At 38.2% G+C, this 144,179-nt stretch overlaps 3 protein-coding genes and 2 long non-coding RNA genes across 5 annotated transcripts; 2 read left to right on the top strand and 3 right to left on the bottom strand.

The window, feature by feature from the left end:
• Positions 1–4,752: 4,752 nt before the first annotated feature.
• Positions 4,753–23,126, bottom strand: LOC140227102 (vacuolar protein sorting-associated protein 29). The gene is made up of 4 exons (XM_072307531.1): positions 23,043–23,126; positions 14,081–14,272; positions 7,541–7,776; positions 4,753–6,762 (listed from the first exon to the last, which is right to left on the bottom strand). The coding sequence occupies exons 1-4, from the start codon at positions 23,043–23,045 to the stop codon at positions 6,645–6,647; spliced, it is 549 nt and encodes a 182-aa protein (XP_072163632.1). The 5' UTR covers positions 23,046–23,126; the 3' UTR covers positions 4,753–6,644.
• Positions 23,127–23,277: 151 nt separating this feature from the next.
• On the top strand, positions 23,278–43,462 carry LOC140227101 (cell cycle checkpoint control protein RAD9B-like). Its single transcript, XM_072307530.1, has 13 exons — positions 23,278–23,382; positions 24,858–24,928; positions 26,182–26,334; positions 28,683–28,797; positions 29,406–29,505; positions 31,621–31,727; positions 34,156–34,262; positions 34,696–34,760; positions 35,394–35,573; positions 37,441–37,521; positions 39,507–39,595; positions 41,893–42,314; positions 42,877–43,462. Exons 1-13 carry the CDS (start codon positions 23,349–23,351, stop codon positions 43,012–43,014), a joined length of 1,662 nt encoding a protein of 553 aa, XP_072163631.1. The 5' UTR covers positions 23,278–23,348; the 3' UTR covers positions 43,015–43,462.
• Positions 43,463–60,852: 17,390 nt separating this feature from the next.
• Positions 60,853–137,222, bottom strand: LOC140227994 (protein phosphatase PTC7 homolog). Its single transcript, XM_072308390.1, has 6 exons — positions 136,853–137,222; positions 119,402–119,581; positions 97,615–97,810; positions 96,333–96,456; positions 65,035–65,164; positions 60,853–62,908 (listed from the first exon to the last, which is right to left on the bottom strand). Exons 1-6 carry the CDS (start codon positions 137,094–137,096, stop codon positions 62,841–62,843), a joined length of 942 nt encoding a protein of 313 aa, XP_072164491.1. The 5' UTR covers positions 137,097–137,222; the 3' UTR covers positions 60,853–62,840.
• Positions 100,247–104,193, top strand: LOC140227997 (uncharacterized). The gene is made up of 4 exons (XR_011901068.1): positions 100,247–100,368; positions 101,185–101,315; positions 101,807–101,937; positions 102,494–104,193. It is a non-coding gene; the product is annotated as an uncharacterized lncRNA (long non-coding RNA).
• On the bottom strand, positions 104,678–107,655 carry LOC140227996 (uncharacterized). The gene is made up of 3 exons (XR_011901067.1): positions 107,279–107,655; positions 106,130–106,388; positions 104,678–105,646 (listed from the first exon to the last, which is right to left on the bottom strand). It is a non-coding gene; the product is annotated as an uncharacterized lncRNA (long non-coding RNA).
• Positions 137,223–144,179: the final 6,957 nt, after the last annotated feature.

Raw genomic sequence — 144,179 nt, 5'->3', positions numbered from 1 at the left:
TTTAATCGATGAGGTCGATGACCACATAAGGCCTGTCTTATGAATCATGCATAAAAATACATGTCGTGCATACGATAAGCATATCATGAATAATGATTCGAAAACGAGTGATGATAGGCCCTCGGGCTGAAGCCCTCGCACGTCCGTCTCCATAATAGCGATCAGTCTAGTATCGATACAGCCCGACGCCTATCGGATAGGCTACTGATCATGCTGTTCCCATCTCCAAGTAATTGTACATACTGTATATGTATGTATCAATAATGCACATACACAGATAAAACACACAAAGATGTTTGTTCATTCAATGTAGTCAATACAGTCATAACTATACAATTTGTACTACAGTACATTATCAGGTCACTGGGAGTTACATACAAAATTCATCCTGCGATATTTGCATGCATGAATGATCTTATAAAAACAAAAGAAATATATGTGGCATATTTAGAGGCATTCACAATATCACTTTAGGGTCTCATGACATAGATAATAAACAAGAGACCCGGGGACCTCGCACTCACCCGAGTATCACTAGTCCACCTTCACACATTCTTGCAGACTATTGCCTAAGAACATAGCAGAATTGTGGGGGGGGGGGGGGACTTTGAGGGCCTCCATGGGGTTATGGTCTCCATCACACTGGCAGAACTATCTGCCAAATTTGTAGAAAATGTGACCAAGCATTTTCAAAAAGATCAAAATATTAAATCTGGCCCAAAATTCAGTCCTGGCCCTGATGGGGCCCCTTGGATCTACCATAGGTAACATTCACAGCACATTCAATAATGTGTATTTACTCAGGGTATTTCTTTATTTTATGGTTGTCTGTTTCTTTGATTTTTTTTTTATTCTCTACCAGCCAAGTGTGGTGAAAGTCTTTGTTTTAGAGAAGAAGGTTGAAAATGTAAAATTTGGGCCCCAATTTGCCGCCCCCCCCCCAAATCTGCCATGCACAAACTTGAATCTACAGTCATCATGTCTTGTTCTAGAGAAGATTTTGTCAACTTTTTTTTTGGGGGGGGGGAGGGAGGAGGAGGAGGACTCCCCTAGGGATGCTACCTGCCAAGATTTATGAAGATCAGTTACAGAGTTTTCAAGAAAAAGCTGAAGATTTAACAAGTTAACGGACAACAGACAATTGCTATCGCTCAATTGAGCCAACAGCGCAGGTGAGATAACAAAGCCTACACAACTGTTCCAAAGTACAATAATAATTCACCTACTATAAAGTCTGATAATGCTAAAATCTGTATATTCTGTGATGCTACCATTTGGCAGACAGTCTGAGTCAAACTTGCTTCTTTCTTTGTGGAAACATTCACTTGGTTGTTAGTGCAGCCACCAGGTATAAAGTATGGTACAATTCTAGCTTTGATTTTCTTGCCACTATGTCATTATCTTCACATCTCAATAACTAAAATGTCACACAGACAAGATAGAACAAAATTTAATTAAGACACGGAATAATATAATTGTTTGATAAAGCATTGATGTAACTAACTAAACTACTATAGGTTTAATGGTTATGTATACCTTGTTTTAATCTTTTATCTAAAAATTCTCATGCGACTTGAGTATCCAGCAACAAAGCTTGATTAAATAAATTGATTTTCACGTAAATCAACCAGACATGTCTTCTTTATTGTAAAATGTACCATAACAGGAAAATTGTGTACTCAATTTTCTCATTGTTTTTCTGTTGGATTTGGCACCATGTCAAGATGCACGGACATCACACAACTGGCAATAAGCTGCCACTGCTGATGATCATCTAAGAGTGACTATATACAACTAGACTTGGAATTTGTCAACACTGACAAATTAGATGATCCGATATATTCAGAAATAGATTTTATTACCTTTGACCCTAATTTACCTAGAAAAGACAGTGTCTGATGAAGTAGTTGTTATTCTATGAAAAGATGTACTTGACATGGACTAAACATGTGCAAAATGTGGGGGTGAAAGGGCGTATTTTTCTCGAGCTATTGCGAAGAAATTCATCGAAAGAAAGACATATCTCCCGACATTGAAGCTAAGCGTCAATTTCAACCAGGTCTTTGGACGCAATCCCGACTTCCAATAAGAATATGGATCACATGAACGATAGCCAAAAGTTTCATCTACAACATATTAAAATCTGGGAGAAATTCACTGGATAAATTAGCTAGTGCTCGATAAAGACAGTCATGTCATTTTTCATTTCCAGAAAAAATGTACTCCCATAGAGATAATACCTCATTTGCACAGCCAAAATGGCGTCCGACCAAAGCGTCGTTATTTTACAAAATGATCCATCTATCGAGGTCCATGTGTGTGCAAAATATGACGGTGATACCATATACACTAATGATATTACAGAATGAAGTATATTTGACCTTTGACCCCACTTTACACAGCCAAGATGGCATCTGAGCAAAAAGCTGTTATTTTGTGAAATGATTCTTGCAGCATGTTCCTTACGTTTGCAAAATGTGGGAAAGATAGGACATGTATTTACCAAGATACAGGATTAAACACTTTTGACCTTTGACCCTAATTTACCTTCCCAAGATGGTGTCGGAGGAAGTACAGTTGTTAGTTTATGAAATGATGTTCGTGACATGAACTAAACATGTGCAAAATATGGGGTTGATAGCCATTGTTGTTGTTGATCTATTGCACAGAAAGTGGAAGAAAGAAAGAAAAATAAGGAAAAAGTTAAGGTATTGTATAGAAATTTGAAGGAGAAGCATAAAAAAATCAGAAAAAAGATAAAGATAGGAAGGGAGAATAAGACTAACTAAAGAAAAAGAAGAAAAAAGTGTTTAAAAAAAAAGAGCAAAAAGCAGGGGTGAACCTCGAACCTGGGACCTTTAGATTAAAAGTCGGATGCGCTATCCACTGAGCTATTTCATCCCCCATAGGCTCTGTGTATTAAGCAAAATGACGCTACATCGAAGCCAAGTGCCAATTTTAACCAAGTTTTTCGATGTGATCCCGACATCGTATGAAAAAATGGAGGGTACTTTTACGATAGTGCAAAGTCTCAGCTACAACATATTAAAATCTGGGAGAAATTCACTGAAGGATAAGTGAGTTAGGGCTCAAAAAAGATAGTCATGTCAATTTTCATTTCCAGAAAAACTGCACTCCCATAGAGATAACACGTAAACTGGTCAAATTTGACAAGGTTATCTTCAATCCAATTTTACGAGGTGATGCAGTCATCCAATCAAAATATTGTAATTTTACGTTTGAATGACCATTTCATAAGCTACAACATACTGAAATTTGATGACGTCATTTTGAAAATTTTTATTTTATTAAGAAATTTGATATCTTTTAATCATTTTTCCAGCATCGCCAACTCATGGAATTACATGTACAACTCATCAGCTTTCAGAATATGTAAAAAAAAGTGGGTGTCAACGTCCATCCTGACGAGTAAAATCGGATTTAAAATTGGCGGGTTTTTGGCATAGTTGCACTGTATATCGCCATTGACGCGCGCGCAGAATTTCAACTTTGACGGGCCCGTATGACGTCATATTGACTTGAAACTTGGTAGAATTATTCCTTGACGTAGAAGACATCTGATCTGTGTGAAAAAACTGGAAATTTCTATTGCATATGAGCTGTGCGTGCGTATATGCACGCGCTTATGCGTCCGTCTACATTTTTTTCAATTCTTTTGAAAAATGCTCTAAATGATCTGAAACATGTGCAAAAAAAATTGAGCTCGATTGGAGCATGTCAACATTTCAATGAGCGCGTACGCGTACGTTTTAAGCGTAGAGTTGAATTTTTAGAATATGAGTAGAAAGAGCTTGACTTGAACTATACGAGACGTAAATTTCATTGAGAAATTCCATTCCATTCCATTATTGAGATATGAATGAAAATGTGATTTCATATAATGACGTCATAGTGACGTCACGGTCGACTGATCAGAATGATTTTATTAGATTTGTCGTCTTTGGGACACGATACATATATGGTATAATTTTGAAATTGATAGGCAGAGGACTTTCTGAGCTAACCTCTACAAAACTTTTGAGGAGAAATAAAGAAAGAAGAAGAAGAAGAACAAAGAATCCGTACAGATACAGAAGGCGATCCGAGAGGATACTCGGATCACCTAATTACCTCTCTCTCTCTCTCTCTCTCTCTCTCTCTTTCCCTCAACTCAGTATCCATTTGTGAATTACATATCAGTTTTTGATGTAGGCTTATCAAAACATATTTCTGTACACGACACAGGAGGGGTAACAGCTTAGTTATCAGTATATAGATCTCACAGCAGTACAGCGTCTTACCATAAACTTGCATGGACTAAGACATGAAACAAACAGTATGGTCAACAGAGTCAACCATTCTCGATGAACAGAATATGAACCTATCATGAGAGCAATACTACTTAATTATCTCCAGGAGCCTACCACATGAGTTGTAACAGACATCACTTTTAATATTTTTCCGGTCCTGCTTGTCCCAATATAACAAATGCAGATATGTTCCCTGATTAACTTAACCCTTCTACATCTACAGTAGGCAATTTCAGCAAGTGCTCAAGTACCTTCCATGTGACATCAATTCATATCTTTCAGTATTTGCATTCTGCAATAAATCATCCTCTTGCTAACCACATATCTAAGCCCACAGACTTTCAATTTATGTCCTCAACTGATGATAAAATTAAAAAAAATAAATAAATAAAAATAATTATATATATATATATATATATATATATATATATATATCATATCTTTTATAGGGGGAGGGTGGGGGTGAGAAATGTCAAGGGATGCAGTTTGCACAGAAATTACCATATTTCGTGATTGTTAATGGAGATCAAGACTATACACTTTGTACCATGGAGCTAATACATGACAGGTAACAAACATTTTCATGTGTTCAGACACTGAAATTGCATATAGTACAAAAGCACTACATTCTGTATACAGCATATAATTTGCAGGGTGTTGTGTTCACCAATTTCATGAGGTTTGGGCTATTTGCGAATTTAACAGCCCATGAAAATATTACCTCTGATCCAATATGTTTATACAGCAGTACAAGTACAACACATGCATTATATGCACAAACATAATCGTGCAGGTGTCTAAATCATGTTTGCTTATGAACCAGTATATGCTGAAATCTGCCTCGTTCAAATGACCTTGGAAATATGTTAGGAATACATCATAGTACCGACAATACTCAATACTTTTTTTGCAAGTTTATAGCATTGTTGTTTTCAATATAGGATTTGCTAATTTTACTTCCTGAAAATGAGGAAATGATTTCACCATCAATTGCTGTACTCCAAGATCGCAACTTTAACCACTCGTGAAATTGTTAGCAAGACTCCATTCACGAAAATTTGAATTCGCTAAATATGGTGTATACAGTCGCATTTAAACAGAAAAACCATATGTCATGATCCCCTTTTTCAGTGAAAGCATATACCCACTTCATGGGGACATTTCTAGAAATGTACACGTGTATTAACAAACATACTTACATACAGAGACGTATCTATATACATGTATATCGTAATATATGTATTAGCAGAAAATATATGTAAAACCAGTGAGTGTTCAAATTGGACTATTCATAATGTTCTCTACCAGCTAAATACTTGATGCTTCTCCTGCAACAACCTCACTTAAACTATGAACACAAAAAGAGAGTGACTGCACATATATGAAACAAAATGACACTGCCATGAATCTAGACTTAAAAGAGAGAAAGTTGCTGTATAAACAGATACTGTGAGAAATACTGCTGAAAATAACACATAACAAAGCTTTCATATGTGCTTCACTCCAAAGAGTTTGTTTGGTTTGCATGGCAAGTTATTAAAAAAAGATTCTTGAAGAATTACCCTAAAGAGAAATCACTTTGATAAGCCCAGTGTTATTACAGTAACAGAGAAGAAAACCGCTTCATTACGAGGACGAAAGATATGGCAGTAAGAATGCCAGGATGAAAAAAATGCCATGGTATTCTTTGAATGTATTACATTAATTGTCAATGCCACCATAAAAGTGCATTTTTCATGCCTCATTTTATCCACTAGCAAAACCATACATTCTTGAATCATCAGACCAAATTTCACATGCCTTATTCTGAATGATCTGTAATTATGTAAAGTCCTGGTATCTTGACCAGCAAGCTATATTGCTCATTTCTTCGGAGATAATTATGTCAATAGTGAAATCTTTTCCAGGAAACACATGAGGAATTGATGAGGAATACAATGTTTTCATCACATGATCCACTTGATTCCTTCATGACCTCTAATAGATGTCAGTCTAAAACATCCTGACACCCAAATGAACACCTATCTCTGAAAATCTACCAAGCTGCTAAAATTTCCTTGATCTGTTGCATTTTCTTCATTACTTCTTCTTCAATAGGTTTTCACTCTGGTATATCATCCATCTGTAATAAACTCATATTTTACATTCATATTCTCCTTTAAATTGAAATACATTGTAATTTACAAACTGTTTTAATATTGACGAATTTCTGTATTCCAAGCTGTGTCTTCTCTCAGCAGAGGATTGAACAAAAGTCCATGCTTTGAAAAATGCTCTCCCAGTGCTTATATACAGCATTCATGGAATGAAACAAGTAAACATTTAATTTTCTTTTCAATTCTTCTTATACTCTATCCTCTCAACTTTCACATCATCTCCCATAAGCTGGTAGACATATGTGACAACAGTGGATGCTTGGATATCCATAAGTACGAAGGAGGGAACCGTATTTCTGTGTAGCAAAGGAAAAATTGGTAAAGATAAGTAACAGTGAAGATGTGAGGCACACAGCACTGAATACATCCTTACTTAAATAGTGGCAGGACATAAGCATTCACTGGAACCAAGGGTCTTCTGTTTATCATTAAGAAGTTTGTGGATAAAATCTAGGCAAACTATGGGTCATGACTACTGGACACATGTTCAGTTAGTAGTGTTCAAGGTGACTTTGATGAAAAAGTAAAATAACACACATGGACTACGTAGAAGTTTAAATGAAATTACACATAAAATCAAATTATGGAATTTTGAGTTTCACATGTTTTCACTAAACAGAAGTATTGGCTGGAAATTTTTCAGCATATTACAAGAGGTGAGGATGCCATCACCTCACAGCTCGCTTTGTGGTGAGTAAATTAACAGTTCCTTCAATCATATTTCAGGTCGACAATTATAATAAGCCTGACAGCTCCTCCTCTGCAACACACACATCACTAGCAAGTTATAGCAAATTCATATTTCCAAACAAATACAACAAAAACATAACAGAGTGTCTGGTAACCTGCGTGCACATTTCCACATGACATTCCTATGAAGACAGGAAAATCTTTTGTGCCAAGGATACTTAACAAATCACTCTTTGAGAAGTAAAAGCATGCTAAACAGAACAGCGATTATACTGCATGCACATGTACAATTCTTCTCACTGACTACATTAATCATGGCTAAGATTTAATTACAGGAAATTACAGACAGCTGAAATAAAATGCAAAGACAATGAGAAATCTTACGTGTCAAGGGCGCTGTAAGCTCCTGTGGCTGAGCCAGGATTGATGTAGAACTTCCCCTCATGCTCATAGGCCTCAAACTTGTGGGTGTGACCAGAGATGAGAATGTCCACATCAAGCTGTCGCTGGACCATGGCCAGACTCTCAACATCTCCCCATGGAATGACCTGGTGACCATGGCAGATGCCAACGCGGAACTGACCAACTGTTACTACCTTCTGCTCAGGATATGACACTGTCTGTGAAAGTTATAAAAAAAAAGAAGAAAAAAAATATATATATACATATACAGTCAACTTCGGATACCTTGAATTCGTCGGGACTGAAGAAAATGGTTCGAGGTACGCGTACGTACGTCGAATTTTTTTCGACTTCTCCGACGTTTATCGATGTTCAACATGGTATCTGTAATAGTGCCTACCGATTGTTTGCATGCTTGTCAATTGGAATTGAATCGACTTTTATATGAATGAACTGAATGAAAATCAGAATTGAAATCAAAATTTCAGAAATGAAGATTTTGGTGGCCCTATCACGCCACCAAACAAAGTTGGATGTTTGCCTTTACTTTTGAAAATGAACAGCGATAACAATCGGCTCCGTAAGATATTAAAATAAATGTCGGATGTTTGCTCATACTTTTGGAAATGAAAAACGATAAGACTCAGCTCCGTATGGTGCTAAAACTAATGTCAGATATTTGATTTTGCGTTCGGAAATGAATAAGGATAACATTCGGCTCCAGAAGACGCTGAAATAAATGTTGAATATTTGCTTTGACATTCGGAAATGTAAACCAATATTTAACTCAGTACGATGGTTAAATAAGTGTCGGATGTTTCCTTATACTTTCGAAAGGAAATAGCAATAACTTTCGGCTCCGGAAGATGCTGAAATAAATGTCAGATGATCGCTTTTGAGTTCGAAGTTGCTGTAATATTCTGCTCCATACGATGCTAAAATAACTGTCTGATGTTTGCTTTTAAATTTCGAAATGAATAACAGTAACATTCAGCTGCGTTCAATGGTAAAATTAATGTTTGATGTTTGCTTTGACGTTCGGAAATGAGTAACAATAACATTCAACTCCTTACGATGATAAAATAAATGCTGGATGTTTGCTTTTACGTTCGAAAGTAAATGGCAATAACATTCAGCTCCGGAAGATGCTAAAATACATCTCGAATGATTTCTTTTACGTTTGGCATGTTTGGAAGTGAATAGCAGTAACATTCTGCCCCATATGATGCTGAAAAAAAATATTGGATATTTGCTATTACATTTCGAAATGAATAACAGTGACATTCAGCTACGTTTGATGGTAAAATAAACGTCTGATGTCAGCTTCGACGTTCAAAAATGAAAAGCAGTAACATTCGGCTCCGTACGATGATAAAATAATTGTCAGATGATTCATTTCACTTTCGGAAATGGACAGCAGTAACATTCGGCTCCGTACGATGATAAAATAAATGTTGTATGTTTGAAATGAATAACGGTAATATTCTGCTTCTTACGATGCAAAAATAAATGACAGATTGTTGCTTTTACATTTGGAAATGATTAACGGTATTAATCCGCTCAGTTAGATGCTGAAACAAATAGCGGATGTTTGCTTTCACGTTTGGAAATGGATAAGGATAGCATTCAGCTCCGTAAGATGCTAAAATGAATGTCGGTTGTTTGCTTTTACATTTAAAAATGATTAACGGTAATATTCGGCTCCGTAAGGTGCTAACAGACTAATAAATGTTGGATGATTGCTTTTACAATAAGAAATGAATAACGGTAACTTTCGGCTCTTTACAATGCTAAAACAAATGTCAGATGCTAACAAATATCGGCAAATGCTCCCACTTTTTCATTTCAAACGTAAGTTTTGACCTCCAAAATGTATAGGCATCAACATTTTTAACAATCTATACGCCTATTTGCTAAATCTTAAAACACAGAATAAGATGATTGGATTTTCTATTCATTTGTTTTGGACATGGGCATCTGTATCACTTTAATAATGCTTAATATTCATTTTTCTATGTTTAGTTGGACCGATTTAGTTTTTCTAATGTTTTTCTCCATTTTTTTTTTTTTTTTGTGTCGCCAGATTTTACTTTCGAGTAAATTCGACCACCAAAAAATAAAAATCAGTGATACTGGTGGCCCGATAAAAGTTAGTGTGGAGCCCTGTCTATTCTATTCTTTATTATGCTCGGCCTATACTTCCACATCATATTCCACAATATTTTCATAATCGCATTGCTGAAAAAAACAAACAATCAGTGCTTGCGTTCTCGGGGAAGAATAAATGAAACGTATCAATGGACTTCGTGAAAGGCAAAAAAAAAAGTTAAAAAAAGGCACTACGCAGGAGATTGATGTTTGGACAGTGGACCATGATTAATGCCAAAGATATAACTGTCAACACCTACGCAGGTGCGCCACGACGGTTAAGAAATCTACGCGCACGGTATGACTATCATGATCAAGAATTAAAACACAGTGGATAAAGAAAAAAAAAGATGATGGGGCAGAGCGAAGTGCTATCGTAAGCACTCCATTGGCAAAAGTGCTATGTGCATACCGTGTACGTATGTAGGTAGGTGTTGGGGATTTTTCTTGTCAGCTGTGTACCGGGTATTTTTTTGGGTGTGCGATTGTTCTGGTCGGGAATACAGTCGAGTGTGAAAAGATTTGTGACATGTCTTCTTCGCTGTCCACGCGCGCTTAATCGGAGATGCTGATTTTGTGATGTTTGCAATTTCGATTCGAGCTACATGCTGGGAAAAACAATAAGTTAATTAAGATCGGGACAGTAGATTTCACTTCGAGGTAACCAAACTTCGAGTTATTTTCTTCGAGCTACGCGAATTTTAATACACGGAAACTCCATAGGAACAATCGGGACTTTCATTTTGCCCCCGAGGTAAGTGATATTTGGCTTATCCGACGTCGAGGTATCCGAAGTTGACTGTGTATATATGTAGTGTGAGACTTGTATCTTCAGCTGCTAAACCCCTGGGCTGTCGCATCTTAGTAGTGTGTGTAACGAGAGTAATGAAGAGGCGGTAGACGTAGCTTTTAATCCTCACAATTGATTTTACTTCGAGCTTTCCGGCCCTGCCCTTCATCAAGACTGAGGACAAATCGGACAAAATACAGAACATGGATATCATATACAAAAGATAATGATGATCAAGACAATAGTGAAAATAATAACGACAATGATAGAGGCAGAGACGGCAGAAAATAAATATACTAATGGGAGTGTATATATGCGTCAATCTTACATAATATAACATACATACATACAATCACAAACAGGCATTACAAATACGTATGACTAAACATCTGCGCACACACATAATAGATACAAATTTGTACGCACAAACACATTTGTAAATCTTAAATAAATAAAATTTTATTGCTGTCACTGTGTTTAGTTGTCCGTCAGCCCACCCCCGTTTTCATTTTCTCCTATACCACCAGAATGTTTCGGTTCCCCACAACCGGCTGCCAATTGACTGCCAATATGTAACCAGGCCAAATGTGAACTGTGCATCCCACATCGTACGTATTTATAGATTTTGTTCTTCCCTTCCTGTAACCTTGAATGCTGTCAAACACATAATTTTACACTTATTTCTGGCTAAGAACGCTACCTATGTGCTCTGCTCTTCGTTGTTGTTTTTTTATGCCTATGTTCCGTTTATTTATACATACACTCCTTAACTTAATTATTATTAGGATTTTATCAATTGCCGTTATTGTTTATATGGTTGCCTGTCTTCATATATGTGAGAAGATTTACAAATGTGTTTGTGCGTACAAATTCATATCTATATAAACATGTGTGTGCGCAGATGTTTAGTCATACGTATTTGTTTTATGCTTATATGTACATTGTATGTATGCCTGTTTGTGATTGTATGTTTGTTGTATTATGTAAGATTGACGCATATATACACTCCCATTAGTATATTTATTTTCTGCCGTCTCTGCCTCTATCATTGTCGTTATTATTTTCACTATTGTCTTGATCATCATTATCTTTTGTATATGATATCCATGTTCTGTATTTTGTCCAATTTGTCCTCAGTCTTGATAAAGGGCAGAGCCCGAAAGCTCGGAGTAAAATCAATTGTGAGGATTAAAAGCTACGTCTACCGCCTCTTCATTACTCTCGTTTTATATATATATATATATATATATATATATATATATATATATATATATATATATATACATACATACATATATATATATATATATATATATATATATATATATATACATATATATATGTTGATTAGGTAGTCCACGTGTTGGCAAGATAAAAAGATAAGTAACAAAACTGGAACAAAGTTCATGCTGTATCACCAACGGTTTATTTCTGCACACAAATTTTCGAGCGTCTCGCCGCCCTTTCTCAAGTGTTGATACTGAGAGAACAATAACAAAATTAAGCCATAACAATATATTGAAACCGTGTTACCAAACACAATCATCCGCACAAGGAGCTTCCAGGGACAGGGCATGAACATAGATCTATCATGGCTCACGCACTACACTTTTTACAAGTAGATGCGCCGCTTACTGTTGTATATTCCCCCATTTACCCCGCTGCAATGAGTCTTATCACTATGAGTACAACTTGAGTAATATAATGCTGAATATACAAAAACACGCTCTCTTTTTACTTGGAACCAGTTTTGTTTTCACTCCGAGACGTATTGTGACGTATCTGTTTAATTACATATAATTGATTTTCACATACAGTGTATTTCATAGTCATGCTAGTCTCAGATTCTGTATCAGTCGTGCCAGGTTTTTTAATGTATGCTTTATATTCATTGTCATTTCCTTATGACGTAACATTGCACTGTTGCCAGGATGCGCGCTGGGTGCATAGGATGCCTAGCATTGATGCGTTAAAGCGCGCATCCTTGGTAACACGGTTGCAATATTGTTATGGCTTAATTTTGTTATTGTTCTCTCAGTATCAACACTTGAGAAAGGGCGGCGAGGTGCTCGAAAATTTGTGTGCAGAAATAAACCGTTGGTGATACAGCATGAACTTTGTTCCAGTTTTGTTACTTTTATATATATATTATTTAAGACTAACATATCCGTATCTATAGAGACCAGCTTCTTTGTGTGCTTCAACAGAAACTAGAGTTTGTGACATTATGCATCTAGTACATGTATCTCTTCCCTTTTTACACAAACGACGAAAGAAAATACAGTGGACTCCCTTTATAATGAAGTCGTCGGGACCGGCAGTTTTCTTTCATTATATCGAAATTTCGTTATAACCGAATAAATTTATAAACAATAGAAATACATAGAGCGGATAATGTCGCGGCCTGAATTTTTACTTCTTTGTAACCGGAATTTCTTTATAACCATGTTTGTTATAACAGGAGTGCACTGTATTTTATTGAAAAAAATCAAATTGCAATGACAGGTGCTGCCCCTTATGAGACTTTGGAGACCACAAAGTTTACATTGTTCAAATAACTAAATCTTGCTTGATAGATGCCTACACACATGTGGAACTTCAGACTATTGATACACATGAAGCTCCTCTTGCAGATTTTAAATTGTTATGTGAACATACATGTATATTTGTTACAAACAACATTTTCTTCTGAATTACTAAGTTCTTTTTGTGGGTCTACCTGTGTAAACATCATGGGGGATGAATTTTCTGCTTGCTTCCATTAGCAAGCATTCTATGCATTGTTACAACAGTTGTATCATCCACAAGACTGGAAATGTCTGAAAATCATAACCACAGACTCAGTCACACCTTTGAATACATATGACAAGGGAACATTTTCTTTTCTTTTGTGGCCCATTCAGGTAACCAAAATCATCAAATTTCATTTTACTGGAGGCCTGATAATTGACTTTGGTGGCCCCAACAATAAACAAAAACCATTTTAAAAATGTGTAATTCAATAAAACACTGAAATAATGATGTAAAGCATGCTAATCATGAAAACTGGCTGGTATGATAGTGCTTCAAACACAGTGTACTGTGAGTATTAAAGAAATTACAGGGAAAAAAAAAACCCACCTTAGAATGATTATAAACCAGGATAGTTAATGGGAAAATTGGCAGACATGATCATGGTTTCCACTGTAGCTCCATTATTTTTAACATTGGAAAATACCTCCAAGGGAGATGACTCAAGAAATGATAGAATATGAGTCTGTCACATACATTTTTCACTTGCCAAAGCAATGCTACACAATGGAGTGAATTAAATTTGCCTTTAACAAAAACAAACAAAACAAACACAAAAACAATCAAACAAAAAAGTTGTTGGAAAAGCAATACTATTCAAATGTGGCTTTTCCTGTCAGTGTCCAAGGTATTGTTATGGGGTGAAGGGTTCAATCCAACAATGGTGCATGTAGAGAACTTCCTATGCCTAAGCTGATAGTAAATGGCAGAGGAAGGCTTAAGCAGATGCTGGACATTACATTTTCCTCCAATCAGTATTCTATCAATGACTACATGATAACTCAAAGCATTACCTCATCAAAGTCCCCTCTGACAATGTGGACATCACTGGCTAGTGTCTTAAGGTAGTCCTGTGACTCCTTAGTGCAGAGATTGCCTGTACACAGGATGTGCTGGATCTTGCCAGGAACCAGGAGCTTCTTGAACTTTGCTGGCAAGCCACTTTTGCGATGTGGGATGTGAAGATCACCAAGGACAAGCACCAACTGAAAATTCACAAATGTAGGCATAATGAGTGCTTGTTAGTTCTTATAAGTTATTCAAAATCTGTAAAAAAAAAAAATAGGCTGAATGTGTGCTTCTTTACCAGCTCTAACAGACTTAACCCCATTGCCCTAATGCTACAATAGCAATTAGTTGTCTAGATTATAGATTAATTGTCATAGAATGAAGGATCTCACAACCTTTTCTCCGCTGTTAATGGGAAATTCCGTTTTGATATTACATTGTTTTGTATGAAAACAAGAAAATCAGACAAGATCAGTGAAATTTGGTGAAAAAGTCAGACACACACACACACACACACACACACAAAGTAATGAACTGATAAAGTTTAGAGAGTAAGAAAAAATTGGCAACTCTGTGCAATGTTTGTGTTGAGCAGCTTTCCACTTGTTTTACGTGCAAAATTTCACAAATTTAAATTTTTCTCAAATATTTTGCCACAGACAGAACTTTTCTGCTGCGGAGGATATGCAAAAACAAATTACTTTTAATATATATCAGCGTGCAAGAAGAAACAAGGAAAAGTAGAAATTACGCGGTGCGTAATAAATGTCCCCGCCGGAAGTAGCATTTTGTAGTAAATGTACAATACAGGTCAAAAATCAAGGTCAAAAGTCAAAGAAGTCAAAGGTCAAAATTCTGTGTAGAAGTTCAGAAGCCCTCACCTAGTGCTATCACATAAAGCAAACGGAATTGAAATCGGGTTAGAAATGGCGAAGGAGTAGCATTTTGTAGCAAAATGTACAATACAGGTAAAAAATCAAGGTCAAAGGTCAAAGAAGTCAAAGGTCAAAATTCTGTGTAGAAGTTTTAAAGCCCTCACCTAATGCCATCACATAGAGCAAACGGAATCGAAATCGGGTTAGAAATGGCGAAGGAGTAGCATTTTGTAGCAAAATGTACAATACACATCAAAAATCAAGGTCAAAGGTCAAAGAAGTCAAAGGTCAAAATTCTGTGTAGAAGTTTTGAAGCCCTCACCTAGTGCCATCACATAAAGCAAACAGAATCGAAATCGGGTTAGAAATGGCGAAGGAGTAGCATTTTGTAGCCAATGTACAATATAGGTCAAAAATCAAGGTCAAAGGTCAAAGAAGTCAAAGGTCAAAATTCTGTGTAGAAGTTTTGAAGCCCTCACCTAGTGCCATCACATAAAGCAAACGGAATCGAAATCAGGTTAGAAATGGCGAAGGAGTAGCATTTTGAAGCAAAATGTACAATATAGGTCAAAGGTCAAGGTCAAAGGTCACAACTGAAATTCTGTGTAGAAGTTTCAAAGCTCCCATGTAGTGCTATCATGTAAAGCAAACAGAATCAAAATCGCCTCATAAATGATAGAGAAGTAGCAAATTGAACATTTTGATCACACACGGACGCACACACAGACGGACGGACAGACAGACGGACACACGGACACACACACGTACGGAGCCTGTTTCATAGTTCCCTGCTCGAACTCGTTCGGCGGGGACAAAAAGTGTGGATTGTTTTGAGCGACAACATAAGAGTTGACATCTAATATCAATACCATCCCATTTTAATACTGATTTGGTTCAAATTCATAATGCAGAGCATTTATTCATAGGCACATACTAAACAAGACATCCTAAAGTTACATCATTACTAAGGTAAGAGAGTATAAGGCCAAGTAAAAAGAAAGTAGTATCTCATTTGGTTCAGATTTTGGATAGAGATGATTGCCACATCGAAAATGCATTTCAAATCCATTTCATCCATTTAATGACATTATATTGGTCATTCAACTAGACAATTCATCGTGTTCATGTGCAGAGAGAGGGAAAGAGAAAGTAAGAGAGCGAGAGAGAGAGAGAAAGTGTAAACCAGGTGGCAATGTTATGTGTACTGTGCCATCGATGACTGAGATCTTAAACTATTTTGCATGTCAATAATTAGCTATGTGTAGGGAGACTCAGAGAATAGCTCCAGTCCTGGAGTGTCCTGTAGATGTTGTTCAAAGTTTTTTTTTTTCTTTTTTAATGAAATGCCTGAGATGCTTTGGAACTGAGTGTCTTAGCAGAGTGTGCAGTTTACCATAGAATTTAGACTTCTCATGGCAGATATCACTTAGACCCCATTTACAGTGAGCGAAAAGGCCGGGCTTGGCCGCGGCCGAGCCCGGCCTTCATTTCAGTGTAAACGCGCAAAAGGCCAAATGCGGGGCCAAAACTGGCCGCGCATTTGGCCACGCTCTAGAAGTGGTCTCGGTAGCACCACTACGGCAAAATATTGAAAGGTTTGAATTAAAAGCTCGGGCCGAGCCCGGCAGTGTAAACGGACAAAATTGCGGGGCTCAGCCCCGCAATTGAGGCCGGGCTCGGCCGCGGCTCAGCCCAGCCCCACACTGTAAACAGGGTCCTAGACTTCGTTGGGAGCACACATGTGCTAGTTCGGTGGCAAGAAAAACACCCGCCACACCCAGACACCATTTGGCATGGTGTTTTAAACAGGGCACATTTTCGTTGACGGCCAGGAGCCGCATCTCTTCAGCCTCTGGGAGATTTGTGCATCAGACAGGGCAAAGTGACAGTTTAGCTTATTTTACACCGGTCATCGGTAAGTTGAAATTACAGTTTGCCGATTTTGATGTGCTGCTTAAAGATATGAATTGTGGTTGTGTACAGTTTCTGATAATGAAGCGGAAAATTGGATAACTGAATCCCAATTGATGTGGAAAATTGCATGCGCCGTTTATCTATATTTACTGCAGCACTTAACTCTTTGAAATACTGGGATAGTAACACAGGTCACAATCCTCACTCTGATGTCATAATTTTAAGCCGGCCAAGCCTATTAGTAATATTTTGTAGATATACATGTAGTCTATTGGCATATGTTGAAATTTAAATTATGTGTAGATGGTGCTGAGGTCAAGTTTATTCCCAGGCAGAATTCACAGAAGAGAGACTGTCTTTCCCCCTCACTAGGGAGAGCCTCTAGATGCCACTGACTGTGAATGCAGGTTCCTCGCAACACTTTGAAGTCGGAACAGGAAGAGCACGTTCCATCATGCAGGCTTTGAAGTCCCACGTCCACGGACGTCTATACACAAGGTTAGCTTACCAGAAGTGAAAATTTTTGACACTTGATTTGTGACTTTGTGGATGACACAAGTGAGAGATGAACCGGATGGTGCATGACGCACCTGTACGAACGATGCGGAATGTTGTGAAGTCACCAGAATATGATATAATACTGTCAGGACGTGGTCGGTAAATATAATTTAAACACAACTGAAATCTTGTAGCTGCATTGTGGGTTAGTACAGAACCCAATGACAGTGGAGACAGTATTCCTACAGTGAATGAAGAGTTATAATGGTCATACATACGGAATTATCATTTTTGAGGATCAGCACGACAAGTGATTGAGTAGTTAAGGAAGAGTATAGCTCTGCACTTTTACCCCCATCTCACTAGATGGCGATTCCGTTATGATCATCAAAAATCGACAAAGCGCGGCGGATCGTGGCTTTAAAGCTTTAAATCTTCTCCATTGTATCTTGAGCAGTTCAGAAGCGTGGAGGGTCGCCACCATCGCCATGGTCTGCGACCTCGCTACGGAAGTTTTGAACATGTCCAAAACTTCCGTAGTGAGGTCGCCGTGGTTTTAGAGCATATAAAATTGCCTCACAAGCGCATTAAAAGTGCCACATTCGTAGCTCTGACGGGATAGCAACGCGTAAAGCGTAACTCAAGCTCATCGAAAGCGGCCCCCATTGCCCATGAAAATTACCATTTTTACAGTATTACGTAACAGGAACCAACTATGAACGAAAGAAAGCGATGCACCAGTATACCATTGCAAGTCAATGAAAGTAAATTAAGTTGTAATCTTTTCAAATATATCTTCATAAAATTGTATCATTGAAGGATATGATTTGTAGTTTGCTCGTAAGCCGGTTCTTTAATATTATATACACATTTTGCCCTTTTAATTGAATGGATGACTTAATTAAATGCAATTTCACATCAGGTTCTGACTGGTGTGTTCTAGAATGCTAACATGTAAGGGTGAAACCATATTCCGCGTATCCATGTTGGTTTGACACTGACATCTGACTGAAGAAATTCAATCATGAAACCCATTTTACACCCCGATCGCTTGAGATCGTAGCATGTGCCCGACGTAACGTATCACTGTTGTAGTGAGGTCTTGATAAGCGTACGAATGTCGCAATACAGTCGGTTCAATCGCAGAAGCAGCGCATCTTGTCAGCCTGGAAATGCAGCAACAACGTGGCAGAGTCGTATTATCATCGTGGCGCTATCTCCTACAGCGCAATCGCCTCAGAGGCCCAAAATGGAGACGGATGGCGATCACGCCACGATATGTTAAATCGTCACAAATCGCCACGGTCGCCTTCCTAGTGAGATGGGGGCCTTAATAGTGGATTACGGCACTAACGGTGGAGAAGTAAATAAGGCGACAAATTGAAATTTTGCAAGTGAAACCGGATCAAACCAGGATCCCATCCACGCTGATGTAGTTGTGGGACATAGGCAAAACAGTTAAACAAACTTTCTTTTGAAATCCAATTTGTTTTCCTTTTGTTTTTGTATGTGGTATTATAATTTAATTCACTTCACGCTGAAATTGAACTTTGTGCCTTCTGTTTGTCTCGACCTCCTGATTTCGGTTAAACCTTGTAAATAGCTCCACAAATTGTTTTAATACACTGTACATATGTTAACTGTGAATGGCACAAGTGTGACTGTTTTATGATTTACGTCTGCCCATGTGACAGTGATGCAAAAGGTCCTTAGTATTTGATACCTTACTATTTTTCTTATCTGAGGCTGTTGCATACATCAGCAATTGCTAGTGCAATTTTGCAGCACCTTCTATAATGATTTTCAATCATGCACAAACTAACCCTACAAATTTCACAACATACAACACTAGTATCTGAGTAAGTCAGGCAAAAGTTGAATTCAACAGCGCTGACTGTGTATGTGTATATCATACTCACATACCAACGGCTGCAATATAGGTATACCATGTGTGAATCGTACATGCCGGGACCGACTGCTTGTGATGAGTATACAGCGCAGAGATTACAATTCAAGTTATCAATTATTCCTAAATACAAATACCAAAGTGTGCGATGTCTTCTACCAGACTTTGGAGACTCATAAGACAGTATGAAACTACACTTTCTTTGTGAATTCCACTGTCTACCAGCCTTTGGGCACCTTTTGTGCAAGCTTCCCATGGCTTTCAGTGCAGACAGCACACAAGCCATGCAATAAACCTGCGTTATGTACAGAAATCTCAATTTAAAAAGAAAATTTCCTCCTGTGCATGCCCAAGCTTGCTCTGAAAATCCCCAGCCTGCGTGGCTTGAGCATTGTCTGTACTGGATGCAGCGGGACATTTTTATGAAAGGTGCCCTAAGGCTGGTGGACGACAGATTCATGAATAAAGTGAACTCGTAATAGTACAAAGTGATTAGTTTGACAAATGACAAATTTGAGTACCCACCTACTCTTTCAGTGTAAATGGTGATTTGGAATATAACATTTATATGCAAAAGATCGGGTTGGTTCTGATTTTATTTTTCTCTTCACGAATCTTTATAAAATGATGTCAGACTTCTGCTTCACAGGGCTGATTCATGCATGGAAAGGCGAGAGCCACAGAAAAAAGCACCGAAAATTTTGAGTCAGATCAGGTCAATAAGTGCTGAAGCCCTGCATTGAGCAAACCCGCTGGTACTCGTGTTTCGATGGGTCGCTGCACATCTGTTGGTTAAAACTTGATTTTTGTCAAAAAGCACCTGGACAGAATTTTTCCTCCTTTTCATCATGGAGACTGGATATGTGTGTGTAACAAAAAACATCACCGTGTGAACTTAGACAATTTATTTGTCAGATTAACCCCGAAGCGCTCCTTCTACAGTTATACTGTGGGAGCACCGAGTCAAGAGTGCTATCTCTGTACAATGAAAAAGAAACACAAATTTTCGCGCCTCTATAAGTGTTGTACTTGACCAGCAAAAGGCTTACTTTTGTGATATACATACATTTCTTACCTAATTCATACGATACGTTCACTTGTTCATTTCCACACTGAAGTCCCATATTGTCTTGAAAAGACATTTTGCTATGAGTTCATCTCCATTCTTTGGCTTTCGATGCATCCTTTGCGTCGCACTTTGCATATTGGCGATATGAATACGCATGAGAGTCGCGATGTTAGACTTTGAACAAGGCCCTTTCGCTGCACCCTGTGTAGTGGCGAGTGAAAGGGTTTGAGTGAAACGCACCAACATCGGCCACACCAGCAGAGAGCAATCGGGTGCCACACGATGTCGCACAGCAAGAGTGCCTGGTCAAAAGGCTACACTGCTACCGACTAGCGCAAGTGCAAAGGTTTCAAATCCGTCCTACTGAGCAGTTGCCGTTCTCGCAGATCCTGCTCTTTCCTGTTATCCATTGTGTTGATTCTTGTCTGTTGTCTACGGCTGGACCCATGACCACATTACTACATGACAATCAGTGTATCACTAAATTTCTGCGAATCTAACGCAGTTCTCCAGGACTGGAGGAAGTCAACAAAAGAGGAAGAAGAGATCCCCCCTGACCGAATCATTTAAAGTCATCGATTTCGACAGAAATCAGTTCGGGAAACCCACTCACAAGGGGGGCCCCTCCTTATAAGTAACCCGTCCCCCTTATAAGTAACCCCGTCCCCCTTATAAGTAACCCCCGGGGCACCCCTTATAAGGAGTCTCCACGCTTTTTTGCAATGCAACGCGAAAATGAAAGGACTGCGGCAATTCGCTTGATTATGTCCATAAAGCTTCACAAGTTTCCTAGTTACTCACGAAATTTGAGCAAAATCGGTTTGAGGCATCACATCTAAAATCATGGATTTAAATGCGATGTCAAACGACCCATGCGAATGCTGAAATGCGAGCGATTACTGGCGTGAGTGTCGCCAGGCGCGGCGGCGCGGCAATGCTTGAGTGCAGACCAAAGAGTATAGAGCGCACGATGCGTGCGCTTCTATACTCTTTGGTGCAGACGTGGCGACGGAGTACGTACTCGGTCGCCACGTCTGCACTCAAGCATTGCCGCGCCGCCGCGCCTGGCGACACTCACGCCAGTAATCGCTCGCATTTCAGCATTCGCATGGGTCGTTTGACATCGCATTTAAATCCATGATTTTAGATATGATGCCTCAAACCGATTTTGCTCAAATTTCGTGAGTAACTAGGAAACTTGTGAAGCTTTATGGACATAATCAAGCGAATTGCCGCAGTCCTTTCATTTTCGCGTTACATTGCAAAAAAGCGTGGAGACTCCTTACAAGGGGTGCCCCGGGGGTTACTTATAAGGGGGACGGGTTACTTATAAGGAGGGGCCCCCCTTGTGAGTGGGTTTCCCGAACTGAAATGGACTATTAGTGGAACCAAACATACCCCGTATCCTGTTGTCAATGATTAGACTACATCTGTATGTATTTACAAGTGTAAATTGACACATTTTTTAATATTCAAGTTGAAAATCAGATGTGAGATGGATGAGAAGTGAACAGGGGGCCTCATACAGTTGGTAAGCATCCCGGCCGGCCATGCTCATCAGGTGGAGGGATCCTTATGAGCGGGAGCACCCACCCCTAAAGGTTCCCCAGACTGATTAAAGTTGAAAGGGGACAACTTTGCACAACAGGGAATGACACTAGAACCAGACAGGGTTTGCCTTTGAACACTTTAATTCGGTCTTCGGTACCGAATCGTCAACATAGGTCCTCCGAGGACAATCGCCATCTTTTGTTGTTTTTTTCTTCACCCTCTCTCGGCGTATCTGTTACAACCGTTTACACATTATGTTCCCTTACAAAGTGACAGATAATCAGCAAGATGAATTGTGGTCACTCTCACAGAAGAAGAAGAAATGCAACCGGGGCCATTTTGAAATTTCATTCACTGATGAAAAGGCCCAATCAATGCCAATCAGGAGTCACTTCCCATAAAAAAGGCATAATAGACAGAAAAATCTGTCGGTCCAGAGGAATCTTTTATAGAATCTAAATCATTTTTTTACTTTTAAATTTTAGTTTTAATCTACAGTTCTTCTTCATGTTGTTCTTGTGCTCCGTGACCGTGTATAAAGAGGGGAATCCATGAAGCCAGACGTAGTCTCCACAGAACATATCCCCGAAGGCGATGACAAGATACAGATGCAGACCGATCTTTTATCCCATAACTTTAAAAAGTTTAAAGACAGAGCTAAGATTATAAGAAACATGCGAGTAATATCAAATTTACTATTAAATTAGACCTAATATTTTTAATAAATTTACTAATAAACTCCTGCTCGTGTTCTAATCATGCTAATCATGCTAGGCCTAATAAACAGATAAAGGGGAGTAAGCACACATGATGTTTATTAGCTGTTTTATTGATGAATGAAAGTGCCCCTGCCAGAAATATGCACCCTGCCGCAAACAGAGTTGTTATGGTGCTCAATGTTCATGATGTTACCATGCTGTTAGTTAGCCAGCAGCGTCGTCTACGCGTCTGGCACACACGGAGGCGTACAAACATAATTTTAAGCCTATGGGACTACATAATGAATTTATCTTCGTTCACAATAATGCACACAACACTTTTATAATGTGACACAATAATTACGTCGAGTTGAGAAACCTCGGTCTGAGAGACAATCAACACAAATAACATACTAATGGGACAACATAGCAATCATTCAAACTATAATACATTACCATTTTTATCAAGCGATTCTTGCACTAACGCGAACACCGGAAAAAGATTACTATTCTGCCTTCTGACATGTGACCTGCGCCGTGTTTACGCCCCGCAGTGGTAAAGGATCGAGGAAGAGTAAGCTTTACGTCTTCTTTGATTGGTCAAAGGGCATATGTCATTGAAAGCTAAGCCGCGCCGCGCCGCGCGCAATGCAAACAGAATACTAGTACAGTAGGTAACTTTAGTACTGTAAAGTGCAAGTGTACTCTGGTACTCTGATACGAAGATTGATTACTGCGTAACCTCATTCTCGATGAACGGCCATGAAGTGCATAATACCAGGGAGTAATGTCAAAGGTAATAGAAAGGCATCAGCCGATTTATCCACAAAATCTTCTGGCGTGTATGTTCTCTTGCAATCTAATCGCAAGATGGTTGGGAAATGACTGTAGTAGAATCTTGTCACATTTCAGTCCCACATGTTGCATTTCATGTTTGGATAAAGTAACCTAGACTAGGCCAAATTATCGTTCGCATTATTTCACTATGTAACGATAGATCTGGGCCCCGTTTCATAAAACTTGTTATCAGTGACAACTGCCTCACTTTTATGACAAATTTGCACTTAGCCAACCAGCTGCGAGGATTTCAGTAGCTTATTACAGCTATGACAACTTGTCACTGATAGCCTATACCTACAGCTAGGTTCTAACAATTACTAGGTTATGGTTAAGGATTCTGCTGTGTGTCCATTTGAGTGGGGGTGGGGTGATGACCAGCCAGAATGCTGCATGCTGGTCACAGTTAGTTAAGCCCAAGGTAGGCTGCACAATGCCATGCTAACATGTATATAACACTAACAGTTTGACAATGTCAATGTCGATGATGAGATGATCGTGATGATGATGATAGTGAGTTGTACTTGTATGTACATCTTTAATTTAGGAAGTCTAATTAAGTTTTCTCTATTTGTATTGCCCCATTTTAGAAGCAAAACATGATTTAGTTCTGATTTTGTGCAGGACAGGTATAAAGAGTTGGGTGTCCAACACATCGACACCCTGTCAATACTAGATCTACTACTGAATTTCTACTTAAAATATCTCCCAATTTGCCTGAAATTTTACTCACATGTAAAGAAATACTCTTAATTCACAAGCGCGCATTGAAAATGTGATTTGTGGTACATGCTCCAAGATAAATGCTTTGAACACATGGCCATGGGTTGTTATTTTGACACGCTCAGTAGCGCCGTATTTTGAAACCAACACCCTTACCCTCTATTGACAATACGTATGAAACGCACATATATGTTTTCCTATCATGCCTATGTGCATTTATAATCTACGGTATCATTGTTTTGCTGTTGATCTTGTTTATTATCAGGTTTTTCATTAATATTTGGACATCTTCAAATCCCCAGTGAAAAATGCAAGACCACTGCGTGTAGTCGCTTGCATATTAAAGTTCGTTCGTTACGCGCAGTGCTGTAAATAGAGGGGTGTCGGTTTCAATGTACAGTGTCGATGTGTTGGACACCTACTATACTCTGCAGTGCAGTACCACTATACAGACCAGTATTCAACATGTTATTTTGTCATGTGAACGAAGCCATTTATAAAACACTTTCTATAAAAAACGTCAATAGGTAAATTTTACTAAGATTGTAAGAGGAGGGGACACAAATCAAGTTCTGTGATATTGGATTTCAAATTGAGAAAGTTTGCAAGAAGTTAATGCATATGAATAACACCAGCCCTGTTGTCATCACTGTTTTGTACAATAAATGTCAAAGCTGCAATACCTTCCATTCATATATTCTTTCCTGACAGTATTTGGGCGGGCTGTCCATTGCCTCTCCAGAGTCGGGGATGATCTCTACATGGAACCACTGGACACAGGGGTATGAAATTTTAGGATTTTTTGTATTGTCTAATGGATGTTACAACAATACTTTTAATATTTACAGTTACTTGTCAAGACTATTTAGGTTACTATTATGTATTGATAAACTTCAAATTTTGCTTGACTGGGTTGTGTAATGTGAGATGATTCGTAAATGGATAAAGAAACAATCATATCAAAGTTTTGAAATTATACTAAAATTTAGTTGTGAACAAATGTCACCATGGTAGCAAACTGCTGCCAAAAATGTTGAATTATCTTTGTACTTGCTTCTGAAGAAACTGAGTTAATAAACTTATCATTCCGTTATTTGCTTTTTTTGATGTATTAGAAAAATGTTTGCAAATTGTTAAAATGATTGCCCTGAATCACAAAGGTGTTTTGGGGCCTAATTGAAGTCAGTAATTGAGCAATTTTTATTTGATGCATTTTTTTTTTTTTTGGCCATGTTAAGCGTGTTCACCCTTATCTAGATGAAAATTTGAAATATGGAAACTACAAATCACATGTTTATCTTCATCTAGATGAAAATGGAAACTTCAAATCACATTTTTTTTTTTTACATTTATTATTTTTTTTTTTGTGCATGGATCAGTACATTTTACTCACCTAAGGATGGCAGCCTTGTAAATAGGATTTGTGAGATTTGAAATCACATTTTCTTTGAATATAAATGTAAACTAAACAGTAGTGTCATGAAGACAACTTCTGTTAGAAGGAAATGCTTTTGATTTTGGGCTTCTTTGGTATTTTGATACTTAATTTTGTTCACACTTTGTAAGGTGAAATGGAAGTATTGCTATGTACTGCTGAAATTGTCATCAGATGTATCAGACATTGTAAACAGAAGGCAGAAATATGTGAGGTACTTATTTGGTTTGCTTGGGTTTCTAGTGTTCTCATTCAGTGACCCTAAGCATGGTAACTTCAGTCATTCATAAATTCCTGTAGCTGTTCGAGTAAACCAAAGTGTGTGCATCTGGTATGCATATAATTTGTGTGTGAGTAAGTGTGAGTGTGAGAGAGATAAGTTCTTATTTTATAGTTGCCTTATGAGGGAAAGGAGGACAGGAGTAAACATAGAATGCCTGAAAAACCCAACATATTAGTTTTGTTACTCACAGCATGTACTTATTTTTATCTAGATTACACTTTAATCATACTGATAAAGGTTGCAAATATTGTACACTGTTTGCAAGAATAATTACACTTTTCACAATTTTTGCACAATTTCTGTTCCAATCTCGATAGCTTGCACTTAGAGCTGTCAACTCTTCTCGGTCAGCCTACTCGTGTTTCCTGTTCAGTCCTAACTTCTTTCTACGTTTTGATGATGGCTCTGCCTCTGCTTCCCAGAGCTCACAGACAGGTGGTGAAACTACCCGCTGGCGAATCACTATGAAGGTTGGTTGGACCTTTTTGATTTACATGTATTATGTGTTTTGTGAGCAATAGCTATATTCCCAAAGAAAGCCATCTACACCTTAGTGGATTTTATGGTAATAATCTTCTCTTTTACTACCTATAGAAACTCAATGATCTTCATTACAGGGGATCACAAATAGTCTGCACATTTAATTACAAATGGGAACTTGAGAATTCTTTTGTGTTCGTTTATGTTATTTGTCAGGACAAATCAGAGATGTTGTTGTTTTTGTGTCTGTGTGATACCTACCCATTTATTAATTTGAATTCTGTGCCTATGATACAAACTTCACTACATGTGAATGAGTTATCAAAGTTTATCAATATCATCAGTTCACCTGTGGAATCTACTAGTTCATGACATACCAGTGCATTCATTTTTCATTATTTCTTGTTCTATACATTATTTTTATTGTTAGACTTCTTGTCAGCGTATTGTTTGTAAATTTATGTTTTCTTCCGTATAGTTTTTTATTTTTTTATTATATAGTTTTTTATTTTTTTTATTATATAGTTTTTTATTTTTTTTTTATTCAGCCCTCTATTCAGCTAAGACTCTGTAATACTTACACTCTCATAAACTTCTCTTTACACCTTTCATTTTCAAAGCCCTTAGACAGAGTGCTACATAACTTCCTTTCTTACTTCTTCTTTTTTTTTTTCACCACTTACCCGGTTGGGCAAGCAGATTTTCAAGTTATTGCACAACATTTGCAACGTTTTTGTGTCTGTGTGATACCTACCCCTTTATTGATTTGAATTCTGTGCCTATGATACAAACTTCACTACATGTGAACGAGTTATCAAAGTTTATCAATATTATCAGTTCACCTTTGGAATCTACTAGTTCATGACATACCCGTACATTCATTTTTCATTATTTCTTGTTCTATACATTATTTTTATTGTGAGACTTCTTGTCAGCACATAATTTTTGTCAAATAGGTGTACGGCCAGTGTCAAAAAAATGAGGAGCAGAACTTGCTGTTCCGGCAAAACCATTATTGTGCCCCAAGTCTTCTAGGTGGTCATGCAGATAAATGTGATCTCCCAATTGACAAATCCAGTAAAAGTCTTGAAATGTCACCTTCATAACAAACTATGGTAATTGCCAAATGATGAATTCCCAACAGCACTTTAATTGATTTCTATTTCAACTCTTATGTCATTTGTGATCAATCAAAGCCATTAAGACTGTCAAAAACACTTCTGTACCAACAATTTCATTTTATGTGTGTGTGTTTGGGTGTGAGTAATATTATCCAACACTGTTTACAATCATATGCATATATTTGGATAACTGTAATTTTACAATATAAGTATTGATATGATAGTAATAATTTCCATTTACTGCATCAGCAAAGTATCTGTTGATATGCCCTATCATAGCTCATCTGAGTAAAGCAAGCAATATTCCAGTCACTCTTTGTCTGTTGTCTGTTGCTTGTCATCATAATCTGTCAATCGCGTATTGTTGGTAAATTTATGTTTTCTTCCGTATAGTTTTTTATCTTTTTATTATATAGTTTTTTTTTATTTTATTTTTATTTAGCCCTCTATTCAGCTAAGACTCTGTAATACTTACACTCTCATAAACTTCTCTTTACACCTTTCATTTTCAAAGCCCTTAGACAGAGTGCTACATAACTTCCTTTCTTACTTCTTCTTTTTTTTTTCACCACTTACCCGGTTGGGCAAGCAGATTTTCAAGTTATTGCACAACATTTGCCCAAACATGAATTTTCCTTGTCTGAAAAGATGATGCAGAAAACCATTTGTAAGTAAAGGGCCTGATAAAATACAATAATTTAATTGAACAGCACACATTGATTCACACATTTACAAGTGTAAACACAATTGGAGTAACAAACTTGGGTTCGTTCGATGGTTGGTGTTGCATTACATTGGGGTTTCTTCACACTGTAAGTGTTGGAAAGTTGCTGAAATGAAATTAAAGCACATCGCATTATTAAACAGTCATTATCTTTGGGCTTCTGTATGGTTGACTTCATGGGTTTGATGGAGGAAAAGTGAAAAAGGTGGCTTCTTGTATTGCCTTTCCATTTTCATAGGCTTTTCATTACTTATTCAATTTCACTTTTGTTTACCCTTCCAATCTGAGAGTATTGATGAATCCTTGCATCTTTCAAAGCCTTTCTGTTAGCCTGTCTAATTTACCCGTCTCCTTTGATTCCTTTTTTTTTAGCCTTCATCCATTGAAAGCATGTAATGCCTACAACCTCACTTTAATGAAGTACCTTATTCAAAGGGACTGATCTATTGATGTATGTACTTTTTTTTTTCATTGACTTTTCTCTTCCCGGCAGTCCTGCCTAGCAGTTTTTAAATCTCTGTACAGTCTGGAGAAAAATGTAGATCGTTGCAATATCAGCTTAGACACACAGGAATGCAGACTTGTCTTCCAGCTACACTGTAGACATGGTAAGAGAAGTTACTGAGATAAATGAAGCCCTATAGCTGTGGCAGCTTGTTTATATTCTACTGTATGTTGTAGGGAGTTAATTTTTGCAGTGACAATTTTCTAGATTATATCATTTCAGAACATATGAGAACAGTGGTGGGCTGCTGCATTCTATCAGTTGCACCTAGAACTTTCTTGCAAGAGTACTGTTGTCATTGCCTGCCAAGGTAGATTTTATCATGCCCTGATCAAATAAAGTAAATTTGACATTGAGAAAGAGGAAATTTTGTATGCTGCAGATGTGATTACTTTCCTAATGCAGCAGCTGAAGTTGGTGAAGAGGAAGTGAGAGTTATATTAATTTGAATTTAAATTCTTTGGTCAAATGACGCACATAGGGATATTATGCTGAGAGCAGTTTGGTTGGAGACAATTGAAAGGATTGAAAGTTGTCAGCACACAAGAGTCTTCTATTGGCAGAACACAAGCAGTGACCAATTCATTGTTTCATCATTGTAGTGCAGTTGATATTGGAATATCCTGGACCATACATAGTTTAATTAATTCTAAACGCTCCTGTTGATCCAAATGTTTTATTATTCTTTACACTCTTTTGCTCAATGTGCAGGCATAGTGAAGACATATAATTTGGTGTATCAGGAAACGGAGACACTGCAAGCTGTGTTTTCAAAGGACCTGTGCCCAAACAGAATCAAAGCTCCTTCAAAGTAAGAGTCGCTGATAGTATTCATGCTGCTATGCTTGTGTCATTGTCTCTAATAAGGTCCATCATTGATTTGAGTGATTAGATCCTTGTAGGTTTAAATCTTGCATGCTAGATTCTTGGTAGATAGCAATGTACCTGATCAGAGCACATTAATACTGATATAACCTTTCGTTCTGCAGTTAATATGGAGCATCATTATTTTGTATGTAGGCTATATATGTACAGGTATCATTTAAGTTTGAATTCAGTCACCTTTGGCATTGAATTTGTTGGTGCCCTGTTACACAACATTAGATACATGACTTTGATGCGTCAATGTAATTTGTGGTTTTCCTAATTCAGCTGAGTGTTTACATGAAATTGCTACTGTGATAAAGTAATTTGTTTAATCATGAACCAAAATAGCACATGCAGAACACTCCAAGAGCTCTGATTGTGGATTCATTTGATATGCATGATAAATGTACATCATTTGACATTAATGTGAATACCAAGCACTTTCCTTTGAATGTAGCATTTGTCACTGCCAGCTCCCAGTTATTTTAACCCTAACTAGGCTGGGCTATTTAGGTAGATCATAGAGCCGGGGGGGGGGGGGCCCTCCAGATCTCGGCCGTCAACCGCGCGGTCGCGACGAAAATTGGCACACAGATTGCCTATGATGTAATCTAAAGTACTACGAAGTTAGATTTGATTTTAAAAAAATTATCATTCATGTTAAATTATGCTAATTTATGCATTATGATGCAATGAAATCAGACAATTTGGTATAAATCACTAAATAAAGCTCAAAATGGGCACTTTTTTGTGTAAATATTCTTTTTAGTGTCCTAAGCAAATATAAGAGAAAAAAATTGAGCCATCTGAAAAAATTTCTTAAGTATTTTATTGTTTTTTAAATTTCTTATGTATTTCTTTGTTTTTTCGACTTTATGTTTTTCATTGTTTTTTCGATGAAACTTGTCCACGACATTGTTCCGAACAAGAAAATATGTTATTAATTGATTTTAATCAATAAAACCCCAAAATAATCATGCTTTTATGAAATTTGACTGTAAGCACAGTTTCCATTGAAATTGTACACAAATTCACGTTTTTGAGCAATTTTTGGTCTGACATGCACATACATATTTATGCGAAACTTCGGAACCGCGCACCCGGGCATCGCAAATTTGGTGTCAAAAGATGCGGGAGACTCGACAGAAAAAAGTCATGAAACGTCACGGCGATAGCTTTCCGCGTTAGCGATACATCGCACGGAACGTCGAGGGGGGGGGGTACAAAAATGCATGCTCATCGCATTCCATTAAAGTGAATTGGCCAAAGTCTATAAACTGTCAAAGATGTGATTGCATTCTGAGTCAATAATTTATGATGTAGATTGGTCATTCGCTTTCTATGCCAAATCTCGTTGATTGTTCCCTATGACCTGTATATTTCTAACGAGTGTTAAATATGACGACCTGCTAGTATGCTTGAAAGAAGAAGAAATTTGAGATAAATGGCACTTGAAGAAAGTCCTGGCAAAGTTGCTACATAGGAAGAATGTTTCAAGTTTGATTGTCAGTTGATGACTTTACTTGATATGTTCTGGAAACCTTTCAGCTGTGTTGGTCATGTGCCCATAATGTCTATTTTTGTCAAAGTCCTTTCTACATTTGTTCAAGGAAAAGAACAACAAAAAGATCAACATTAACCCTGTGAAACTTTGATATATTCTGGCTTTGTTTTGTGTAGAAGAAAAAAAAAAAGATGAAGGGGTCATGATCAATGTCATGAGGAAACATGTATGGTGAAAAGTATAGCATTGTAAATTGCATAAAGTTGCACACTCATAGCCAAACATATGGAGAATATAATGAAACAATGTCTCAGTCAGGTGACCATTGTATTCAATTACCATGAGGAAGTTAGGAAACACTGTATTTGTAGATGATAACTGGCATTTAAGTGGTCATGAATTACTCAAGCTTTGATTACATTTTTAGAGTTTTGTTTCTTGCACATTGTTCACCGTGGTTGCAGAATGCAGATTTTGTCTTTATACTGGGATACATCTTCCCTGAATGATAGTTACAACTTATGCACACTTTTAAATATCTCTGCCCCTTTCCAGGTTATTGACAGAGGCCGTATCCAGCTTCCAGGCATCGCAAGAAGAGATCACGCTTATCGTCTCTCCTGTTCAGCTCAGCTTCAAGAACTATGTTGATGATGAGCCAGGTAACCATGTTTAATCTAGGTTTAGCCCATCGGTTCGGCCAGTGTGGTTCAGTCTTTTGATTTCCCCTTTCTGTGCCAATGTGTCAAATGTGCACAAATGTCACACAAACGTATCGACAGGAAACTTACGTGGCATGCGTAGGGTTAAGCCTCTGGTCTAGCACATTGGTTCTGCCAATGTTAATTACATTGCATAAACATGGTGCAGCGAAAAGAAGACAAGAGCGGAATATTCTCAGGAAATGTAATTAATATCTAAGAATAGTATTGTATGTCAGTTTAGTCAATGTGCACGTTTACTGTAGAAAATAGTTGCCAATGTCAAGAAAATTCATATGTGGTTTTTGCGTGAAACACAAGAAGGGATCTGTGCTCAAGTGATTTCAGAATCATGTAGTCAGTAACAACAGGTAACCAAATTTGATGACACAGTAATCTCCACGCTGAAAAATACTCTGAAAGTTCCAGCAAGAGGGCTTTGATATTGTCTTTTATTTATGTCATTGCTGAGTATTAAGGATTTGTGATCAGGTCTTAAATACAGTGATCTTCATTGGCTAGCAGAGAATAATTTTACATTGTGTCATTACAAAGCTGTAAAGTTAATGCAGTGAATAAAAGAACAAGAAACAAAGCAAAAATGGAATTGATAAGTGTGAGGTTTGAACACTTCAGTTTTCAGCTCAAGATTCTATTCTTTACAGTGTTTTCAATTATAGCTGTCTTTGAGTTTCGCCTAACCAACTAGAAAAACACTCAGAGAACAGAGACCTTCGCCAAGCAGCTCATTTCCCCTCATCACAAATGCTGAAAATTGCCCTTATTTCCCAATACAATAAAGAAGTCTAACTGTTGTGTCTAAATCTACCACATCTCATCAGCAGCTTACTACATGCTGCACCTCAAATAGGCGCAGCTTGAACTCTCTTGCTTGTTGGCCCTATTTGCCCATGATAATCCTTCAAAAATATCAGAAAATATCCTGAATCCAGGCAGTTTTCCTGATAACCACAAAAATTTAATCAGCTGTTTCTCGTGTCATTAACAATTTTTCCTGTAAGTTTCATCCAAATCCGTCACAATTTTTTTAGTTATTTTTCAAATAGACAAACAATCAGGGGTGGTATTCTGAGGTTGTAATTAAGTGTGTAATTAATGTCGTAATGAAGTCAAGAAGTTAATAGACCCATAATCATGGGCAAAATTGGTATTCTGAGGAATTAAGGTATGATTAAGTCCCCTATGATTATTATAGGTCCCTCCCATCTAATTGTTACTGTAAAAGTGGAAATTTTCGCAGTGTTGAAATTTTTGTGCATTTCGCGCAACCAGAAGCTAAATAAAAACACGCGAAAATTTTTGCGTGCCATATGACCCAGTAACTGATGTCTTGTTTCCGCAGAATGAAAAACATACAAAACTCTTCTTACCCAGCCAAATGCGAAAAATTAGTCGCGCGAAAGTATCCACTTTTACAGTATTCCATCCAATCAGACGCGTTGTTAAAGGCCAAAATGGTGACTACACGCACAAATATGCCCTCAATGCGCGCTCCTCCACACCCCCTGTAATTACAACCCAAGACCTCCGTGCGCACACTCCGGTATTTGAATACAACCCTCACATATGTATGCGAAGATCTCAATCTTTTTGTTCACACAAAATGACAAAATTCCTCGAAGATCGCCTACATTTCTTTTTTCTCTGAATTCTACGGATTCCATGGCAATAGCATTCAACCGCTCCTCAATTACCGAAGAGGGTAAGCATCGTTGTGGGTGAGAAAAAATGCTGTAATGCTTGATACAGCGGTAGTTAATGACACTCTTTGGTATCATTAAGTTTCCCATTAACTTTCACACTTAATCACACGCTCAGAATACCGATTTGTAATTGACTCTGTGATTAAGTCTTCTCAGAGGTGCACGCGCATTGATACGCGCAAGTGCGTAAGACTTTCCCGCCGAAACGCTTGTTGTCATGGTAGTTAATGAACCATCTACTTAATTAAGCTCTCAGAATACCGATTTGCTAATTAAGTGCTAATCAGACACTTAATAAGCCCTCAGAATACAGCCCCAGGCAAACAAACAAATAAACCAACACTGACAAAAAACATAAGCTCCTTGGCAGAGGTAATTATTGTGTGTGTGAATGTGTTTGTGTGTTGATAACTATGCTTGAAACAAGGCAAGTAGTGAAGAACAGCAGTATGCAAGTATGTGCAATTACTTCTATGGTCTGATTTTACTTTGACAGCAACACTCTGAATACCTGTAATGAAAAACAATCCAGCATATGTGCAGGTTCATGTCATCATCATGATCTTTAAATTGAGAGATGTGACAGAGACATTGTTTTGGTAAAAGAAAAGTTTACTAGGCAGTAAATAACATTGATGTGATCTTCACATTTTCTTCCATCGTAGACCCCAGCAAAGTTGTGCACTCTGAGCTTCAGCTTGTCCCGGAGGAGTTTGAGGAATATAGCATTGGTGTTGACACTTCTATTACATTTTGCCTGAAGGAGCTGCGGGTGAGATCAGCATTACAGTGTTGTACATTTATTTGTTTTAATTTCTGAACATTCCTGTCAAAACTTCACACTCATCCGATGCTGATTTCATCATTATTTTTAAACATTTTGTTTCCTCATCTTACATGACATTTTTTCAAACTCTGTTTTCATTGTATATTTGTTAATTAATAGTATGTATATAATGTGGGCCAATTATTGATTGAATATGAATGTATATGATATATTTTACAGTTTAATATTTACAGTAACATATAGATCACCATTCATGTATTGCTATGTTGAGCTTTGTGGACAATTATCACAGCAACTGCTGCTTTACTAGTATCAATCTAAAAAGCACAGTAGAGGATCAATTCTTGCAAACTACACTTGAATTTTCACCATTATCTGATAACGTTATGACTTTTCTCATTAATTTTCATCCTCACAGGCAATACTTTCATTTTCTGACTCAGCAGGACTCCCTATCACACTTTACTTTGAGACTACTGGGAAGTAAGTTGTTATGCCTGAATAGAATTATTGGCTGGCTTGGTACAGAAAAATGAAAATAAATGTTAGATAACTTTAGAAATTTACTTCAGTTAAGTTAAAAACTGATATCAATCATTTATGTGTCAACCACCATGTCTGCTTTTACTTCTTCTTTTTTTTAAGTTCAGGTAGCATGAGTTAGAATGTGATTAACGAGGTCATGAGAAACTAATGTTTGTGTTAGGATAATGCTGATTTTGTCTTCAAAACTGTTTCTGCCATAGGTTGTGAGCTCAGGCAATATATTCTGATATCCCCATCAAGACTATCCTTCATCATGTGAATGTTTGCATTTGAAATTGAACACCCTCTGTATGCAGAAGACAGGAATGTGGCTGTATAATTATAATTGAAGTGTTGTATATTATGTTTATCTTTAGTATTATGATGTCTTAATAAAAACTCCAGATGTCAATAAAATGTCAAGCGTTGAAGTACTTTCCATTGCAGAAATTAGTCATACCTTTGCAGTTTTATTCGTATGATAATTATACTTTTCAAGGGTTTCCTGTATGGTGTAATACACAGCAGCAAAATATATTCATAAAACTGAAAATTATGCATATATGTTGTTTGTTATGGCATGCCTTGCAGACCAATTGTATTCTGTCTGGAGAGTGACCAGACAGTTGAGGCCACATTTGTCCTGGCTACTCTGGCTGATGTGTCCAGCAGTCAAATGACCACCACAGCCTCCCAGCAGACTAGGCTGAGCCAGTCCACACAAGCCACTGTACAGCACAGAAAGCAGAACAGGGGCAAGGCTAATCAGAGGTTGTCAATCATCTCTCTCCTGTGTCTGTATCAGTATACCTGATAGATTAGATATGTAGAGATCTTTGATATACCGTATGCCCCCCCCCCAAAAAAAAAAAAAAAAAAAAAAAAAAAGAATTACAACGGGACCCTCAGCAACCTTTACTTTAAAAATACCGAATCAATCCATATACAAATTCAGGGTATGAAGCTATAACTTATAACCCACATCATACAGAAGACTCCATCTGATTTGCTTCAGTTGTCAAAGAGAAATGATTTTTGAAGAGCATGTCAGGAATCCCTTCCCTCCAAGTTCTGTCCATTGTGTTCACATATTAATATGCACAGTTTGAAAAACATCCAAGTGCTAAACTTGGAAGAAACAGATCCATGACATGTTTTACAGCAATCTACATTTCTCTATGACCACTTAACCAAATTGAATGGGGTTTTCTGCAAAATGTAGGTAAGGTGTTATACCTGAAATAGCATTTAGAAAGCTTTATCATTTTGAAAGTTGTTAGTGTGGAAATTTGATTGTAATTTTTTGGGCGGACATACTGTACAACCCCATCAGAATAGGTATTATGTGCAAATATTGGCAAATGCACATGACTGACGTGGCTGTTAATACATTTCCTCATGGTCATAACATTGTGGGTTTATCTGACTTTTAGCTAATTATTTGCTTATATAACACTGATTAAGGTGACAATATTTTGTTCAATAATATTTCAAGAAATCAAATTAGTCAATCAGTCAGTATCCATGTCTTTGTATTTTGCCTATGTTTCTGTCTTTTTTTAAAAGGACTGTTCAGTACATGTATGACAATTTTCTTTCAATGCGTGTAACTCATTGTAAGACATGTGTGCACTAAACACTTCCATAATGACAGATTCCAATATAAAGATGAGTTCTTTCTCCATTTATGTGGTTTTTGAATGTACAGTCTTTTGTTCACATACTACTATAGACTCTCACTTTGGCTCAGACACAGGGGAAGTTAATTCTGAGCCTAAGTTACTTTAAAGGGTGTGTACAGTTCTGGTGGAGGTGAGGATTTAGCTTTTAATGTTTTGCGAGATAATCAGAAACCACTCTATGAGATGTCAAGGAGCATGCAGTTCTAAGGGGTATCAAAAGTTTATTCAATGAAAATCGGTTTTGAAATGGCCGAGATATCAAAAAACAAGGTGAAACAAAGAGATGTTAATAAAGTTGTGGCATGTCGCCTTTTATTATTAGCACTTTTTTGGATATCTCAGCCATTTGAAAACCAATTTTCATCAAATAAACGTTGAATCCTTATTAAAATTACATGCTTTTTCATATATCATAAGAGGCTTTTCATTATCTCACTTAGGAATGTTCAAAACATGAATCCCCACCTCAACCAGTACTGTACAGTCCCTTTAAATGAAATTGCCACTTTGAATAGGTGATTTCAAATTTGAATGAGAGTAGAACAAAGTTTCTTGTATACCATATTTTTAGATCATGTGATTGTCAGGAAATTGTCTTTTGTGGTGCTAAAATAAAATCATAAGTGGCATTTTTGCTGAATTGTAATTAGTTGATATTGAAATTATGTTTTTATCATTTTTCATATGAGTTTTTTTCAACTTTCTCTTCCATTTTGCTTTGATTTTGCTGCTTTCACAAAAATGAGATGTTCAGAATTTCCTTTCAATCTACAAATTTTTACTGCATACTAATAGAAAAAAAAAATTGATAAAAAATGAAGCCAGAAGCGCCTTTTTCTACCCTCCTTTCCTTTGATAGATATAGAAAATCTCCTAGTCTTGGATTACCAATCGACAGAAGACCAATCTATTATCATGTAATTCTGTTATATTTTACATGTATCACCTAACTCCAGGTATGATGCCTCTAGACAGGGAAGAAATGTCGTGAGAGCAGATGGGGACACAAGGAGGATACCTAATGGAAATACAAATAGGTAAGTAGATTGTTGTTGTCATTGTTGCTTGTCAGAATTCTTGCTGCTAAGAACTTTAGCAATGATCATGAAATAATCATGAGGAGGTGTTAAAAGTAATCAACATCATATCATGTAAAGTGCTTTGAACCTCACAACATGATTAATGAACAGTATATAGGCCCTACCAAAATATAACTTGATTTTGAAAATGCATCATTCTGATGATGATGTAATGACAATCAATATTGTGTAAAGATGAGAATCAGTAACTTCTAAATTGTGGAAGAACTTTTCATTAAAAGTTCACAGTCCTCGTCTGCAAATCATATTGTACCTTTTGATTCATTGCCACATGCCAACATGCACATTTAAAGGTACTGTGTATCTTTGGGAGCAGTGATATTGATAATGTTCAAGATGTCACATTTAATTCATATGTGTAGGTCAGTTGTATCACAAAACATCCTACCATGCAATAAATTTGCAATAAAGCCTAAATGTGACCATGCACCACAAAACAAACAAAAAAGTCGCACCCCTTGATTTTATGTGAGGGCTCAAAAAAGGTGAAGTGGGTCAACCGAGTCAATCTTGAGTTTTTCATATTTTCTGAAAGAACTATCCTTCTTCTACATTATGTTTTAATTTGGGATCATAACATGAATGAGAAAGTGTTTTCAGCAGTTTTTCTACAACTCTTTTTGGGGAGAGTAGAATGATCAGGTATGTTTTAGAGGCCCATTTTCATTTCTTGAAATCCCTAGGACACTCTTCAATTTCAAGTCTGATAACTTTTGAAAGGATAACACTACTACTTTGAAAGTTGGCAGTACTCATGGACAGAATGTGTTGATAGAACATGCTCATTTTCTGCTTAATCTGATAATCCCTTATTGTTGTTGCTCTGTGGTTTACATCCTGTGTTTTGCCCCTTTCATCTCACAGCTAGCACTGCTTGATAAAGATTAAGCATGTGAATACACTCTGTACTTCAGAGCCTCTTTTTACAGTTCACACTTTTCCAGAGTGTGTGCTTTCTTTCCAGTATTTAAATAGGTTACAGGCGAGTTCATCTGAATTGAGTTATACAACTGTACATCATTTTAAAGCTTAGAGTCTGCTCTTTCAGAATCTGCCCTTCACTAAAAATCCATGTCTCAATAGATCAAATGTTCAGAGTATTCTTTTTTTTCCCCGTTGCCCATTATTTGGGCTCGGCACAAAGAAAAAAAAAAGTAATAATAATAATAATAATCATGCAAAAATATTGATGTGTACAATACCTGTGGTTTGTGTCATTTCTTCATTTGAAGTCTCTCAGATGACTTTTTACCTCGTGAAATTACTGCATAGCTATACAGGGAATAACTAGTAGCTGACAACTTGATTTTACCTTGTTGGCCTAAGGGCATAATTTACCATTTGCAGACAAAACAAAAACCCAGCATTAGTGCTTTAAAATAGTTCTAAAATGTGATTTAGGGATAGAAGCAACCACTGTAAAAATTTGAATCAGTATAATCGATGTTAAGAATTGTTAAATACACAAAATGTGAACAATAGTTATAATAAAAATGTTTCCAGACTAAACCGTTTACAGTTATGGTTTATTGAGAAAAATACTGATATCTCCTTATATTTTAGGCTTTATTGCAAAAATTTTATGTGGTAGGATGTTTTGTGATACAACAGACCTACACATATGCATCAAATGTGATATCTTGAAAAAAATTTAAATCACTGCTCCCAAAGGTAAACAGGACCTTTAATACCCATCAGGCAAATGTCTGATTGATTAAAGCATGATTTTAAAAAAAAGCAACATGCCTAGCAATAACATGACAAATTGATACCCATCATACCAACAGTGTAGCCCCTTCCAGTATTTGTACTACTATTCCTAAGGGCCTTGTTATTGTGTACTTTCATTGTGCTTCTCCTGATTCTAGGAATGTACCAGGTAGTCATCAGTTTATCATAATGTATTGACTTCAACTTTTCAGAAGCACTGTAGAAGAGGAGGAATTTCCAGATGACCTAATGATGGACTTGATGAACAGGCATGAGAAAATGTCCAAAGAACATGGCAGCGGTGAGTGATGGAAACCATTGATGACTGTATCATGCTACTGAGTTGATAGCTTCTGTTCCCATTTTTCTTCCATATGATCTAGTTTATAGCTACAAAATCATAAGTTGATTAAAGTGATTGTTTATCTGCTATCATGAAAACAACATTTGTGACCCGCTACAATAGGTTTCAAAAGTCAGGGGAGGTCGATTTTATGAAAATGACATGACGTTATTCCCTTACTCTTCTGCTGTAATTTCATGTATAACATGACTCATAAAAGCAGTCGGTTGCAGAGATATCGATGATTTTATGAGAGCATGTAGAGTGGTCTAGGAAATCAGCGTTTCAAGAAAACTACCTTCAAAGTTTTCCTTCTGACGCAATCATGATCATGGGTAGGTAAGACAGTTTTCACTTCTTGACAATAGAAGGTATATGCTCCTAGCAACCTCAGCGATGTTCATTCAAGCTTAGCCCCAGCAGTCTATGCACGACTAATCGGTAACCGGGATGACACGCACTGACCAATAAGATCACTCCATCATTGCTAGGGGCGAGTCTATCTGCGGCGCTAGATCCAAATCTTCAACATGTTTCTGTTCCGTTGAAAGTTGGAAAATCATGGCCCAGAAAAATGCCAATATCTTGTCTTTCCTTTAATCATTTAGCTTCGAAATTTTGGCAGACAATAGACGAAACATTAGAATACAAAATTATGTTCAAAACAGACATTTGATGGTTTTGACCGATTTAAATGATCTGACTTCAAATTTGATTGTCTCGGATCAGCCGTCGGCAACTTTCGGATCCTTTTGTTGTGGCAGGTGACATTTGTGCATCTGTTTAATCGGTTATTGAATATAATGTCTGAGATGTAGCCTTTCATTACCTTTTATGTCAATTTGTCGTTGGGAACAAACTTGATGTAAAAAGGGACCATTGGGTACAACTACTCCATACCTATCAATCTACTTACCATTTACATTCTTCTAAGCAAACTTACCGATGTATTTCCAAAACCCACAAAAGGGTTAGAAATCATTCCTTTTCAAACATTCCCCCAAAACTTGGAATTAACCCTCCATTATAGATAGACCATCCAATTCATTGCTTAAAGGGGAAGGCTAGTAACTGATCAGTGGGAATCAGTGGAAATGCTGGGAGATGATTGTTCCAATCCTTATGGGATTCATTCAAGATTTCATTGTATATCTATTGTTGTGTGAAAATGATTTGCTTCAGAACGGTCTCATATTCAAGTAATGTGCAGATTAATGCTCCGTCACTGACCAGGGACGCTAACCTGGAAGCATTAAACTGCACATTACTTGAATATGAGACCATTCTGAAGCAAATCATTTTCACACAACAATAGATATACAATGGACTCTTGAATGAATCCCATAAGGATTGGAACAATCATCTCCCAGCATTTCCACTTATTCCCACTGATCAGTTACTAGCCTTCCCCTTTAAGAAGCATTGAAAATCCCATCTTTTTCTTTAATGCTATTTAATACTTCATGATGTTGTGTCTGCATATTTTGTATATTCATTGTAAGTATATTATGTTTGATGTATTGTTATGTATGTAGGAAGCACTTTGTATGCTTTGAAAATGGCAGTTGTACAAATGTCATAATGTAATGCATTGTATTCATTTCCCATGACTTTTTGGTCATTTTCAGTTCCATACTTTCATATATAGACAAAATGAAAGTTTCCACAGGAGTTGTTATTACAAGAAGCATTTGCCTTTTAGCATGACAATTTGCCAAGAAGGAAAAAAAAGTTTTGTGACTCAGATAACATGAATCATGTGCACAGTTGTTATGAGGATATTGCAGAACTCAAAAATCTCATTCACATGGCTAGCAGCTGCTTGGACTTAGAACAAGCAACTCGGATTCTAACAGCGAGCCATATTGTTTTTGGTTCTTATGCTGTCTTATTCAGCTCTCACAAAAAAAAAAAAAAAAAAAGCTGTTTCATTGCACCAGACCCTCAGAAACTGGGGTGATGAATAGGCACCATGTGACCTTTGAAGCTGTAAAAAATATGAATATAGTTCCAATCATGTTTGTTGGTAGGCTTTCTTAGGTAGAAGTCTTGGTCTGTGCGGAGATGGCAAATGACAAGATTGCAAGCAGTCCATTGACTTTTACATCTGACGGACTAATTCCCCTCACTATTATGTGGAGTGAACACAGCAGGAGCACAGACAAATTTCTATTATTTGATATCCATTCAACTACACAAAGAAGTTTTGGAAAATCAGAATAGTGAAACACATTTTGATGTTCAATTTGCCACAGGGGACACAGCTGGCTCTTCCAGACTGGACCCACCTCAGCAGGCTTTCACTGCTGGCAATGATGCAGATGTCTCAGCCAGCCCAGTCATCCCATTTGACCCCACCCTCAGCCATAGATTTCAAAAGACATCAACTAGCATAGGTCACCACGGTGACAGGGACTGGCATGCACAACAAGGGCAGGCAAAGAGACATGAGGATGAGGAAGAGGGAGGACCATCCAGTCCCAATAGGACATTGTTAGCAAATTTGATTGATGTTGATGGGAGGGAAGATGAGAATGTAGAGGAGCCATTGATGCTGATGTCTGAGGAGAAAGATGGAGCAGGAGTGGACAGGGGTGACAGCATCAGGGAAGATCAAAAAAGTGACGACAATGATGATGGATTTGACTTTGTACCTGGTACTCCTCCAAGCAAAAAGGTGAGCCATCTTTTTCCTTTAAATTTTAATGGGCTATCAAGGAATAGGAATGCAATTTTGCTTTTAAACTTCAATATATCATATATCTGCAATCAATTATATTCTTTTTCCTGAGATCCCAAGATCTTCATGAGGTGTGATTGCTTGCAAGGAATCACAAGGATCGTGTTGTAAAGCTTTTTGTGAATAAACTGATATATACCCTGTATATATGTTTTTGTAAATGTGTAGATAAATCAAATTTCCCTGTGCTATTAACATTCATTCACAATATAACATCACACTCTTCTATCGCTCACTGTAAAGGGAATTTTTAAAATATCAATTCCTCATGGTTAGGACCTACATATGCAGTAATACTCTATGTTTGGAAGTTTCCAAGTTCTGAAAATGTTGGAAAGATATGAGATTAATGCATTAATGTGTGCAATTATGAATGCAGGTAAATAATCTTTGCAAAGGTCAATGCTCATAGTGATCAGAATGTGATAGAACCCTCACACAAATATCCTTTCAAGCATATCCTCATCCTGTCAAGCCTGTGCTTCTCTCACCTCCACAGTTCAAGTCCATGTTCTTCGGCCCCTCGCAGTCCCAGCAATCACAGAGCAGTACTCAGCGGAGTCGACCGCACCCATCTCAGGCCCAGCTAGGGAGTGGGTCTCTACTTGTCTTGGCTGAAGACAGTGACGAAGACTGAGATGACTCTTGTTTTTATCTTTATGTCCTGGACTTTCTGGATACCATCATGTTTTGGGCATTGTGTTCGCTGACATTATTTATTGTAGAATATTTCCTGTGGCTGATAAGATGGTTTGATCATAATGATGGGGTGAATATACTTGGTCTGGTAATCGTGTATCCTACGTGCCTGGAACAGGGGATCCCTGTCATAATGAGGTTGATAGGATGCCCTTTTTTGCTTCGGAAGCTCTCTCAGTTATAAGCCAACAAGATTTGTCTATGAATCAATTGTGTATGAGAGCAGCACATGCTTGTCAACATGTAGCAAGTTTAACTGCATCCCTCTCACATGTATGCAAAACTATCACAGGATGACGAGGTACATAATGTTCATCTTCGTAGGCTGAAAATTGAGCCACTCTTTGGGGATATATTTTGATGGACATTGTTGTACATACAGTAAACCTCGCTAAAGTCGACATCGCAGAAGTCGACACAATAAAAAAGTCCCGATTTTTGCCTTTGTTATTCCTTGAAAATTTCCTCGTCTTAGTCGACATTTATAAGTCAACAACTCGCGTAAGTCGACCTGATTTTTTAGTGCCAACTGAGCTGAAATACGTGTTAATTCCCTCGTCTAAGTTGACATAATTCTTCGCTCAATTTCACTCAAAATCTTATCACCATTCTCTGAAAAAGAATTGTTTTCCCGCTCCGATTCGCAGCTTTTCTACTCGGTAATTCGCTAGTGTACGGCGCGGTAGCATTCGCGCCATGCGTCCATTGTCTTGTATGCCAGAATAGAAAGGGCATACACTCATTTACACTGGAGTATTACGTGTAGTACCCAAGGCGGTTCACTTTACCCCTTTTCTCCCTCTCGTTATTCTCAAAACGCACAAATTTTGTACACCTATATGTCGCAATAGATATTCATTATCCGAACATGAAATAGGTGTTTTTGTTAATCCAAATATTCTAATGCTAATTATTCCGAAGCGGTATTAGAAACTTGGGCCCTTTCTAGAAAATCTATTAAAAAAGCAACTAATAATGCAACTCAAAAAATCAAATGCAGGTGTATCAAATCACACGCAACTTTTGCACTTAAACGCAAGTGCGTTGCTGAAAAGACTTGCGTTTGATAATCATATGAAACTAGAAAATAATTGTACAAACCTGAAACTCAATTGCGTTTAAACGCAACTCTAAAAATTAAATGCAAGTCCATCAAATCACACGCAACGCTGTATTCAAACGCAAGAGCGTTGCAGAGAAGACTTGCGGTTTTCGTATGAAACTAGAAACTGCATTTAAAAGCATCTCTATACATCTACGGAAGTACGTTATTGTTGAAAAGACTTGCATTTCTTTTTTATTTTGTAAGCAAAATAAAAAATTACACGCAAATCTGAAAATCAAATGCAAGTCCATCAAATCACACGGAACACTGAAAAGACTTGCATTTGATAATCATACGAAACTAGAAAACTGGAGGAAACTTAAACTCAATTTTGTGTAAACGCAACTCTAAAAATCAAATGCAAGTCCATCAAATCACACGGAACACTGAAAAGACTTGCGTTTGATAATCATACGAAACTAGAAAATTGTAGGGAACTTTTTTAAAATTCAACTGCGCTTAAACGCAGTTGAATTTTAATTATTAAACTGCGCTTAAACGCAGTTGAATTTTAATTAACGCAGTTAATTTTAATTAATTTTAATTAAACGCAGTTTAATTAATTTTATTAATTTTATTAATTTAATTTTATTAATTAAAATTTAATTAATTTTAATTAAACGCAGTTGAATTTTAATTAACGTTAATCTGAAAATCAAATGCAAGTCCATCAAATCACACGGAACACTGAAAAGACTTGCATTTGATAATCATACGAAACTAGAAAACTGGAGGAAACTTAAACTCAATTTTGTGTAAACGCAACTCTAAAAATCAAATGCAAGTCCATCAAATCACACGGAACACTGAAAAGACTTGCGTTTGATAATCATACGAAACTAGAAAATTGTAGGGAACTTTTTTAAAATTCAACTGCGCTTAAACGCAACTCTAAAAATCAAATGCAAGTCCATCAAATCACACGCAACGCTGTATTTAAACGCAAGAGCGTTGCAGAGAATTGCGGTTTTTGTACGAAACTATAAGAAACTGCGTTTAAACGCATCTCTAAACATCTACGGAAGTGTGTTATTGTTGAAAAGACTTCCATTAATTTTTTTATTTCGTAAGCAAAATCATAAATTAAACGCAACTCTGAAAATCAAATGCAAGTCCATCAAATCACACAGAACGCTGAAAAGACTTGTGTTTGATAATCATACAAAACTAGAAAATTGTAGGAAACTTAAACTCAATAGCGTTTAAATGCAAGTCCATCAAATCAAGCAACGTTATATTTAAAAAGCAAGAGCGTTGCAGAAAAGACTTGCGGTTTTTGTACGAAACTAGAAACTGCGTTTAAATGCATAAAAATTTACAGAAGTGCGTTATTGTTGAAAAGACTCGCATTATTTTTTAGTTCGTAACGGAACATTCGCCGTGACCGAACTTGGTCTGCACTAGCAGGGGAAAGACATCGCAACATTTACACGTTTCAAACTACCGAAACGCATGCTGCTTCCCGAAATGTCAATGATAAAATGGTAACAAATTATTGTTACAGTTCGCTATGCCGAAGGTTTAAATATCAGTTCAAAGTTAAATTAGTCCAACAGTGGAAAGAGGTTTGTTTTTACGAAGGTCAGGAGTCCAAAAGATGTCGTTTTGGGATGAACAAACTTTTCTTCTTCTTTTTATTTCAGACGGGCCCACGCCGTACAGAGCGATAATGTTGCGAATCGGAACACGAGATCAATTCATTTTCAGAATATGGCAATAGAAATTTAAGCAAAACAAATATGGTGACTTAGGGAAGGAAAATCACACATATTTCAACTCAGTCGGCACTGAAAAATTATCTCGACGGAATCATACGAAATCACACGCATATCTTCGCAGCAACGTACTTGAATTTAAATCACTAAGTTTAATGCAATTTGGGGAATTTGCATTTGATATTTCAACTCAAGTTCAAAACGTGAAGTGTCTAGAAACGGGCCCAGGTTTCCGATCCCGCTCTCTCAAAATATCTCTAGAGATTTGGGAATTGTGCGTTGTCGTTAACATAACCCGCGCAAGATTTATGCATGAACTAAAACATGATTGTTGCTGATGTCAGCTGGCATGTTTTGGCGGCAAAAGGAGTAAGATTTGGGTAGCGATCCGCATCGTGATCCAAATCTTACTCTGTACAGGGGAAATTAGTTTTCATTTATAAGTCGACAAAATGTCGACTAACGCGTAAGTCGACGTGTTTTGCTCAGTCCCGATTATGTCTACTTACGCGAGGTTGACTGTATAAAGAAAGTCAGAATGGGACTTAGCAAGTGTAGATATTTACATTGATCATCATATTGATACAACTTGCGCTTCAGGAGCAGCATTATACGTGTGACTGTGGTGGTTGCAGTGAATACTGCATGAAGACCATGAAGGCATTATAAATGGAACATTCTCTACTGATATATATGAGGATCTTCTTACTTTTGTCCTTGTACTTTTTTACTGTCCTGTTTTATAGATACATGTTCATGTGACCCCCAGCTACACACACAACAAACTTTCTCTCGGGAAACACATCCAACCATGCCTGCTCTTTGCACATGCTTGCACTGGGAAAATATAGCTACATTGAAAAGCAAAATGTACAGTCAGCACTCCATTGATGTAAGCTATTTGCACATGGTCTGCCATTTCCAGCCGAAAGCTCTTTAAGTTTAGGTCATTTTCGATCAGTGTTTAGGCTGTGGGTTGGGCCAAACTTGCGGCTGAATTTCATGTGTTGTCAAGTACTAAATCATATGCTACTGAAGAATGTTTCTTCAGACATGTAGTTTCCATTATTGGTAAATGTGTTATCAATACCCATGGCTACATTCTGTCTGACAATTATTGAACTTTCATTCTCCAGTATGATAAATTTTATACAAAGTTTCTACTTTTGTTGTAGTATTTGATGAATTTGATGAAAAAATATGTCCCATAATGCCTCTGTGCTGTCTTATAGAAGCAGCATTCCATTTATCTGAGTTCCAGCTAAATACAGGGGAATCCCGTTGTAACGGGATCGTCGGTTACGGGTGATTTTTCTCATTATATCCGGATTCTCGTTGTATCCGAACACTTGGGAAAATAACACGGTATGTAAACACGGTCCAGTAGAATTTTGTTACATGCATTAAATAATATGACGATGTCAGAACGATGAACAGAAAAACTGGAAATGCAACAGGAAAATGTGAGAACATTCTGGAGAAAATTAAAATTATAACAAAATATATAGATGCTGTCTATAGGCCCTATTTCTTTTTCTTGATGCTTGTTATCGAGTGTTTTAGATTTGACAATTCATATAATCATGTAGATTTGACCTGCCTTTTGTTATGCCCATGTTATTAATATTTACATCTGAGAAGAGGAAGATGAAGAAAAATTAATGCAACTATCAGAATGCCATAGCGCTGTCAATGCTGCATTTAGCATAACTCACGTGGATGAGAGCTGTGACTAACAGTCTGAAGTTACCTTTCATTTTATGACAAATTATTGATATAACTCACATGCATTATGGTGGAAGTTTATACATCACAATTTAAACTATTTTTTAAAAATTTCCTTCAAGGAAACTGTGCCCAATGTCCTATTTTTCCCTCGTTACTGCTGCACAGTGCGATTTGTGAAATGCATGCTTTACCCAGAAGAGCCGGAGCGCCATGTGCTTCCAGCTTGTTGCGATGCCTCAGGTTGAATACGTGCTTTGTGTCAATATTTTACCCGACGAGGAGATTGACTGGTGCCATTTATGAAAACAAAAACTATTATCCAGTAACTGTTGATCACAGAATTGACTGAAATAGTATTATTAATTCCTTTTTTTTTTTAGCATACAACCTCATTGTATTTAAATTTTGACATCTAATTCAAATTCTCTCATAATCAAAAGACACTCGAAAACAGTTTCTTTGTTGCAACCAGTTTTTCTTATCGCAAAGAAAAATTCTGATAAAACCTACAATTCGCTACATTCGCAAACATTCGCCACTCAAACGTAGATTCTCCCTTTATGTACTGTATATGTTTGCAGAAAGTTAACTTAACATTTCAGATAGGCCTACATAAATACACTGTTATTTTTTTTCTTCAACCAAAAGAGAACATTCATTTGAATGGTAGCGTTTGTCATAACATTTAGGCTTATTCTTTAGCGAAGATTATATACCTTCTAGATATTCTGATGCTGTTCCACCTCGGAAAAAGATTTCACGAACTTGTGGCGGGTGCTCCTTGATTACGTTCTGTTTGGCACTGACAGATGTTAGTCGCTGCCTGCATGCAACGATAATTCAGACAATTATATGGAGGAATGGACCTTTTCCAGCTTTAAAACAGTGCATGATTTTGCTCATTGTTTAGTTCGGTTAAAAAAAAATGTTATATCCGCACAATTTCGTCTTTGTTTTCCTTTGTTTTTAGGCCTTAAAATTATCTCGCTATAAAGGGAACTTCGAATTTCCATTGGCTAGCACACAAAGTCAGTTGGGACTGGACGATTTATCTCGTTATAAGCAGATTCTCGTTTTATCTGATCTCGTTATAACGGGATTCCCCTGTAGTAGAGACTGTGTCTGACTTAGTTCTTATATGCTTGCCTTGTTCGTGGTTTCTGATGATGACATTGTGTATTCAAGAGCTGAGGCAGTTCCAGCCAAGGATTTATAGCTCTAAGGCCAGGTATCATACATATTTAGATTTTTTTTTTTCAACCAAGAAGGACTTTGAAACACCCTGCTTGCATGCACTGTTTGCTGTTGATGGTTTTGATGTTATTTGAATCTTGAAATTCCACAGTCCAAGACTGTAGACTGTTGTTATGTAACACTTCTTGTATCATTACATTGCTTGCATTATGGTAATCTGTTGTTAGAAACAATGGGATGTGGACTGCATGATATGTTATTCAGAATTGAACGTCTTGTTTTTAGCTCACCTGAGCCAAAGGCTCAAGTGAGCTATTGCAATCGCCCTTCGTCCGGCGTGCGTCGTACGTCGTGCGTCGTCCGTCGTGCGTCGTGCGTAAACTTTTTACATTTTCATCTTCTTCTTAAAAACCCCGGACCGATTTTCATCAAACTTGGCAGGTAGCATCCCTAGGGGGTTAGGAACTCAATTTGTTAAAATGGGCACCATGCCCCACCCAGGGGGCCCCCAGGGGGGCCCAAACCCCCCAAAATTAAGGAATCTGTAAAAATCTTGTTCTCTAGAACCAGAAGTGATAGAGCTAAGTTAATACTATGAGTTAGTACATTGATGACTGTAGTTTCAAGTTTGTTCATGGCAGGATCAGGGGTGCCCCCCTTGGGACCCAGGGGAGGGGGTGGGGAGGGGTTCTAATGGGGCCTAAATTGTACATTTTCATCTTCTTCTTGAGAACCCCATGACCCATTTTCACCAAACTTGGCAGGTAGCATCCCTAGGGGGTTAGGAACTCAATTTGTTAAAATGGGCACCATGCCCCACCCAGGGGGCCCCCAGGGGGCCCAAACCCCCCAAAATTAAGGAATCTTTAAAAATGTTCTTCTCTAGAACCAGAAGTGATGGAGCTAAGTTAATACTATGAGTTGGTACATTTATGACTGTAGCCAAGTTTTGTTCATGGCAGAATCAGGGGTGCCCCCCTTGGGACCCAGGGGAGGGGGGGGGGGGGGGTAAGGAGCGGTCCTAATGGGGCCTAAATTGTACATTTTTATCTTCTTCTTTAGAACCCCATGACCCAGGGGAGGGGTGGTTTGGAAGGTCCAAATGGGGGCCTGAATTGTACATTTTCATCTTCTTCCTGAAAACCTCATGATGGATTTTCGTCAAACTTGGCAGGTAGCATCCCTAGGGGGTCAGGATCTAAATTTATCAAAATGGGCACCATGCCCCACCCAGAGGGCCCCAGGGGGCCCCAATCCCCAATAATTAAGGAATCTTAAAAAATTTTGGCCCTTATTGTACATTTTCATCTTCTACTTGAGAATGCCTGGTCAAATTTTGGTAGAGCTGTGAATAATTTAGATTAGTGACTGCGTGAAAGGTGAACTTGCGATACTCAGGTGAGCGCTAGACCAGCGGGTCTCTTGTTTTCTTAACCCAACTAAATCCAAGACATTTTGACCGACATTTCAAAATAGAATAACTCCATAAAATCCCAGAGCGGCTGCTCATCAGACCCTTAGGCTTGTGCACATAGTATAATGTTCCATGAACTGAATGTTAGTCACACTGCATGTTGCTTTCCAGAAAACACTTTTTATTGCCTCTGTAGATAATCATACAGTTGTACTTTCCAAGCTCTGAAACCTTGAAACATCATCATACAAAGTATCATGATTTTTATTTATGATTTGTGTAAACTTGGAGATGGAATAAAATCTTCAACTTTGATTCAACAAAAAATCACTGTAAAGAGTGTCATTTCAGTATCAGTATTTGTGTCAGCCAGAATATGTTCCACAAGTCACTCAGTGCCTGACTGCCATTGTGATATTCATTTGGCTTTTTGGAGGAAATCTTTCTATATATGTTTATACCAAGGGGGTAAATTGATAAATGTTACCTGCATTCCTAGAGGAAGGCCAGTTAAGACTCCAACATGGAATACTAAGACAGGCTCAAGGGAACTGGTATACCCATATCAAAGGAAATCATGATAAGACATAACAATACTGCATTGTTTTTGTTTCTTTCTTTCTTTTGCTGATGGAGAAAGATGATTTGACAACAGAATAAAGGGATAGGAAGTTGACATGTGTTACTATCAAAGAAAACCAATGGTCTTTAAATTAGTTTTACTTTGAGCAAAAGAGAAAATGCATCAGCTACAAACAACAAAGTAATCTTGAAACCCTTTGAAAATACATGTAAATGCAGTGGTACTCATTTGATTGAGAATGAATTATCCTTTCCTTGCTTTTAAAGTGTACATATGAATGCACATTTTCATGCTGCATGTACTAGATCATCGTCAATGTCACTTTCTCCATGCTTGCACATACAATGTATATGGGGCCCCTGAGGAAGTGATTATCTGCCAAAGTCTAGATAAATATGAAGGGAGCTGAAATATGATTCACTGCAGTGTATGTTGTTATAACAGGTGCCATATGAACAGGCAAGAGTTGTTACCTGTACCTTTCCTGAAAATGGTGCCACTTCCGCACTTGAAGGCAATATCTGTGTACCATTCAGGCTAAGATGCTGCTGCAATATCACTGTCTAAATTTGTCAAGTCTGTATCAAATTTATTGGTCCTGAGGGTTTACACAGGCGTTTATATACATGTATATGCTCAAATCTATGGTAACAAAGTTACTTATTTTATTCATATTCCTAGCAGTTCATACTTTTATACTCCCATTGTGAGGGTTTCATGGTACATGTAATTTGTTTCGCCAATCAAAAAAAAAAAAAAAAAAAAAAATAGGAGCATCGACAATGATTTAGTGTATGGTGGTCAGACAGAATGTCTGTAAAGACACCTGTCCTGACAGCACAGCTGTATCAGGAAAAAAGTCGGCATTGGGATGCTGCAAGAATAATTGGATGGACATGGAGAAGACGACTTTAAATGATATAGAACAGTTGTGATAGTTTATGACAAACATGGTTTGGCAGCTTCAGCCGGCAACTCTGCAGAAAGCAAAATAGTTTGTGTGGTGTGTGCAATGTTGTCAGCAGTCAAGAGTACAATGTAATTCTCTTTTAATAGCAGTAACTGGATCATGGAACTGCTCATTACAGAGCTGAGTCAACAGCTTCTCCCTGGAGACATTCCAATAGCAGGAACAACAAATAGCTTTAATTTGCTGAAAGCATAGATGCAAGAGCATGACTGAGTGTATTGTGATTGTGTGTATGCATGGGTGTACGTGTTTGTGTATACAGGGGTGTGTGCCTGTAATACAATTTGAAAATACAAATGCCCAAATTTTTAAGTTCCCCCTTTCCCAGAAAAGTTATATACAATTGTACATGTGAATATCATAATAAAAAAAAAAATGTCCCTTGCAGGGCTTCTTGTGAAGTGACAAGTCCTAGAATTAAGTATGCTGACTCAGTCAGACCGCAACGTCCTGAAAAGCCTTCGCATTTATCGTACGCGTATGCATGGACCTCGCGGACATGAATACGTAATGAGCTTGGAGACCACATTTTTAGAGTGTCTGTAAATCTAAACGACATTATCAATCTTCATGATTTATACATCGATAAAAAGCTGAAGAGTTGTACTTTGATGAAATTTGACCACTTAAAAGGTTATGACATATAAAATATACTGAACAAGGAAATTATATAACACAAAATTTGCATATTTTTCATTTTTCTTAAGGGGTACACTAGACCAACGAAATTAAGGTGGACCAAAATGGAAGAGGTATAAAATGAAAGAGGAAATATCATTCTATGAAAACATAATGACTTTATGTGGACTGATCCTATGAACGGGTTAGGTCGGCGAATAAATCATTGCGTTCTACAGTTAATTTTTGACGAGATTTCAGTTTGCCGCGAATACGCGTTTCTGATTGGTTAATTCCCTCTGAGTGGAGAGTTCAACGAACCTCGCGGCATGACAGTAAACGTGTACTCCACATAACAGTAATACACTGTGTGTAGATGACAGTGTAGGACCCTATGGTGTGTGTGTGTGCGCGCGCACAATGTATGTACACGCGCTCAGGTTCAGGCAACTACATGCAGCTAAGATCTCCACGTAAACAACAAGAACAACACTCCACTCTGATCGACAGCTCAACTTTGGCTTGAACTTTGTTTGCACAACTAGATAGAGTAGCGTGTATCAATAAATAGCATACAAATCAATAATAAAAGATCTAGCACTAAGTTTGCGCACATGAGTTCTTTGGGAATCTCTATTTGGTATTAGAATAATTATTCCTTATTAATCCACTGTATACATCGCTGAGTAATTTATCTTATGATACCCTGGGAGCGCATGATCATTCATCTATCTCAAATTGCCACACTATGATTTTTACTCGACGAGACTTTCAATTTTTATTGTTTTCTAAGCTAGGGACCAATTCAGTTCTTACTGTGCTATTATAACAAGTATATCTGAAACGTTGACTATCATTCATGTGGTGATTCAACCTATGAACGGGTCGGGTTGGCAATAAACAGAAAGCCTTGTTATAATCTGTCTCAGGGTCGTTTGGAAAATATCGATATAATGCAGAGATATTAATAATGGTATTATAAGCTCATTTTATGTAATGTAAGCATTAAAAGGTGTGATTTATTTCAAATATTCACAAACCATGTCAATTAGTCACGATAGTAGATCTTCATGTCGTCAATAAGTGAATCTCGTAGACCATGCACTTTGTCTCTGAATTATCTCGCAAAATCTCGGGTGCTGAGAAGGACATGCGCAAAAACCTGCGCGTACGATAAATTTTTGATTTGAGCTCATTAACAGCAGCGTTGCGGTCTGACTGGACTACTCAGTGATCATCTGATGTATGTAATCAGTGTATCTAATTAGGCGGTACGTTGTATAGCAGACATGATAATGTGAGGCAGCCATCCCCGGCCACATTTAAGGCACCAGACATATCCATTCATCAAGGCAAATGCTTATAGGAAGATGGACCACTATGACAGCACATCGTTTGCAATTCATATGATCATTTCTTTGTAATGCAGCTGCTGCTACCAGATAGGAAGATACATTGTTAGTAACAGTTTTATTTTTCAATCTATATCATTGAAGGACAGAAGAGAAGGGTATTCTGGCCTATGTGTGCCTGTTCTCATAGTTTGAGTGTATACATTGTATCGGTATATGTCGTCTTTTGTTCGCGAGTTGTATTCTTTAGCAGTTTGTTCAGGTCTGCTAGCCACAAAAATTGAGCATGTTTGAATTTTTTAGCCTCTAACAACATACTGCTCAATATTTTGTGAGAAACAGATTTTGGCCTAGAATTAGAGCATATATGGACTCTGTCAAATTTCATCACACACAAAAATGTAGGCCTATATGAATAATACAGCTGTATGGTGGTCACAAGTTTGCTTTACATGCTGTAGTGTGACAAGGCCGAAGTTTTCTTTGCTGCCGAACTTGTGGATCCAGAGTTTCTGGAGGATCTGTGTGTAATATTTGATCATCAAATGTCCCCCCCCCCCCCCTTGGTACTTCAGCTTTCAATGTTATTGAATTGACTCACTCTATCATCTATTTTACACATAAGTTTCTTCACAATCGTTACTCCAGAAGAAATCAAGGTACATGTACTTCCAAAAAATCAACAAAAAATGCCCAGTAAAGCAAGTTATGAGACACATTGTTTACATAAATCATTTGTAGTAATTAATCAAGTTTATGCCTTTATTTCACTTTTGTCATTTTGTGAAAACCTTACACAATCACAATACTTCTAATGACTATCTTTGAAGAAACTTCAGAACATAAATGTAGTGTTTTCGTATGGTTTGTGAAGACTGTATGGGAACAGTCAAATTTATGTGAAATTTTGACCATAAATTTGTACAATAAGGGGATGCATCAAGCTATCACAGAGAATCTCAAAGGGGATTTCAAACACTACATGCCACACTGTACTTTACCAGGAGAGTTCTCACAAAGTGAATGTGAAGAAATACCAGTATGCAGCAGAGCTTAATGAAACAGTAGAACATGAGATGAGGTGAAAAATCTTTTTATTGGCAATAAACAATATACATGTACATGATTCTTAAAAAGAATTTTCACAGTATAATATACACTATTAACCAATTATCCAACATAGGAGTAGGAAACCTTGAGTGATCTTGCTTTCAAAGCAGACAACACCTGTTGTGGCAAAGACATCAAATAATCAAACAAAATGTGAAATAGACTTTGCACAAGTTATGTTTTCTATTTTCCTTTCCTGTGTCCATCACCAACTACCTATACTTATATATCAAGTGGTTGAGAGCAGATTGGTACATAAAATATTATATTACTTGGTAATATAGGCAATAGGCAATACAATGGAGAAAGCAGTCCCAGAATATCAAGTTATTGTACCTTACCGGGTGCATCACAGTACAAAATGCCACTGGTAGACTTCTTTTTCTTGGGAAAATGATTTTTGCTGGCACACTCATATTAACAGAGAATACAATGTATATAAACACAAAATGACCAGTTTAACTGGAAGTGCAATCTTGCATCAAAATTGAGAAAACTGGCCTCGAGTCTAAGCTGATGTCCTTTGAGAATATTTCCCAGTACAAAATGAGATACACTGACGGGGCAAACTGCACTTTACTAAAATCCCATCTACATACTTATTAATAGTACGGAAGATGTTCATCATCGTGGTAGAAACTGCAGGAAATAAAGTTGATCTTTTGTACCACAAACGAGGTAAACACGCTTCGCGGGACAAAAGATCAACTTATTTCCTACGTACTTGTTCTCTTCCCGCATATATCCGAATTCCCCAAACCAGAAATTTAAGCATTCATGATCAGGAATTGGGGTTTGAGATTAGAGGTTGACTCTTATATTCTGGTTAACAGTTTGGATTAGGGTCACATCAAGGATGGGCAAGTAGACCCCCCCCCCCCCCCAACATAAAAAGCCGGTCAAATGAGGGTTAGAATTATGAGGTTAGAAATATTCACGGAAATGTTCTCTGTACACAATTTTCACTGATAACAGTATCCCTTAAACAGCAGAAATCAGAAATGGCAGACAGCAATGGGCCAACACTACATGATTATGTCATATCTAACTAAAACTGATGGTCAAATGGAAATAGATACTCTCCCAGGGATGTACCTTTTTTGTGGTTTATTTTTATTCATTTTTGTTTACTTCAGATGTCAGATGTTCAAACGAAGAATTACGCACAGATGTGTGCATTCTGAGCAGGAACCAGTGTGCCAGTGAATCATAACCCATCATACTCTGGAGGGTATGAGATAACATCCCCCTTTAGCTTTGCTCAATCTTGAGCAATTCTTCTCTGAGCCAACTGCTCAGTGTAAGCACCTGCCATTACCTTCTGGTGACATGCTGCAGTACTGATGGGTCTCAAACAGTATCACTTAACCTCACCATGTTGCAAGAATAAACAGAGAAATGCAGATAATAATATTCTGGTTATATATTGTAACTTTACAACAAACAATCTTTCAGTAAGGGAATATTGCATATATTGAAATACATTTAATGATTAATGGTCCCCTCAGGTAACATATAACCTGTTAAATTATTATGTCCCAAACAACCATCATTAAATGGGAAAGGGTACACTTGAAGCCCAGGCATATTTTGGAGACTCATAGGAGTGAATATGTGAAAACCATCTTGTGGAAGAAGAAATCTTATTGTTTCTTCGTGCAAGAAAGAGTCAGACAGAAAAACTGCTTAGGGATTCAGACATATAGTAACCATTCACATTATTTCTGTACACATATACTAAATTAGAATGATAAAAGTCCTATACACCCATATCTGTGTGATCATGTATTACACTTTGTTACGTTTATCTTAAGCAGATTTACAACTCTCCAGTTAACACAATAAAGAATATATTTTGAAATTTGAAGACTCCACAACAGAGAACAAAATTAAGTCAACTTGTCTACACATTGATTTCGTTAGGCAACTACAACAGGACTTGAAGTTTGCATACAAAACGACCCACATAGAGTACCGGTAAGTATTGCCAACAAGGAGTTTGTGTGACTGACATACTCGATGTGGTCGGGGTTTTCTAGCTCTCCAGCTACAATTATACATGTAGTGGTTATGAAGTGAGTCATATCCTACACTTTAGTACATAATGCTACACATGACTATAGGTTCAACCAGAATACTTTCCACACAGAGTGCAATCACTCTATATTGTAATATATTTTTTATTTTTATGACTAGACAAGTAGCCACATTGTCATACCATGCTTAGAAAGGTACACTCCAGTTCCACAGTATGTAAACATCCAGGCCGCAACAGGGTAGAATGAAATTTTGCTTTTTCATACGTTTGAAGTACGACTTAAATACTGTAACACACAGGTACATTTCTCAGTGATTTTATTTCCCCAAATTTAATGAGCTGACCGAAATCTGTGAAACTGAGAAGTCAGGTAAATATTGCCTCCTCTAACACAAAAGGGATAATACTTCTTTCTCATTCTGCCAATGTGGTCCTTGGTTGCAAATTCAACCTATTAGCAACATTTGTCTTATCAAGTTCCAGTTCACAAAATACAAATGCAAAATAAATGGCATAGCCTATACAGTACTCAAATAAAGAGGACAACCCCCCAACGGCAACATTTTATATGCAGTGACAAAGGGCAACAGATCATTACAAATTAGAAAAGGCAAACATTACAAGAGAATATTGCCAATGGAAAATACCTAAACATTCAAAGTCATCTGGAAGAGGCATCTTAGATGTATCTCTCAATTTGCCAGTGAAATAATCTGGTTTTCAAGCATATAATATCATTAGTTTCTTATTATCTTGTGAGGTTTGAGTTCTTCTGACTGCTGATAGCATACAAAGTTACTACACATTCTCAGAGACAAAGAAAAGAATAATTCCTTCATATGAATAAAATAAATGTCATGATTTATCTTTCTTTTCTAGAAAATAGTTCTGCTCAATTGGCATTCACAATCAATGTCCATCCAAATTATTAAGTAACATTTAAATTGATGCAAATGCCTTAATTCATCTACAGTGTATTTCTGCAAAAAACTCTGACCAAATTGCTTTAGTTCATTGATTTTATCCAGGTCAATTTTCTCCAGGAACAAAAAGAAAAGAAAAGAAGTAGGAGGAGTTACATACAGGAGATATTACAAGGTTACAATTACACAATACCCTCAGATCCCTGCAGTATAAAAGCAAATAGATGATAAGAATGATAAGGGACCGTGACCCCTGCAGAGGTCATGTAGTAACAAATTCTTGAGCATGTGGCGTGACAGACAAAATCACTCTCTGCATCACACCATCACTGGTGGTGTGGTGCGATCAAAAATAAAATACAAGTTCAAACGATTATTTCCTTGTTTAACAATATTGCTGTTTGCTGGCAACTTATACCGTGAATTAAATGAGAGCAATACACTGATAATATTTGATAACATTTTGGTGGCCAGTCTCAAAACATTATGAATATGTCAATACACCAGCCTTTCCCCATTCACTACTACATGACCTAACTATCTTACACCTGTTTTGCGGTAGATCAGACTTTGTAGACTAACATAGCCACTGCATGAAGGTTAATTTTGATGTCACATCTCCATACAAGGCATTTTTGATTGCTTGATCCTCCATCTTTCATAACTTACATCATACAGAGAAGCAAGAGAATTCAATATAACAGCCTGCTTTGTTGATGTGATACAAACACTCATAGAGTAGTTAGTAAGTTCTGGCTCAACCACTAAGTAGACAGGAGATGAATGAAAAATCATTACCTTTTCACAGATCACACACATAGAGCAGGATACTTTCAACAATTCAGTTCATATTCTCACCTTTAATTTGGGTACACTATCATCTCTACATACTTTTCTATTCTTGATAACACGCTAATAGCTCAGACACAGCAGAAGAACTTACCACTAACTTTGATCAGCCAAATTTTCATTCATAAATCAGTTGAACTGAAAAAAAAAATAATGTGAGAAACTGAAAGAGCCAACAAAGAAATAAAAATGAAATAGTGATAAAGAAAAATGAAAAATTCACACCTTGCAAACAAAAACTTCATGCATGCAGGAACTCACATTAAAATGAAACAATGAACTCACACACAGATATCAAAATATATGCAGATTGCAATATAATACAATGTGTCTACAATTGACAGAACATTAAAGATGACACTCCCAGTACAAAACGTATATTTATGGCTATCTGGTGCACATGTGAAGAGAAACATGTGTAAACACGTTCTATCCATCATTCAGGTACACCATAAAGCATATAGATTAATATCACACCAAAGTCATCAAAAAGAAGCTAACGCAAGAGTGTTTGGATCAAAGTTTTCCTGCAGTTAATGAAGAGAAAAAGTAAGACATGTCTACTACCAAATGAAGGAAAAAGGAATTAGCAACAAAAGATAAAGTGATCTTAGTAACCTTGTAGAACCTGATATGTCTTGATAACATAAAGGAGTTGTCTGCAATTGTCATGCACGTTTGTTCAGCAATTAAGACATATTTCAAGATTGTTAATGTACTGGCAAATTGTACACACAGTTGTGAGAAAATACTGGAGAGGATGACCCTAAAAACTCACAAACACAAATGTAGGTTTGTGAAAAACAAGATGTTATCTTTAATAAACTAAGGGTATGTGCAAGTTTTAGATGAAAATAACTTGGTTAATAAAAAATAGTTCTTCTACTACATCATACTTTAATGACTGCTGTTTTCAGTTACTCTTACACACATAGGGCCTGTTTCATAAAGATTGATCATAAGATTGATCTCACTATTGATGCGACTGAAAAGAAAGTTACACATGATTTGCTACGAAATCTGTGCTTTATATAAAAAGCAAATGTTATTATGAATCAGTATTGATCTTACACTGATTCATCGATTTACGGTACGCCCAATAAATCAGGCATACAATCAACTGTAACTCTTTTATGAAACAGGCCCCTAGTTTGAAGTTCCAAAAATGCTACACAAGCTCTACCTCAATTTCATGTTTCTGGGCCACCTTTATTTGTTCTAACAGCAATCATGAATGAAATTCACTGTGCCATGAATTAATCATTCACACCTAGCAATATCTTTTGTACCTAGTGTATTGGTACATGGTTGTAGACAGGATGAGATTTTCTATATGAGCAAAGATCACAACGAATATTGAGTCTGAGAAAAAAAAAAATCCTCAAAAGATGCCTGTAGCTGTGATTTGGTAGTCACACAACTGTGCAATAAAACTTGGTTAGAAAAGATATAATGAGCCTAAACAAACAGTGTGATGTTGAGCACATTGAGCACCACAGCATCAAGAAAAGGCAATGTGTACTAAGAATACTATTACACAAGGTAACTGTGTTTCTCCTCTGGTAAACACACATGGAAGAGTATACATGACATTACATGGTAATGCCAAATTAGGCAAATTGATTGCTTTGTTTATAATTAAGACTAACCACATCAGTTTACAATCTTACTGCTGTCTGCTATTGCTTCACAGTGCTTGTCCCAAATAAAATGAAAAGTACCTCCACCAAAACACTCTTTCAAACATTTGCTTTTTTAGATCTACACTATACCATCGTTAAGACATCATATACACTACTATCATACAATAGCTAGTGTGTACAAACATGACATCTGCTCCCTGCATCGTAAGGCTTTTAAATCAAGAAAATGTCTCATTTTTAGTACATCTTGTCGGGAAGATTTTCATATATCCGTACCATAGATCTTCATTGCCACATTACCTATTACAACACAGTGTACAGCAGGTGTCTTCTGAACATCCTTGATATCCAGCAAGGTGACACACACAAGGGTGTTTTACTAAACTTCATTTGCTTTTCATGTTGAATGTCTTTGAAATTTTGCAATTCCCATCACTTTCAGAACAATTTCGACACCTCTAAGCACTGTTAATTTGAGGCCTTCACAGTGTCCTGTGGCAAGGGTGGGGGGGGGGGGGGACCAAAGAGACCTCTTTACAGACCCCTGACTGACATGAGGCTATTATTCAGCACTGACTGAGCATTTGAGTAGTTGGGGATATGGCATGATTAGGAGGTAGGGAAATTAAGCACAGTAAACTACAGCAACCAACAGTCATTGTATAACTATCCAACAACCTTAGATACAATTACATAAGAGTATGATCTGAAAGATACATCACAGCTCTTCAATTTGTAGGGTCACGAGATAATTCATAGTACTCTCTCACACCTATGTTCTTCACTCTCAACGGGTGCATATCTTTACATGACATATTCAAAACATAATGAAGTTATCAGTTGTTCTGAGGGACTACCAGTAATTTGTACTGATCTACAAGTACGCTAAAAAGAAGAGTGAATATATCTGCTTCATGTGATAAAGAAGTAGTGCGAAATGTCACAACTTTCAGAACTCCTCAAAACTGCACAGTTCTTGATTTCACACCCTGGCATAATTTCATGCTGCCGAGTCTAATGTTTGTCAGGAGCTTGAATACCGCACCAGTGTTGGCTATAACGTTTATCATACGAGTGGAGACTACCAATATGAACATTATACATCAAACTTGACCCAAATATGGGTCTTGTTCTTCTCTGCTGGTGATGTCAAGTCATAAACAGTTGCCCTAGCTTAGTGTTTTATATGTAGATGAACAAAAACCCTGTGGAAGTCTAGTATTACACTAGCACTTGCATCAACCATTAAAACACTTGGCACTGCCTTTGTAATGCAAACATGATCATAATGGGAAAACACCTTGTGCAAAAGCTAAAGGTAAAGGTATGTTGGTAGGTGGATAGAGTCTGTAAATGCTGAGTGACAAGCAGAGGATAGAGGGAGACAAAACATTCCTCGGTCATGAATCTCTCAATACAGCATCCTAAGGCCTCTATGACCACAAAAACTCAACTCTAGATTTCTCATTACGTACATTGGCATGGCCTCTTGATTAAGAATAGTCACTCATATAAGCAGGGTTTGGTGTGCTCCTTCCATACAAGTCATTAGTATTCTACTGCTTAAGAAAGAGTCCAGTGTCTATGGCATGAAAACTTTGTTTTTTCATGAACATCAAAAGCAGTGCATGTGGTTATTTCTCAAGTGCATGAATCTTGAAGTATACATGATTGTGCTGCATTTACTTCAAGAGCATTTCCGTCAACTGAAGCTTTACCGGAAATATCACTGACTTTATCTTATGTGTATATATTTTTCAACATTTGGCTTCCACATAAAAAAAAGCATGACTGTAACAACTTCGCTAGCTCTATTTGAGAGACTGTCTGCACTTGTTGACGATGCACACATAATTCACACCCGTTCCATGATAGCATTTAGATGAGAAGTCATACATAATTGATGAGCTTACTGTTTGATGGTGCAGCATGGCTCATTATGGACATCTCGAATTAATCTTGAACTTTGGCCATTTTGTTCCATTCAAACAGTAACCTCTTTGTCTGATGAACCAGGACTATGTTCAGAGTAATGAAAAATGCACATGTTTCACTCTTCAAGTATGTGTATGTGTGGTATCCATTGCTGTCCCATTCCATGTGTGCACCTTTAAAATAAAACATTCACAAATATAACAATTTCAGTTTTTTCCTGCCTTTGTTGAACCACATGGAGGCAATAGTGGTGCTCCTGAATGAGGAAAGGTGGGCTGGGATGAGACTTGATTCAACACTTCCTCATTATGGACAAGTGTGCTTGGGATTCGACGTCTCAAGAGTGTTTGGTCAGCACTATGAAGTTGGCCAATAACGTTACTGGTAGCACACCACAGGGTTTCTGACACGACTTTGATCCTATACATCCAGCCAAGGTTTCAAGGTTGCTGTCATATTGATTTAAATCTGGGATACATGGGTAAGTAGATCTTATGGATTCTCTATATAAGTTCTGAACAGTCTCTATCACTACAAGAAAGGTTGGAGTTGCCGTCCTGCGTGAGAGGGGGACGGGTCAGTCAGTGCTATGTGTCATCATCGCTGTCGTAGCCTACTGTTGACATGAGGACAGTGATGTCATCTGGCTTCCCACCTGTGAGACAAACATAGGAATAAGAAGGATGACATGATTGCCAGAAAATGAGCCCTACACTGTACCTATGTGTTACAGCAGTAGTACAATTGTTTCGTATCGTAACGGGTAATCCCTTGTGCTCTTAAATGTACTCAGCATTGAAAAGAAGAAATCAGGAAATCTATTCTGACTGAGCACAAATGGCACTGCATCTCTTGTCAAAATGTTGGTAAACTGAATTTGCATATCGTGCCTTATATGACCCACATTTTAAAAAAAATAACAACAAATAATTCATCAACAATAAGATCAAATGAAGACTTCTCGTGAAGTAATGTCAAACACATACTTCTTGACTACATGCCACATGCTCTTAACATTCAAGGAATGAATAATTAATTTAACCAAATTCAGTGCCCTGCCATACTGTAATCATGCTTAAAGTCCGATGGCATTATTTTCTTTGCATAACTTGTGAAATTTAATTTGACCTATCCTTGAACCTAAGTTTGTTTGTTTGGTTTTTTTTTTTAACCTAATTTCCATCCCATACTGGTCATTCCCTTGTCAGACTGATCCATGTACTCATGGGGACTGGTTTGACTAAATACATGGTAGCAATTGTCTTTTACATCATTTACATAACAATTAGCTTAAGATTAATCAAGAATCCTTTCCGCAAGATCTTAAAGGGGACTGCCATGTTAAGGAAGATCTTAATCCATTCGTTTGTTTGTTCGTTTTTTCAAACACATGGCAATTAAATATCTGCAACATGGCTTTGATTTTTTTAAGAAAAAAAAATTAATGGCACATACAGAATTAACAGAAAAACAAAGTCATGGTCCTGCCCTATACAAGTCTTTACAAGGAATTACTTGGTGACACAACATTCAAGTTGAAGACGTATGTCACATTTTTCTTGAACCCATGTAGATATGACTGACTTCTAGACCATTCGAATTTAACCTTACCCTTTAATTCAATACTCTATGAGGTTTCGTTTTAAACTTTGTTTGTGGATTACTCTACAATGTTATTTTGCACAAAGCTTGGATTAAGTACATTGTAGTTCCTAAACTTGTGTTTGAATAAAAATCTTTTGAGATTTTGATATTGACTTTGATTCTGATATTTTCTTAAATTTTCTGTATTCTTGTTACTATATAACACTGTGATCTGTCACTCATGCACTAAGGTTGATATGCTTCTCTTTGGTACCCTTTAAGTATATTGTATTAATGAGGAAATGTGCATAAACTGTCATGTGGATGGAAATCAAATGGAAAGACAGCTGGATGGATGAATGGACAGGTGGACTATCCTTCAACATGATGACCCCATTACTCATAATGTACTATGTCATATAGATAGGACATCCGATCAGCAGAACAGAATATTGTCACATTTCATTACGCAGCTACTTATTGATGGCTTTGTAAAGGGATTCAATATAAAGGATAAAAGATCTTTAGATTGACAAAAAAAGAACAAACATATTTGTCTTTGTAATACTTTCACTCAGTGAATATGAAAGACAAAGGAAGAAAAAAGCAACAACCCAGCTGTAGAGGGGAAGAGGCATTTTGCACTTCCCTTGGCTAAACAAATTAAAAGTGAAATCAAACCATTTCTCATCAGTGATTACTCCTATAGCTATAATACAAAACTGATCCACTTGCTTGATTTGTGTCCAAACATTGTCATTCCTTTTGAAATACACCAAATATACAGTTTAATCAAAATGCCAATCCACATATTGTGTTTCAAATATACACCTGTCCAAAAAGAGTTCTGGCTACTTTTGAATACCTTAAAAATGTATCACCATGAAAATTGTACAAGCACAATGTCATGCCAGCTTCCAAGACTTCCTCAATTTGTCTTGACTGGATATATGTGTACAAATTGGATAAGCAAACCAACATTTTATACAAGCACTGCTTGTTTTCATATAAAGAGGCAGACATGTATTATACATAACAAGACCTCTGAAAGCTGGGGGAATTCCCTTTAATGAATTGATGACTTTGATGGGACATCTAAACACATAGGAAATGCCTTCTTCCTCTGCTATCAAGATATGTGTGTTCAAGCATGTGCAATTTGCTCTGTACTTATCTTGCTCATTAGTCATACAGTACCTGTGAACTCCATGCCATTTTCTCTGGCATGCATGGCAAAAGGTGACATGTATGTAGGGTCGTAGGCTAGTCGTCTGGCCTTTGCTGCAATGTCATTGACAGCTTTCTGTACACTGGAAAAGGTCTGGTCCTGCACACCATGATTTACACAAAGGAAAAAGGGGAATGGGAAAAGACAGATCAGGAGGGAGAGAGAGAGGGGTAGAAAATGTGAAAAAGAAAGAGATACACAAAGAGGGTAACAAACAAAGAATATTTGTCAATTTTGCACAAATGTATTTCATCAGATATTCATCATGCATATATGTGAAGTACACATTGGATTTGTAAAAAAAAAAATAAATGAATAAACACTGAAATCAAGAGAAGGGTAAAGATGATATAGGGAACAGTATAAAATTTTGAAAGAAACAACAACAACAAAAATATTGAAGACATACAACACTTGGCTGAAGTTAAAAATCACAAATTACAGGTAATTTGGGATTTATGCAAGTGCTAAGTGGGGAAATATCTCCACTTCCACTCCTGCTACCCCTCTCAAAACCCTTTTTCGTCCTTCTACCCTAACTCCTTGCCTGGTTGCTAAAGTAACATTACTCGACAGTTGTTGGTTTGTCGAACTAGATACACAGATGGTGGATGAACTTAAAGGACAAGCCCACCTTCATAGACATGTGGATTGAGTGAACGCAGCAATATTAGTAGAACACATCAGTGAAAGTTTGAGGAAAATCGGACAATCTGTTTAAAGTTATGAATTTTCAAAGTATCTGTGCAGTCACTGCTAGATGAGAAGACTACTACAGTGTACAATGTCACATGCATAGAATGATCAATAGGGAAAATATAAAGAGAATTTCACAAAATTTATTTTTTTGAAAAAGTGCACATTTCCTCAACCTGTCTCTGACATATGTTAAGGGTAATATCATTCCCCTTGCCTTCTGAAAGAGGCAAGTAAAACATTCTTCTGTTATGCGAGAAAAGTTGAAACATGTTGAATTTTATTTTTATTTTCTTTATATCATTCAATGCATGTGACATCACAAGCTGTAGGAGTCTTCTAATCCAGCAGTGACTGAGGAGAAACTTCAAAATTTCATAACTTTTGAACAGATTGTCCAATTTTCCTCAAACTCTCACTAATGCATTCTACTAATATTGCTGCATTCACTCAATCCAGATGTCTATGAAGGTGCACTGCACTACAGTTAGGCAATATCTTGAAGAAGAAAAAAAAATGAGAGGTGTGTAGTTTTGTAAAGTGTAAATATTCAAATATATCTTGACAGTCCTGGTTTGGTGGTCTACAGTGTCATGATTTTTGTTGTTAATTTGTTGAAAACATCAGGGGGTAGGGGAGTTAGAAGCAGGATTGATGAAGTACAGTCAACTCTTGCCATCGTTGAACCTATTCACACTATAGACCGATTCAAGCGACTGTTCATGGAAGTGCGCCCTCTTAAGGCGACGCCATAACTGGGGGCCATTTGAGGCCGGGTCGGCAAGCGCTGTGCGTGCGTGGCACGGGTGCCAGCGGCAGCCAATGCTTTTACCACCCGGCGCTAGCCGGCTAGCTAGCTATCTCTGGCGCTGGCAGCGATCGACGCATCTGGCTTTGTGACAACTAATGATAGAGTCTTTCTTTTTTTTTTTCGCTAGCTTATTTTAAAAAAAAAAAAAAAAAAATTAAACAACTTATACCGACTATATGAGCGAATGGGTAGATGACTACGGCTGTAGCCAAAACTTGAATTTCAAGGTAAATATCGGTACGATCCCTGAGTGCTTGTAGATTCTATTTCTTTGGCGATAACTTGGGTACTCATGTGTAAGCCCCATATATTCACATTTGTGTAAAAGAATAAAAACCGCTGGGGAGAACTATGGCTAGGCGCAGGCAGACGTCTTGCTAGTAAGCCTAGACTGTTGAGAAGTTAACTGATATTTTATTATTAAATACAAATAATGAATCAGAATCTTGAGCTTGATATGGCGCTATAAATTGCATCTTTTCAGTTAACTTACACCTTTTTAGGCTTTTGCCTTTACTCGGGCCAGCGGGGTAGAATCTGTCTAACGTTAGATCTTGTCTAGAATTCTAGGCAAGAGTCCAGACTAACGTTAGATCTAGACCTATTGACTTCTAGAACCCTACATCCTATATCGTTTTCGGTTGTCACTAACTTCAGGCAGGCCTAACTAAGTAAACCAAACGGAATACAAATCTTGGCGTTTCTAAGCCGTAGGGCCTATAAACTTAATTTACGTCGCCTGATGTCAACAACCAAAACTTCTACTGTTTTATAGGTCTAGGTCAAGTAATTACCTTGCATAACATCTTACTAACGCCTAATATTATAATCTACAAAAGCGATTTTCAAATCAAACTTTCTTAATATGATTATGAAGCGGATGTTTGCCACCATCCATGGTTTAATATAAGTAGGCCTATCACTTTATCAAAATTCAAATTCAGAGTTCCAGGCCAAAACTGAATATGGTCAATTCAATGCTGAACACTGAAGAAGTGAAAACAATATAAGAACTTAATGCATCTTGAAACGTTTATTTAGCTGTATTGTAGGCTGTAAAATGTCTGTCTTAATAATTTAGTATAGCCAGGAAGTGTATTCTAACTTTGGTAAGTAGTGCACTAAGCATTAAAAAAAATAAAAATAAAAAAATCAGTGATACGAATTAGGCCTATCAAAATCTTTGATCTGAACTGTCTTCTAAAATGAACAACATATCTTACGAATATGCAGTGATAGCCTAATTAAATAAGGAATCTAGTAGGCATAGGCCAAAGTTTGTTTCGAAATCGGTGCATTTTTTATACCGTTGTATTTCACTTGTCTCCGTATAGTCATCATGCGTCAGTGGTGAATGAATTTCACACACTGCCATGCAGCTTCCATTTCCATTTTTTTCTGTTATTTGTGCACCAAACAACTGCACAATATGTTTTCCTGATCCTTCCTTTGAAGCTTTCATTGTAGATCAATATGTCTGAATCACTCAATTTGTCCAAAAGAAAGGCATTAAAAGCCGCTGAATTACTTTTCCACAGTGAGTAAACAATCACAATATTAGCGCAGCGGTCGCCGGTGCAGCGGTAGCCGGCAGCGGTAGCCGGCAGCGCAGCGGCCGCAACGCGCCCGGCTAACTATGCGCGATGGGTACGCTAGGCTGCTGAGCTGCCAGTGCAACTCGCTGGGTAGCTACTGGCTCGCTGGAAGCCCCGTTGGCCCCCAGTTATGGCGACAGTTATAGCGCCGCTAGCGGCGGTAGGTGAATAGGTCATCGAAATTGAATCATTCTATAGATAAGGCTCTGACTTCATAAGCAATATCATACAGGAAGCTTACAAGATGTAATGGACAAATGCTTTTCAATTTTGGTCTGAAAATTTACTTAAACATGGGCAGAAATATGACTAGAGTACTCAGCTTACACCTACACAGAAGTAACTCCAAGTAATTGCAAATGAAACAGAAGAGAGTACAACGAGGAATGACACATAACTCAGTCAAATGATTCTTCTTGTGCAAACAGTGTGTACAGTGTGACCTATTGTACACATGTACATGTAGGAGGGTGTACCGGGTACCCTCCTACTCATTCAGTCAGGCGCAATATTGCATCGCCAATCTCGACAAAAAGATTGAAACATCAGTCCCATGAATAATACATGAAGTTTGATCCCATCATGCATCGCGTTGAGTTGCGTGTTATACCTATGGAAAATCAAATTGGCTTTGGAGCGTATCATCTTTAAAAAAATCAAGACTGTAAAACATTGTGGTTTAATTAGGTGATCCGAGTATCCTCTCGGATCACCTTCTGTTTTTGTACGGATTCTTTCTTCTTCTTTTTCTTCTTATTTCTCCCCAAAAGTTGTGCATCGATTAGCTCAGAAAGTCCTCTTCCTATCAATTTCAAACTTATACCATATATGTATCGTCTCCCAAAGACGGCAATCGAACTAAAATCAAAGTGATCAGTCGACAGTGACGTCACTATGACGTCATTATATGAAAATACATTCTCAATCATATCTCATTAATGGAACGGAATTTTTCAGTGAAATTTACGTCACATATATTTCAATTCAAGCGCATTCTACTCATATTCTCAAAATTCATCTATACCTTAAAACGTGCGCGTACGCGCGCGTTGAAATATTTGTATGCTCAAATCGAGCTCAAATTTTTTTTTACACACGTTTCAGACCATTTAGAGCATTTTTTGAAAAATTGAAAAAATTTTACGGACGCGTACGCGCACGCGCATATACGCACACACAGCTCATATGCAATAGAAATTTCCCGTTTTTTCACTTATCGCCTGCCTGAAATGTCAGGGAATATGTCTACCAAGTTTCAAGTCAATCCGACTCAATATGACGTCATACGGGCCCGTCAAAGTTGAAATTCCACGCGCGCGTCAATGGCGATATACAGTGCAACAATGCCAAAAAACCGCCAATTTTAAATCCGATTTTACTCGTCAGGATGGACGGTGACCTCCCATTTTCTTTACATATTCTGAAAGCTGATGAGTTGTACATGTCATTTCATGGGTTGGCGATGCTCGAGAAATGATTAAAAGATATATCAAATTTCTTAATAAAATAAAAAGAGTACATTTTCAAAATGACGTCATCAAATTACAAGTTCACACGAGCGTATCTCACTTATCCTTTGCCCATTTTCACCCAGATTTCAGTATGTTGTAGCTTACTAAATGCTCTTTCATTAATATAATAACAACATTTTGATTAGATGACGGCATCACCTCGTAATATTGGATTGAAAGTAATCTTGTCAAATTTGACCAGTTTACGGGTTATCTCTATGGGAGTGCAGTTTTTCTGGAAATGAAAATTGACATGACTATCTTTCTCGAGCACTAGCTCACCTATGCTTCGGTGAATTTCTCTAAGATTTTAATATGTTGTAGCTGAGACTTTGCGCTATCGTAAGTGTGCCCTTCATTTTTTCATACGGTATCGGGATCACATCCAAAAACTTGGTTGAAATCAAAGCCTATCTTTGATGTATTCTCATATTTCTTTCTTTTTCCAACTTTCTTTGCAATAACTCAAGAAAAATATACTCTATCACCACCATATTTTGCACATGTTTAGTTCATGTCACGTACATTATTTCATAAAATAACAACTACTTCATCAGACGCCATCTTGGGTATGTAAATTAGGGTCAAAGGTCATAAATGTATCATCCTGTATCTTGGTGAATACATGTTCTATCTTCCCCATATTTTGCACACGCAAAGACCGTGTTACAGGGATCATTTCACAAAATAACCACTTTTTGCTCAGATGCCATCTTGTCTGTGCAGATCGGGGTCAAAGGTCATATGTACTTCTTTCTTTATCTTCGTTATGACGTGTTATCTCTATGGGAGGGAATTTTTCTAGATGTGAAAATTGACATGATTGTCTTTATCGAGCACTAGCTCACTTACCCTTCGGTGAATTTCTCCCAGATTTTAATATGTTGTAGCTGAGACTTTGCGCTATCGTACGCGTTCCCTTTGTTTTTCATATGTTGTCGGGATCACGTCCAAAAACGTGGTTGAAATTAAAGGTTATCTTCGATGTATTTTCATATTTCTTTCTTTTTTCAATTTTCTTTGCAATAACTCAAGAAAAATAGCCCCTATCAACCCCATATTTTGCACATGTTTAGTTAATGTTACGTACATTATTTCATAAAATAACAACTACTTGATCAGACACCATCTTGGGTATGTAAATTAGGGTCAAAGGTCATAAATGTTTCATCCTGTATCTTGGTGAATACATGTCTTATCTTTCCCATATTTTGCACACGCAAAGACCATGTTACAAGAATCATTTCACAAAATAATTACTTTTTGCTCAGATGCCATCTTGGGGGTGCAAAGTGGGGTCAAAGGTCAAATATACTTCATTCTGCATCTTTGATAGTGTATACGGAATTCGGTACCCAAGATGGCAGGTCTGACTCCCTTTTCAAAATGAGAATCCAAACATCACACGACCAATGTCCCTAATCTCAGGTGAAAACTCGAATCATTGATTTTAAAAAAATCGGATCACCTAATTTGTCAGTCTTGACAAATTCCGAGTCTAGTTTCTTTTAAAAATCGTGTGCTATAAAAAGAATAGTTGAAGTATTTGTACACGACCAAACTAAGAAATCTAGCCTTGACAATTTGAGAATTTTGTACTGGAATACGTAATTAGGTTAAAAATTTTCAAACGTTGGAACAAACCGTTCATTGCAGACTTGTGACACAGGTGCTCTTTCGTATTTAATGCGTGAGCATTATACACACGCAAAACCCTTTACTGACTACTACAGCGCGTATGCGCTGTGCGGCGAAGTTCCCAACTACTGTGATGAAAGATTCGGTTTGCAATTTCTTTTTTCACCATTTCTATTCACCATCGATTTTGTAACATTGCTAGTATGGACTTTATGTCTCTTGATACGGACTGAAGATTGCTGCAGTATGGAGACATGAAGATAAGGACTGCAGATGGTAAATTTGTGTCTCAATGTTCTAACAGCTTGCACGCCGAGTTAACTCGTCGTGCAGTCCCACACGTTGAAAATTGTGATTGTGTTTCTGTGAATGACTTTAGTAGAATGTGGTGATCTGTGAAACTCCACGTTTGGCCGCTACGAGATGGCACTTGCACATGTGGCCTGTCCCTCCCGGGTTGGGGGTGGGGGGGTCGAGGACTCGAAGGGGGAATCAAGTTGTTTACAAGAGGATTATACAACCATGAGTGACCACTCTCAGCACCTGTCCAACGACCGTTCCTGGACAATCGGTTTGATTGTATGGCAAGTGCCTTATCTACATTGTGTACATTATGGCAGTGTGTGATGAAAGGAAACACGGGAAGCAATACTGGTCACTTCATCGTGATCGCGTCATCTCTGTGAAGATCTGAATTTATGAGCAACCATGGAGCTCCATATATTTTTATGTAGGTCTACAGGGAAAACGTGTTAAAACCAAATGACGTCAACAGGTAAATTCAGAGAAAATGAAGCAAGTATGCTTACAATTTCAGTTGCATTCAGTTAATGTGTCGACCCCAAAAACATGGCGTTGCTGGCCTTTATAAAAGTTGCCTTTTTATGAAGTTACAAACGCAAACAGAAGAAAACTGACCAGAAATGAATATACTGTCACAAATGTACACACAAGTAGTTATGTACATGTATCAAGGCTGTATGCATGGTTGTTTAATGTGTATGTACACAGGGTGACCAGATTAATGGAGAACATTCTATATGATATAGATATAGTACATACAGGCTGACCAGATCAGTGGAGAATTTTCTACATGGTATACAATGTAGCTACAGTACATGTATGCATGTGACAGGAAATACATTATAGCTGACTCAATCTAGAATGATTGAACCCATTCCAGAAAATTCTAGGAAGTGCTGGCTGAGTGAGGCACTGCCCTTGTAACCCAATGTGATTGGTAGTTAATTTTGGCAATGATGTTATGCACATATTAGGCAGTGAGTCATCCAGGATTCCTGGAATTTGGACTTGCTAGTATGTTCACGTATGTGGCCCCAGGTTGGAGAAAATTACAGAATGTACTAGAAAGGGGTGAATGGATAGTATATAAGTAGGAGAAATTCTGAGGTAGGCAGAGTACCCAACACCTCTGCTCTGAGAGTTACGTCACTTCTGGCTCTGAAGCGACTTGTTATAGTCAGTCCTGTGTTACCTGCTGACCTGCTATACAAACTTTGTTTGTGGAGATAAGGCCTGGGAGATATTTTGCCTGCAGAGAATTAATTTACCTACGTTGGAGATAGACTCCATATTTTAGTGTCAATGGACATTATTACGGCAAAGCTGTGACGGGCTGGATTCCTTGCTGGACATTATAAAGTGAATCATCATTCAGCGCATCAACTGGACGTGGTCGTCATAACATTTGGATTCTGCACGTTTCGCTGTGGACATCTATCGTGGATTTTACCCCGCATTTATACTGAGGATTATCACAACCTGCGCCTCTGGATTTACGTCGGAGGTATCATTCATCGGTGCATTGCGGATCATTCATCTGTGCATCGAACATCGTATCTGGACACTGTCAAAGGATTACTTGCTTTCAAATTTGGCTGTACTACGTGTAAGTGATTTCACTACCGATTTATGATTGTTTTATTGATCATTATTGTACTGATGTGAAAACCGATTACGAGTCTGTACCCACAATATCACTGTTAATAAACCGCCTGAACATTAGTTGATTATTTCTTTTGTGCGATCATTCTCAGAGTGATTTTGGTCGTAACAATACAAATAAATTTTCACGAAGTTGTTACAATAATAAAAGATAATTAGCCTCATGCGGCTATTTACCATTCTGATTCAAGTATACTAACTGTTAAACTCTGCCATCCCACTGCATGAACACCGTTCTCTTTCACTTGTTTCAAGTGTCAATATCCTGTGTGTACTCTCTTCTCTTTTTAAATTGTTGTACACCGAAATGCTTTCGGTTTGATCATGTTCTCACGACAGACGTGGAATAGATGAAGGACCTTACTAATCTTCTTGGCTGGTGACAATAACGAATGAAAATAAATTATTTAAAAAAAACACTGCAAAACTGCGCTTTCATCTGCACCGGCATACAGGTGCTACGAATAGGGCCATAAATATTGCGGCAAAAGTAATTGCTCTATACCTTCTTTACAATCTTGGACAATAGAGAAATTGTTATAAGATCACTCCCAAAATTCCTCTAGGTGTACTAAATACGTTAAATATCTACATCATTATTCTATATTTTGTCCTCCCTTTGTCTAGAAGTCTACTCCATCATGTGTTCTAGCAACTACTTTCGCTAGTAAGCAACTGCTATACATAAATGATAATCGATGAACGCTTTTTATTTTAGAGATTCACTTTCAAACAACACCTCATACTCAATGCAAAGTGCAAGCTAAGTCAGCAGGCAATCATAGGCATACTGTGATACTATGTGTCACTAGGGAGGTGGGAAGCTCTCTTCCCACCTCCCCGGTGTCACTTTCGACTGTACTAGGACTGTTCGTTCGTTCCTGATCTGTCCCACCCCCCATGAAGCTCGCGATAATTCATAATTTCATACTAAACGACGGCGAAGAGTCTACACAGCGCGAAGGCGACTTTGAGGCCCTCAGTTGGCGGGGCTGCGCCAGCAGCGGACTCAGTCTTTTTGACGAGATTGGCAATGCAATCCTGCGCCTGACTGTCATTTCATCTTTGGTGCCACTTGCATTACACACTGTGGTTCTAATTATCACAGTGATCAGACAGACTTGTGACAGAGTCTACACTGTAAATGTAGCTGGCACTCCATACAAGTTTGACAGTATACAAATAGTGAATGGTCATGAGTGCGGTGGTATAAGATTTCGCACACGGTGAAAGATAGAGGTGCTCTATTCAACAAGGCAAAGCTGAATTGAATAGTGCACCTCGTCTTTCACTGAGTGCGAAATCTTGTTCCAAGTTTGATGGTATACAAAATAGTGAATGGTCAGGAGTGCAATGGTACAAGATTTTGTGCAAGGTGAAAGATAGATCCAGGGCACTCTATTCAACAAGGCAAAGCTGAGTTGAATAGTGCACCACATCTTTCACTGTGTGCGAAATCTTGTTCCACTGCACGAGTAAAGACCATACACTATTTGTTTTATACAACATCTCGGACATCAACAGATGTGGTCCACACAGATTCTTAAATTTAGCAAAGAAACAGCAATTATTTTCCATGAAAGGTGAATGAGTAATTTCAGTCATAGTCAGCCATGTACGTATATATATGTGAAACCGATCGGTTAAAGCTGTTGACAAAAATGAGTGACAAAAGTATGTCATGTAATTGTTGAGCGTGCACAACAAATGTTTGTTTATTGTGACATCTGAGCCTTGCAATGGAACAAAAACTTCATGAGGTACAAGAAAATCACATTGTTCCTACTCATCCTATCTATATCCTTCATGTGGACTGCCAGGATGAAAAGATGAGAAGAGAGGAGTGTGGCTTGAGTACATTCCAGGCCTGGACCATTTCTGTACAATATAGAAGATTTGTAGCCGCTATTCTAAAGCAAGTAAACACAGCATAAATCAGCCTTGTATACTGATCCTGGCAGAGAATATTTGATGATCAAACTGTGGTACTTAGCCATCAAAGGTCTGGTATTTTAAGAACCTCCACCAACAGTGTGAAACGATAGCACCAAGAGGTGAAATGCCAGTGAAGTCACAATGTGTTAGATTAAGCATAGTGAGCTACAACCACTCTTTACTCTGTACTGGTAGAAACCAATTTATCCCTTCCAACTCTTCTCACCTATTTCTCTCTGCCTTTTCATATGCAGCCATAACAATCATTTCTGCCTGGTTATAGGGTTAAGATATTCTTCATTCTTTCCTAGGTCATTTTCAAATATTTTCAACTCCCTGACAATGACATTATACACACATACCTTGAAATTCAAAACAAATCAAATGGCACTCTGTGGTTTATCCATTATTCCAAGATTCCTTCTTACACTGTAATTTCATACACTTCATGCCAGAAAAGTATCTTTACAACTGACCACTGCAAGATTTGGACATGGCAAGCAAAGTAAAGTTACTATTTGTCTTTACCCCATCTAGAATGTGGTGCATGAGAAGCTATGATTCTCACAATAACAGTGACATACATTCAATATTGAGCATCCAGTGCCATTCCCCCCCCCCCCCCCACCCTTGGGGTATCTGTAGCTGCATACTTCTCATGCCTCTAGTCTCATTTGGGTTTAACAAATCAGACATATCACTACATTTTTCTCTTATAAAATAGAAAAGTTGTCTAAATCACACATTTATGTATGACTTTCAGTGTTTAGTTGAAAGGGTGCTTTAAAACATTGCTGGAGACAGCTCATATTACAGCACACCATGAGCATCACAGCTAATGGAGAGTTACACCATAGGCACCCCTCTAGCAAGATTTGGTGCACAGACGGCACACTATAAATGTTTAGAAATATTACATTAATGCACCAAAATGCACTCAACATTACTTGGTATATTTTTGTAGCATCAACAGATGAGCAGCCATGCACAAGAAAATGTAAAGAAAAAGAAAAAATGCTCCCCCTTTGTGTACAAAAACAGTAACATTCAGCTTCTTACGATGCTTGAATAATAGTCAGATGATTCATTTTCACTTTCGGAAGTGGACAGCAATAACATTTGGCTCCGTACGATAATAAAATAAATGTCGGCTGTTTGCTCTTAAATTTGGAAATGAATAACGGTAAAATTCTGCTCCAGAATCAAATTAACAAGAATGGAGTTTGCGCGTTTTGCAATAAAACTCTTCATAATTATGTTAACGCTATAGATTTGCTGTTTTGATCGAAGTATAGGGCCTAGCTAGGAACGCTAAAGCTTTTCCATATTTGTGCATCGTATTCTCCATCCTGTAATGCTATTGTTTTATTTAGCCATAGAATTATGTTTCTGAGGATATTTTATACTCTTTTATTTGTTATTGCTATCAATTTTTGCGCTATTCTGTGGCTTGTTTGATGTCTTTTGCTTTGATTTATTCACTGGATTCGCCGTCCCTGATTCACCCGATACTTCATCACTAGAATGACACTTTTTTTTACATATAGTCGCGTTAAACAATCAGCCTTATGTCAAGGATTATCTGTATCAAATTGTGATTATTTTACCCCTCCTTACCCAACCCTTCGTATATTAGGGCATGTTATTTACGAAATGTCGGGTAACGCAACCACCCGACGCGAACGTGATCACCTGATGGAACTACTGTAAGTAAGCCTGCCCTATTAAACTCTAGGAGAATATCACTACTGACAACTGACAAGTTAAAGGTGAGTCTAATGATCAATGTAAGCCCTATGGGTGATTTGAAATGGCTAATGGCTATTATAGAATGAGAGTTTTTATAACCAGGTTCCCCGTGCTGTGCCTACACAAGGGACTTGTGACAACAGCAGAATCTAATCCATCAGGCCTGCTGCTCAGCATTTTTACATTACATGTTGGTCTGGCAGCTCTACATGAACCACTACTGTCATGTACACAGTGTACAGTTCACTTGAACATTCATGTCTCAGCACGGCCCTACAGTGTAGATGTATACTAGGCTTGCAAACCTTGGGGAATTACTGTCGTTATGACTAAAATTATTTCAAGAATGATCGCACACACAAAAAATAATATTAATGTTTAGGTGGTTTACTAAAAATGTTATTTCAGGTATAGATTGCATAATCAATACAAATAATATATGATCACTTATATGAATTACAATCGAATTTGAAAATTACAAATTCCATGCTATCACCTGAAAATATCTAAAAAAAATTTATGTTTGATCAGTAAATACATAATCTTTGCTGCATCGATAAATGATTCCTCCAATATAAATCAATAGGTACAAATTACTATGATTTAAAACATAAATATACAGTATACAGATGTATAGCAATATGTATAAAATTCAGACATTGTGACTATTATGTCCAGTAATCCAAACAATAATATGGTATTCAGCTAGGACTTCTGCCTATCATTGTTTAGATGTAGCAATGTCTCTAAATATGAAAATGCAATCAAGTAGTAATACAATAATCAATTATCTGTGAGTGTAATAAAGTATTATATCTCTTAGGCTTTATTTCTAGAAAATATAGCAAATCAGGAGATGATACATGACTAACTAAAACAAGTCACCTTAAGGTCAAAATGAGGTCAAACTCTCAAAGCAAAAATATTAGGTACTCTGCCTATTTCTAAATTTCTATAATTTATATAATTTTTCACCCTTTATTGAATGTTCTATAATTATCTCCAATTTATGGCTACTCATTCATTAATTCCAAATACTACTCACTCTATTATACTTAAAAATAGCTACTACAAAACACTTGGCTACAAATAAAAATACTATGATATATAATATATAACTTAGCCAAATATGAAAGCATTTTTTTTTTTTTTACATTCTGGCTTGGGTGAGTTCTTTGTTTTCCTATGCATAAGGAGATATTAACACTTTACAAATACAAATTCCTCCACTAATCCAGTCAATCTATATCATTTAAACAACTATACATCATATATTTACCAATATGCATTCATAACACTGTAGGTATTGTAAACACTGCTTGAAGCTTCATAGACATGCACAGAGAGATATTAAACAGCTTTACATTGCTGCTATAAATGATAACTGTGTCTGCAAGTATTAAGTAGCTTCTAGATCACAGTTTTCTTTTTGAAAGTTTCATTCCCTTAACTTTTACAGCTTACAATATCTGGAATAAATCAACAGTATCCAACAATTGCTAATTAATTACACTGAATTACAGTAATTACAGTAAATGATTGATCCTCGCCTAGAGTTGTTCTATTTATGTACATGTCCTCTCTTTTATTGACATAACCATGAACAAGAATGCAATCAAGTAAAATCTACCAGGGCATCACAAATAAATCTCACAGACAGCCTTCACTGAAATAAAAAGAGCCGATTCAAAGTGTAGCACAGTGCAACTAACTTTCAAATTGGCTCAGTCCATTACACAAATCCACTGACTTGGCCCAGCAAACCTAACAAGCTTGATCAGGGAAGCTGATGGAGCTTTCAGGCAGGCACATATCAGCTGCCCACACAAAATTCCAAACAGGTCAGGCCAAGGAAAGAAGTGACAGTTTCTATCATAGGCAGTGACTACCAGGGTGACACCTCTAATTTGCTGAGATTTAGTGATTACTGTCTCCTTTCCTAAGCATTGAGAACCTCATCTATTTAAACAAGACCAGATTACTCAGTGCATATGTTCCTCCTCATACTCTAGTATGAGTTGCCTCCATTTCTAAAAGAACTGTGGGGCCTTGCTTTTGGCATTATGGATGGAAGGCAGAGGATTTCTATTCAACAGTAAGTGGAGCTGGGAGACTGAAGGAAAAAGAAAAACAACAATAAAACTGGAAGGTACAGTAGATGATGGAAGGAAGGAAACAAATAGGTCTACAACATTACTCACACTTCTGTGATTATCAGTCTTCTCTACTAAAAACAAAGTTGGTAAGGTAGCTACTGCCAAGGCTAGAGACCAAGAGGACAAAGTTCCTTTTTATATGTACACTGGAGTGTTTACTGCATCTTGTCTGGAGGGAAAACATGGCACTGTCTGGTTTAACCCAGATGAAAATTAATCATTGTGCATAAAATGCTCTCGAGCACCATCTGCCCCAAACGAGCAGACAGGCAAGCTTTAGCATATTAATGTTCCACTCCTTTCTTATCAAATTCACCTCCCCTCCTTTACACCTAACCTGGGATAAATTGGATGAAACAAAGCCACGAGGGGTACATCCATGAGGGAACAATCTTATCTAATCCCAGTGAAGGGCTTTTATACCCTCGGAATTTCAAGTTTTCAAAAAGAATAAATAAACTGGAAAAAAAAAGATTGATGAGGGTTAAGGTTGCTGCTGTTCACCTCTCCATAACTGTGAGCTGCTCTACACAGCTGTAGCTATCCAATATGAACAGGTATGGATTTATAAAGCATTCACAGAACACATCAAAATGTTATGATGCTGTGCATTACTGGACTATTCTGTCCATGGTGTGAAAAGACATACCAGGTAGGTGACAGACTTTCAACCTCAGTTTGTATTGTATTCCACATCAGGTAGACAAGTAAAAGAAGAGAGTTTATTTATAATGGAGAAATAGGTAATATCCTAATGCCAATAATGATCATCTCATTTTCCAATGAGAAAAAAAGAAGAAATAAAGAATTTTGCAAGCAATCCAGCCAACAGTACAATCTAAATACATGCAATCCACCACATGCTCCTTGTATTTAATTACCCATGAAAAACAGCACTGTGCATAGGAGGAACAGTTGATGTACCTAGCTGGCTCATGTAGTATTTTTTGACAACAGGAGCCAATCTGTCAGTCTGATACCACACTAATTACTTACCAGATGCACACAATGTACAGTGTATCATACACACACAAAAAAAACAACAACTAAACAACAACAAAAATCTGCCTTCAAATGCCCACCCTCACTCTACGGAACACATGCTTCCATTGTTGTGTTTTCCTTAGAACTACCATCTATAATGTTCATTTAAACTACTGATATCCTGCACCTCCCCTCAGGCTGTTTTTTTGAAATAAAAAATCAATTTAATATGCAGAAGAAAATTGTGTCAATCATGAAAGTAATAACTATCATGACAATCATGTCACCATCATTCATCCAAACTCATGTTATTGACAATGTGACTGTGCATAATATTACGTAAATTGAACCATGCTATCTTAAACAAAGATATGCAGAAAATATTGACTAAATAAGCTTGAAACAATTCATTTAAAGACAATAAAACTGCATATTGTCTTATTTTATGATGAATCATATGAGGCCATTTGAAACACTTAAATTGGTTTTCTAAGGCGCTACCTTCAACCCAAAATTTGTGCCTCACCTACTACATGTTGAGTCACTTTTTTTGTATGCTCTTACACAATCACCTGCAGGAGTTATTTTCAAAAATTGCGTACGGAGACAGTGGTGGATTTCCTTGCATAAAACTAATGATACAGTTTTACCATTTACAAAGTGTACTCTTCTTACATGTAATTATCAGTACAGTAAAAAAACCTCAGAACCGCCACCCTTTAATGATGAATGAGTGCATTAATTCATGGGAAAATGACTAATCTAATGATCTAAACATCAGTGAGTGGAAAGCACATCAACAACCTACTGTAAAACATGTTTTCACAGCATGAAATTTTCACAAGTTGCCTCTAACATTCAATGCATATAGTGTAGACAAGAACTTTCATGTGCATCTTAATTTCGCGAATCTTGGCTCTCGCGAAATTTTCGAAATTAAAATGCACACGAACTTTCCTCATTTTACAGTATACTATTGAGAAATTAATGGTACACTGTAGTCATTGTAACTCCATTTTCTATTGTTTCCTTGACGTGTAGGGATTGCTGCAGACATCAGACATACAGTAGCAAAGAATCTTATGTAGCACTTTGCTGATAAAATTTCTTCTCACACTTTCCTCAACACCTCTGGTATAACAAGCTTTGGAAGCTGTGGCTGCTTTAGAAACATCTCCAATACCTGCCAGCTGTCTTACTATAAAAGCACCTTCTAATTGATTTATTGGAATGGACCTGTTTTCCTACAAGGGAGATGACATTACACCTTCTGATACCAACACTGGTTAAGGAAACAAAACAAAGAGAAACTGTAAGGTACAATGTACATAAACCTTACGCAAAAAAAAAACAAACAAAACACATCTACAGTAGATGAGAACTTAATATACCGTACATCTTGTTTTACACACCGTGTGTATGATGCAGTATACAGTCTGTATGTGTCATGTTAACATAAATATTCCATGGCATCCTACCTATACACATATTGTGCATAAAGGTTAAAACATAGGCATGACCAGACAACATTTAACTTTTTGGAACACTAGTTTACTCTGAAACTGACCAGACAACCAGCACAGAACTTTCAGTGAGTTGGTCAATTGGCCATCTTTGCTTACACACATTGAAATCGATACTGATGTCAGAATCAATGCAGGTCCATTGCAGATACAGCTGTACCATATTCAATGGTGATAATACTTTATGGTCACACTTCTGTATTTAAAGGAGACCTCTGGATGATTTTCAGATTTTTACATTTGAACAACTATAAATTACACAATGCAGTTATACTTATGACAGAGTTTCAGAATTTATGGTAACTGGATGAAAAACAAAAATATTTTTGAAATTCATAACAAATTGCAATGAACAAGGATGATGACATGGCAGGGTCACCAAAAAAAAAAAAATGCATGAGTTGGGGCTCAAGGAAGCAGAACAAAAGAAGAAGGCATGCATCAGGTGAGCAAGCGGTATTGTAATGAAATTACACTGCTACATTTCTGAAATATGTGAACCTCCTATGTCATCATCCTTGTTCAGCGTAATTTGTTTAAGGTTTTTCAAAGTATTGTTTCTCTACTCAAGAATCACACTAAATTCCACAAATCTATGCATGGAGCTGTTGATTTATGTACTACCTGATGTGAAATTATGAAAATTGTCTGGAATGTCCCTTTACAGATTTCAAGATTGATTGATTTATTGTTTGATGTCAAGTTGCTAACTGGCATATTGCATCTATAGTCCCATACACATTATTACATAATGTGTTGGTTAAGCAGGAGATTTGCTGGGTTAAACAGACCATGATTTGATTGGGCTGGTGCATGGTAGGTCGCAACCAGAGTTTACTACTTTATTATTCTATTTTGATAGTGCAGCCCTATTGCTGAAAAAAACAACAACTTAAATGACAAAGCCAAGTGTGATGTACCAATTTCTTCTGTGACATTTGGAATGAATAATATTCACATACCAACCAAGCCATCAAGTATAAAGAGAACAAGCACCGGCCCAAATAGCCATTTGGAAAGTTAATTAATGGGCCAGCATCGTTTTGCTTGGAGTCCCTCAAGTTGCGATCAGGTAGAAGCATAAGGCATTCAAAGTACAAAGACTTACATCAAAACTCCTCTATGAAAAAAAAAAAAAAATCCCTTCATGTTCTGTGTGGTGATTCGTCCATGTACTAATTCAGAGGTCATTGATATTTTGCCCTTGGACTGGTCATACACATACATTATTAAGATTTAAGCCACCCCACTTTCTTCTACTGTGGGTATAATTCATAAACTTTTCAAGGGACACTTCAGTCTTGAACCATGATCCACAATAGGGGAGCAAAGGTGCCACACAATGACTAGTTACATTACATGTATGTATCACTTTTTAGGTTCTGTAACATTTGATAATTCCTTTGTGAAAGATCATCAGCATCTTGTCATTTTGCAATTATGCTAAACATGCAAGTGATTCATTTTCAAAGATGAAATAAAAAATCAATTTTCTCCAATCTTAATGAATCTTTGATTTGACATAAAGATCAGTCAATTTGACTAGCAATGACTATGGTTAAAAAAAAACAACTGAAATACAAACTTCAATCATTTTTGTGTCAGTAGAGCGAGACCATATATGTTTCAATTGAAAGCAGAAAAAAAGAAGAAATGAGCTAGTTATGACTCACCAGTTGACAAAAACATGTTTTCTACAGGGAGGAATATGACCCCACAACTGATGAGGAAGTTCTAATGACAGAAGGGAACATAATAACACCCTGGAATAAGGCTCTCAGGCTGCATCAAGATAACAAGAGTCTCAAAGAAAAATGTCCCTTGAGAATTTAAAGGATATGACAACCAATGACATGTCTATAAAATAAGAGCAATTCAAGGGAGGAGCTGATGTGGCTAAAGTGGACAAGACCAAAGACTGTCAATCACACAGGTATACTATATGGTTTGAGTCCCTCGCAGAGTTGAATCCTTGCTAAAACTCCTACACTTTGAGATTGTGAAAAATATTTTGTAATGCCATGTTTTGCATACATTTAGGTGCTCTGCTTTGAAAGTCATCATACTCATGTTAAAGTAATGTTTCATATTAGAATGGAAAGCTGCCCTACCACTCAAACATTGTGTGTGTGAGACATGTCTATAAGTGTAGCTGCTTAATGAGTTGAATCTGTCCTTCCAGAAAGGTCCGACTGTCAATATTATTCATAAAGTCAAAGTAACATGCCTACTCATTGGACTGGTCAATGCTCTGACATAAACATAGGGCAATGTAACATTTTCTAGGGCAACCTGCACGACAACAGATCTCCTATGTACATCAATTTCTCCTATGTTGTTCCCCTTCACAATCCATGAGGTTGACATTAACTGTAAAATGAGGAATGCTGGCATGCATTTTAATTTCGCAAATTTTGCAAGCTCGAGCCAAGATTCGCAAAATTAAAATGCACACGAAAGTTCTTGTCTACACTATCATGCATTGAATGTTAGAACTCTCGCATAGTTCATGCCGCGAAAAAGGCTGTTGGCTCCAATTCTCAAAAATTTGATGCCACGAAAAAGTGGATATCAAATGGATATCAAAACATTGTAAACACTTACTGTATTTAGGATAAAAGCTCTTACAGTAATACTTCTATCAGGAGAAATGAGTGTTTATCAAAACAAAAAGAAAAGGAGAGGGGGTATGCATGTAGCATGAAGAGTCTCTTTAGAAACTCTTAATCTGAATGTGCGCATCAATATCAGCATGAAAAACTTTGGCAAGACCACAACCACATCAACCCTTTTCTAAACAGCAAGAATGAAGACCAGCACCTTCCCCCCCCCCCCCCTCACTGAGAATTGCCCTTGATGAAGAGAACATGTACTCTCTATCACGTGCCATTAAAATGTCACAATGAACATTAGCCTCTGGTGTCAGTACTATAACAATAGATTTGAAGACAGGTGTACATCCAAATAGTAGGTACCCAACCTCACAGTTGAAAAGTACCAGAATTATTGTGGTGAGAGAATGTTACCAATTGATCCTTGCTCATGATACATGTACATCTGGCAAACTAAATGAATTAAAATATGCCATACAGTTTAAAGGGATGGTATGGTTTTGGTTGACATGGGGCTGGAGGTTTCAACATTTTTTTGATGATGATTTCTGAGATATTATGCTAAACCCCTCTAAGAAACATGAAAGAGCATACAATTCTAAGATGAATTCAAAGTTTATTTGATGAAAATTGGTTTTGAAATGGCTGAGATATCCAAAACAAAGTGATCCTAACAAAAGGTGGGACCCACCTTTTATTACAGTAGGATCACTTTGTTTTACTTTGTTTTTGGATATCTCAGCCATTTCAAAACTGATTTTCATTAAATGATCTTTGAATTCCTCTTAGAATTGTTTGCTTTTTAACTTTCTTAAAGTGGTTCTTGTTAAAAGCTGAAGTCTCACCTCAACAAAACTATATAATCCCTTTAAAATGAAATGCCCCACCATTACTCTTTACTGCCATGTTCTCTTGTTATCCTACAGTTGTAGCTTGTCTAGTTCTTTCATTAAGTTTACTTAAGGTCCAAATGGTAAGTACTTAATGACTTTGCCAGGGTTACCAACAGACTGTGACACAGAACAGCCTTTACAAGTGCTGTACTCGAGCTTAAACCAAGAGCATTGCATTAATGTCTTTGTTTGATTTTTTCTTTTAAACAAGAAGGAATTTCATAGGTTTGCATTGCTCAAAAGGAAGAAGTAATTCACAAGTAAATAATGTAGTACTTATAAATGTATGACTTAGAGCGTGTTTCTACTGAGCGATGAAAATTTGAGGTGATGCGAGGCGATACAAGGTGATTCGTGGTGATACGCGGTGATACGCGTTGACACCTCAAATTTTTCCTCAGTAGAAACAGATCGGGTAGTGGCCGATGCGCGGTGATGCGAGGTGCTCCATCGTCCACCTTTTGAGGAGGTCGATGCGCGGTGATGCGAGGTGCTCCATCGTCCACCTTTTGAGGTGGTCGATGCGCGGTGATGCGAGGGACGATTCTCAGTAGAAACACACCAGGTAGCGAAATTCGCAGTGTACTGTAAGTCTCAAATTATTGGGAGCTTTCGCCCGCGCTTTTCAAATCGGTTCATCGCACACTCCAACACTTGTGTACACAGCAACTGTAGTTTCGCACACATCACGCCTTGTACTAACTCCTACTAAATACATGAGGTGGTACATGTGAATTGCGTGCATTCATTGTCCATTGTTTGCGTGCCCAACAGCCTAATACTCTGATTTTTACACTGCGTTCATTTTCCCATAATATCGTATCGTCTCGAACTTGTAGATTCCATAATTCGTTTTCACTGGAATACTAACGTATGTCGGAGACCCTAGAGAGCATTAACTGGACCCTAGACCTGCAACGATTCCTAATAATCAAGTGGCAGGAAATGTTGGTGAGGGGCATTTTGAATGGAAAGACTAAACGAAATTCAGTGGTCTACCACAAAATGGCAGTGCAGAGGCAGCGTGACCCGATCTGTGACCTGAAAATAAGTGACTTCCAGATTCACCGCATTTTGCACGTCACCTCGCATCACCGCGTATTTTATCGCTCAGTAGAAACAGCTCGAGTGGTCGTAAAATATGAGGTGATGCGGGAGACAAAATTTGCGGTGATGCGAGGTGATGCGAGGTGCTCTCAGTAGAAACACGCTGTTAACATTGTAGGATATGTATTACTATTTACAGGTACTGGTTGGCTGTAATTATAACTGCTGAATATCAATTGATATTCAGAAGAATTAAAGATAGAATTAAAGACAGAATTACCTGAATCCTATCACTGGAAAGCATGAAATAGAGAATTTATGAAAGCTGTAAGGCCTACACCCTTTACTCATCCTTCTTTATTCACAAAAAGCTGATATCACATAATGGGTGTATTCTTAATCACATTACTGTCCAAGCTTTGACATAAATGTACTTCTCAACTGATTACTTGAAATGAAACAACACCATCATTGAAGGTCACAACTCTGCTGCTTTGTATTATTGTCTAGCACTAGACAATCCCACAGCCCTTCAATGGCTGCATTCCCTCCAAGCTGCTGACACTTTGCACAAACAAAACACAGAGCACTTCATTCATGCATCCAAAGAATGGATGACGTCTTATCCACCTCATGGCATGTGAGAGTTACAGAGACCACTCACATTACATTATACAGTTACAAATATGTTTGTTCTACCTCCCACAACCCCTTGTTGACTGCTCCTCACACACAACGAAAAATGGCATGGTTGTGTCTGAAGCATGCCATTTCCAAACAATCAAGCTACATGTACCTGTAGACTTGTTTTGCAACATGAGAGTTCATTTCATTTCAAGACTGTATCTATCTAGTCAGGTTCACAAGCATTGTCAACTTCTAGTTTCTTAGGCTGCGTTTATCTAACTTGAGAGAGAGAATCATGTTTCCAAATGCGTTTGGAACGGTGTTTGTAAACGTGGTTTGAAACGTGATTCTCGATGAGCCGCGTTTATCTAACCATCATACAATCGCGATTCCAGTGGTGTCACTGCGCAGCTGCTTTGCGCCATTTGACCTGGGAAAGAAAGGTCAACTGCAACCACAAAACATGCCTCCTCAGTCACACACAAATAATGGGTAGAGAGTATAACCGGAAACAGCTGGGATTTGACCTCGAGATATAAACGCGTTTCAAAACGGCATTGCGTTTATCTACTCACAGAACAGCGATCGTGGTCTCAAACGCGTTTCAGAACGCCCTTTGAAAGGCGTTTCAAAACGGCGTTCCTAAACGCGTTTGAAAACACGGTTGCGTTTATCTAACCCCTGAAAATGCCTCAAACAAGTTTAGGATCGTGATCTGCCTCAGAAAATTTTTAGATAAACGCAGCCTTACACTGGCTGTTCATGAGATGCACTACTACGGTCTACAATAACAATCATGGGAAAGCTTGCCTGCATATCAAGTGTATAATTTGCTATGGTTATTCTGTCACCACAACTGCCATTAGAACAACTGAAAATTGTGACATTTGACAAGCATTTGACAAATATGTTTTTTTAAAGCAAAAAAAAAATTAAAAAGATCTCTATTTCCCCAAAAATTTGACACACTCATACCAAAGTCTGGTGTTTATTGAATGACTCTCTCTCTCATAAGCATCATGCTGGCAACTTTCCTAAGCCATTAATCCCTGTCGAGACAAAGAATCTCAAACTTCCTCCTCATGAAAAAACTGTGCTACTGCCATTTCAACTGCATCTGATAAGGCATCAAAACATATTATCAAGAATTACCCTAAGCTTGGCTGCCTGCTAGCAGAGCAACATTTGTATCTGATGTCAATGAAAAAAGTTTAGGTAAGAACAAGAGAAGAAAAACATTATTTTAAATGTGTAAAGATGCAGAAGTTCCTTTCTCATAACAGACTATACCACAATAAAAAAAAAAAATCTTGTTCAACTATTTTTATGTTTTGGTTTGTTGTAACACCAGTCTACAGGCAGACCTCACAACCTTTCTGACTATTGAAAAAAAAAAAAAAAAAAAAAAACAGGGATGATTTGGCTCAAAAGTACAAAAGGAAGAACAGTTCTTACCGGAGTGTGCAGTGAAATCATCAAGAAAAATAGGAAACTCCTATCAAAACAAGAGCTAGGAATGGTGAACATTCTGATTCTTTCCTCCAAATTCAGAATACTTGGGAGGCCTGTACTGGTATGTCACATGTATGAGGAATTAGTTCTGAGAACCTGGAAATCAATAAAATACAGCAAATGAAATCCCCCAACATCTTGCTTTTTGGAAAATTGGTTGAAGTTCAAACTACTGTTCAGTCATTTTTATGCAAGTCCACAGTTCAGTATGATTGTGATATCAACAAGAGACCCGGGGGTCACGCGCTCACCTGAGTATCACAAGTTCACCTTCCATGCATTCTTGCAGACTCTTACCTGAAAACATTGGAAACTTATGGTGGGGGTAGCTTTGACAGTGGGGGCATGGTGTCCATTTACATATTCCATCACACTGGTAAAAAATACCTACGTACCAAGTACACTGTACTTTATAGAATGTTGGATTATGCAGCTTGGGGAAAAAAGACTTAAAGCCCTATCACTTTTGATTAGAACTAGAGAAAAATATTGAATATTCATTAAAGGGTGTGTACAGTTCTGGTTGAGGTGAGGATTTAGCTTTTAACATTTTGCGAGATATTCAGAAACCACTCTTTGAGATGTCAAAGAGCATGCAATTCTAAAGGGGTATCAAAAGTTTACTTGATGAAAATCGGTTTTGAAATGGCTGAGATAACCAAAAACAAGGTGTTACGACCAAAATCACTCTGAGAATGATCGCACAAAAGAAACAATCAACTAATGTTCAGGCGGTTTATTAACAGTGATATTGTGGGTACAGACTCGTAATCGGTTTTCACATCAGTACAATAATGATCAATACCACAATTATAAGTCGGTAATGGAATCACTTACATGTGCATTACAGCCAATTCAATCACATAGTCCTTGAAGTGACCAGATACGATATTCGATGCACAGATGAATGATCCTTGATGCACCGACGACTGATTCCTCCGACGTTAATCCAAAGGCACAGGTTGCATTAATCCACAGTATAAATCCGGGGTAAAGTCCACGAAATATGTCCACGGCGAAACGTGCAGAATCCAAATGTTATGACGACCACGTCCAGTCAAGGCGTTGAATGATGATTCACTTTTTATTGTCCAGCAAGGAATCCAGCCCGTCACAGCTTTGCAGTAATAATGTCCGTTGACACTAAAATATGGAGTCTATCTCCAATGTAGGCAAATTAATTCTCTGCAGGCAAAATGTCTCCCAGGCCTTATCTCCACAAACACAGTTTGTATAGCAGGTCAGCAGGTAACACAGGACTGACTATAACAAGTCGCTTCAGAGCCAGAAGTGACGTAACTCTCAGAGCAGAGGTGTTGGGTACTCTGCCTACCTCAGAATTTCTCCAGCTTATATACTATCCATTCACCCCTTTCTAGTACGTTCTGTAATTTTCTCCAACCTGGGGCTACATACCTGAACATACTAGCAAGTCCAAGTTCCAGGAATCCTGGATGACTCACTGCCTAACTATGTGCATAACATCATTGCCAAAATTAACTACCAATCACATTGGGCTACAGGGACAGTGCCTCACTCAGCCAAACATGTAAGCACTTCCCAGAATATTCTGGAATGGGTGAAATCATTCTAGATTGAGTGAGCTATTTAATGTATTTCCTGTCACGTGCATGTACTGTAATTACATTGTATACCACCTAGAAAATTCTCCACTGATCTGGTCAGCCTGTATGTACTATATCTATATCATATAGAATGTTCTCCATTAATCTGGTCACCCGTGTACATACACATTAAAACAACCATGCATACAGCCTTGATACATGTACATAACTACTAGTGTGTACATTTGTGACACAAGGTGAAACAAAGAGATCCTAATAAAAGGCGTGGCCCGTCGCCTTTTATTATTATCACTTTTTTGGATATCTCGGCCATTTGAAAACCAATTTTCATCAAATAAATGTTGAATCCTTCTTAGAATTACATGGGCAATTCCATGGGAATGTGGACATGGCACTAAAATTTCAAGTTTATCATATTGCAAAAGAATTACTCATTATGTATTACCCATATATTGAAGCTAAAGAAACTCAAAGAATTAGATCAATTGGTCAAATATTTCCCGAGAAACAGCTACAAATGTTGAAGACAATTTTTCAGTCATCCAAATTGCTAAAATGCATGCTTAAATTAATATACATTTTTTTAATAGAAAAATTCTGCTAGCACTTCAATTAATTTATCTTAAAGAAGCAAATTGGTTCTACTTCAGTCTCCCATGAGGAAATTTTTATGCCACCTTCAAAAAATTTTAATCACCACATGAAAGTTCAGCCCTTGAGCCATGTAACGCGAGTTACCGAAACAAGAAATATTTTTCATTCCGAAGGAAGCAGTGGAGGTAATTTATTGGGAATCATAATTTTCTAAATTCATCACACCCTGATACTGTACACAGGATGTTGACTTGAATAAACACTGTTATCACATTAAAAAATGTCAATGAAAAGTGTAACGCGAGTTACCGTGTAACGCGAGTTACCGGCATGTAATGCGAGTTACCGACTATAAACACAAGTTTCCACCAACATAAGCAAATTTTAACACTCAATTGAGCTAGATTGTGGTGAAAAAAATCAAAGGCAGTGTTATATACACTATGCTGGACTGAAACAAAGGAGGGCAGCCTAATAAACTGTGATTGTATAATACTAGCATCAAGGCCACTGATCACATGCCACATTGAAGAGTCTAGCCAGGCTTTCACTGCATGTGTACCTGTACATCCAGCAGTGAATGAGAACATGAAATTTATCTTCTGAATTTCCTGCATCAGTATTTCAGAACTTTTATTACAAAATGCTATAAAGCAGCAAGTGTTGGTTCTAATCCTTATTCGGTGGTCTAGTGAAGATGACGCCTGTCCGGAGATCAGGAGGTTGTGGGTTCAAATCCTGCTCGAGTATATGCTCATGATTTTTTGTCATGGCTACTACTAAAATACTGATTAATTCAGTGCTTATTTACGTCGATGTAGTGCAATTTGTCAATCAGTTGCAATGAAAACATCTCAACGGAAGAATTTCATGAATTTGCATAATTATGCAGTACCCGCTGCATGCTATAAGGATTAGAACCAACACTTGCTGTTGGGCGAAAGCTTGGCGGTCTAGTGGAGATGATGCCCGTCCGGTGATCAGGAGGTCTTAGGTTCGAATACTGCTCGAGTATGTACGCCCGTGACTTTTTAATCATGGTTACTATTAAAACACTGATCAATTCAGTCCTTATTTACGTCGATGTAGGGTAATAAGCCAGTTCATAATCCACTTTAGCTCTTGTACACATTGGTACAAATTACCTTTCTTTTTTCTCAGTTGGTTCGTCACTTCACTTGTTTTCAAAGCGGCATAATGCATAAGCTTGCCCGACATAACAATTTAAATGGAATTCATGTTCAAAAAAAGAATGAACTTGCATTTAGATCAGGGGATCAGAATACTCCCATCAGTTTATGATTTAGCAGGCATCCATTTCATTGTTTTGTATTGAATGCAGTAACAGCTTATTTCCTTTTATATTGCGAAATACCATTCTTGCTGTCAGGTAGATGTGCTGGCAAGGATCATTTAGATAAGGATCGCATGAATAATCATCGCATCACAGATGCTTATCTCAGTGAATTTACAAACCAAATGTCTGTTAGTACAAAGTTAGTTCCCTTTTGAATAGTAGTTAGTACCTTTTTCTGCTCATGCGCAAAGTGGAATTACGAACTGGTTCTATTTGTCAATCAGTTGCAAGGAAATGTACTAGTTTTCACTCACAAAGATAGGATATGAATTTTTGAAAGATTGTAAGCTTTTTTTGTAAACTTGTAGATAGGGTTTGATACTTTTATGTTTTGTTTTAAAAAGACTTTCAACATTTTTCATCTTTACACTCTGAAAATTACAATGCACTCATACACCTAAATCATCTGGGTATATATTCAAACATATTCAAGGTCTCTATGAGGAGTAAAGCTCTTATTAGTCTTAAACGCATTCTTCTATTGGGTTCATTAGTAAAATATTTGTCTAACATTTATTCATTTTACTATCTACAAATATAAGCCTTTCTCAAAATATTCAACACAAGATTCAGTGCCATCAGAACAGTTGTATGTCATCATTTTGTGTCACCCTGTGTTTAGTGGACATAATGTAACACGAGTTACCGTAACGCGAGTTACCGACATAAAGGCTCCCTACATTTTACCAGGTCATTGTTACTCAACTTTGAGAGTGTTAATTTATGAGTCCTAACCCACTATCAATTCAAGGTAGGAAAAGTTTTATCAAGATTGTCTAGTATGAGGAGACTTTCCAAAAAGAGGTCTTTATAGAATTGACCATGTCCTTTTTGTGTAACGCGAGTTACCAAAATTAAATGATTCCAGAATCCCAACATGTTTGTCCTTTATTTTTCTTTTTGGATTCATTTAGTTGGTGTATGTCTACTTAACCCATGATGAAAAAAGTAGCTTGTAGATCCTACCAATTACAAAGATATTGGCACATTATTCCATAAATGTACCCATTATTTGTAACGCGAGTTACCGTGGAATTGCCCACATGCTCTTTCATATTTCATAAGAGGTTTCTCCTTTTCTCACTCAGGAATGATATAAACCTGAATTCCCACTTCAACCAGTACTGTACAGTCCCTTTAATTTAGGAGGTTTGGACCCCCTGGGGCCCCCAAGGAAAGCATGGTGCCCATTCAAACACTTTGAAATCTTATCCCCATGGGAATGCTACTTGCCAAGTTTGGTGAAAATCCATTATGTTGTTTTCAGCAAGAAGACGAAAATTAAGGCCCACATTTAGACCCCCCCCCCCCCCCCATCCCATCCCGCTTCCCTGGGTCCCAAGGGGGTTTGGTGAAAATTTGTGATAGGGTTTCCAAGAAAAAGATGAAAATTTACAAGTTTGGTCCAAATTTTGGCCTCCTGGGGCCCCCCAGGTGGGGCATGGTGCCCATTTGATGGGAATGAGATTCTTTCCCCCTAGGGATGCTACCTGCCAACTTTGATGAAAATTCATAATGGCATTTTCAAGAAAAAGCTGAAAATATACAATTTGGGGCCCCATTAGGACCCCTCCCCACCCCCCTCCCCTGGGTCCCAAGGGGGGGGGGGGGCACCCCTGATTCCGCCATGAACAAACTTAAAACTACAGTCATCAATGTACTAATTCATAGTATTAACTTAGCTCTATCACTTCTGGTTCTAGAAAAGAAGATTTTTTAAGCCTTAATTTTGGGGGGTTTAGGCCCCTCTGGGGGCCCCCCAGGTGGGGTATAGTGCCCACTTGAACAAACTGAGATCCTATCCCCCTAAGGGATGCTACCTGCCAAGTTTGGTGAAAATCGGTCAAGGGGTTCTCAAGAAGAAGATGAAAATGTAAAAAGTTTACGCAAGACGGACGACGCATGACGGACACCGGACGAAGAGCGATCGCAATAGCTCACCTGAGCCTTCGGCTCAGGTGAGCTAATAAAAGTCACAACTTTCCTGAGAATAAGTGCCTTGTAATACATCTATGACAAAGTTTCAGGAAGATACCTTGAGCCATTTCTGAGATATGGAGGAAATAGTTCAGGTTTCAGCCCTTTTTGTGGCAATACTTGAGCCATTTTCAAAATATGGGAAAATAAGTAAAATTCTAGTGCTAAAAGCCCATGGTGCAAATATTTCCTTACAGAATCATTGTGCAGTCAACCCGTTGAGGACGAGTCCCAAGTATACTCGGGCACATGTCTATGGGAAATGCGTGTTTTGGCAAAATTAGTCTGTCCTCAACGGGTTAATATAAAATGTACAGTAGACCAAGTTTAACTGAGGGTATACAATGGTATGGAAAAAATAGTGTCACATTAGCATTAAGCAATGTGTAATTTTAGCATTTCAACCTGACCTTTGACTCTTGACCATTGACCCCATGATCCAAAACTTCTCAAGAGAATCATCCTCAGGCAATACATGTACATGTAAGAACTAAGTCTCATGAGGATACCTTGAGCTATATCTGAAATATGAAGAAAAACTCTTCAGATTTAGCATTTTCACTTCACCTTTGACCCCATTGCCCAAAACACTTTTTTAAAGAAATATTTATTTGGTAACACATGTCTACACTAAAGATTTATGGTAATATAATCAGGCTTTGCAGAAAAATGGGTGGGGGAGGGGGAGGCGGAGGGAAAGGGGATAGTGAAATTAAAATTTGACCTTGACCAATGAACTTTGACCTTGAGCATGTGTGCTCACAAGCTGATAGGCGCAGCTTCATCCACTCAAATGCATTGATGTCTATGCCAAGTTTTGATAGGATACCTTGAATGGTTCTTCAGTTTCATCTGGACATTGTCTACAAAAGATATTACAGACAGAAGGACAGATGGACTGAAGGATGCACGGACAAATGCCTTTGACAACATTTCCTGGAGGAAGCATACACAAATCAATTAAGAAATATGGGTAGCTGTGGCAAAACTTAATTTCATGTGCATTGTTTTCTAGAGCTCTGTGATTCTCACTTAATCCACCCAGCTATGGTTCTGCTCATGTAACCTTGTAAAATTAATGTCAATAGCTTGGCTGCAATATGCGTATACATAAAAACAAACAAAATAAAAATGAAGACGAATAATGTGATCTGCATGCATTCCACTTCCAATATTTTGATGTCTATTGAAAATATTGTAACAAATTTCAAAATAATGTTTACATCCAGAAGTATTCTATTTTGATAAAGTATGAAAATAAAACTATTCAATGATAACAAGCATAACTATGTTCCATTTTATAGAAGACCATACCTCTCACGAAGCAGAATCAAAGTGAGAATGTATACAATGTAACATGCACAAGCACTGATCATTATTCATATAGCACATTTTTGCTTTACAATATGAATCATTGCATCATTGGCCCATCTGCATTAGGCATTGTGTTATCAATGCTATGTACTCTTACCACAAACCACCACTGATTTAGGGTCTAATATTTGAACATATATTTGCAACAGCTTAAGTGGGCATGCACACACAAAATCAACTTAGTGTGGATGACCACATTTCAGCTGTTACACAAGTCTGCGTAATGGTACCAGGGATCCAAGAGTGCTATCTAAACTGTGCTGACTCACTGCAGTATGTCAGTGACGCTACCCAGTTTACTGGTGCAGTAGGCCCTATAGTACAAGTTGGTCTGCACTGTAATGCACTACAGGCCGTATTATTAACATCAGTTGGCTAATACACCCCGCATTCACACTGGTCCCCGCATCATGGGGAAATACCCATGCCACAGGACTTTCCCCTCCCAAACCATAATGTGAACACTAGCTGGGACTTGTCCCCCATCCCAGCGAAGCAAGTCCGGTCCATGGACAGATTTGAAAGGGAGAGTGATCTTTGGTCATATAATTGATAGCACCCAGTTGTATTCATCAAATGTGTGCATGTGCAAAGTCTGGTTTCAAGTGGCAGCCCCCCCCCCCCCCCCCAAAGCCCCAATTGCACCCACAGCTTGGGGATAGTTGAAATAACAATGTGAATAGTCAGTAGTAAAAAAGATGATTTTTGGCGACTGTCCCCACGGCACAGGGTCCACTGTGAACATGAGAGAAGTCAGTCAGAGATAGGTGAGGACTGGGATGAGTAATCCATTGATTAATTGCCTCACTTCACTGACTATCAGAAAACATTGCCCTTTGTATCAGGGACGCATACTTTCTACTATCCCATTCGATACTATCCAATGTCGTGTCATCCAAGTATCTTGCAAAGATTATACTAAAATCACATTGGAAGGGAAGAGGCACAGCTTTGAGTTGAATTATCACTGATGGATATGACTCTTATCATGAATACCGTGAATGTCTCCATAATACGTACCAATTCACTGTCTTGAAGGGTGCATCATGACATATCCACTACAAACATACAAACTGCTTATCTGCTGTGAGATTATTTAGATGATGGAAACACAATTGCACTCACCTTTAGCTTCGAGAGCTCACCGAGAATCATGGTTTCAGACATATTGTCAAAGAGGCCATCCGTTGCCATGAGGATGATGTCACCTTCTCGGACGTTGAAGAGGGAACTCGACGCTGAGTGGGGGCTGCAGGAAAGGGAAAAACATTTGCAATCACACGAAATCCACGACTGGCTCTAATCAAGCCAGCACAATGAAATATAGCACATCGCTCTGAATACAGGAACTCTTGCATTACAATGATTAGATAATGATTCAGTACACATTGCATTTTAGTCTTAATGTACTGTTTATACCTTGTAAATGGTGTGCTACAGTATTGGTGTCCAAGCTTTTCTCCTGTAAGTTCTGCATGTTTTTCTTCATGCAACCGGGTACCAAGTTACATTAAAAATTCCACTACAAGTAATTTATCCCACTTCACTGAAGGCAAACTCTTCCCTTGTGTTCTATTTACCAATATTCACATAAGGAACTAAGACCATTTACTGAAAGAGTTCTTTGAATGCATTTTCAGGAGACCAGTTTTCCATGTCTCCTACTAAGTAACTTTCACATCAGCACAACTTTAAAAACTGCCAATTTGCTCGCACAGCACTAGGTTATTGTGAACTTGAAACATCATTATTGCAAATAATGCTCACTATCAACCGCAAGTATATGTACAGTGTACATAACATAAAAGGTATGTCAGCATTACCCGCTACACACATTTCCTTCTTGAAACTTTACTTCTTGCAAGCAATGTCTATTTCCTTAAAATTATGAATTAGGGAAAAAAAATTGCAATTCACTTCTTGCTGGTTTCCAAAGGTTGTTAGACGTTCAGAGGGTCATACATCTCAAGGAAAAAGTTATTTGAACAGATGTCAAAATCAGAGCAGCACTTGAGGATATTCAGAGCAATATCCAGAGCAATATGTGAAAAACATGCACTCCTCAAAAAGACTACTAGTTGTACAGTTTCCTCTTGAAGCCAGTTTGCCACTACTGTAAAACATGATATGTTCGCGGCACAAAATTTTTGCGAATTGGAGCCGACAGCCTTTTTCGTGGCAAGAAATTTTCGCAAATTGCCACTTGCGTTCAATGCATATAGTGTAGATAAGAAATTTCGCATGCATTTTAATTCTGTGAATCTTGGCGCTCGCGAAATTAAAATGCACGTGAACATTCCTCGTTTTATAGTATGTGTACATGTATTTCTGCATAATCAACCAAACTTGCCAAGAATACGGACTGACTTTATTTCCAAAAAAAAATGACATGAAATTAATCACTCACCTGTCACTCAGTATAGTTCTTAGGCCAGGGGGCGCTATTGACAACTGGAACGGTGTATTGAAGTAGTGCTGTTGCTCTTCTGACCGGTGGACTATCCTCCCTCCTCTGACGATGAGGAATCCAGAGTCACCAAGATTAGCAGATGCAACAGTCCTGTTATCACCATCAAAGATGACAATGCAGGCTGTACTGCTCCCTGCACAGACAAGGTACAATGTATGGTCATTACAACTGACTGACAAATTGCCCTTCATCAACGTACATGTAAATAAGCACCAATTATTTAGCGTGTTAGTAGTAGCCATGATAAAAAAAACAAGGCAAGTGCCAAATTGTGTCTCGCCCATTCGCGTACAAGGAATTAATATTTTTTATAACTCCAAGAAGTTAATTGACCTGCTTATGACCTTTGACCTTTTGGTGACCTTCAACACCCCAAGGGACATTTACCATCCAAGTTTGGTCACAAACGGACAAAGGGATCAAAAGTAATGAGCCATAATCGAAACGCGCCATAAAAACTTAACATTGGGCCCTAAAAATTTGTTGACCCCTTTCTGTGACCTTTGACCTTGTGATGGTCTTTAACTCCCCAAGGGACATCTACCGTCCAAGTTTGGTCACAAACGGACAAAGGGATCAAAAGTTATGAGCCATAAACGAAATGCGCCCTAAAAACTTAACATTGGGCCCTAAAAGTTTGTTGACCCCTGTCTGTGACCTTTGACCTTGTGGTTACCTTCAACTTCCCAAGAGACATCTACCATCACCCAAGTTTGATTGCCATTGTAGCAACATGTGCTGAGTTGCATGTGATAAGAAGAGTCTTGCAAGTAAACTTTAACGTATGACCTCAAATGACCGTTGACCTTATCATGTGACCTCTTACGGCACCATAACATGAAGGTACCCCCAGTGCATCCATCACCCAAGTTTGATTGCCATTGTAGCAATATGTGTCCAGTTACGTGTGATAAGAGAGTCTTGCAAGTAAACTTTAACATATGACCTCAAATGACCTTTGACCTTATCCTGTGACCTCCAACGGCACCATAACATGAAGGTACCCCCAGTGCATCTATGACCCAAGTTAGGTTGTAATCCAAGCAACTTATGTGAAGTTATTTGTCAAAAGAGAGTCTTGCAGGTAAACTTTAACATAGAAAAGAGAATCTTGCACATACTCTTTAATATATGACCTCAAATGACCTTTGACATCATCACATGACCTCCGACGATACCATAACATGAAGATACCCCTAGTGCTTCTATCACCCAAGTGTGGCTGCCATTGCTGTAACAGTTGCCAAGTTATGCATCATAAGAGAGTCTTGCAGGTAAACTTTAACATTTGTGACGGACGACGGACGGACAGACAGACGACGGACAGATGACGGACATTGTAGCAACATGTGCTGAGTTGCATGTGATAAGAAGAGTCTTGCAAGTAAACTTTAACGTATGACCTCAAATGACCGTTGACATTATCATGTGACCTCTTACGGCACCATAACATTGAAGGTACCCCCAGTGCATCCATCACCCAAGTTTGATTGCCATTGTAGCAATATGTGTCGAGTTACGTGTGATAAGAGAGACATGCAAGTAAACTTTAACGTATGACCTCAAATGACTTTTGACCTTATCCTGTGACCTCCAACGGCACCATAACATGAAGGTACCCCCCATAACATGAAGGTACCCCTAGTGCATCTATGACCCAAGTTAGGTTGTAATCCAAGCAACTTATGTGAAGTTATTTGTCAAAAGAGAGTCTTGCAGGTAAACTTTAACATAGAAAAGAGAGTCTTGCACATACTCTTTAATATATGACCTCAAATGACCTTTGACATCATCACATGACCTCCGACAATACCATAACATGAAGATACCCCTAGTGCTTCTATAACCCATGTGTGGCTGCCATTGCTGTAACAGTTGCCAAGTTATGCATCATAAGAGAGTCTTGCAGGTAAACTTTAAAGGGGCAGTCTTTTAACTTTATAATGCATGATCATATGAAAATACTGTGTCAATACTATTAGAAATCGCATATGCTTTTGTTCAACGAGATCTGTGAACTTCAAAAATCTCAGTTGAAATCGCCTAAATCGCTCATTTTTCGGGTAGTCGGGAACGCCCCCAGAAAAAGCAAGGACCGGTCACGTGCCTTGTCAGGTGACACTTTGACGTACGAGGGGGTATTCTATATTCATAGTGCCGACTGTCTCGCCGTATACCGTACTTCACAGTGCAGTGAGTCTTGTGTATTTGTAGGAAAGTTAGAGAAAATATTTCAAGAATATGCTGTGGTCTGTGGAGGTGTGTCGTCACCGCAGCAAAGACACAAAAGATGGGTGTAAGTCTGCACAACTTCCCTAGGCTAAAGATGACGCCATTCGAAAGAATTGGGTTTTGAGACTCATTTCATTTGCTGAAGCGAGCCCAGCAGTGCAGTGCAGTGCAGTGCCAGTGGGATGCATGCGATGAATGGTTCTTCTATTCAACGTTATAGTCGTCAGGTTGTACAGCCTCGTATGCAGTGATCGCTTGGAGGATTGGAGCCAAGTTAAAGTACATGTAAACTAGTAGAGGAGGGGCTGTATACTCGGCTAGGATTTGTGCCCAAAAAGAGGATCCTACAGCCCATAGCTATCCCTGTCATCAAGCTGGGAACTGGAAGCCAATCCCATCGATCGTCAGAGAGCTGAAAAACAAAGCGGATCAGCAGTTCTGAAGCTGGAGAGAAAGCGGGTATGTTCTGTATAGCGTCTACGGTCTAGACGACTCTATAATAGAGTCGAGATAGAAACACGAGACCAATGTATACAGAGACTCTAAATCTCTAGATCTATAGAGTCGGGTATGTTCTGTATAGACGACTCTCTAGCTATCATATGAGTATCGTAACTAGATCTATACACAGCCCAGTTGCTGTATAAATCGGGACGGGGTTCGCACGGCGTCTGGTTATGGCCTCGGCCTATTGCTAATATTCTACTAGTATCATATTATTTACTAACAGTTTCACGGTTTAGATAGGTTGATAAGCTCTGTCTGGCGTTTCGAGTGGGACTGCCTTGCTTCCCCAATAAAGCTCTAAAGAGTTGTACGTAGTAACCGAATGGTAGGATGGTATGTTCCAAAACAAATTATTAGATTGAATTGATCTAGGACTGGGCATTATTGTTTGTCTTCACTTGCCCATTTGTCATTAGACAAGTGAAATCTTCAATATCCTTTTTTTTTTTCTTGCCCCAAAATTTTTCCCATATATTAGTTGGCTAATGTAATGTGATTTCATAGTTTACATGTACAAAAAAAAAGTCACTTTCCAATCAGACAAGGAACTTTCTGCAGTCGTTTATTTTCAGTTGTCGTCATTACAATTTCACTTGCCCTTGTTACAATGTTGAATGTGGGGAAGTACTAATGGCAGTTATTACTTGTGATTAACAGTATTTGTTTCTCCCAAGAGTTCCTACATGCATCTAGTTAACCATGTTCTTACAGGCCTACATAGACATTTTTTTTTTTATTCAATCCTCTCTATGCTATTACTAATTACAGGGTTCAGCTGGCAGCATTGCATTACAGTGTACAACACAAATCCAGACCGGAGGCAAGCTCGAGGTGCAACAGGTGATCTGCTCTACCAGATTGTGAAGCCGAAATACAAGGCTGGGTCTTCTAGTGTGAAGGTTCGTAAAGAATGGCGTAGATATTTTATGCAATATTGGAAGAAAATGAATTCACGTTACAAGACCAATTACAATGAAGAGAAAAATATTAGAATGGCACAATTTGTCAACTACACATTTTATTATTTGTTTGTCTTTGTAGAAGCATGGCTTTCTTGACCACTGAGTACACATAAAATGATCAATTTTAAAAGGTCCCAAAATGTTTCCCATATTAGTTGACTAATGTAATGTGATTTCATAGTTTACATGTACAAAAAAAAAGTCACTTTCTGCAGTAGTTTATTTTCAGTTGTCGTCATTACAATTTCACTTGCCCTGGTTACAATGTTGAATGTGGGGAAGTACTAATGGCAGTTATTATTTGTGACTAACAGTATTTGTTTCTCCCAAGAGTTCCTACATGCATCTAGTTAACCATGTTCTTACAGGCCTACATAGACTTTTTTTTTTTTTTAATTCAATCCTCTCTATGCTATTACTAATTACAGGGTTCAGCTGGCAGCATTGCATTACAGTGTGCAACACAAATCCAGACCGGAGGCAAGCTCGAGGTGCAACAGGTGATCTGCTCTACCAGATTGTGAAGCCGAAATACAAGGCTGGGTCTTCTAGTGTGAAGGTTCGTAAAGAATGGCGTAGATATTTTATGCAATATTGGAAGAAAATGAATTCACGTTACAAGACCAATTACAATGAAGAGAAAAATATTAGAATGGCACAATTTGTCAACTACACATTTTATTATTTGTTTGTCTTTGTAGAAGCATGGCTTTCTTGACCACTGAGTACACATAAAATGATCAATTTTAAAAGGTCAAGATATACATTTTCTCTTCTTTTTTTTTAGGGGGGGGGGGGGTGGAGGGGCAGGTCTTATGCCTGTTCCACTAATCAGAAGTCATAGAAGGGAGGCAGTCAGTTTTCCATTCCCGAAGACCAACACTCCACATTCCATGACCAATGGCTACTTTGGCATTCTCAAATCAAGTCTTTGCATTGAGGAGGACAAACCCCAATTTTGATATGAATTTGCAAAGATTTTTTTAATGTCATTATCAAAATGGTGGTTTCTGTTCATGACACCTCAAGGACTTTGTTGCTAATAACCAATGCAAACACCTTAATTCCATCTATTTTGTGTGTCCCTTTGTTTCTTTCTGTTGAATTTTCTACAGCACATGTTGATGATGTCCTTTCTGCTGTTGTGGAGTACGATGACAAAACTCCTGCATCCTGCCAGCCTTCAACGCCTCCCCTTGTGAGTGCCATCGTGTGTCATCCAAGGGAGGAAGTTATTGAATATCACAGGAGACAATTTGCACCTGACAAATGATGTGATGGTTTCAGGAATCCTTGCAATTGAGATTGAAGTTCATATTATGTACAATATGATACAAATTTTTTGTGGAATGATTTTTTCATCTGTTCTTCTGTCAGATGTTGGATACAAACACTCAAAATTTTGTTATGCATACCCAGCATTCTTATGCGCTCTATTCATGAGTGATCATCTAAAGACAAGATAAGATCACCTTGGTTACTGTTGTGTCCCGTCTGTATAACATGTATGTAGCATTTCATCACAAACAATATGATGCCAACTTGATATAGTGTTTCAAAGACCATTTCTTTGCCAATTGAATATTGTCCTTTTAATAGCAAAATCATAATTCATTTGCAATACAGGAGTCATGTGGATACAAAAGGAAAACTGTGTATTCTTTTGTTGATGTTTAAAGCATAAATGACCATATTTATGGACAGATGAGCTTGCATTCTTAACACTATTCTGTAGAGATATTTAGTGTTGTATTAAAATGGTAAGTTTAGAAGATTTCTACATGAATGCTGTCCCTTACTATGGTTTTATCATAGCATGTTTGCTGTTATAGATTAGAGCTCATCACTCTTATGAGCAAATATTGATATTTTTGACAAGATAATTTAGAATCAGATGTGCATGCATTATAGAACACAACACACTCAAAAGGGATTGAAAAAAAATTGTATATACATGTAGTTTTGAGAATAAATGCAATAATTTACTCTTGGTATATGATTCACAGATTTATGAAAAAGGAGAACAAGATGTGTTCTAAGCATTAACATTTTACATAATCTTCATCTGTGTTTAAGCAGACTTAGGCCCAGTTACTCAAGTTCCGAGACCTGGAATGCATCCACAGGGAGAATCCGCACTCATAATGCGATGCTTAAGTCTAGTTGGGGAATTATTCTGTTGATATCTATTATACATGTAGTTCTCCATACATAATCATTGAAGTCAAGCATTAAAAGTTAAGCATTGTTTTTTCTTATGAATATGGTGTCAGGGGTCTTATGAAAGAACAATTGCTAGGTCACTCAGACTCAGACATTCATAATTATTCATGCAGATAGGTACTTCTGAAAATGTGCACACAAGCAAACACCCACATGCACATATGCTCACATACATTCACACATTTGTACACATTTTTAAATGTGTGAAAGATTGAATAACATCACTCACCTGTATTGTTTTGTATATGTACACTTGCAATACATATATTATTTCTATCCTAAATTTGAGTTCTGTAGAGATTTCTGTATAGTGAAGAAGAAATCACAAAGCTTTTGATTCAATGTTACATGAGAATGTCTCATAATATTGATATGAAATATACAGTATGTATGTGGAAAAGATAACTCTTCCGGACTGATTTGATGTCAAATGTGGATGTCACTCATGCGTGCTTGACTGACCAGCTGCCATTGATCCAGTGGAATAAATCCCATTTTGTTCCAACATTAGGATATGGAGATAACACACTGGTAGGGTTTTACAATCTCACTCCTGTAAGTACAATACCCCTCCCCTACTTTTCCTCACTCCCTTTTACTAATTTTCTTTGGTCTCCTATCTATACACACATCAACACACACACACACACCCTTTGCCATACTACACACATACCCACAAACACCTTCAAACAGGCATCACTTGAACACTCCCACCAACATGCAAATCGCATACATAACACGTGTACAATGCCATACAAATCTTACCTGTACATATATCTATGAGGGGAATATTTCTATCCATTCCATGAGGGGGAACATCAGACAAACATAGGGCAAATATATCAATGATATATTCATCCTATGTGTGTCTGATGTTGGTGTGTGTTTGTATCTGATATGCATGAGTGTACTGAGGGTGTGTGTATATGTGTATGTTTGTGCATTTTCATGTGTCTGTATGAAGCTAATCTTTTTTTGTTAATAAGGATGAATTTATACTGCATGTACTGTATTACTACAACCGCTCCAACTACATATAGAAAACACAACACACTTTTTTTTTTCATTTGCTTACAAAATATAATTGGTGTTATCAGCTGGAAGGAATGTTTGACAAATGAATACTGGTTCATGACAGAATACTACTATATGAGCCAGCTACATTCCAGTTCAATGAGTTCGTAACTAGACTTGGTCCTGTTCTCTAAATAGAGGCTGTGAAGCTATTGCCGGAAAGGCTACAGCATCTTAATTGTATTAGATCGTTATTTGTTTTTTGTGACCATGATTGACAACATAGCTGTTCAACATGTCAATTCTACACAATCAAAATTACCTTCAGTTGTATGGTTGTGAAAGTGTCATTTTCCAATTGCTAAAACATGCAGTAGATCTACATTACAAAAGAGAGAGGGGGAGCATAGTAAGAGTAAGAATTGAGACAAGAGTGCATTTGACATACAGTCGAATCTTGTTATAATGAGGTGCATTATGGGACCAGAGATATCACTCCTGTATATCAAGATCTTGTTATAACTACAGTTTGTCATATCACTGCTTATAATATTGAGGTTCCACTGAACATGCATCAATAAATTACAATAAAATACAATGTACTGTAGATCATTTGTACAGAGAGGCTGAAGTCCAACAGCATGTTTCTCAGCTGTGTGCCTTGATGAGTTGGTGTTGGACGCTGCATATCATCAGTATACCCAACATACCGGTAATGGACAAGGTGTCTGACAAAGTATACATGTGACATTTCGCAATGTACAAACTTATCTGATGCATTTCTACACTGTGACCACATTCCCATTAAGCAGATCGCAATGTGACAAGTTGTCACATTCTACACCCAATATCAGTGCTGCATATACAGTCTTATTACAACCTGTACAAAATGAAAGCCTGTCACTATTTCTGATGGATGAGTTTATCAGATTTTTCTAACAGCAGAAGATGGCAGTAGGACTCTCACATTTTGGCCCAGAAATGTCCAGCATCATCTCACCAGTTACCGGTATGCAACATGTCTTGATCGCCTGATATTGAAACAAAAGTGAAACAAAATGGAATGCAAAAGGAGTAAAATTTGATAATCCTATTATATGACATCATGTGTTCATCTAGGAATTTATCTTGAGAATAGGATTTAAATTAGACAATGTAAATGGGACCCATGGGGTATGGTAGTCATTATTTTGGGGACGACTGTATGATGGCAGGATAAAATACATGTATAAAAACATGTATTGACTGCCTGAAATTGAAACAAAAATGAAATGAAATGGAATGCAAAGGGACTAAAATTTGATAATATATTACATAAGTGTTACTCTAGAAATCGTGAGAACAGGAATAAAATTACACAATGTGAATGGATCTTTCATAATACTGATTACGTAGAATCGTATAATGACACCATAAAATTCATTAGGAAATTATCAGGGATATGAAAAAAGCCTAATATTTATTGCAACATTTGGAAAATAAAATAGGGAATTAAATGTGCCTAACAAACTCACTTGTTATCTGCAGCATTTGTTCAAGCACCTTCTCCATAGGCCTACTGTTGGGTGTCCTGGTAGCTTCCAGTTTCTTTCACCCATTCATCGAGGCCCACAGTTGAGAAACCTGGATGTGCTATAATACAGCGCATTGGAGCATCGAAATGTCTTTCGCTGTACTGTAATTCTCAATCTTGTCCATTATGTGCTCTGTCTCTTTGCAGCAAACGGATTCCCTGGCAGTGGTCATGTGGGAACACAGCTGCGACAGAGGCACCTGAAAACAAAGAAAACATGAAAAAAAAAGAAGAAACATAACGAACAACACATTCCTATTTCCTTCTTTGTGTTTATTAGTTGGTGTTTTGAAGTATGTACTGCACTGTCACACAATGAGGTTTAGACTATAGGCCTATTAGTCATTAGTGAAATCATTGTTTGAGTTCTAGGCAAGTGTGAACAAAATATCGTTCATGACTAGGCCTGTAGGAACCCCTACTGCCAGAGAGGTTACCACTGATACCAGACTCTTCAAACCACTGCTTAGCCCAGCCACATACAGTAATTGAAATTGCAGTTATGGTATGGCCGGCAAACACTTGTACCTTATTGCAAACAGCAGTTTTTCACTTATCCTTTCATAACTTGTCTTGTGCTCGGCAATTTACATGTGAAACTGTAGTAGGAGGGCCTAGTGAAAACAAACTTGGTTGGAATTTACCAGTCGATTACCTCATGATAGGAAGGTCCTTTGGGCCAGAGAAATGACCTCCTTATATACCGGGTACATGCGTATACAGGTACAGTACTATGAATTACATCAAAGTTTATACCAGGACTCAAGTAAAATACTGTTAAATGCGGGAAAAAAATATCGGGATCTGAAAAATCAGTTTGTCCTTGTGACATTATGAATGAGATCGAGAGATATGCGAGCTCAAGTATGACATCTGCCTCGCCAGCTCAGTGCATAGCCTTTCAATTCATACCGTCGTTTACCGATGTCCCTCTTCCACTCCAGTTTCACGTTAATGTTGTATTGTAAACAAAATTCTGTTTTGATTTTTCCGACCCCAATCGACCTGCATTCTGTAAAAATTAACGTTAGGCCTAACGTTAGAGTGAACTATCTAGACTCTCAGCGTACTTGATACTAATGATAGTTACCAATTATTATCTTCCAAGTCCCAACCTCGTCGCGGGCTCGTTGCCATCACCCTGTTCCTCGAGCAGCATCCTCACGGGCCACTGCCCCGGGGGCGGGAGGTGAAGAGTCGGGTTCATATACTCCAGAACGGTACGGCTACGGGCGGGATAAACTCAATACAGATTAGATTTAGGGTTGCGTGGGGCTGGAGCTGGAGCTGACGAGGGGCTGCTTTACCTTCGCCTTCATCATCTCGGTGGGGGTAGCAGCCAGAAAGGCGAATCCAGGTCTGAATCCATATTGAGAACACTGTCTTGTTGACCACGTACTGCTACCAGCTTGTTTACCGTGTATAAAGCTAATGCAACGCGATCTCCGCGGAGCTAGCAAGGTATGCTGTTATCGTAAAATTAGAGTGCCATCCAGTCTCCAGTTGAAATTTGTTGTTATCATCCATGCACACACAACACAGAGTCACAATGTACGGTCAGCAGTAAAGCGGCTGTCTGTACGTCTACCTGTCTTTTTCTCTCGCAGAAAATATCTAGTTTTTTCCAAACGTAAACCGGATCCAAAAAGGCAATTATCATGGGTAAAGTGTTCAAAAAAAAGTCAGTGGCGTCACTGGGCCTCTACTAAAATGTCTAAACAACATATTCAAATCACTTTTGGGACGCAAAGATTGTCAGAACTGGTTAAATCTTGATTTAAAAATAGATAAAGTTTCACTCATTTTACATTGCCAACGCATTAGACGAACTCGGTGGCTTCGCGGGGTCTCCCCCCTCATACGTCAAATCGCATAAGCCAATCAGCTGCCAATTTTTGGGGGCGTTCCCAAATCAGTGAACATTTTGAGCGATTTCTTGTTACTGAGCAATTTTTGGTGGATAAAAACGCCAGAATCGTGTTAGTGAGCTCAAATACCTTCTATATAGCCCCAATGTCCGAGTTAAAAGACTCCCCCTTTAACATTTGTGACGGACGACGGACGGACGACGGACGGACAACGGACGGACACCATTTGGATCCCTCAGTCTCGCCTTCACCTCCAGTGGGCGAGACAATAACATGCATACATGCACATACTCAGGTTTTACTCGAACCAATGATCTCCTGATTATTAGACAGGCATCATATCCACCAGACTACTCCACTTCTGCCCAAAAGCCAGTGCTAGTTTTAATCCTTAACAGCAGCAGGTAATATTGTGTGTTTTCCAAATCAATGAATTCTCGCATTGAGTTACTTTTATTGTGACTGATTAACAGACTGCCTTTCATCAATGGAAAGAAAACAAATTTGACAATGCATTTTCAAGAAAATGAAAATATGAAAATCCGGCCCCACTTTGGTTCCCCCTGTTGTGTAAGTGGATAGGCACATTTCTTCCTGATTATTAAATGACACCAAGGAGGTTCTACATGGAGTTCCAACTGGCTGTAATCATTCAAACAGTTGTCAGATTTCTATTGATGTACAAAAGAATTCCACAGGTGCACTTGTGCCTTTGATGATCGATGTTCCAAGCCGCCGTCTTGCTGAGCAATCTCAAGATTCATCTTGAACATTATCATAATGTTGGCCATATTTTGCTTATTTATTTATGAAATGAAATGAAATTTCACTCAATAATAAAACATGTAAAACAAAAGTCAATTCCGTTCAGAAATTTGCGCAAAAGTGTAAATAAGAGCTGTATTATGTGAAAATGTTTAAAACTGTACCATCCTGGAAAGCTGGTTTTATCACTTTTCCACTTAATTTGCCCAAATGAAACTAATATGTAATAATCTTCAAGTATGATTCTTTATTGATAGATATATCAGATTAGTGCCCACGAATGCCCAATCGAGTAATTTTCATTTTCATTTCAGCATTTTTCCCTCAATTTCTGTTCCCGCATCCTCGCGTCTGTACTACCTACCTTTTATAAGAAGGGATAGCGAAAAGTAATTACCATCACAAAGACATATCTTCCTTTGAAAGTGGCTGGTGATTATGCAATGAGACACGAGTCAATTGTCTTCTTATCGGCGTGGCAGATCCCGTTTGGCACATGCTTCATATATTTCTGAGCGGCGGCTTCGAACATAGATCAAAGGGAACAAGCGCGCCGGAACACTTCTGGTTTTGGGGGGCAAAATCTCAATGGGGGCACATTTATGTGACGATGTGAGATCCTCGGCGCGGGAGCAAAGCGAGCGAGCAGGGGGGGGGGGTGTGGAAAGGGGGATACCCCCCACTGTAGGGAGCTTTTGTAAAACAGGGTACAAAAATCGCGTTTATAGACCATTTAAAAGCAAATTTCTAAGGAATTAAACATAGGGAAAAATAATCAGTGCGAAGGACTATGATTATTACATACGGGAGTACATAATAATGTAATGGTGTGAGATCCTCGGCGAGGGAGCGAAGCGACCAAGGGGGGAGGGTGTCTGAGGGGGAATACCCCTCCCACGGTAGGGACTTTTTGTAAAAACAGAGTATAAAAGTCGCTTTCATAGAGCATTTTAAATTAAATTTCTGAGGAATTAAACATGGTAAAAGAAATCACTACGAAGGACTATGATAATAACTTAAGAAAACTTTTTATTTTACTATAAGTACAAGCAGAACGAGCGAGCCACTTTCACTTTGCAATTTATCTGAAATGTACTCATTAAAAGCTTAAACGGGATCGCATCGTTCGAACAATAAAAAATATTCTTATACTGCTAGAAAGCAAAGAAGAAAATGAAAAATATAAGGTTTACTAAAGGTATGTTTCAGTGGGCACACTCAAGGACACGAGGCTACAGTACCATCTGTACACTAAATTTACTCATAAGTTACTATTAGTGTATAGATACAATAATGTATGTTGTTAGTGTATTATGATTTTTGCATTTTCAGTTATGAAATTACAACATTTAGACAATAAATATGCCTTTATTGTTCATTTTGGTCTTTAAATCAGTGACTTTTTGTTTGGGGGGGGGGGGCAAGTGCCCACCCCGCCCCCCGCTTCCGGCACCCTTGAAAGGGAATAACTCTTTTTTTACTCCATCTCTTCAACCTCCTTGATGATACCAATTTCTCTGTCTATTGCTGTAACAGTGTAATCTATGATTGCAAATTTAACCACTCGCAAAAAAACCGAAAGTCCTGATTTGAAAAAATAAAAGCTAGATTTGCTTACATGATACGGCAAACACAGTTAATCTCTTTAGTACTGTAAAAATATGATGTGTACACATCATGAATACACTCATTGTCTACACTTGGAAAACACAAATGTAGTCAAAAGAAAGTTGTTTTTATTATACTCAAGTGCATCTGAATGTAAATTAGTTTGTGCTGTTGTAAATGACCAACAACTCTGACATTACTGGAATCAGTTGTGAGATTACATTGTAACAGCAGGAAGGACATTTAAACAAGTCAAGAGGCAAAAGTGTATTCTACGGGACAGGGATGAGTACAATGTAGGTGCTCCATCAAGCCACACAGACAGTTTGTTTTAACAGATTGAATAAATGCAATATGTACTCTGGCTCTTCGTACAGCATGCATACACTGTACTGTGATCATCACACTGGTGGTGTTTTGTAGTGGTAATCTTTCATGTGTATCTGCACTCCACATACAGGTCAATTGGAACCAGTCCAGATATCATGATTTTTACTAAATACCTTACCTCTAAAATCAGTGAGTACTAAACAGTCAAACATTGTAACAGGGTTGGAGGGGCAGCATCTTAAAGAGAGGTTCAGTGAGACAAGTACAGTATTCATCGCATAATCGAGACAGGTTGGGAGTAGCAAACACGGCCCCTTTGAGCGGGGTGCCCGATTTCGCGATGAGCACTCACCATACACTAACGGCATACGACATGTACATGTAGTGCACACACACACACACACACTCACACACACACACACACATGCATACTGACGTACTGTACATGTACATGAATACACAACCACGCTACCCCTCGGCGCGACCCTCTAGCTCTCCCATTCTCGCAATGATGTAGAGTAATCGCAACCGGGTTCTTCTTCTGTCACCTCTCTTCGAACACAAAATATGTGGATTAAAAGCTAGCACTTTCTTAAACATTCGTAGAATTCTTGGACACGTAGGGCGTTCCGTATAAATGCATCCACAACCATGGGAAATGATTACCCAGAATTGATATGGGAACGTCAATGAAAAGTCCTTCAATCATTCAATCATCACGGCTTGATTGTTTGCTTGCCGCGATCACTGCACTGTGTACATGTGTTGTCAATATGTAGTGATCTAGCTCGCCATATATACACATTATGTACAGAAAAGCGAAGGCGGGCAGCGAGCTGAAATGTACGTGTACTGGATGGACGGAGGTCAAAACACACCAGACTGAAGCTTGCTTTGTAAGTTTGATGTAAACGACAACTGATAGGGAATCTTTGAAATATTGTTGTGGTATTTTGGTAGATTTTTTGTGTAAAATATCAACAAAATCAAAGATCGCTTGAAGAAAAATTGTCCCGTTTATCAGAGGTTCCCGCCCATTTATCCAGTGAAAATAACATGCATTGGAAATGTTTCTGGGAAGCGTATGTCATTTAAGTGAGGTTCCCGATTATCAGATGCCCGATTATGCGATTATACTGTATTTAGTTCCAGAGCACAGTGTACAGTACAATGGATATACCTATAATGTAATATGTATTAGGCTTGGTGTCAACAACCACCCAGAGGCAGGCATATACTGTATACGCTATATATTTCGCGTGGGTTTTATTTTCGCGAATTTCGCGAGTCGGGAGCTATTCGCGAAATTAACAACACGCGAAAATATTACCTTCCAAAATGAATCCCTTGCCTTGACGATACGATCATTTTACGGCTTACCGAATAGACCATACTGGCTAAGCTTGTTTACGTACATATAGCATGTCCACATCTAACTAATTTACTAGAATCTCTAGTATACACAGCCCAGTCGCTGTGGTAGCATTCGTTGCTAGTAAGGTGAAAATTCACACTTTCTTTGCCACTTCATATTTTTTCCGGTCCCCCAATCGCGAATTTAACCACTCGCGAAAATGTGTGATATCGGCAATTCGCGAAAATTTATGCACGCGAAAATTATAGCGTATACAGTAAGTGCTATGGAGTGAAAGATCAGTGGAGTGCTTATTGCCAACACTGCTGTTAATCTGAGATAGTTTTGGTACCTCAAAAGTTTCCCTGAATTTCCTTGTCTTAAATTGTGTTTCAGGTTAAAGTACCTTTCATATAACTAACACTGTGAGACTTACTTGCCCCAAAGTGCTCTCATGTCTTAGTAATCATGCAATAATGGTTTCGTACCAGAACCGCCGCCGTACGGCGGCGAGGTAGTACCAGTATTGTACGAAACCATTATTGCATGATAACTGCGACCAGCAGCGTGCAGCCACATACGCATAGCTAACTGCGACCAGCAGCGTGCTGCAGCCCATACGCATAGCTACACTGTAACTGCGACCAGCAGCCCCATACGCATAGCTAAATGGGGCTTCGCATTGTAGCATTCAGGATCACGACAGATTCAGTATCGCGGGTAAATATCAACTTAAAATCCAAAAATTTCTTCAATTTGAAGACTTACCAGTTAAGTTGAAGTATTGAAAACAGGCTTCGGTCAACGTTTGATTTTGCCATTAGTCCCTTTCTGTTCGAATTGATGACTGAATGTGACTCGGTCGAGAGGACCTTGGGAGAGCTACACTGAATTGACGGCCAGCGCAAGCGCACACAAACATCTTATCCGTTCATGGATTTGAAATTTGTGTGCATGTGATGTGTGTGCATGTGCTGGCCGTAGTATTAATAGTGTATGTAGCTCTCCCATGGTCCTCTCGACCGAGTCACATTCAGTCATCAATTCGAACAGAAAAGGACTATTGGCAGAACCAAACGTTGCCCTAAGCCTGTTTTCAATACTTCAACTTAATTGGTAAGTCTTCAAATTGAAGAAATTTGTGGATTTTAAGTTGATATTTACCCGCGATACTAAATCTGTCATGATCCTGAATGCTACAATGCGAAGCCCCATTACGCTATGCGTACGGGGCTGCTGGTCGCAGTTAATTGCATGATTACTAAGACATGAGAGCACTTTGGGGCGAGTAAGTCTCACAGTGTTAGTTATATGAAAGGTACTTTAACCTGAAACACAAACTAAGACAAGGAAATTCAGGGGAACTTTTGAGGTACCAAAACTTTATATTATCTTTAATCTGGGAGAAGGATAGGGCATTCTACATACCTATGACAATTACTTTCAAGCATGAGGTAGAATTCAAGAGACTGTATAATCGTACAGTAATTACAAGAAATGAATTAGTCATCTAACATTCAGGGGACAACTGCAAGATTAGGGCATATTAAACTTGAGCATTATGAACACAAAACAAGTTCTAGAAATGTCGCCATGTGGTATGCCTCCGCCATACTTGTAATACATGGTTCTCCCAATACACTGTAGGTCTAGATAGTACATCTTGACAATGTGTGATGACAGTTTCAGATTGGTAAAAATATTAAAATGACACAAATGTGTTGATTGTTCACTTTTCTTTTCTTAAACTATGTTTAACTGGATACAATATAGCCGTAAATGGCTATATTGTCTAAGAGAGCAGGTATTTGGGGATTTAAGCGTTTTTACTTGACTTTTGATCCTTTTATTAGTTTAAATGCATTGAGTAATTTCCAAGGTATGGAGAAAAAGTGTAATATCAGTATTAAACAGTAAAATTTTAACTTTCAACCCTGGCCTTTGACCGTTATCCTTTGACCCTAAATGACCCTTAAATTCCCAAGAGAATCACTGTCAGGCAGTACATGCATAGATATCTACGATTCATGATGATACCTTGGCCACTTCCGAGATATGGAGAAAGAACTGAAATTTAGCATTTAACTTGACCTTTGACCTTTTGACCTTTGACATTTTTGGCAAAAACCTTTCTCAGTGAATCTCTATTGGGTAATACATGTATAGTATAGACAAAGTTTCAAGAAAAATCCTGCTGGCATTGCACAGATATGAGGGAAATAGTGAAATTTTGAGGAGTTGACCTTGACCTGTGACCCCAAAATACCCAAGATAATCACTGCAAGTCAGTATGTAAGCATATGTACCAAGTTCCATGAAGATACCTTGAACCATTTTGGAGACTACAGTGTATATTGAGAAAAAAGTAAAATTTTAACATATTCACTTGACCTTTGACCTCATAGCCCGAAACTCTCTCTAGAGAATCTTTATTAGGTAGTACACGTACATTGTATACACTAAGACTGAAGAAACTAGAATTATCACTGAAGGTGATTAATACCCCCGCCCCTAGTGTTGCTTTATAGTATGTGATGTCATGAGGGCAATGACGTTAATACCAAGTTTGTGCATTTGTCGAATTGGAAACAGAATAATTTTAGCTAACTGTACAATTACAGAGTTGACACTGAGTATAAAACCTGCAGCAAATGGAAACATGCTTTCCCTCAGCATCACTACACTTAAAGACCATCATACACACCAAATTTGACCTTCATAGCTTGAATGGTTTATTTTGATACAAAAAATGAGTGGTTACCACGGCAACACATTTTCCTTAAACTAACACATTGATGTCTTGTGGAAGTTGTTCACTCCACAAGATTTCGAAGAAAACATGCGGTTACCATGGCAATGCTTTGCCAAGTACAAACACAAAGAGTGTCTTGCATAACTACACAGGTCTATAGATCATCATACAGCGTGTTTCTACTGAGAGCACCTCACATCCCTGGTATCGCCACGAATTTTGTCCAACGCAGCACCTCGTATTTTACGACCACTCGAGCTGTTTCTACTGAGCGATAAAATACGAGGTGATGCAAAGGTGACGTGCAAATGCGGCGATTCCGGAAGTCAGGTATTTTTAAGTCACAGATTGGGTCACGCGCGCTACGATCCGAACCCTGCCTGCTTTGCTACTGCGTCGGCTATTTTTTGATAAGCCATTTCTATTCTCTTCGTCTCCCCATCCAATATACCCCGAACTAACATACTGGTATCCTGCCACTGACTGATGAGAAATCTTTGGAGATCGAGGGTCCAGTTGAGATTTTCTCAAGGCTGCGACATACTAATGTGGTACTCTCGCGATTCGAGACAATATAAAATGAAATTACGCGGTGTAAAATCAAAGTAAGTGATGAGGGCTTAGTAATGCAATAAGTTAGGCTGTTAATCACGCGAACAATAGACAATGAATGCCACAATTCACATGTAACCTAACGTATAGGGCCTATAACACGTACACAAGGGAGTTGGTACAAACAAAGCATGATGCGAACACGGTCGCTGTGTGTACACACGTATTTTGTACACATGTGTCGAAGGAGTGAGTGCGATGAACCGATTGAAAAGCGCGGGGAGAAATACTAGACGTCCGATACACCACGAATTTCGCTACCCAGTGTGTTTCTACTGAGAATCGCCCTTCGCGTCACCACGCATCGACCACCTCAATAGGTGGACGACGGAGCATCTTGCATCACCCGGTATCGGCCACTACCCGATCTGTTTCTACTGAGGAAAAATTCGAGGTGTCGCCACGCATCGGCCGGTATCGCCCGACATCGGCCGGCATCGGCCGGTATCACCACACATTGGCTGGCATCACCTCGAATTTTCGTCGCTCAGTAGAAACACGCTCATAGATACCAATTTTGAAATTGACTGCTTAATTCAATCCACAAGGTTTTGGTAAAATTATGGTTACCATGGCAACGCATTGTCCGACAAACACAAAAAACATATCTTGCACATCTATACCTCAATATCATCATTTAACCTAAGTTTCATTTAAATTGCTTCAAAACTGCAAGAGTTCGCGACGACCGACCGACCGACCGCCCGCCCGACCAACATCACGGTGATTCCTATATACCCCCTTCACACTATGTGTGGCAGGGGTATAAATACAGTGTACCTTCAGGCATTACATAGATATGGGGGAAATAGTGAAATTTTGAGCATTTGACCTTGACCTTGATATTTGACCTTGAGCATGTGCACCCAAATGTTGATCAGTAGAACTTTACCCACATACATGCCAAGTTTTGTTAGGATACCTCCAACGTTATTTTAGTTACGCTGTCCACAATATACATTATGGATGGACGGACAGACGGACAGAAGGACAGAAAACCCCAAAACATAATGCCTCCAGCGTCACTTCGTGGCGGAGGCATCATACAGAGCAGCCTGACAGAATTACATGGTGAATGTAGACTGATGGAGTGTAAAAGGGTAAAAGGAGCATCAAACTACACTAACATAAAAAAAGGATCCTCATCAAATGACCTGCTGCTCATTTCTTTCACTGAGAAACAAAGAAATTGTTCATGACCGTAATCAGTAGCTGAACAATACTAGGTGACAGACTTACACAAAGACATGTAGGCCTATAATATAGAACAGAAGTACACATTGTACATGGTAAATTCTGTGTGAAACTTCTTACATCTTCATATAATGTGGTTTGACACAACCTATGCTCTCATGGTATGAGAATGCATATTGTACAGCGTACACATCAATGAATCACATGTATCCATATCATAACAACAAATCAATGTCATAAACAGCTCATAAGAGCTGTATGTTACAACACACTTGGCCTTGACTCATACATACACCAACACTGTAACTGAATATTTCAAAGTGACCTAAAGTTACTCCTTTGGATGCACCAGCACAGATCCAGTCAGTGTCCTCCATGGTGTGCATACTGAGTAATGATAGTAACTGCACGTACAGTGTACATGTACAGTGTACATGTTGTATTGTACATTGTAGTGTATTGCAGGGAGAAAGAAATGAGTTATATCATGGAATATGTACATTGAGGGTATTAAGCCAAACTAATAGTCTTTCACCCTATTTAAAAAAAAAAAAAAAAAAAAAAAAAAACTTTCAATTGAGACTATCAATGCTTCTTTAACTGTTCCTGAGCCAGTGAGAGTGAATCATTTTGTTCTCGTCACAAATTGGTATTTTCGTTATTTATAGCCATGTCTGCTCTTTCAGAGGATCAGGGGGTTTCTTCACATGGGAATCACATGCTGTAATGGCTCATATCCGTTCAGTCCCTCCCTGAACTTGTGCAACTGACCTGAAGACACAGTCATATTGGTATATTCAACCCTATCTGGTAGCTGGGCTTTGCAGAGTGGCCTGATAGAATTACATGGTATGTTATTGTTAAAGGGAACACAAACCCAAAGAGCAAAGTGGATTGAGTGAAAGCAGCAACATTAGTAGAACATATCAGTGAAAGTTTGAGGAAAATCAGACGATTGATGCAAAAGTTATGAATTTTTAAAGTTTTGGTGTTGGAACCGCTGGATGAGGAGACTACTAGAGGTTATGACGTATGAGAGGACAACAATACAAAGAAAATATAAAGGAAATTCAACAAAAATTCACTTTTCTAGCATTATGAAAGAGCACTTGACTAACCGCTTTCAGAAAGCAGGGGGAATAATTGCTACCCTTAACATATAGATATGTCAGTATCAAGGTGATGGAATTTGTAATTTTCATGAAAAATGAATTTTTGTGGAATTTTCTTTATATTTTCTTTATATTGTTGTCCACTCACACGTCATAACCTCTAGTAGTCTCCTCATCCAGCGGTTCCAACACCAAAATTTTAAAAATTCATAACTTTTGCATCGATTGTCCCATTTTCTTCAAACTTTCACTGATGTGTTCTACTGATGTTGCTGCTTTCACTCAATTCACATTGCTCTTTAAGTTTGCGTTCCCTTTGAGAAAAATGATCACAATCATCTGCAATATATTGTTTAAATACTGCTTAAAGGGACTGTACAGTACTGGTTGAGGCGGGGATTCATGTTTTGAACATTCCTAAGTGAGATACAGCTGTAATAAACAGCCTCTTATGAAATATGAAAGAGCATGTAATTTTAAGAAGGATTCAACGTTTATTTGATGAAAATTGGTTTTCAAATGGCTGAGATATCAAAAAAAGTGCTAATAATAAAAGGCGACATGCCACAACTTTATTAGGATCTCTTTGTTTCACCTTGTTTTTGGATATCTCAGCCATTTCAAAACTGATTTTCATCGAATAAACTTTTGATACCCCTTGGAACTGCATGCTCTTTGACATCTCATAGAGTGATTTCTGAATATCTCGCAAAACATTAAAAGCTAAATCCTCACCTCGACCAGAACTGTACACACCCATTAAGAAACATCTTGCAAATATCTACCACAGAATAAACTAGAAATGTTGCTATGGCGACTGATATGCCTCCGTCATAATGAATGGTTCTCCCAATAGGTCTATAGAGTAGTCTGGACAATGTGAGATGACAATATCTCATAACTGGCAAAAAATCAAATGACATGTTTGTCACAAATGTGTTGAGTGTTCAATTTTCTTGAAGTAGACTATTTCATTTGGATGGATGGTTAAATTGAGAGTGCAGATACACCATGTATTGGGGATTTTAGATATTTCACTTTACCTTTGCCCCTTGCCCTTAGACCCCATAGCCCACACACTCTTCAAATAATCAAGAATTGGTAACATCCATTTTCATGAAAATACTTTGAGCTATTTTCAAATTTTGTTAAAAACTCATTATTATTATATTCCCTTGGCCTCTGACCCCATTGCCAAAATCTTTCCCTACAAAATCACTGTGCGGTAATTCATGTGTATACACATATGTACCCTAGTCTTATCAAGTTACAATGTTTTCATCAAGTAGTCTCCCAGGTATGGAGAAAACATGTAATTAAAAATACTAGAATTTTAGCATTATACAGAGAGGGTACAGTTTTGTGTGAGATGGGGCTTCAGGTTTTCCTTTTTTTTTCTGATATTCTTTTAGATAATGAGAAACCTCTTTGATGATAATTTTTTAGATAATGAGAAACCTCTTTCAAAATATTGAAGAACATACAATTCTAAGAATTCAAAGTTTATTTGATGAAAATTGGTTTTGGAATGGCTGAGATATCCAAAACACAGCCATCCTTATAAAAGTTGGGACCCACAATAGGTTTTCTGTTTGTTGCTTTTTTTTTCAATACATACCCATTAGAGGAGCTTTGTTCTCCAGGAGTTCTTGGTAGCTCGTAGCAATGATGGCTACAGGAGATTGGGGGTCAAAACGCCCCTCCCTCACCATCCTCTTACACATTTTCATCAGTTGGCATGGAAACTGGGATGGGTCAATACCGTAGTCCCTCCATCCGCCAACTCCATCAGCGACTCCTGTATTAAGAGAAATAGAAACAAAATCAGTTGTTAGAAAAGTGCTGGTAATGAAAACAGGTGATTTTATGGGTATTTTAAAATGCAGCAGTATCCTTTAACCTGTTGAGGATGGACTGATTTTGTATAACACGCATTTCCCATACATGTAGACATCTGCCCGATTATCTCGGGACTCCTCTTCAATGGGTTAATCTCTTTTCAAATACAGTATGTAGCTACATTGTATGTCACTTCATCCATCTACATCTGTACATCCAAACGTAACTGTCATAAATTGCCCTACAAATTGCCTGTCTAGTGTGTGATGTCACCGTCCACAGTGAGTGACAAATTCAAAGATCATACAGCAAACTACTTACGCTACTACAAAAGTGTACACTGCAAGTATGTACATGTAAGCACGGCTGTTGCAGGCTCTGCCTGCTTACAAACAAATGGTACTATAATTCACAACTTGAATCTGTATCATCATGAATGACACCACTTCCTAAAACCATGTTCGATACAATTATCAAGACCAATGGTGCTGGTTCGAAGATCATCAAAAAAAAAAAAAAAAAAACACTCATTCCTTTCACAAAATAGACTTGACATTGCTCATAGTATGTATAGACTACCTCCTAAAAGTGCAAGGGACATTTTCCATCCAGTATATCTCAGTAATCTCTCATTAAATGAGAGATTACTGCTATCACAAAAGCAAAACTCTGTGTAAGGACAATATTGATCCTTACAAACTGTACATGATATTTCCAAAGGCTAATCACAAACTAACAACTTGCATATATATTCTTTGTAGAATATTTATAATCACTATGTATGGTACCCTAAATGTATTCTGACCAGCATGATGTACGAAACACATGGGAGCAATCATTTCACACAATGACCTTGTCAACCTAAAGGCTGTACAATGTACATTGTGTACATGAAAACTGTAAGTGTGTAAGCTGACTGTTTTAAACTTCTGGCACACTTACAGGTTAATTGATTAGGAACCGATGATAATGGGGGAAATAGAAAAAAGTAATGCTTGAAAGATATTATTTCATGTAATGACCAACAAATAACCAATAAATTTTTGGAAATGCAGTTGCATATTGCTTCCCTCAAAAATCACCACAATCTAATGTATAACTCATGCACACATGACTGAAAACAACTGCTGTGCCGCTTAAGAATTTTTCCAGGGAGGTTACTATAGTAACCTTAGGCGGCATCAGTGCTGGATTTCCATGGAAAAAAGGCAAGTCCAGGACAGTGTGGGAAATCTACACATGCTTGCAACTGTTGCTGTGACTCTCATCAAAAAGGTATTATCTTAAAATGCAAATTCAGAACATTATTTGTAAAGATTAAAAAAACAATTCACAGAATATGGCCTCAGGGTTGTATACCGTAAAGTTCCGTGTATAAGACGCACCCGTGTATAAGATGCACCCCTACTTTTGGACCTAAAATTAAAAAAAAAACACACACGAAAATTTCCACGCAAATATTGCGTGTGTCATACATATTATTTCAGCTCAAAATTTCCCTAGAATGCAGCATGTATTTGCTCTATTTTTCGTTTCCTTTTATACTTTCTTTTAACGGTATTCGTCGGACATCGGCAAAATATGGAAGACGCTAAATGCGAGACTTGTCTCGGTACTCACTTGCTATTGTTTCGCCTTTCAATTGTGGTACATGTGTCATGCATATCGTACTCATGAGTGTACAGTACGATCTTTGCTGTCATACATAGCAGAGGGTGTCTTGCATATTGACGCATGTCAGACTGGAAGGTTCATTACGAATAATAAGAAAAACATCAGCAAGTGTAGCAGAGGGATCATACGGCGAGACGTAACGTGCATACGGTAATTACACTCACTGTTGTTTTGCCCGGAGGGATTACCAGTAACATGTGTGTCTCTTGTACCATGCTTGTATGCACAGTGCTAGCCTTTTGCAAAAGGCAGCTCTCTATAATTTCAGCACACGCACACAGAGAGCTATGGACTTGCACACACAGCGCGCAACGGGCAAGCGCGCTCCGATCCGATCGCTGTGTGCACGCGAGTCCATTCCAAAAGCCTCTCTGCAGCTGCTGCCTTTGCCAAAGGCCTAGCTACAAACACTAGCTACAGTGTAGCTATGCTATCCTAGCTGGCCTCGTGAAATGAAGAGCAAACGAACGACATGGATATGCATGCATGCTTCACACATCGTTCATATTTACGGTGACATAGTGTCGATCCTACTCCGTATTTTACAGCTTTTGTCTATGGCCATATTGATACTAGTACATTGATAAGTTTTACGGTATTGGTAATTTCGTAATGATACCTGTACATCGCGTATTCCAGCTACTAGGTTGGCTGTTGGTAGCTTGGTAGACTGACATCGGTAGCATACAGCAGTGCTGTTACAGCTGTTGTCTAAGGCCAGATTGATACATCGTTACTGCACAAGGCCGATGTAAGTTTATATCTCGTATTTGCAGCTTTTGTGTGTGTCCAGATTAAAAGATCGCTCATTTATCCGTAAGTTTTAGTGATTGCTTACCTTCCAATCGTCGATGGGCATACATAGCCCCAAGTTGGCCTTATAAAATTGGGTGCACATGACAGATTTTTTTCCATGATTCGACTGTACCCATGTATACGACGCACCCCCGATTTTCAATGTTTTCCAACGAAAATATAGTGCGTCTTATACACGGAACTTTACGGTATAACATCGCTAGGAGGTTCACAACCCAAAACACCCACTTCGCTTCAAAGCTGCAGGGATTTTTTCTTTTTCTTTTAAATTAGCTATTCTATACTCGAATATACTACGGATGTACATCATGGATAGTAACTTCTATCTTCTCTGAAGTGAAATCTGCACACGATCAAATTCATTGTAAAATAAGGTCACAATGCTAAAATGCAACTTTGTGTGGCCATCCTTTAGATACAACACACCATCCAATGTACATTGTAGGTCATTATAGCTACAGTGTATAACACTGGGTTGCAGCAAACAGCCAAGATATACAGTTCACTCCGTCTTTACTACTTTAAGTAAATCTACCGCAAGTGTGCCGCTTCTTTTACGCAGTACAGCTGTACATTGCTACGCCTTACATAGCAATAGCATACCCAAGCCAAATGTAAAGGAAATCCACCAACAAGGGCTTTTTCAGCACTATGCATGCAAAACATTAAAAAAAAAAAGAATTAATGCAAAAGACTGCAAAGAAGAACTTGATTAAATTCTTGCATGAACTCAGTAGAATTGTCTGTGGTAATGCGATTCAGGAATACAACAACAATTTTGTGAATGAACATATCATAAATGCTCCATACTGGTGTACATGTATACATGCATCTTGATCAGCATGCATGTTATATTGTACAAACAGGCCTACATTGTATAGTACATGGCCCAGAGACAGAAGGGAGCAACTTTTTCCCCTCTACATTGTACTACTGTATAAGCTGTTATTTTCATGAGGGTTTAATTTTCGTGAATTTCGCAAATCAAAGTTGGATCGCGAATTTAACAACACGCGAAAATGTCTACATGTGCTTTGTTAATAGAGCACTAACGTAAAGGTCAGTGTCGATTCGCGAAAACAACATCTCATGAAAATGTCTACGACCTCATCATTCGCGAAAATATCCGTATGCGAAAATAACAGCGTATACAGTACTCAAATGTATCTTTTAGTAGCTTCACTTTTGTCTTTTTTAGTCAAAAAAAATGTTGGTGGCCAATGCTGTTCTTACAGATGTGACAAGTGAGAATGTACATAACTGTAAAGTGCAGACAATTTTTGTCCTGTTAAAAGTGTATACTAAGCCATAAAATGCAAATACAATGTAATACACTTATGTTGTATATTATGTAAAAAAGTACCATCAAAGGCTGAAAGGGGCTGTTTGGTTTTCTTCCTGCTTCCATATAGCACTATAACATCCTATCACCTCCTTGATTATACTGAGCAGTGTCCCGCAACCATTTAAACCGTACAAAAGTATGGAAGGTCTACACTGTTGATAGCTGTCCAGAGGGTCAATGGTGTGTGTGTCTGAGGTGTGTGTGCGCCCAGCCGCAGGAAAGTCACCTTGACACTACGAACAGCCTGCCCTCACTGTGATGACTGTAGTAAATGGCAAGGAGGCAACAGCAAAACAAGAGGTGACTGGTGATGGCCAACTGTGTCTACATCTTGCCTATTGATTTATTCTTTACGTAGATGGCAGTTGGAGTATAAAAATCAATGCAAAGCTGCACTACACAAGGTTACAGTGTACAGAGTATTGCCAAAATGTAGGAAACACAATGCAGACAGTACTGTAAAACATGATATATTTGCGGCATGAATTTTTCGCAAATTGGAGCCGATGGCATTCTTTGCGGCATGAAATTTTCACAAACTGCCACTGGCATTCAATGCATAGAACAAACTGTAGTGTAGACAAGAACTTTCGCGTGCATTTTAATTTCGCGAATCTTGGCTCTCGCAAAATTCGCAAAATTAAAATTCATGCGAACATTCCTCGTTTTACAGGGTACTTGCAATAATGTCATCACTAGTACCGGTATTTACAATTTTCAAGCTAATGCCACTGTGGTCCATTTAGGTACAGCACAGCAGATGTCTAAAGGCACCGTTCAATTGCAACTGATTGATATTTAAATTGCCCTCCATCATATATAAATAAGCACTGTACAATGTTTCAAACATGCTACTGGAGTTCCTAATATTGTTTAAATGTAAAGCTGTATAAATTTGGTAAAAAATCATCCTTTTTCATAGTTTTCTCAACCTCTTCTTGCTCTTTCTCATTCCTACATATTTAGTTTTCTAATTTTAATGCATTTCTTCCTATGTCTTGTATAGTTCTTTATTTATACAATGTACTATCAAATATTTTGTTTCATGGACCAAAATTAGTATTGCCACAAATGAAGAGACTACAGTACATCTCTTCTGCTTTCAGCATGAAATCTCCCTCTTTAGAGTTATTTTCGCAAAATCTCCCCAGCTCCCGCACGAGTTTGAATTTTTCCCACTCTGTAGCTGTGTGTCTCCCACTTCAGATGTATTTTGTCCCATATTATTTACCATTTGCAGATGGAACAAAAACCTAGCATTAGTGCTTCAAAATAGTTTAAAAATGGGAGTTGGGGATAAAACAACCAACGTAAAAATTTGAACAAGTATAACTGATGTTAAAAAAAAACAGTATTGTCAAATATACAAAATGTGAACAATAGAGAAAAAATGATTCCAGACTAAACCATCTACAGTTATGGTTTAATGAGAAAAATAGTGATCAAGGGTCAATGGTACCTTATTAATCCTGGTTTACCCATAGGCCTACAAACATACATTGCACCTGGTCATTACACTTGCAGATGGACTGTAACGTTACATGATAGTACCAAAAAAAACAAGGAAAAGTAGAAATTACGCGCTGCGTAATATATGTCCCCGCCGGAAGTAGCATTTAGTAGCAAAATGTACAATATGGGTAAAAACTCAAGGTCAAAGGTCAAAGAAGTCAAAGGTCAAAATTCTGTGTAGAAGTTTTGAAGCCCTCACCTAGTGCCATCACATAAAGCAAACAGAAGTGAAATCGGGTTAGAAATGGCGAAGGAGTAGCATTTTGTAGCCAATGTATAATATAGGTCAAAAATCAAGGTCAAAAGTCAAAGAAGTCAAAGGTCAAAATTCTGTGTGGAAGTTTTGAAGCCCTCACCTAGTGCCATCACATAAAGCAAACGGAGTCGAAATCAGGTTAGAAATGGCGAAGGAGTAGCATTTTGTAGCAAAATGTACAATTACAGGTCAAAAATCAAGGTCAAAGGTGAAAGAAGTCAAAGGTCAAAATTCTCTGTAGAAGTTTTGAAGCCCTCACCTAGTGCCATCACATAAAGCAAACAGAATCGAAATCGGGTTAGAGATGGCGAAGGAATAGCATTTTGTAGCCAATGTACAATATAGGTCAAAAATCAAGGTCAAAGGTCAAAATTCTGTGTAGAAGTTTTGAAGCCCTTACCTAGTGCCATCACATAAAGCAAACGGAATCGAAATCGAGTTAGAAATGGTGAAGGAGTAGCATTTTGTAGCCAATGTACAATATAGGTCAAAAATCAAGGTCAACGGTCAAAGAAGTCAACTTAGGTCAAAATTCTGTGTAGAAGTTTTGAAGCCCTCACCTAGTGCCATCACATAAAGCAAACGGAATCGAAATCGGGTTAGAAATGGCGGAGTAGCATTTTGTAGCCAATGTACAATATAGGTCAAAAATCAGTCACAGGTCAAAGAAGTCAAAGGTCAAAATTCTGTGAAGAAGTTTTGAAGCCCTCACCTAGTGCCATCACTTGAACAGAATCGAAATCGAGTTAGAAATGGCAAAGGAGTAGCATTTTTAAGCAAAATGTACAATATAGGTCAAAGGTCAAGGTCAAAGGTCACAACTGAAATTCTGTGCAGAAGTTTCATAGCTCCCATGTAGTGCTATCATATAAAGCAAACAGAATCAAAATTGGCTTATAAATGACAGAGAAGTAGTAAATTGAACATTTTGATCACACACGGACGCACACACAGACAGACGGACGGACGGACGGACACACGGACACACACACGTATGGAGCCCGTTTCATAGTCCCCTGCTCGAACTCATTCGGCGGGGACAAAAATATTTTAAATATCTGGGGTGGTATTCTGAACACCGTTTTATCTCTGTTGTAACTTGTGTTGTAACTTCTGTTGTAAGGCTGTGAGTTACAACACCGCTAAAACAGTTGTAAATCGGTATTATGAAAACTGTTTTAACGGTGTTGTAAGTAATGATAACCACGCCCATCGCAACAATCATATCCAATAGGAAATATTGTTAGAAGTAGCATCTAAAACATTTTACCCAATAAGATTGCTCCCTAGGGCAAATGCGCCTTGCTTAACTTTGCGCGTTTTAACAATTCAGATTCAGATTCAGATTCAGATCGTTTATTGTCATGCACTACGGCATAAAAATCTTTGCAACAGTCTCCATTAAAAATTTCACATGTAAAGGAAAATAAATACATATGTATACATAACTGAAGGACAAGTAACATGACACTAAACAAAGTACAGCAAGTACGTATGGACGAAAGTCACAAAACAATATTGAAGAAGTCGACTCAAAGATGAAGAAATTAAAACACAAATGTGAGACGAAAATGGAGACCGTACAGTCGCCGCGGTGCAGCGCCCTCAATATGCAGCGCCCTCAATATGCAAGCGCTCATTCTCTGGCGTGCGCACAAATAGGACAATGGCATGCGCAGGTAAAGAGAGCCAGAGATAAAATAAAGTTACAACAGAAGCTTGATGCCTTCTTACAGGTTTTGACGTATATAGTTCATGCGGTATGTGGATTCAAAAAGCTATCTCAAACTGAGTCTTTTTATATGAAATTTTGTTTAAAAATTAATAAGATATTTGTCGTTTATGAGAGGAATCCAAATTTCATGGTTTACAGGGAACTAGACGCTTAAGGCCCTTGCAATACCATGTATTATTATTACATTTATAATCATTATTATTTGAACATGATTGTCCATTAGAGCGATGGGAAAATATCACGCTTATTGTGTTTTGTTAACTATTATTGTTTGTTAACGGCACTCACGGCATTCAGAAGATTAGATCTAATTGACTTCCTGATATTTGGGAAAAATTTAATATCTTGTGTCTGCTTTTTGAAACTTCTCTGAGAACAAGCACTTTAAGAAATATCTTTTGAAACACCCAAAGGTACTCAAAATAAATTCTTATTGGTGAAGATAGTAAAATCATAAAAGTTTAATATTTTGAAAGATGAATAATCATAAACGGTACCACAAATAGAGTAAAATGACCTTTACTTCTTTTATAACAATTAAGTATAATTCAGAGGAAACTTTTTTAAAAGAATGTCTCTGGCATGGTATAAGTTTTGTATTCATGAGTTTGTGTTTTAGTGCCTAAAACGAACTGCCGGCGGTGCCGGTAACCTTTCTATTCATGTGTTTGTGTTTTTATGCTACGCGGATATTTGCAAGGTTAACTACTGTTACCAAATTTTGTATTGTGGAATGGGTTTACATTTTGTCAAACTGCTTTATCTTTTGCCATTCTGTACATACATGTTTTTGTGTGGGGGGGGGGGGTTTGAACTCGCATACCATAATAATGACTTAATAAATTATCTCACTATACAAACAGAAGTTAACTAGAAATGTCGCTTTGGCGACTGGTATGCCTCTGCCATAATGCATGATTTTCCCAATAGGTCTAGATAGTACATGTGGACAATGTGTGATTACATTTTCACAAAATTGGCAAAATATTGAAATGACAAGTTTGTCACAAATGTGTTGAATGTTCACCTTCCTTGACCTAGGTTTAATTGGATGAATAGGAGAGCATGTATCTAGGGATTTAAGGACTTTAACTCGACTTTGACCCATTCATACATTTAGGCATTGAGTAATTTTCAAGGTACAGGTGTGGAGAAAAAGTGCAATTTCTGAATTGAATAGTAAATTGTTACCATTTTCATCTGGCCCTTGACCCTAAAATTCATAAGATAATCACTTTCAGGTAGAACATGCATAATATGTACTATGTTTCAAGATAACTTGAGCCACTTCCGAGATATGGAGGAAAAAGTTAGTTCAGCACTTTCACTTGATCTTTGACCTTTTGACCTTTGAGGCAAAAAAAAAAGAAAAAAAAAAACTTTCCAGAGAATTTCTATTAGGTTACGCATGTATGCATACACCAAGTGTAAAAAAAAATTTAACCCTGCTGGCATTGCATGATAGGAGGGAAATAGTAAAATTTTGAAGTGTTGCACTTGACCTTTGACCCCTGACCTTTGACCCCATGAACCCTACATTCTCTAGATAATCACTTCCAGTCAGTATATGTATATATGTTCCATGAAGATACCTTGAACAATTTTCCAAGGTATGGAGAAAGAAAAAGAAGTTTTAATATTTTTACTTGACCTTTTGACCTTTGACCTCATCACCCAAACTTTCACCAGAGAATCTTAATTGGGTAATACATGTATACACTAAGTTTCAAGAAAATATCTTCAGGCATTCTATATATGGTGGAAATAGTGAAATTTTATGTATTTGACCCTGACCTTTTGACCTTTGACCTTTGACCTCATGACCCAAACTTTCACCAGAGAATCTTAATTGGGTAATACATGTATACACTAAGTTTCAAGAAAATATCTTCAGGCATTCAATAGATATGGTGGAAATATTGAAATTTCATGTATTTGACCTTGACCTTTTGACCTTTGACCTTGAGCATGTGCACCCAAAAGTTGATAGGCACAACTTCACCCCCTAATACACATACATGCCAAGTTTCATTAGGATACCTCAACAGGTTTTGATAGTTACCTTGTCTACAAAATTCATTACGGACGGACGGACGGACAACCCGAAAACATAATGCCTCCGGCACCACTTCGTGGCGGAGGCATAAAAAGAAAGTTAAGGCCCGGTCCCACTGCACTTACGGATGCAAAGAGGATGTAAAGCGTACAAAAAATCTTGCCATCCGTTGGAAAACGCTACGAATCCGCTGTGTACCCATCGCATACGTGTTTCATCCGCTCTATCCATCGAGCATCCGTCCACTGTGATTTCATCCGCACAAAAAAGTTTTAAGCTGCTTAAAACTTTTAGAACGGATGAACTTTCCGCTGTGTACGATGTAAATCCGCGACATACGAGCAACAAACGTTGTATGTCCGTGCGGCATCCCCTAAACGTCCGCTGCATCCTCTCTGCATCCTCTGGGCATCCTCGCAACTCACATCCGCTGCAGCTAAAAACGGAAAGAGGGAGGAAAGATATGGTACGTGGAACGTCTTTACATCGTTAATAGCACGTTAATAGAAAGGATGTAAGCGTATGCATCTCGTATATAAAGCATTTCGAAAGCATCCCCTCTGCATCCGCTCTGCATCCGCTCTGCATCCACTCTGCATCCGCTTTTTCTGCTATGCGTCCGTTTCGCAATTATCTCCGGTAACCCCTTCGGAGCTGTCATCCCCTTCCATCCGCTTTCATCCGCTAGGCTTCCGATGAACATCCGTTTAACATCCCCTCTACATACTACCCACGTCCGTTCTATTTCCGTTCTGTTACCGCCAATTTTCGCCAATTTTGTCAATTTCTGGAGCGGATGAAAGCGGATGAAGCCATCCCCGAAATTTTGCTCGTCCGCTGTGTCCTTTCTGCATACGCTTTGTGCCCGTCGGCCAGTGGGACCGGGCCTTTACAACAGAGTTAAAGCCCAAAGAAAGTTCTGGTACGCCTGCAAAAGTTGTCAAATTTTGCTCCAAAATGTGAACGTATGCCTAGGAAATGTGCGGAATAACACTGTAATAACAAGATATTCGATGGGTAACGACGAAAATGGGAAATATTAACCAAAAACATTCAGTCTCAGAACTTACCCGAACGGGGTCAGGCTAGACTCGGAGTCGGGGATAACTCGGCCTCGCTTTGCTTGACGGCAGGATGAGTTGTATTGGTTGTCCCTCTGGATTGTACAGCGTTGTACTATGTATATGGGAGCGGCATGTATAAACTACATTGCATGTAGCGTTCTGGCTACTCCCAGTATTGGTCCGAGTTGTTACAACGCGCGCATCAAAAACCTCTTTGGCGCGCATGCAAAATTAGTGTGCGCCTCTCAAGCACCTCTAAAAACAATCAAAGACGCTTGATAAACAACAACAAAAACTTCAAAGACCGCGCGTCTCAGCAACTGAGGTGATGTGCGTATACTATATAGGCTTGAGGACCGCGCGCTGTCCATTTGTTTTGTACAGGATTAGCACGCACTTTCCTGTCTGCTCATCAAGGCCTCGTTTGGTACCCGTAGTATAGAGTACTGATGAACATGGCGATCACGAACTGTGTGTAAATTGTCTGAAATAGGGTCGAGTTTTCCCTGAGACCGAGTTAGTCTGGAGCCTTCTGGAATAAAAGTCGGTCTACCGACTTTTAGTATTTTTCTCAAAATACTCCAAAACGACTCATCATTCCGGCAAACCGCGTCAGCCAGGTAAGTTTCTTTGTAGACTCTTTCGATATATTGCAAGCAAATATGAAATGGTGCCAGACGGGTTCTCAGGCCCTTACCAGAACTTTGTTTTCACTTTAAAACAGCTTCCGCGCTGTTTTAAGGGTCAATCCACGTCAAATCATCCAATTTTCAGAAAAGTTGTCACCCGACCCCCTCCGATTTTCTTTAAAATCGCACCAAATGTTCCCCAAAGTGTCTGACGGAAAATCCCAAAATATTTTGCCCCAAGGTCAATTGGTTGCTAAGATACAGCCTCACATAGCAACCGGTGCGCATTCCAAAATATTAGTTAAAAGAAAATTAGGCATTTTTGATTGACTGTTTTAGCATGGATATTAATGCAAAAATGTTCATTATCTGGAAATTGAGAGAACTTTATAGTCTTTGCAAGAAAAACTTACTGTGACGCGAAATTGACTTTTCGTTAACGTGCACGAGGTCACCGAAAATGGTGTTAAATGTTAATTTTGAAAATTTTAATGCATATTTAGAGGCTAATATCTTCCACATTTCATCACCTTAGGTTCTAAAATATTATGCTGTTGAAGGCTTTGACTTGCTCAGTAATTTTGAAAAAAATCAGCGCATTCATGCGCACTGTTTTTACGGAGAGCGCCCTCAAAGTTGACAAAAATGAAAAATGTGCCAAATTCAAGGTCACGGATCACCCTTCGTCCCACCTAGGAATGGCATCAATTTTTGTGTATTGATAGACATTTACCTATATTATCTTGGATTACCAAAGAAATTTTGCTACCGAAATGTTCAATGGCAAATTTACCCCACCGAAAATGGTCGTAAACGGCCAAATTTCCATGTAATATCACATATTGGGTTTAGAGGACATTTCAAATGTCCACACTTTCAAGATGAAATGCACTAGCCCTGTGATATTTGCAGTAGGCATAGTCTGTTATACATATTTCAGTAATATATACCACAAAACACTTTTATTACTTAATAATGACCTTGAAATTTAATCCAAAATTTGATAAAAACAATAAATTGCTCCATTTTCCTCATTGCACTGCATATAAATACGTGTTTTGAAAGACATTTCACAGAGCAATATTTCAAGAATTATGAAAGCTGAAAGCCTACCTTATTAAGGTTCTAAAGTATTTGTGCTCTTCTTTCAGATTTAGTGTCAATTTGATCATGAATGTTTTACCCTTGACCTTAAAGCCCTTCTAAAAATAGCTGTAAATTTGTTAACTACAAATTACATACACGACAGGTGTATTATGGCATGATATACTTGTGATTCTTTCACAAACACAAAAGCTTTTTATGGTGTAAATGTATATACTGGAATTCATCTACACTCATGCTTGCAAGATATGTTACAATTAATAACTTTGTTCTGACAATGACCCTCAATTTATGACCTTCAAAATCATGAGAAATGCGTATTCCTCTCCATAAAGACCTGTATTATGTACTGAATAATAGTTGATAATATGGACGTTGCGCCCAACATAATATAGATCCTTATTCTAGCCTGTGAAACGCACATTAAAAGGACTGAGAGTCTTCTTTTTCGGGGGATTTGTTCTGTACCTTATGAAAACTTCCAAAATCATTTCAATTATTCTTATGTATTTTCTTGTTTTTGGAATTTCTTATGTATTTCTTTGTTTTTCATTTTCTAAAGCATAACTGTGTTTTCTTTTATTGGAAATTGTCACGGGCCACTTTTCTACCATAACCAGAATAAAAGTAATCAATCAAAGTGATAGATAGTAAAAATGGTCAAGTTTTTATGAGTTTCCAAACAAAGCACTGTTTTCCATAGGAAATGCACACAAAATCACAAAATATTACTGTCCCCTTTTTTGATTGAAATTGAGGGTCATTGTCAGAACAAAGTTATTAATTGTAACATATCTTGCAAGCATGAGTGTAGATTAATTCCAGTATGTACATTTACACCATAAAAAGCTTTTGTGTTTGTGAAAGAATCACATGTATATCATGCCATAATACACCTGTCGTGTGTGTAATAAATAAATTTACAGCTATTTTTAGAAGGGCTTCAAGGTCAAGGGTAAAACATTCATGATCAAATTGACACTAAATCTGAAAGAAGAGCACAAATACTTTAGAACCTTAATAAGGTAGGCTTTCAGCTTTTATAATTCTTGAAATATTGCTCTGTGAAATGTCTTTCAAAACACGTATTTATATGCAGTGCAATGAGGAAAATGGAGCAATTTATTGTTTTTATCAAATTTTGGATTAAATTTCAAGGTCATTATTAAGGAATAAAAGTGTTTTGTGGTATATATTACTGAAATATGTATAACAGACTATGCCTACTGGAAATATCACAGGGCTAGTGCTTTTCATCATGAAAGTGTGGACATTTGAAATGTCCTCTAAACCCAATATGTGATATTACATGGAAATTTGGCCGTTTACGACCATTTTCGGTGGGGTAAATTTGCCATTGAACATTTCGGTAGCAAAATTTCTTTGGTAACCCAAGATAATATAGGTAAATGTCTATCAATACACAAAAATTGATGCCATTCCTAGGTGGGACGAAGGGTGATCCGTGACCTTGAATTTGGCACATTTTTCATTTTTGTCAACTTTGAGGGCGCTCTCCGTAAAAACGGTGCGCATGAATGCGCTGATTTTTTTCAAAATTACTGAGCAAGTCAAAGCCTTCAACAGCATAATATTTTAGAACCTAAGGTGATGAAATGTGGAAGATATTAGCCTCTAAATATGCATTAAAATTTTCAAAATTAACATTTAACACCATTTTCGGTGACCTCGTGCACGTTAACGAAAAGTCAATTTCGCGTCACAGTAAGTTTTTCTTGCAAAGACTATAAAGTTCTCTCAATTTCCAGATAATGAACATTTTTGCATTAATATCCATGCTAAAACAGTCAATCAAAAATGCCTAATTTTCTTTTAACTAATATTTTGGAATGCGCACCGGTTGCTATGTGAGGCTGTATCTTAGCAACCAATTGACCTTGGGGCAAAATATTTTGGGATTTTCCGTCAGACACTTTGGGGAACATTTGGTGCGATTTTTAAGAAAATCGGAGGGGGTCGGGTGACAAGCACTGGATGATTTGACATGGATTGACCCTTAAATCTCAAAAGCATAAATTTGGTATGAGTTACAACAGAAGATAAAACAGTTTTCAGAATACCGTGTAATCTAATGGGTGCATAGATTTGCGCCCAAAGTTACGCGCGTGCACATACCCCAAAACAATGGCATGCGTAGGCAAAGAGAGCGCGAGATAAAACACAAGTTACAACAGAAGTTACAACAAAAGTTACAACAGAGATAAAACGGTGTTCAGAATACGGATTTGTTACAACAGACTTACAACAGAGATAAAACGGTCTCAGAATACCACTCCTGTATGCTCTAGTGATGACTGGTATGAGAGTCTATTGTGTAGGTAATACTGGACACTTATTTTTCTTTGCTCTGAATTTTGTCCTCAGAGAGTGAAATTTTCGAGTAAAAATAACATTGTTGTATTTACGTCCCGACAATTACAAATTTTGCAAAATTACCAGGGGTATCTGTATGTGATTTTTTTTTCTCTGATTTTGGAAACATGTAACTTAAGTTGATCCCTCTACAAATATCTTTTAGTGCAGTAAAATAGCATTATTATAATTCTGAACATGATTTTCAAAATGGAATTAATCAACATCTTTCACATCTTATTCATGCACCAGAATCACTATTCATACCAATGATTCGCTGAACATTCACATTCGTACTGAGCGGACGACAAAGAGAAAAATGGCAAATGAGGCTCAAATTTCATATTGTGCAGTAAAAGGTCAAACATGAACATTTTGAACAATTTACATCTTGTGATAAATCTACATCTACTTGTAAATCTGAGAAAAATTGTGAATTTCTTAATAGCATTTCTACATTTTGTGTCGCATTCTGGCGATTTCAGCCCATATGATTCTGTGACATGCACACATGTCAGCCCAATTATTTTGTGGGAAATACCCCATGCATATACATACGCAGTAGTGTCCATTTCACATTTAAATGTATAACACTGTGTATTACGTCCCCATCTCCAGACCACAACAGGTGGCAGTCCCCAGGAGTTTAATGTAACATAAATCCCCTGTCCAGGGACAAACATCTCAAAGGTCAGATGGTCTTAACCCTTAGGGTAGGAGGCTAGTAGGAAATAAAGATATATATAGCTGGTCTAGACAGAGAGATGATTGGTTAAAAGTAATTTTCTTTTGTTTTCCTTTGAATAGGTTTTCAGACAATGAATAACATAAGTTATGTAAGAATTACATTGTACCTTCTTTATGATTGGTCAAAAGTGTAGATACTATACAACTCTTTATTTCTTATTCCAGACAAGAGGTAACATAAGTTATGTAAGAAGGGGTAGTGGTGTGATTGGTCAGGAGTTATTTTCCATGTTATGTCTTTATGTGAAATTGAGACAATACAAAAGTTAGTAGCAGCAATGTGCTGACTTGACCAAGGTAGTATTCCTTTTGTTTCCCTTAATGTACCCTTCCCCTTTCGTAAATGGCTGACTTGTCCAAATAGGACTATTTTACTCTCCCTTTATTCATAGTGGTTTTTCATAGATCAGCAATTTTGTAGGGGACAAGAAATAGGAATATTGTCTTCAGTCTTCAGAAGATATCTAGACGTGACTGAGTGCAGACCTAGGAGCTGCTAGGCACCTCTGTGTGATAACTCCTCTCGCAATAATGTCCATGTCGAAGGAACTCTCTCAATAAAACCAGCAGGAATGGGCACCTAAAATCATGAATGGATTCTGCGTGTACTTTATTCTCTGTACCTATGGGCTTAATGGTGAGAGCGTTTTGGAGTGGCGTCTCTTTCTACTGCAACGAAACAAGTTAACTCGAACAGAGCTATAGTTTCGTCACAGATACAATGCTCAATAAGATAGGTCTGCAAAGTCCCATGCATGCATATTATAGAATGTCATTTTCACGCAAAATATGTATCTGGAATTAAGATGGTATCCAGAAATGTTCATATCAATTACCATGTCTGTATAGATGTCTAACGTTAGACTTCTAAAATTGGTGGTTTTTTGTTGTTTTTTTTTGGGGGGGGGAGATAAGCGATAACTCCTCTGAAACAGAGCACCTTGACACATAGCCCAACCAGACGCCATGCACTAGCACAGCGTCTGACGGTGTGTGATACACATATCTACTAAACCCCATACACATATCTATAAACCCCTCGAACACGGCCTTACAACAACAAAACTGTTGAAAATTTAGACATTCTTATCACAAATTTTACGAATCACTCACGTGAATTGAAATGCTTGGACTATGAGCATAGTATATCAATCCATAGTGAGTCCTCATGCAAAATACACCGAGCAAAAGAGTCAAATTTTAACCGGAATGCTGATCATCGCTGGGCGACTCAAAATAAATCTTCCCCAGTTTTGAGTGATGCAAATTGCGCATGCGTGACCGGAAGTGCTTCGTAGCGAGCACGGCGTGTGCGCTGATGGGGTCAACACCCCTTGTTGATCTTTTTCGTGCGCGCGCTGCAGAGTTTGTACCGCCCGCCCAACATTCGCAGTGCCGCCGACATTTCGAATCATGTCTGCCTTTTTATGATTTCTGCGACGTACAGGATCAAAGAAAGTGTCATTTTTGGTAAGTTGTGAAATAGTTATCTCAATATCGATAGCCAAAGATGGTAGCTAAATAGATAAAGTTTTCACCGTATGTAGGTCTAGATCATCTAGTCTGAGTAACAAATATGGTGCAGTAAATTCAAAATCGAGTCGGCGCCCAGGAATCCTGAGATTACGTAGTGTCCACACCGTACAGCCCTGTCGCGACTTACACACTTGTTTACAGCGACAGGGCTGTGTATAGTTACTTGACACAATTGCAGTTTGCACTTTCTTTACCACAATCAATATGTCGGCACTATTTAAATCCTTTAGAACTACAATTAAACTGCCTGACCAAACAATTAACATGCAATGATGCATTGATGAACTTCAGGTAGATTTCTCTAGACCTCTAGACACTGAGTGTGAGAGAGGAGGAAATGTTACAAAATGGTCACTTTATCTTTTTTTTTTCTTATAACTCACCTAAAACATTGAACCCTTTGTATCTGGCTACGAAGCACGCGTCATCTCCGAACATGCCCTGTTTGAAGACCCGACTGTTCGCGTCAGCCGCCGAGTCATCCTTGGAGTAGCCGCATGATGCCGTAACCAGGCGCATCCTCCGTCTCCTTTCCCTGCGATATTCGAGACTCCTGCTTGCATCGTACGGTACATAACCCATGACGGCACGGGCGATTTGACGCCCATAAACCAAAACTGACTGCATATTCCCGTAGTTTGTACCAAAATCTGGCAGATACAATCAGCAAATGTCGATTCGACCACTTCAAATTGGGCTAAATGACACTGAGAACAGGAGAATGGCACGCACTTCGTCCACGCTGATGCAACGCCATTTTGTTCGCCGGCGAAAACGAGAGTATGTTTATCAATTACGTCATGAACTGCTCGCTGTGCGTCTAGTCTAGTCTACCAAACAGTACTAGTAGTCTACTAGTTCACGTACGTACGTGTACGTACTATACTCAATCACGCAAGGCTTGAAGGAGTAATTGCGCACGGGTACTGACGGCAATGCGCCGTAACATGTTGCTTGTTGAAGTCAACGAAATGCAAATTGCAAACCACGATCACTTTGTGTGTTGCATTAGTTTGTGATAATTATTGTCCCGTAAATGGAATCAACGAATCCAACCTCCTTATTTGTCACGTTATTTTCTGTCTGTATAATAGGGCCCAATACAAATACACAAGAGTTTGTGGGAATTCACATTGTATAGAGTTTTGGTTGAGACGTAACTTCAGGGGGGTGTTTCATCAACGCTTGTCAGTGCCGACAACTGTCGGCGCTGACCAATTTCAGCAAAATCCTTGGTTTTGATTGGCTGAGATGCTCTGGTCACCGACTGTTACTATGGTGATTCAAGTTGTCAGTGCCGACAAACGTTGATGAAACACCCCCCAGGTTTCTAACCTTTTTTGTTGAAATAATGAGAAACCTCCTATGAAATGTGAAAGAGCGTGTAATTCCGAGAGGAATTCAACGTTTATTTGATTAAAATGTGTTCTGAAATGGCCGAGATATCCAAAACAGAGCAATCCTAATAAAAGGTGGGACCCCCCCCCCCCACCCACTTTTTACGATCGCTTTGTTCTACTTTGTTTTTAGATGTCTCAGCCATTCCAAAACCGATTTTCATCAAATAAACTTTGAATTCCTCTTGGAATGGTATGCTCTGTACTATTTCATAAGTGGTTTCTTGGTCAACGGCGTAAATCCGTACTGAGGAGTGGGGGGATGGTCAACATCACCACGATTACAAGCCCATAACCGGAACGGCGAAGCCTTGGGGGGGGGGGGGGGGAAGCTTGGTGAACCCCCCCCCCCACACACACACACACACACACACACACTTTACAGGGATCGGATGTCCCACTCTTTTGCATGGAATAAGTTATAGTGGGAGGAAAGTGGCAGCAAAAATATGAAGACGTTTTGTTCTTGTTGCTTTTTTTTTTTTTTGCTTGTCAGATGACTTTCGGCGGAAAATGAGACCTTAAAAGTATGAAAACATTTTTCTTTTTGTTTTTGAAATATCTGTGAGAGGGAGCGGAACGACCGAACGGGGGGAGGGTGTGTATCCCCCTCCCACACGAGGAAGATTTTGCATTTTCAGACCTGAAATTCAGCGATCTGGTGCACACTTTTGGTGAAATTTTGTTTTCTTTTCTTTAAAAAACAATAAGAAAATGAAATATTCACAATATATTATTGAATGACTAAATCGTGGTATTTCAGCTCTTGCTCCGCCTGTGCGACATCACTGTGAAGGCCTACTAAATAATGGGGCCTATCACCGGCGTAGACAGGATTTGATCTTAGGAGGAGCGGTTATGTGCCACGGAGGGAGCGAAGCAAGCGAGGGAGGGGGGAGGGTATGGTAGGGAGGTTTCCCCCTTCCACGATGAAATCTTTTTGCATTAATAATTTAGACATTTTACAGTCCCAAAACTGCCGTTTGTAGCTATATTTTTCGCTTTGGAAACTAAGGACGCAACTGCTGTCAATCACTGGCAGCAACATCAGGAGAATGGGATAGCAATTAAATGCGAGCGAGCGGAGCGAGCGAGCTTGAAATTTTTGACATTTTACAGTCTAAAAACTGCCGTTTGTAGCTATATTTTTCGCTTTGGAAATTAAGGGGGGCCGCACCGGGCGCAACTGCTGTCAATCACTGGCAGCAACATCAGGAGAATGACATAGTGGTTAAAATAATGCGAGCGAGCGGAGCGAGCGAGCTTGAAAATTTTTGACATTTTACAGTCCAAAGACTGCCGTTTGTGGCTGTATTTTTTCGCTTTGGAAATTAAGGGGGGGCGCCACCTTAGGAAAATGGCATAACGATTAAATGCGAGCGAGCGAAGCGAGTGAGCTTGAAAATTTTGATATTTTACAGTCCAAAAAACAGTCCTTTGTGGCTGTATTTTTTTGCTTTGGAAATTAAGGGGGGGGGGGGCGCACCGGGCGTAAACTGCTGGCAATTACTGGCAGCAACATCATGAGAATGGCATAAAATGCGAGGGAGCGAAGCGAGTAAGCTTGAAAATTTTGACATTTTACAGTCTAAAAAACAGTCCTTTGTGGCTTTATTCTTTTGCTTTGGAAATTAAGGGGGGGGGGCGCACCGGGCGAAAACTACTGGCAATTACTGGCAGCAGCATCAGGAGGATGGCATAATGGTTAAATGCGAGCGAGCGAAGCGTTTGTAGCTATATTTTTCGCTTTGGCAATTAAGGGGGGCGCACCGGGCGCAACTGCGTAACATCAGGAGAATGGCATAGCGGTTAAATACGAGCGAGCGGAGCGAGCGAGCTTTAAAATTTTGACATTTTACACTCCAAAAATTGCCGTTTGTGGCTATATTTTTCGCTTTTGTTTGTCCCACTTTTATGGGGGAATCACCCCCCCCCCCCCATCGACGCCTCTTCATAATATGTTAAGTGAAAGATCTGCTCCACACTCTTTGATAAATTAGGGAAATATACGTCAATATCAAAAGTGTACAAAGTTTATCGAAAGGGATCCTGTATAGCAGAGCATTTGCATGTTTATGATTGCAATACAACGATCTGGTGCATAATTCTGGCGATATTTGGACAATATTTTCCATTAAGAAAGTTCGAGATTTGTCCTCATCTCGGGAATTGCTTGGGGGATAAATGATAATTTTGTCTGCCTAAACACATCCGTATAGGGGCGGGGCAAATGCCCCTTTGCCCCCCCCCCCCCCCCTCCCCCCTCCCAATAGATTCGACGCCCCTGATCTTCCCTGGGTATGCCCATAGATGTATCCTGACTGAGTCATCAGTCACTGTCGTTTCTCAATAATGATTCAGGAAATGGAGGGGGTTCAATTATGGCGATATATTTTTTTTTATTGCTTGTTTGTTTGTTTGTTTTCGTACATATTTTGCAGATGGTCCCCAGTTACTCGCGTCATAGGATGTTTACATGTAGGCCTATACTGTTTGACGTTGTCAACGTCTGAGCCATACCTCGCAGTGTATGTCGATGTTACTTTCTTCGCGAGCGAGCGAAGCGAGCGAGCGCCTGAGAAAATTGTGTATACATTTTCCTACAAGATAGCATATATTGTTCAGCTCTGTTACCTGTCTGAAGGCCGGCGTACAAACGTCATGCAATATGCCAAAATTGATGCATATCACATTTCTGCTTCCTCCATTTTTTTTTGCTAAAAATTCAGGGGGGGGGATGATTGTACAGGCCATCCCCCCCCCTCCTCCATTTCAGGGGGGGATATATCCCCCCCATCCCCCCCGGGATTTACGCCCATGTTCTTGGTATCTCGCAAAAAGTTGAAAGCCCAATCCTCATCTCCACCAATACTACAGAGCGTATAAAAAAAAAGTGATCCTACTTTGAAGGGCCACCATTTCTTAGTTGTCAGCTATGAAGAGAACAATGTTGGTCGTGAGGAAATGGGGACTCTTCCTTTTTCCATTGATGCCTAACATGTTTACAATTGTCATGCATGACTGAGCACATGAACTTTAAAGACAACAATGACAAATTGCAGTTTTTCCAAGTTTGCGTGTTATTGTGAAGAAACAATGCACGTCTCACTGCATGGACAAGATCCGTCAATGGAAGTTGCCAAAATAGGCCAGCCTGTACGAATGCAGGTTGCGTTTCGGATTAGTGTTTAGGGTTTGTGTTTAGGTTTTCTCCCAAGATTTTATGGTCCATAACCTTCAACATGGCCTTTAATCCGATAACTTGGTCGCTCCCACAGAGGCCAGTCCACACAGTCCATTTTTCTCTGTTCATATTCAACACAGCTCCCAGTGACAATGTCTTCACTATGGAGAGAGTAAAATGGATAATGGTTTCGCCTTATATGGGAAGGACCAAGTTATCGACAACATGGCCATGTTGAAGGTTATGAACCATAAAACGTTATAGAAGAAACCCTGAAACATGAATCTGCAGTTGTGCAGGCTGGCCTGATGATTTGACCACTTTCATTAACAGATCTCATCCATGCAGTAAGACATGCATTGTTCTTTTGCAATAACACGAAAACTTGAAATAAGTGCATTTTGTCATTGTTGTCCTTAAAGTTCATGTGCTCAGTAATGCATGACGTTTGTCAACATTATTAGGTATCGATGGAAAGAGGAAGAGTTCCTCTTTCCTCACAACCAACATTGTGCTCTCCATAGCTGACAATTATAAAATAGTAGCCTTCCAAAGTTGGATTACCTTCTTTTTTTTTTCGATACGCACTGTATAGGTGTATCCAAAGAGACTATTGTTATGAATTTGCCCATGTAATCACTTTAGAATATAGTTTTATGTTTTATGATCATGCGTATGCGATCACACGTGCTCGACATTGTGCTCTCCAATGTCCCTCGGATAGGACATAAAATAGAGGTCCCGTGTATGAGAGAGTAACAACTCATGCACGTAAAAGAACCCGCTTCATTCATTCATCGCAAAGAGCAGGGTGCTTAACCCGGTGAAGTGGTCCCACCTCACATCCAACTGGACCCCATGGAAGACCAGCGTATCATAGCTGAATATGGGCTATCCAGCCATCTTCACAGATGGAAAAATAAACAAACAAAAACAAACAAACAAACAAACGATCGCGAATGTTTGTAAACACCGCCGGTTTTGATATATATGTAAAACGAAAATATTATTTCAGAGTACTATTTTCTCTCTTAGGGGTGGGGGTGTTATGAATTTGCCCATGTAATCACTTTAGAATATAGTTTTATGTTTTATGATCATGCGTATGCGATCACACGTGCTCGATCGCGAATGTTTGTAAACACCGCCGGTTACGTAATCTTAATGTTGAGTTATTCGTTTTGAACCGCAGCCCCACACATTTCGCCCAGGTTGAGTTTAATGTTGTGAATATATTAAGCTAGACGTGCCTGATGGGATTTTTCATGTATGTGAGAATACTCATGTTAAAAATCCATTGCTCGCGTCAGTCGACAATCAGACTCCGGTTAGAGAGGATCGTCATAACTTTCTCAGCGTTCCCGTCCACAATCTTGGGAGGATTACATGCTTTCCCTTATACAGGTACTCTGCTAACTGAGTTTAAGCGCTAAGAGGCGGGATAAACCATGACATGCCAACCTGCCTCTAGCCCGTTTTCCTTCGACGACGACGGAGCTGCAAGCTGAGCTGAGATACTGTAGCGTCGCCCGCTGATCCGACGACGTCCCCGTGTATCGACGCGTTCTCCACGTGACAGCGTCTGACGTCGCCTCCCCGCCACGTCGAAGATGAGTTGGGCCCCGACGTTGATTCACTTAGGGCAAAACCCTGGCCAGGTATTACACAATCTGAACTTCAAATATTTTCTTTGTTGAATCAATCCCATCTAACCTTGAGTTGTTATGGTTAATTTCGCTGTAATGTTTTAAGCAAGAATTATTTTTCTGTTTGGAAACCGATTGTTATGCAGTTTCCTAATATTAAAGCTCCGGAAGATTAATTTGTCTATTTCAATTCTCTAAGTCCACCTTGCATTTATTAGTGTGAATTTGACCGTAACACTATTCACTGAGGGGCGCATCGCCGAAGTGAATAGTTCTTTTGTAGACACCGAGGCCAATAGTTTTAAACCAGAAACCCGAAATTAGGAATTTCTTTTTTTTTTTTTTTTTGGGGGGGGGGATCAAACATTTAAACAAAAGGAGGGGAAACGGGGAAAATGCGAAGCGAGAAGTCGTGTCGTAGTAGTGGATGCGATGTTGTGAAGGGAGTCTCAGTAAGCAGCGCACGATGTCCAGCTGCTTTGTGTTACAATCGTTTTGTTAAAAGATGTTATAGATTATTTCATAGATTGACGGTACGAAGTAAATGCGCACTGTCAGAATTGCTTTATGACGTAACAATTGCTTTACAAGAATAATAATAGTACCGTCACTCTAAAATGTAACAATTTCTAAAAACAAACAAACAAACAAACAAAGTTTCTAGTACCGTCACTCTAAAATGTGACGTCGACGGTGCAAAGCTGCGCACAATAAGAAATGCTCTGTAACATCATTTTGCAAATAAACTTGTAATACTAGTATACTATTTGCAAAATGTCGTCATAGAGTGATGTCATTTTGCAAATAGTTATACTTTAATGTTTAAAAACGTGTCACAGAATGCGTTGATTGATAGGCCTAACTTTAAATAGCAAAGGAAGACACCGTTCTAATGCATGTTCAGAATCAATGTCTCGTAATTTGCCAGTTAGGCCATCACAAAAGATAGCGGACTTGCATGAATACATACTTATTTATTTATTTATATATTTTTTTAAGGTAATGCAGAAAAAAATAGATTGAGCATGATGATGAAGGCTATTTCTTTTTTTTTTTTTGTCGTATAGATCCACCTGTTCATTCTAAAATTTGAACTTCACGAGCATGACGAGAGTAAAATGACCACTTGTATACAAACGAGCCTAATAGGAGAGGTTGATTGACACCTTTAAAAAAATACATTGAAACTGATAACATAAACATCAAGTTGTATTCGTCTTGCTAGTGTTTGATACCTTATTTATTTACTTTTGCCGGACTATGTGAGATCATTGTGTGTCAGTTTGTCTTTATTTAGATGCATTGTGTGGTTAGTTTTGGGCCTAGTCCTTTTAAAAGAGCGGTGTCATCAATCAGTATAACTATGTTAAAATTGTTATGTTAAATTGTTCGCATGCACTACTGAGTGGACCTTATAGAACCTAATTTAGAATTTCTTGAAATGAAAATCCAAGATAGGCCTACATGGACACAGAATAATCAG

This window comes from Diadema setosum, chromosome 4 (genome assembly GCF_964275005.1).
Source record: "Diadema setosum chromosome 4, eeDiaSeto1, whole genome shotgun sequence".
NCBI lineage: Eukaryota > Metazoa > Echinodermata > Echinoidea > Diadematoida > Diadematidae > Diadema > Diadema setosum.
Note: the sequence above shows the minus strand (reverse complement) of the source record. Positions and strands in the feature narration are given on the sequence as shown.

Coding starts and splice junctions, on each gene's coding strand:
- LOC140227101 (XM_072307530.1), top strand. CDS start 23,349: ATGAAGTGCATAATACCAGGGAGTAATGTCAAAG. Junction 28,798..29,405: donor CCAGCTACACTGTAGACATG/GTAAGAGAAGTT, acceptor CTCAATGTGCAG/GCATAGTGAAGACATATAAT. Junction 29,506..31,620: donor AGAATCAAAGCTCCTTCAAA/GTAAGAGTCGCT, acceptor GCCCCTTTCCAG/GTTATTGACAGAGGCCGTAT.
- LOC140227102 (XM_072307531.1), bottom strand. Junction 7,777..14,080: donor TCAGAGGGGACTTTGATGAG/GTAATGCTTTGA, acceptor TAACTTTCACAG/ACAGTGTCATATCCTGAGCA. Junction 6,763..7,540: donor GCTTACAGCGCCCTTGACAC/GTAAGATTTCTC, acceptor TTTGCTACACAG/AAATACGGTTCCCTCCTTCG.
- LOC140227994 (XM_072308390.1), bottom strand. CDS start 137,096: ATGCAGTCAGTTTTGGTTTATGGGCGTCAAATCGCCCGTGCCGTCATG. Junction 65,165..96,332: donor GTGAGCTCTCGAAGCTAAAG/GTGAGTGCAATT, acceptor CATGGTGTGCAG/GACCAGACCTTTTCCAGTGT. Junction 62,909..65,034: donor AAATGGCATGGAGTTCACAG/GTACTGTATGAC, acceptor TTTGTCTCACAG/GTGGGAAGCCAGATGACATC.